This window comes from Acomys russatus, chromosome 15 (genome assembly GCF_903995435.1).
Source record: "Acomys russatus chromosome 15, mAcoRus1.1, whole genome shotgun sequence".
Lineage (NCBI taxonomy): Eukaryota > Metazoa > Chordata > Mammalia > Rodentia > Muridae > Acomys > Acomys russatus.
Window position 1 is genome coordinate 52,783,797 of NC_067151.1, and position 126,188 is coordinate 52,909,984.

At 43.2% G+C, this 126,188-nt stretch overlaps 2 protein-coding genes and 1 pseudogene across 7 annotated transcripts in view; 2 read left to right on the forward strand and 1 right to left on the reverse strand.

Moving 5' to 3' along the window:
- Positions 1–20,684: 20,684 nt before the first annotated feature.
- C15H4orf45 (chromosome 15 C4orf45 homolog) lies at positions 20,685–115,194 on the forward strand. The gene is made up of 6 exons (XM_051156913.1): positions 20,685–20,745; positions 22,951–23,051; positions 23,140–23,212; positions 73,299–73,531; positions 86,257–86,315; positions 114,873–115,194. Exons 1-6 carry the CDS (start codon positions 20,685–20,687, stop codon positions 115,192–115,194), a joined length of 849 nt encoding a protein of 282 aa, XP_051012870.1.
- Positions 98,554–98,939, forward strand: LOC127199332 (60S ribosomal protein L31-like; annotated as a pseudogene).
- An 8,908-nt stretch (positions 115,195–124,102) lies between the features above and the next one.
- Fnip2 (folliculin interacting protein 2) overlaps positions 124,103–126,188 on the reverse strand; it is a 107,321-nt gene continuing 105,235 nt past the window's right edge. For all 6 annotated transcript variants that reach the window (XM_051157322.1, XM_051157320.1, XM_051157321.1 and 3 more), the window contains one exon: positions 124,103–124,464. In XM_051157322.1, coding sequence (XP_051013279.1) covers positions 124,386–124,464 — 79 coding nt within the window. In that variant the 3' untranslated portion in view covers positions 124,103–124,385. The remainder of the gene's footprint in view (positions 124,465–126,188) is intronic.

A 126,188-nucleotide genomic window follows, 5' to 3' on the forward strand; every position in this document is an offset into this window, starting at 1 on the left:
TGTTCTGTATCTTCATTCTTTTCTCCATCAAATTCCTTTCCTTTGTAGCTCCACCCCCCTCCGCCCTGACCCCCCCGCAAGCCCACGCAAGACGGAAGGAGAAGCTTGCCTGGTATGAACTCTCCAACAGCAACAGACTTCTTGTCTTAGCTTCTACACTTGCCCAGATGGATCACAGTCTACAGTATGCAACAGCCATTCATTTGGACTTGGAGCCTGCGTCTTAAGAGTGTTTGTGCCATAGTTTGGCACCAGCCAAGGACAATACAGGTCGTAAACTTTAAACCCCTACCCAGATCTAGCCAATGGATAGGACATTCTCCACAGTTGAATGGAGAGTGGGGTATGACTTTCTCACGTACTCTGGTGCCTCATATTTGACCATGTCTCCTGGATGGGGAGACCTGGTGGCACTCAGAGGAAGGATAGCAGGCTACCCAGAAGAGGCTTGATACCCTATGAGCATATAAAGGGGGAGGAAGTCCCCCTCAGTCACAGTCATAGGGGAGGGGAGTAAGGGGAAAATGGGAGGGAGGGAGGAATGGGAGGATACAAGGGATGGGACAACCATTGAGATGTAATATGAATTTAAAAAAAAAAAAAAAAGAGTGTTTGTGTTCCTGTATCTCCCTGGCGTGGTGCATGGTTCAAAGAAAGCAATTGGTTATTGCATTTGTTTAGGTCTTTGCTGGCACCCTTCACAGTTTCTTCTCCTCTCCTCCCTCATCTTGCTTTATTCTCCCTTCTTTATACACAGAAGTGTTTTCACCCCGGAGAGGAAAGGCTGTCAACATCCCTTCACTTCCAAACAGGCCCACAAAAGTTGCGGTAAGCAAGTGAGATGAGTTTTAGAGAAAGGAGGAAGGGAACGTAGCTTGTCAAAGGAGCAGCTTTGGCATGTCTAAATCTGCCTGCTTCGGGAAGTAAGCCAAAGTCAAGGGTCCAAAGACTATTCCGATTCTATTGCATTCCATTTATTATTTATATAGTGCTTATTGCTGTAGTCACAGAGTGCTTTCCAGTGAAACACAACATACCTCTGGGAGCAAAGAAGGAAATGAGGAGTGGGGAAGGGGGGAGGTGCGGTGGCATTGGTTATCATGTGAGATGCTGGAGCCTTGGCTGAGCCAGGAGGCGCCTCCCCTGTCTGACACAGGTGTGAATAATGCATTGTTCAGTATCAGCAGCAGAAATGTTGTAAGCTGGAAGCCAAGCTTTGTAGGCAAAGCATTTTTCCTCTAATCAAAGTTCTCACAGTCCTGGGCAGTGGGGGAAGGGAGAAACGGCTCTGCAGGTCTCTTGTATCCACCCTGAAATTCAAAACCTGTTTGGAACACGAAAGATACCCAAACCCACTGTATATCCTCACCCTTCAAGTTTTGGGGGTTTTGTGTGTGTGTGTGTGTGTGTGTGTGTGTGTGTGTTTTCGTTTAGCTTTGGTTCCTGTGGTAACAGAGACAGCAAGTACTGAAATTTCTGGAATCTGAGGTTTGTTCATATGGATAACATTTGGGAAGTTTCAAAGGGGGAAGGAAGGGAAAATCAGGTGATAGCATCAGAATGTTTCTAGGACACCCCCTTGCATTAGTGTGTCCAGTAGGGGTTGGAGACATGCTTTTCTTCAGACAGTTTTTCCACACGACTCTTGAGGAAGCACTCCCTCCTTGAGGAGCCCTCTGAGAACACAAAAGCCATCTGAGTGTTTTGGCACCAGGCACATGACGGCTTCAAAGGTCATCCTTGGGTAGGCAGGGACTACAAAAAGTCATGGAAATTTCTCTGCAGAAATCTTGTACCAACGAGTAAGTTAAATACAGCTGCTTTATCCTGCAGTGTTCAATATTGTCTTTAATGATTAAAAAAGGCCGGCTCCGGTGGAAGCACGGCCCAAGCTGCCGAGATTATTATGTTTAGAAGCATTTTCTGTAGGAGCAACGGGGGATGGGGGGGGAGGGGCGGAGGGAGAAGACCAAGAAAGATGTCTGCTTCCATAATGCCACCAGAGGGTTCAGCTGCCAGTCTCAGGATAACCAGCACCTGTTATGGCTTTGGTTTGCTTGTTTTGTTTTCTTTTGTTTAGACAGATCCCACTCTGCATTCCAGAAGGTCTTTCGATTTGTAGTAATCTTCCTGTCTCAGCCTCCCAAGCACAGGGTTTACAGGTGTGACATCATAGCTCAGGAATCGTCGTGCAAAAACTGCAATGTCCAGTGGCTTTTCATTATGTCCGCACCGTCCATCTATAATTACATGCCCTTCAGTAGAGAATGCTAAACACCAGGTGGGTGTCGGGGGTCAGGCCCCGTGATTCCAGCTGCTCAGCAGGCTGAGGCAGGAGGTGTATAGGTTCCAAGTCAGCCTGGATTGCACAAGGGGACCTTGTCTCTAAATAAGTAGGTAAACAACATCAAAGAGAATGCTAAGTACAGGCATGCTCTCAGTGGTGCAGCAAAGGAGCCAGGAGAAGCAGGTGCCTATTCTGGGGGTGGGGTGGGGTGGGGGTAGAGGATGGAATGGAGGTAAACGTTAAGACAAAGGTGACTGAGAAAAGGCCTGGAGCACCGTGTTCTACAGTTGAAGCCGCAGTGGGTGTGCAGAAGACGTGGGCATGACCCTGGGCTTTGAGGAAGAGGTACCAGGATTTAGGCAGCATTTGCTGCACACGAGTCAAAGAAGGCGAGATAGGAGTAACTGTGAAGGAGAGTGGAGTTAAAATGCTAGGCTGCAGGTGTTAGTTGGACTTGGGGTGAGGGGATCCCATCATGGTTGCCAGGTGACACTGGGGAAACTGGAGCCCTTTCTTGGGGGTTCTTGGTCTCATTAATAAAAGAAGTTAACCACAGATTTAAACAGAAGCCTGAGGACAAGTCGTTGGAGTGAAGGAGAAAAGCACCTTGTGGCAGGCAAAGTGAACCCCAGCAGCTGTCAGGAAGAGGAGAAATGAGAGGAGAGGCAAGCTGCGTTTTCTCACCCAGCATGGAGGTCAGACACATGGCAGATAAGCAGCCACATAGTAGGAGGGGCGCTTTAAAGAAAGAGGAAGACAGCTCTAAGGAAAACAACACCACCACCTCCCCGATCTACTTAGGTTCTGGCCAGCCTCTGAGAAAGTAAGGCACAGAAATGAGAAACAGGAAAAGCTGCCCTTTTCAGACCGGTGATCCGACCCACCCAAACATCCCACAGCTGCTCAGCCTGGAGGGGTTTGGCTGGGGAGGCAGGGAATTCTGGGAAGGAAAACTGTAGCGTCTCATTAAGAGAATAGTTTTCCCACCTGTCTCTTTAGCCGAAGGCGAGCCCCCCTCCCCCACCTCCTCGAGTGGTCCTCAGGCCAGGTGAGTGAACTGGCCCAACTGGAATGTCAGGTCTCCACGCAGAGACGCTTATTGGACCTTGACTGTCTCTTTGACGCTTGGAACAAGAACCACAGAAGTATGAATGGATTTCTAATTGGAGAAAAGAAAGAAAGAGAAGGAAGCGAAGGAAGGCAGTCGGGGAAGGAAAGAAAGCAGGAAGAAAGGAACCCTCTGCGGGTCTATTGCAGTGCCATCCACGGGCTCCATCAGCTTAGAGCAGATCCCGGGGAGGGTGCGGAGAGTCCATGTGTACCGAAGGACATTAAATGACGAGGTGGGTGTGTAGAAGTCAGAAATAGACCACATTTTCCAGGGACCAGAACATGAATGTGTGGGTCGGGGGATCACCAAACCGTGAGGTGCTAAGTTCTATGCTAGAGGGCCCCTAATTGATCGGCAACCCAGCCAACTTTAGATTCTCAAAGACCTTACTTTTCTTTTTTTTTAAGAGTTATTTATTTGTATGTGGATTGATGTTTTGCCTGCAGGTATGTCTGTGTAAAGCTGTCAGATCCTCTGGAACTGGAGTTACAGACAGTTGTAGGCTGCCGTGAGGGTGCTGGGAATTGAACCTGAGTCCTCTGGAAGAACAGTCAGTGGCTCTTAACCTTTGAACCATCTCTCCAGGCCAAGACATTACTTTTATGTATCTTTTCCTGGGTGATGTGAACAAATATCTCCTCACCAATGACAGATCAAAGGGAGCATTTTTCCCAAATATAACCTGGTGGACCCATGGGGTTTATTGAGCTTACATAGAAGACCGTGAGTAAAGGGACAGAGAAAGAGTATGGGTGATCCCATAACAATTCTATATTGAAAAGTCCAACCCCAGCATAGCGACAAATTCCTAAGAGCAGCACAGATGGAGGGACTGGAATCAATAGTATGGGTCTGAAGACCTTCCTCACTCCTTTGATCTTCTGAGGGGACATTATTAGACCTGATATCATGAGGCCCTATTTAGATAATCACAGGTGCTCTGATTACATAAACGTAATAGTCAAGGCAACTCCAGAGGGCAGCATTCCACACTGCAAATTGTTCAAGGTATTAATTAGCTATACCTGGTTGTATTTGAAAAGAAGGTACATTCAGTAGGTATTAACCCAAAAGAATGACCAGAAACGCCAATAGCTACGCCATTTAATGCTCATTTGTTACTTTTACTCCAATCATTAAAAAGTATTCACATCATCATCATCACCCACCCGGGCCCCACCCCACCCCCACCCCCCCCCCACCCCCGGCCCATGTCACAGCAGCATCAGTAAGCCATTTGCAGAAGAGAAGGTACTGCAAAAGGGAACAGCAGTTTCAAATCACAAATGTCACAGTGCATAGAGGACTTAGCCATACAGGTGAATAAGTCCTGCTGATTGTGTGTGCCAGAGGCTCTTGGGTTCCGGCTGCATGGGGGGGGGGTTAGGGGGGGAGAGACACACACCTCTGTTCCACCTTGTTGATGGCTATTCATGTGCAAATAGAGACCCAGATCTTCTGATTTTTTTTTTTTAAAGAGAAGCTGGGCATTTATATGTCAAAGTCTGATATCTTAATGTTGATGCATTTGAAGATGAAATAAACACAAACCTTATGTGATTTGAGCTCTCATGCCCAGCAGTGGGTGGGAGAGTTCTGCTTTGCTCCCCTCCCCCTTGGGGGTGTAGCTTCCTCTCTCTCCACTAGACTCCTTCCTCCTCTCAACTGTACCTGCTCAACTCCTTAGCTCTATCGTCAGTTTCTCTTTATTGACTCAGTTCTACTTCTTTTTGGAGGGGGCATTTGGAAAGGAAGTTGTGGCAGGTAAACTCTGTGTGTGTGTGTGTTGTTGTTGTTATTGTTGTTTTGCTGTGCTGTATTCTGTACTGGTGGGAGTGGGGAACAGAGTGAGGGGCCAACAGGCATGGGGGAGAGCACAGCCAGGAAGTGCATAGGAAGAGGATGAGGCAAAAGCACAGTTCATAGTGGCCAAACAGTCAAAATCTACCAAGAAAATGCCAGGCCTTGACTGCACCCAGTCCCCCAACAGGCAATGGAACTTACTGTGTCCCTAGGAGGCTGCAGACAGCTTTCCTGTGCTGGGGGGGGGGGGTGGGGAACAACAGGACAGAGTAGCATAAAAGACAAGTGTTTGCTCTTAAAGAAACAAACAAGCTGTAGGAACGAAATGACAGAAAAGAAAGAAATCTCTTGGCAGATAGGGACTCCATCTCCTGACAGTAAGTTAATTTTGAAAATATGCCTAGCAAAATGGGCCCTTCTCGACATTTGGTGATGAAAATGCTTTGAAAAGGATGTTTTAGTCACTCTGACACACTACTTTTTAAGTTAAAAAAATAAAAAATAAAAATATTCATTTGGGTGGAGGCACTCGTGGTGGGCAGAGGACAGCTTGCAGGAGTTGGTTTGCTCCTTCCACAACATGGATCCTGAGAAAGGAATTAAGGTCGGTAGGCTTACCGGCAGGTGCCTTAACCCCCTGAGCCACCTCACTGACCCTAGACACACCATTGCTTACTTCCTGCGGTGCACAAGGCACCAGGCACTGTGGGGGAGAGAATGGCCAACGGTGGCTAGAACTTCTTCTGAGTGATTCACAGTGATAGATTTTCAAGGGGTATGAAGCTCCCCACGAAGCTGTGTCAAATCTTAAACAGTCCCAAGCCATGAAAAGACTCCACGCCAGACACCGTGCCCAGAAACGTCACTTCACAGTCACGTGAACATAATCCGAAACACATTTACCATACTGCAGCCACTTTGTTTTTGTTTCTCAAAAGAAAAGTGCTAAATTGCACTTTTTTGGGAGCTCCCTCAAAATCTTACACAGTAAGTGGTGCTAATATTTAATCTTGAGACAATCTTGAGTCAAGCCAGAGGTTTCAGTTACGATGTAGAGTGATTTTTCTCTTTCAGCCCTGCTCCTTTCCTGCCCTCCTTATTGAGTATTTTCTTTATGCCATCAAAAATTTCATGTACATTTATAAAAAGTGCTGGCGCAGCTTTCTCTCCCCACTTTTTCCCTTCCTAGTACTAAAGCTGGAGAGTGACACCCATCTTTCTAATTTCAAGGCTGACAAGATTTATCAGTAAACACATACAGACACAAAATAAAATAAAATAAAATAAAATAGAGCAGTCGCATGGTTCTGCCACCCAGTGAGAAGAATTAATTCCAGATGCTGCCAAAATAAAACAGATTTGACTAATGCCACCATTCATTTTATTTTGAGGATTCTCCAGCAGAGTCGGGAGAAGTCATTCAGGACCAGAGACCTCTGTAGACTCTAAGGACATCCATTAATAATGAATGGACTTATTTTTCTAATTGGTTTTTTAGTCAGGTTACAGTGACTTGGCTTGCTATCAAAAGACTGTCTTAAATCCTGACATGAACAAATGACAGTTTGATTCACCCCTGGGGTCTTCTGCAGCAGCTACCACCTCAGTGTCCTGGAGCAGTGTGCACTTGGACCCTGTGACAGCTATGGAAGTTGGCTCCTGTTTTCCAGACAAACGTAAAATTCATGTGGTTTTTAATTCATTTTTAAGTAGATCCTGACCTAGTATACAAAATTGAGAACAGGTGACCAATGTTTCCAAAGAATGATAAAAATTCAGGGTATTTTTAAAGAAGAGATACCTTCAGGGAAGGTTAACTGGGAGTCCCAAGCTGGGACTCAGTAAGTGGCTGTGCATGGTGGGTAAGGACAGGGGCGGAGCTCAGTGCCGGCATGCATTTTAACATGGGCAAGGCTCTGAGGTTTGTTCCGGGAACTAAAAAACAATACAGAATTATTCAAATAAAATTAGCCTTCAAAACCATGTGGTTCCCATCCCATTCAACACTATTAAACGTAGATATCTATGTTTTGAACTTTTATTCGGTTCCTCCCAACCGGCTCTAAAGATACTGGAGGTGGGTAAGACGGCCCGGCAGGTAAAGGCCGCCAAACCAGCTTGAGTTACATGCCTGGGACTCACAGGTGGAGGGAGAGAACTGACTCTTATAAGTAGCTCTCTGACCTCCACATGTGCACACAAGTAACAGTAAAAACAGAATTGTTTAAAGCAATTTGTAGTAATATTAGGTAGTCAATAACAATATTTTAAGAGTTTTGAGTGTAATGAAAGAATAGAAAAATAAAAGAACATAATTGACCCAGCTGGCTTTTCTTGATTACTTACATATTTCCTAAAAAGGAACTAATGTGTGCTGAATGTATGTAGCCCATTGAATGTGACAGTGCCCCATCTTCCTTAAAGCCTTTTGAATAGCTTTTCAAAAGCCTGTATTAGTTTATAATAAATATACAATAGAAAATTATCTTGGTGGCAGTCAGTGTCTAGTGATTTTTTAAAAACGTACATAAATCAAAATGTATATCTGAGTCAGAGACTGAAACTAAGCAAACAGCTACATGAGCAGCCTTGAGGAGCTTGGGGGATGTCGCAGAGAAAGATTCTGATGGAAACTCGGCAGCAAGAGAGGGCTGAAGCTTGAAAGCCTCTTCTGTCCCCGCTACGCTGATGGCCCTGGAGGAAAGAACTCAGACCGAGGGAGGACATGGCTGCGTGCGCCTTCAGAGGAGAGGCTGGTTTGCATGCGCATGCGTGCAAGCCTCAGTTCTGTGAGCTAAATCCAAACAGCCGTGAGAGCTGCCACTATCCTGCGCATCCAGGCCCCGCTCCTTGGCTGGAATAGTGGATTTCTCTTTCATTGTTGTATCAATGAAGATGATCTAATTTCTTTTTAAGTCCAAGATAATACTTTACACGCATTCACTCATTTCATTTATCCATGCTACCCACCTTACCAGGGTGTGCTGGACAAGGACTGTGCCACTAAGCTATGCCCTCGAAACCCCAGCCCGACATGTGTAATTAAGTCAGTTAAATCACATTTTGTCAACTTAGAGTTTATGTTGTTTGTTATACACGAATGTATTTTCTTTTCGGTATGGAGCAAGCTGGGCAAAAGCTACCACTGAGATACACCTCCTATTCTGATTTAAAATAACCTTTAAAACTCTATTATTTGGTAAATTATCTCAATTAAAAATGTTGTTAGTTATTATTGCAAACATGTTTTTTTGACATCTTTACAAGCCAAGCACATCAGTGGCCTGGCTTACCTACTCCCCTGGGCTCAGATCCACATGGCTGAGGACCAGCTGAGATTCCTAAAGGACCGGAAGCCTTTGCAAACAGGCTGGCTGCCACGTGCAAGATGAAAAAGCAAAACTGCGTACAGAGAAACTTCCTAAGAACACTTCCCAGATAACTGAGCGTTTTGAGCAATCTAGTGGGAATGCCATCTTGGGACAAGGCCTCAGCGACAGGCTTTCACTATAGGGTTCCAGCCTTCCAGTACCGGTGCAGGACAGTGACAGAGGACCGCGTTCCAGGACCAGGCCCCTCTGTACAGATAAAATGTTGATCTCTTTTGGCTGATCTTCGAGGAGGAATTCAGGGAGGCGGCATAAGAACACCTCCTATTGCCTGTGAGCACAGGCAGCCCACACAGAGGGGGAGCAACACCCGAAGGAGCCCCATCCCTTAAAGGTGACCACCTTCTCACAGTCAGCTTTGCTTTCTCTAAATGCGTCACTTTTCCTATGTGCTTTTTCTCTAGGATGCGCTTGTGACTTGTATCACATTGCGGGCTTCAGAACATCAAATATCTACCCAGCAGCCCCCAGGCCTCACTCAGCAAAGCACAGGGAGTGGCAACATAGTCTCAAGGAACCCACTCTGGCCTGCTTGTTCTTGTTCAGAGCCTTTACAAATGCATGCTGGGAATTCTCCCTCACTGGGGTTGCGTTTATCTAAGAGCATCTTGGCATTTTTCAGATTACCAAGAATCTATTGTGATGTGACGGTGACTCAGTGGATAAGAGATCAAGACGGATTGCTCCTGCAGACTGTTTCCTGGACGATAAGCGTTAGTAGACAAAAATGTGACCAATAGGGACCTGGCAGGAGCCGGAATAGTGCTTCTAGTTCAAAGTCTGGTGTTACATTTGGCCCTTAAGAAAATGAGAGAAGCCAGTGGTGGTGATGTAGGCTTTTATTTCCATTAGGGAGGCAGATGCAAGCAGAGCTCTGTGAGTTCAAGGCCAGCCTAGTCTACAGAGAGAGCTCCAGGGCAGCCAGGGCTGCACAAAGAACCCCTGTCTCGAGAGCATAAAACAAAAACAAAAACAAAAAAAACAAAAACAAAAGGAAGGAAGGAAGGAAGGAAGGAAGGAAGGAAGGAAGGGCTTCCAAATGGATAAGGCTTGTCATACAAATGCTGCAACCGCTCAAATAGTTCAACAACTCAAAACCAGTTCAGAAAAACTGTTTGACAGACAAAGCCAATCACCACACGGCAGGCCCTCAAACAGTCCCGGCAGTACACAGGAGCCTCTAGACCAAGATGAGGAAAAGGCTTATCATCCAAGGATTGGGCAAAATGTACAAGAGGCAGATTTTCTCCAAGTCAGAAAAAAAAAATCCCAGCTATTCATCAGCTGCCGGGGAGCGGGGGTGGGAGGGTGGGGGGGTGGGGGGTGGCTGAAGGGGAAGATGTGCCTGGAGTAAAGTAATTGTACCAGCTCCGTGGAACTCTTCTGTCTCTCCCCTCCCATCCAGGACTAACTCAGGGCAAGTGTCTGACACTCAGTGGCTTGTTCCTCCTTGGCTGGCTTGCCAGCACTGTTACTGGAATTGTTAAGATCAGTGCCTAGGCCCTGGCAGCTGCTCTAGCAAGTTAGGCTAGGGATCTAACCTTCAACAGACTAATTAAGGAAGTAACTAAGAGTGCAAAGCAGTAACAGATATATCCAGTGTGAAAAGTATGAGAAGAGAAACAGAGGGCTCCAAGGATTCTTCCCCAAATCCATATTTGGGGTCTCACATTAATGAGATTTAGGTTTTAGTGGAGGACAAGAGGTGTGCACAGCTAAGCAGTCTTGGTCAAGGTGTGGTCTGGCCCATGGTTGTTTTAGCTCCGATCTCTCTTGCAAGGTGGTCTGACAGGTTGTCACAACTGTGCAAAACCTCTTTCCAGGAGACAAATTCCCCCTCTCTGACAGGCACCAGGCTTCAGCCTTTTCTTCCCCCCCCCCCCCCCCCCAGCATAAGATTTCTGGGAAATTGCAGTTCCTTGAGAACTATTGTTTCAAAAGACTGATAGCAAAAGGGAGAGGCACAGAATCTTTTTAGAATATCTTCATTGCTGCAAAGAAAGTTACAGTGACACAGGAAGCGCAGGAGTGTGCTGCTCACTGGACCAGGCCCAAACTGGTGGGCTGGAAAGAGGAGTTTCCATATTTACTTCCTCTCCCAACCTTGCAGTCAGCAGCAAGCCTGTACAGTGTCTCAAAGAGCTGTCACCTGCGGGTTCCCTACACAACTTATGAAACGAAAGTTGAAAATCGGAAAATGGGCTTATTTAAACTTTACCTAAACTGTGGAGAATAAGCCTCTGCATTTCTAGCTCCATCCTCCAATACCTTAGTGAGATGATATTATAGAAGAAATGGAACAAAAATCTAAGAAATGTACATGTGTTGACTGTGAGATAAACTCGCAGAACTGTGCAATCTCTTCCAAGGAGGGAGGTCCTTCTCTGATAGAACTGTTTCCTTTTTCCCAGCCTAGGATTCCTGGACAAATATTAGTCCTCTGGAGCCAGTTATTTCAGTGGTCTGATAGCCAATGGTAAACTCACAGGTCTCGTTTTAGAATATCTCCTCTCTGAACCAGTGTCATTATTACAATTTTGGCCTGCACTATCTTCTAGAAGCCCTGTAAGAAAGTGTCTCATAGAAGAAGGGACATGTCCCCCTTTTTCCTGTGACAGAGTCTGAGTCCGAAATGGTAGTCTGTAGCCTGGCCTACTAGCCAGGGTCCTGGCAGCAGTTAAGAGAGCTGGGGGGTTAAGCCGGGCGGTGGTGGTACACACCTTTAATCCCAGCACTCGGGAGGCAGAAGCAGGCAGATTGCTATGAGTTCAAGGCCAGCCTGGTCTACCAAGTGAATCCAGAATAGCCAAGGCTACACAGAGAAACCCTGTCTCAAAAAACCAAAGAGAGAGAGAGGGGTGGGGTTTAGGTATCAGCAGAATTTTACTCTCCTCAGTAGTCAGTGCACAGAGGTGCCCCACCCATCATAAGCAAGACATGTTTAAGCAGCAGCCGAGTTAAAATCAAAGCACAGAGGTTGGGGTATATGGCAGTGGCAGAATGTATGTGCCTACCCTGTGCAAGACTTTGGACTTATACTGCAAAACAAAAGCATGTGGAAAGCAATGGCTTACAGTAGCACCGAGAAGGACAAAGGCAGGGCGACTGAGACCCTCCGAGATTCGTGCTGATAGGTGGAGACAGAGAAACAGCTTGGAAGGGAGGGTGATTTTCCAAATGTGGGAGCGATGTGAACCCAGGAGGGGTTAAGATAGGACACAAACTCCTCACCGAAGCTCAGGAAGAAATGGTTTCTAACTATTGCCTCTTTGGAGAGGAAATTCCCTATGGGATGATTTCTGTCATGAAAAGCAGCACTTTGAAAAACATATTTGTTGAAGATTAAAATTAGATTTCAATCACCCAAAAGCCCAAAACAACTAGCCTTGAGGATCAGTCTTCTCCGTTATGGGTATATAATAAGGCAAAATGTTGGCGCTAAACCTTGGAGCTCACCTCATCAGTAAACTGGGATAATAAGGCTACATCACATCATTATGTGCAGACCCCAGAGAGTTCCAGAAAAGCAACTGGGACAGTTGCCTGGCACATAGCAGTGGCAATTGTATTTCTTTCTGGATCAGTGAAAAGGGCCTCACCAGAAACTATAACTGGGATCTGTAGAAAGATACATCAAAGACCAGAGCAAACCCTTGCTATCTCAGCACCATGAACGAGAAAGACCTGCCAGGCTGCTTTGTAAGGGGGAACAGAGAGGAAAGCACCCTGGCCTGTTTCTACTCCCTGGGAAGCCTTCTGTTAGGGCTTCAACTAGCCTCCTGTGACCCAGTGGCTCATGGGAAAACGGAGCACTCAGTCTCCATCATGGCTTAGGTCATACTTAACAATGGAAACACACCATTGTAAGATATGCGGCACGTGACTTACTTGTTTCATAATGCTTGCTCTAATTGTGTATTGTCTTAACATGCAGACTAGCAATAGGGTGTTAACAGTGAAAATGTTTTATGATTTTAATTTAAGTGCATCTTAATGTGGAAGTTGGGCTGTATAAACTGAGAGGAATAGCAAGCCCACATAATGGTGCCATTTTGCCCAAATCTGTGCCAAGTGAGGAGGAGGTGGATGGCTACAGACCCTCTCAGGCGTTAGTCTTGCAGAGTTAAAGATGAAGAAACTCAAACAATGGCCACAGTTTACATTTGTCATGTGTATTTTTCCCCCCAGAAAAGTATGGTTGGTGGCAGCAATTAGGGGGCAATTAGACCAATAACAGCTAAAATTTATTGAGTATATACTACATCCAGAATATAGGTAACCATTTTACATACATCTCGTCTATTACACAGATTGTTATACAAAAAGGCACCTTGCCAATATTACCACAAAAGATTTGTAACTTGATACCAAGCCTGTAACTATTTGGTTTGTTTTCTAGATTTTTTTTTTTCTAAGTCAGGAACACTTGTATGAAGCACAACAGTATTTCATAATAAAAAGTATAGAGGAATTCCCAGCATGGTGGCATACTCCTGTGCTCCTAGCACGGGGGAGGTAGAGATAGGAGACTTTAGACTTCAAGGCCAGTTTCTGCTACATAAGGAGTCTGGGGCTAGACAGGGCTACAAGGAAACTTTATCTCAAAATACCCAGAGTATACGGAGAGCAATGGGTGTGTGGCTAAGTACTAGAGCACTTACAGAATCTATTGAAGGCCCTGGGTTCTGTTTCTAGTATGTATTAGAAATTATGTGCAGGTAAAAAGCAGCTGGCATGAATTATCCATTAGAATGAAATTTACTAAGAGAGCGTGCCTCCTGACCATGGGCCTCTGACCTGTGATCATCAGATCTTGAAGCAAGAGAGCAGATCGTGTATTATCATATGACAGCCTATTCCAGGGGGCAGGCGCTAGGCTGGACTGTGGTTCAATGTTGCCTTGGTCCTGATCAGCAAGTGGGGTTGAGGGGGGAAAGACTGGCCTTGCTTTTCCCACTGTCATAGGTAGCACCTGTCAGCTCTTCTTCCTAACGGATGGACTGGAGGCTTGGATGACCTGATTTTTAGCAGGGGGTGCGTCTGTGATCTAACACTACCCAGAAAAGATAATAAATAAAGAACATTTGACACATGACTCACAAAGCTTCCCAGCTTGCAAAATGTACTGAGCCACTATTACCCCTCTCCCCCACCTGTCCCAGGTCACTCTCCCCCGCCCCCCCCCCTTTTTCCATTTTCATTTCTCTTTCCCTTTCTTTTTTATTTTATTTTATTGTTTTTTTTTTGTTGTTGTTGTTGTTTGAGACAGAGTCTCTCTGTGTTAGCCTTGGCTGCCCGGAATTGCTTTGTAGACCATGCTGGCCTCAAACTCACAGTGATCCTCCTGCCTCTGCCTCCCAAGTTCTGGGATTAAAGGCACGTGCCACAATGCCTGGCTATTTATTTATTTATTTAAAGGTTTTTTGAGACAGGGTTTCTCTATGTAGCCTTGGCTGTCCTAGACTCAATTTGTAGACCAGGCTGACCTTGAACTCACAGAGATCCGCCTGCCTCTGCCTCCGCCTCCCGAGTGCTGGGATTACAGGTATGCACTATCTCACCTGGCTTCTTTTGCTTTATTCGTCCTTTCCTTGTTCCTTCTTTTTGTTTTCCTTCCCTTTTCTTCTTTTTTCTATTTTCCCCTTTGACCCTTGTCCTTCCTTCCCTCTTCCTCTTCCCCTCTCTCCCATTTCCTGTTAACGCTGGAGTTCAAATCCAGAGACCCTTATATACTGAGTGCATGCAAACTAAGATCCTGCCTCCGTTTCTGTTCTTGTTGCTGTAATCAAAAGCAACTTCAGGAAGAGTTTATTTGGCTCTCAGTTGCAGGCTACAGACCATCACTGAGGGGAAGACAACACAGTAGGAACTTGAAACACCGCTCCCATTATCCAGTCAAGAATAGAGAGCGATGAATTCACACATGCTAATATTTAGCTTGCTTTCTCCACTCCTGTGCAATCCACAATCCCCCACCTAGAGGATAGCACCACCCACTGTCTTTTTTTTTTTTTTGGTTTTTCGAGACAGGGTTTCTCTGTGTAGCCTTGGCCTTCCTAGACTCACTTTGTAGACCAGGCTGGCCTCGAACTTACAGTGATCCGTCTGCTTGTGCCTCCCAAGTGCTGGGATTAAAGGCGTACGCCACCACGCCCAGCCCACCCACTGTCTTTTTAGTTCAACTCATGTAGTAAAAATAATCCCTCACATAGCTGGGTGTGGTGGCACATGCCTGGAGGCAGAGGCAGGTGGATCATTGTGAGTTCGAGGCCAGCCTGATCTACAAAGCAAGTCTAGGACAGCCAAGGCTACACAGAGAAACCTTGTCTCGAAAAAAATTAAAAACAAAAACAAAAACAAAACAAAAATACCCCACCGATGTATCCACCAGCCAATCTAATCTCAATAACCTATTACTGAAACTGTCTTTCCCTGTAATTTAAAACTGTGTCAGATTGACAACTAACTGTCACAACTGTGACCATCACAAGCCTCACAATTAAGATAATTGATTGTTATGTGATTATAGCAAATTTGGCCTATATTGACCTGCAGCTATAACTAAATTTTCTGACTATAAAAATGTATTACTTCGTTCTTTCCTAAACATTACAACAAAATGTTTTTGCAGGGCCACCATGTTGGCCTCTATGGCTGTAGCTGTTGAAGTGATTATGTGCTCTGAAGTAACTTCTAAACTATCAAAGCAAGGGAGTGGAAAGATTTCATTCGTGCAGCACAGCAAACCTTGAGTTTATATTGATTCATTGACAACAGAGCTTGGAGGGCAACAAAGACCATCTCTGGTTCCCTACGGTGAGTTCAGTAGCTGTCATAATATTTTATGACAAGTTGGGGCTTAATTTTTAACAGCTCTATTAACCTGCTATACAGCATACACAGATCCACACCTGGTTGATATTATTACTTCGTCACTAGTACTGATACTTTGTTGGCTTTCATATCATTTCTTTGTTATTCAGCCAAGCTAGAAAACTGAGGTGATGGACATGCCGCCTTCCCTTCTTGTCGCTCCTTACTTGGACCAGACCCTTCACTTTCCTGGGCCATACTGATTCAGGAAAGTGGGGGTCCTTAAGTACAAAACAAGCTCACCTCAGGTGAGCATAACTTGGGATGCTGGGGTCCTAGACAAATCAACAGCCACCAAGGCATGGGCCTGTGGTTTCTGGATCCCTCGCCTCTTAAAATTTAAGAACAATTTCATGAACAACAGGAGTTTTGATAGGAGTTTTATAAGATTATAGGTGTGAGCCCAAAGGAAAGAAGGCAGAGTTCCTGTACGGCAGGCAGGGGTCCCAGAAGTAGGGTGCCACTGAGATTTTTATAGCACTTGAGACAGAAGCTGGGGTGTGGCATGGGGTGGGGACTGCACTGGTTTGCCCAGGAGCCTCTCTGTTTTGATCATGTCCCTCACCTCCTTATCCAGGCAGGGATAGTCATTTAAGAAAAGAGAGATGATGAACTAGTGGAAAGAGAGGCACTTTTTAGCTTCTGGTAAGGACAGACCTGTTAACGGGGCCAAGAATGTTTCCACCTTCTATGCAAGGATGAGTCAAACTGTTTGTGTTCAGGGTCCCTACCTGAATCTTTCTATCACCTGTACTCGTCAATACCAACAGCTGCCTGTGGGTGCTGGGACACCAGGCCTTTTCCATCAAGCCTGTCCTCCAGTCAAGTGATTCTAATTTCAACCCAAGACAGACATGGTCCAGATGCCTTTCATAGGTGCTTCTGATTGCAATGGACTGTGGGGCTTACAGAGCCTTGTGCCTCACTGCCGAGCTCACTCTCTGGCATCATTAGGAAGTTTTTCTATGTGCTGAAGCCTTGGTTGACAAGACTATGAGTTACTAGGAAGTGCTGGAATCTTTAGTAAGTGGAACTATTGGGAGAGAGGTCATTGGAGATGTGCCCTTGGAGGGAAGATTGGGCCCGAGCACCACCTCTTCTTTTGCCTCCTGGCTGCCATGAGATAAGCAGCTTTGTCCCATCATTGTACATGTTCCCTATGGTAAGATGCTGGCTCCCCAGAAACCCCAAAGCCACAGAACCAAAAGCCTTTGGCTCAGGTTGTCCCCAAATGATCTCCTTCTGGCTATTCTTCAAAGCAGTTAGATAGCACCTCTTCAAAGAAAGCCTGCCTCTCTCCATACAAACCTCATGCACTACCCTGTTCTGGGGAAGGGCTATACTCATGTTGCCATGAGCCAGGGAATAAAACTATGTGTTTACTAAACGTATTACTGCAGCCACCATTGCCCTTATTATGTTTTATAGTCATCCTTGCATGAATATTTCATTAATAATATTTTATTATTAATTTTTTTGTTAGAGATTTAGTCCTTAAAATTTAAGGCCCTCTTTCAAAGCACTGGGTTTTGTTATGGTATCTTCATATTTGTCATTTTACTTTGTTCTCATTTGTTTTTTTTTTTTTCTCCCTACTGCTCCACCCCCATTCGTGTGTTTCTTTAGAATATTAGCTCATTATTTTAAAATGTAGGCTATAAAAAAAAATTGAGCTGGATGAAAACACAATCCAACATGAGCTTTGACTAGATGACTCATAGACAATGATGGGGTGGAGGTGTAGCTCAGTAACAGAGCACTTAGCTGCCATGTGCCAGGCCCTGGGTTCAGCTTCCAGCCTGCATTTGAAAGGATGTCCAATTATGCCAGCAACAAGAGAAACACAACTTACTGTTCCTATGTCTTATCACATATCACATGGACAAAACCCGAAGCTGTACAACATATTCAGTGACCAGGTGATATGAACAGCCAAACAGGCATTCTCAGAAGCTGTGGGCAGGAATCCAAAATGATACAACCATTATGGGGTGGGACAAGAAAGGTCTGTATGTTTTTCCCTTTAGATGAACGATATCACTTCCAGGAGTCTAGCAATGCTGTTGGCGAAACAGCCACAGATGTATGCAGAAATTATATGTTATAGCACTGTGTGTAAGAGAACCAAAAAAAATGGGAGTAGTTCAAATGATCACTAGTAATTCACTGGTGGAAAGACTTATGACAAATCCGTCCAACTGCATGTTTTCGACTGTACCCCCGGAATGAAAGCTGAGTTTCCCTGATGCTGTGTAAGTAGGCTGCTCCCCAGAGGCACACGGAATGTGAAGGAAGGCAAGAAGCGTGTGTTCAGCTCATCACTGCTCCTCTACATGGGAGGGGGATATAATTTTAAATAGGTCTATACATCTGGGGGGGGGGGTTGGGTTGCAATTTTAGAAATGCTCCTGAAAAGGAAGAGATTATGGAATTAACAAAGATGATTGTGGAGGACTTTTAAAAATATTCCTTATTTTAAAGAATTGTTCTTCTGAACCATGTAAAGATTTTTCTCTTAACTAAAACTTCAGAAAAATCCATTGAAAACTGAAATAACACACAAATGAACCTCAACATGTGTGGACCTGGTGTATGAACTCCATCTTCTCTTCTGTTTCCTGCCCTTAAGCATTTTGGTGTGAGAGTTGCTAACCCCAAATCTCAGAAGATCCACAAGTCTTGGAGTCGGTGCAGGGGTTTCCTTAATGGGAACCTTAATGGGAGGTACTCAGAAGAAAGCCAAGATCCTTTTATTTTTATTTTTATTTTTCGGTTTAAGTTACAAACAATTACTTTAAAACATTATTTATTGTATATGTATGGGTAGTTGGTCTGTGTGTAAGCCTATGTACAAAGTACATGCCTTGTGTCCAAGAGGCAGAGAGAGCATCAGATCACCTGGGACTGGAGTTACAGACACTCACAAGCTGCTAGGTGGGTGCTGGAAATTGAACCTGGGTCCCCTGGAAGAGCAGCCAATGCTCTTTGCCTCTGAGTCATCTCTCTAGATCCATAATTACTTTTTTAAATTTTGGTTTTTCTCCATCCTTTTCTCTTTGCAGCATTACTTAAGATGCAAGCAACCTGGACATGGTGGCGCATGCCTGTAATCCCAGTACTAGGGGGCAGATCTCTGCAAGTTTGAGGCCAGCGTAGTCTACAAAGCAAGTCTAGGACAGCCAGAGATACACAGAGAAACCCTGTCTCGAAACAAAACAAAACAAAAAAGCTGCAAGCGAGCCATGTGTAGTAATGCATCTGTAGTTCTAGTGACTTCAGAGGCTAAGGCTGCAGAATCCCTTGAGGCCAGGAGTTCAAGGCTAGCATGGGCAATACAGCAACACAATACAAGGACACATCCAAATGGGCAGGTTCCCGTGCCCTTCCTCCAACCCCAGTGTTTTCCTTTGAGACAGAGTCCTATCCTAGGCCAGCCTTGGACTTTTTTTTCTATGCAGCCCAAAAAGACCATGGATATCTCATCCTCCTCTTTCCATTTTCTGAGTGTAGTGGTAACAGACGTGTGCCACCACACATAGGTTTTAAGTCCTTGTCTTTCAGACAAGGTCCAAGAATGGAGTGGCATGAGAATTCTGAGTGCTTGTGAGAAAACCCTGAGAGAACAGGACAAGATCTTGTGACCTTGGTTTCCTTAGAACTTGGGATGTTCTTGGCGTGTGTCTGTGTATTCCTTTCAGGGTTAGTGAGCAGCAGCGAGTCTACCTCAGATTACTCATTACAGCTAGTTATTGTTCCTTGTTTATGGGCCTCTTTCAGGAAACATGTTTTTTCCAAGTGTGGCTTCTCCTTGTGACGGCACACTTTTCTCAGCGGACCCTGCTTAACCCGCAGAGTATAAACTGTTTGATGCTTTGAATAAAGTTGGCTGCCACAAGAGACTTTAAGTTCACCTCATTTGTCAGCTTCATTGTTCCAGGTCCCACTCACCTCTAAAATGGTGACATCTGTCTTAAACTAAGAAATTTCCACCCAGGTGTGGTGGCGCATGCCTTTAATCCCAGCATTCAGGAGGCAGAGACAGGTGGATCTTTGTGAGTTCAAGGCCAGCCTAGTTTACAAAGTGAGTCCAGGACAGCCAAGGCTACACAGAGTAACCCTGTCTCAGGAAAAAGAAGAAGAGGAGGAGGAGATGAAGACAAGAAGAAGAAGAAGAAGAAGAAGAAGAAGAAGAAGAAGAAGAAGAAGAAGAAGAAGAAGAAGACAAGAAGAAGAAGAAGAAGAAGAAGAAGAAGAAGAAGAAGAAGAAGAAGAAAAGAAGAAGAAGAAGAAGAAAAGAAGAAGAAGAAGAAGAAGAAGAAAAGAAGAAGAAGAAGAAGAAGAAGAAGAAGAAGAAGAAGAAGAAGAAGAAGAAGAAGAAGAAGAAATTTCTGGCCTGGATACCTGGGACAATGGTTTGGGTTTTTTGTCTGTTGTTGTTGGTTTTGTTTTGTTTTTTTTAGGACAGAGTATTTTCAAAAAGGGATGCTTCATTATGATCCAGTGCCTTTGAACGCAGTCATCAGGAGTGGGTAGCCTCCTCCGAGAGCAGAGAAGATCCCGTAACAACAGTGAACCAGTGTGTAGGCAAAGAATAGCATGATGCAGGCCTGAGTCAAAGGGAACCACACAGAAAGCCAGGAATGCAAGAAAGATTTGATTCCAGTTGTCCACACTGAGGAACAGAAATCAGCTCTGTTCGGAAACACAGAGAGGTAAAACTGCAAGCACTCCTGTGTGACCATCCTGTGCATGTATGTCTGTGTGGTCTAATTGCCTCAGGGCAGGCACACGCTATCTTTTCTGGTGAGTGTTTTTTCAAACATGTTTAACCACGCTTTGTCTTTTTATTTCTTTTACATCACAGCTTGTCCCTGTAGGACATTCTTCAGAAATGCTGGAAGACACTGGAGATAGAGCTCACTAGGCTGTTCCAGGACTTCCTGGACAGGATTCTTCTGGTGGGCTCCGGCCAGACGAGGGACAGAGTGTTGGGATGCAGTTCTAGGGTATACTCCGGTTCTGTCTGCTCTTGGACACTGGAATACAGAACTCTGGCAGAAGGAACATATATGCCCCTTCTGTCATAAAGCATCCTTGGTGACCACCCAACCTAGGTCACAGACAGGGAGAGCAGAGACGCTGCCCTTGCCGCTTACTGGTTCACTCACTGTTGTGAGGACCTTCAGGCAGCAATTGCAGCAAAGAGGTTTAAACCTCAGCCATGGCTGTAGCATACCGGGAGCCTCTCTTTGAGACAGTGGGGAAGCGCATGGTCGTCACAGGTGAGCAGAGCATGTGTTCATTTTCTCATACCTAAGCCATATCCATCCTCACATAAAGGGTGAGACAGTGAAGCAATCACAGGACTATTGTCTTATACTCTGGGCTTGTCATAGACACCTTGATGCTATCAACAGGCTATTATAGCTGCTATCAGTCTACCAAAGCTAACTTTGACAAAGGAAGGTTTCCAACAGTATATATATTCAGTATATTCAGTATATATATTCATGGTTAGTGTAAGGAAAACTGCTTGACATTAATTTAAAAAGTTATCTTGGTCACATTTTCCACTATTAGTGATTTAGATTTCTTGTAGCTTTTACAACTAGACATGTATTATAGAAAAGCACTTGTGCAAAATTGAATAGTAAATAAATGGCTTAAAAATTCTCAGCACTATTCTATGTTTCTGTTTTGTTTTTTTGTTTTGTTTTGTTTTGTTTTTTTGAGAGAGTCTCACTCTGAAGTCTTGGCTTGCCTATAACTGTCTGTGTAGACCAGGTTGAACTTGAAGTCATAGAGATCCAGTTTGGTCTGCTTCTTGAGTGCTAGGATTAAAAGTATGCATACCACACTAAGAAAAAAAAAGATTTTTAAAAAGATAAACATCACAAACTTGTTAGATTGTGCTTTATTCTTTCAACTTACACTTCCAGTGACTTGGGCAGTGTGTGTGTGTGTGTGTGCGTGTGTGTGTGTGTGTGTGTGTGTGTGTGTGTGTGTGTGCAGTTATAATCAAATCTACAAAATAAGAATAAAGCATAATGAATTGTGTTAAGTCCTAAAGACATAAAGCAAATGTTTATCTTATTGCCTTTTTAAAATTCTGAGGGGCTGGAGAGATGGCTCAGAGGTTAAGAACACCATCTGTTCTTCCAAAGGTCTTGAGTTCAAATCCCAGCAACCACATGGTGGCTCACAACCACCTGTAATGAGATCTGGTGCCTTCTTGTGCTAGGCAGGCACACATGTGGGCAGAATACTGTATAAATAATAAAACAAAACAAAAAACCTTTAAAATTCTGGGCATATCAAACAACCTTGCACTTGCAGAGAACAATTCACTGCCCATTTAGTGTGGGCACTTGTAAGTCTTTTTTCATTGGCCTCATCCACTTCTGTCTTCTAAATCTTTTGGAGCCAACAAAACCAACTTTTCCAGTCTTAGAGTTTGTGTAAAAGATTTCCTTCACTCCTGGCTTGCTTTGCAACAGGTGGGAGGTGGGAGCACAGTGATCAGACTAAGGTGGTAACACTTCACCCACCACAGAACAGGTGGTGTTCAGGATGGGCACAACCCCCACATGTTGTAGAAACAAAGTGGCAGAGTGGGCGTGAATCTGCAGTAGCCATGGGCCACACGGAGGCTGGGGGCCATATGGAGCCCAAGTCAAAACCAATGGGAAAGGAGTGGGCGAGGAGTGGTTCTGGGTGCTCCATCCTGCATCTGGAATCTCTCCTACTCTGGAGACTTCTTAATTACTCTTTTAAAAGGGGGGTGGTAGTGGTGTCTGTGTTTTACAGGACATTTATAAAGTACAGAGAATTTTCATATCCTCACCACGGCTTCAATTTTATTATCTGGTGTTGATGGTTGGTTGGATCCAGGACCTTGTGAACACTAAGCATATGCTTTTAACCCTAGCTCTCCTCAGTTAAGGGCATCTTGTTCACAGGGTAACTTGTTACAATTCATGGATCAATAGCAATGCATTATTATTAGCTAAACTATTAGCTGAAATGCACGTTCTATTCAGATTTTCTTAGTGCTACCTAATGTCTTTTTCTATTCCAGAAGTCTACCATGTTACTTTAGCTGCCGCACCTCCCAGGGGTCAATGAGCTGTGACAATTTGAGTGTGTGTGTGTGTGTGTGTGGTTAAATTAGGGTTGCAGTATTCGGGAGAGAAATCACAGAGGTAAAGTGACATTTGCATCACTTTGTGCAAACACATAAACTATCAACATGACTCACACTGTGGCTACTGATCCTAAGTACCAGGCTGAAGTGGAAGAGGGTAGGTGTCTCCACTGTGGTGTCATCTTTCCCTCCCCTTCCACTGCTGTGCAGCCTCTGCTCTTCCTTGAGGCTAAAACATCTGCATGTTTCCTCCGAAACACCTCTGCACGAGAGAGTTGTCTCTTTTCACTGATGAGCTCATTTATATTAGCATGAACTCATGAATATTTATTTTAAATTTCAGGCTGTGCTCTGATGCTAATAATTGGTGGTGTTCCAGCTTTGGCCACTGTGCGCTTCCTGCTGTCTGCTGGGCCCACCTTGGCATACATCAACGTGGATGTGGTTGGCTGACTTGTATTACGCCTCCTTTCCCTCCGGCTCCACTCCTAGAACCGACTGTTCTCTAAGGAGCCTTGGTTTCTTTTATCAGGTGCCAGGTGTGATCATAGCTGTTGGAGAGCAGCTTCTGTCAGACAATTTAGACTGTCAGAACAAGGAAATAGGTGTGTGTTTGCTAACTTGCATAAGTATGTATCTATAGATAGTCCTCTGTGCAGCCAACCATCTGTGTCTACATTAAGCTCAAGATGAGTAAGAGTGTGTGAGACAGACTCTAATTATACAGTCCAGGCTGGCCTTGAACTCACAATCCTGACTCATTTCGCCTTCTTGTATTTCTGTAACTGCCTCACTGTTCTTTGTTCTCAGGTCCCCAAGTCAGTTCAGTTCTAAACACTGTTCCCTTCTAACGTGCTGCTCGTCCAGTGCTCTCAGATTTCTACAGAAGGACAATGGGACTCCTCCCCACTGACCACACCAGGGGAGTCACTGTCTTAGCAAAGCCTGCCTGTGAGGCTTTGCTGCTTGTGAGGCAAAGAACTGCCAATCTCTCTCTACCAGGGCCACCAGGTTTCCCCATCCCCACCCTTTTCTCCCCTGAGACAGAATTTCTCCCTGTAACAGCCCTGTCTGTCCTGGACTCACTTTATAGACCAGGCTGGCCTTGAACTCACAGAGATCCACTTGCCTCTGCCTCCCAAGTGCTGGGATTAAAGGCGTGTACCATCACTGGCAGGTAGGCTTCCCTTTTCTTTCTTTCTTTCTTTTTTCTTTCTTTTTTTGTTTGTTTGTTTTTCGAAACAGTGTTTCTCTGTGTAGCCTTGGCTGTCCTAGACTCGATTTGTAGACCAGGGTGGCCTGGAACTCACAGCGATCCACCTGCCTCTGCCTCCCAGTTGCTGTGATTAAAGGTGTGTGCCACCATGCCCAAAGTTGGCTTCCCCTTTTCCTGCCTGCCCCCCTTCAGGCTCTGAGGTGGGCTGCTGGCTTCTGTTGCATCTCCATTATTTTCTGCCTCTTCCTATGGTCCTGTCACTACTTTGTGAGGTTTTGGAGTGCTTCCTTCCTTTCTTTCTTTGTAATAAAGCCTATATTTTCTTTATACTGCTTTCATTAATTCTTTGAGAACTTTAGACAACGCATTTTGAGCATATTCATCTCCCAGTCATTCCATTCTCCATTCAACTTTGGCATTTCTTCTTTTGTGTTTCACCCCCCTAACAAGTCTAGTTTGTGTTGCACAGCTAGTTTTAGGAGTGGGTTCTGTCCTGGCATGCAGTTGACCTACCAGGGGTCACATCACTTTAAAAAAAAAACCTCTCCCAGCAGCTGTCACAAATGTCAGTGGCTCCTCAGCTATCGGAGGGGTTTCTGCCTGCCTTTCTCTGTGCTGAGTAATTAAATTGAAAGCCTTATAACTGGCTCATGTGAAGACAATAAGTGACTGTGGAGAGCTCAGCCCTAAAATAAGCCTCTATTTTCTTATCCTGACTCTCCTTCACCAAGTCACACAGGGGCCGTGTCTCATCCTCAAGCTGAGTTTTAGTCTTGGGTCGAACTGTAGCCCTTTGCACTGGGGTCACTCCAGCCATTTCCTTTTTCTTATCTCCTTGTCCCAACTCCAGTGAGAAAAATGTGTTTCCCTCTCCACTGCCATTTTATTCGAGCCCAGGTTCCAGAATCTGTTATTCATGGGCCCTGTGGGCAAAGCTTCAGCAATCACTTTACTGTGCGTCCTGGCAGCTCCGTAAGCTTCTGTTCTTACAGACTCCTCATTTCTAGCTCCTCAGGTCAGCACCCTTTCTTCTCCACGCCCTTTACTGAAGTCGGTCCACATCTGTAGTATAGTTTTTGTTGTTGGTTTGTTTTTGTTAGTCTGAATACTACCTAGTATCTTCCTCCTCAAACTGCCTAAGTAATTTTTTTTCTTATTGTTATACATTAAGTTAACCTTTTATGTTATAAGTTTTAGGAGTTGTTTTTTTTTTTTTTTTTTAAAAACAAATTCTTAAGGATACATATGCACTGCGTAGAATCATAATGGAACAGTTCCAACCCTCTAAAAATTTCCCTTCCCTCATTTACTCATTTCTTCTCTTTCCTTCCCTTGCATTCCTGGCAACCACTGATATGTTTACACTATAGTCCTGCCATTAAACCAGAGTTAGCTAGAGGGATCCCCTATCCCATGGCTTTAAGACCACCCTATCCATTTATATGGTTAATGGACAAAATATGAGCCCCCACCTGAACATCAACCAAAATGTAAAATAAGCAAGCCAACTACCGCACTCAGAAGCATTGCCCATTCTATAGCACCCTGGAGCTGGAATCACACCATTACCTGTACCTATTAGATTGGTGTCTTTCTATTTATTACACAAATAAAAGGGTTTTCATGGATGAATGGCTGATTTTTATCCCGAGTGATATCCCATCGTGTGACAACTCGGTTTTTTGCTAAGCCATGTACCTTTTGAAGGCTCTCTCCCAGATTGGGGTACTTGTGAAAGGAACCTCTGTAAACATTTGCATTCATGCTTTTGGATAGACTTATTTTCAAATCAATGTGATAAACACCTAGGTGTGTGCTTGGTGGATCAGCTGCTTAGTTCCTGTTCTAATTTGCTTTGAATTGCTGTGAAAAACACTGACCATTAAAAGCACCTTGGGTAGAGGAAATGGTTTATGTAGCTTACACATCCAAGGTTATAGTCCACCACTGAGGGAAGATAGGGCAGGAATTCAATGCAGGAACCTGGATGCAGGAACAGAAGCAGAGACCATGAAGGAATGCTGCTTACTGACTTGCTCCCCATGGCTTGCTCAGCCTGAGAGCCATCTGCCCAATGGTGGCACCACCCACTGTGAACTGAACCCTCCCACATCAAGAAAATGCCCCACAGTCTTGCCTACAGGGCAATCTGACGAAGCAGATAACATATGCACACACCAACAGAAAACAACAAAAATCCAACCACTACAGCTTCATAGGAAGTTTCCCAACTGTCTTCTAAACTAACTACCATTTTGTGTGTCCATTAGCAGGAAGCCAAAATCCATGCCACTCTATATCATGGTCAGCACATGGGACTCTGCTATGTTTACTTTTAATTATCCTAATAGATGTGCAGTTTCTGTGTGAATTCATAATTCTCTACCAGTCAGCAATTCTTCATGTATTTGCATATACTTGTTGTCTCTTTCTTTGTGGTGTCATAGATTTAAGTTTACCCACTTTATAGTGAGTTGGGTAGCTTTGGTTTCTTATTGCTGAGTCTTAATCTTTATGAATAATGTTTATTTTTTATTTTTATAACCTTTATTTTTAATACCATGAGATTTTACAGTCATATAGAAAGACTGCCTTTAGAAAAAAAATTTTAATATAAACTTGACTGGAATGGTCTGCTTATCTCTTTATGCAGGAATATTAACATTTAATTGTGACTGTTTAGGTGGGCATAGTTGATGGTAAGAAGATAGCAGTTGTTAAATATAGACGATAGGGTGGAAGCTCTTTGATGAATCTTTAAAAACCCTTTCGTTTCTTTGTAAAAACACTGTAGTTTCAAACCCTTTAACATTTATGTCTATATTTATGTATACATATATATAGTATATTTAAAGGCAAAGACATGAGTTATTCTTATCTAAAGGGAGGGCAATTGTCAAATAGGAAAAAGTGTTCTGGAAAAGAAGCCATCAGCTCTTTGGTCTTTAAGACCCAGGAGAGCTGACCCAGCAGCTCTTCAGTGGTGGCACCTGTAATTATCCTTTGATTTTTTTCTGTTGAAATCTCTTAATCTCAAAGTGTCAGCACTCTTTGTTAGTGTAATGTATAGTTTAAAAAAAAAACCACCAACCTGTGTCTAAATTAAAACAAAACATTAAAATTGTAAAACAAAGATTTTTAGCTCAAAGAAGCTGAGCCCATAGGTAAACAAACAAACAAACAAACAAACAAACAAAAAATAATTGCTGTTCTTAAAGTGAACCTAGATTCTTTTCCCAGCATGCACATGGCACCTCACAAGCATCTATAATTCCAGTTCTGACATCCTCGTCTACCTCTGCAGGCATGGCACTCATTTGGTGCACACACTAATATGTGAGCAAAACACTCATATGCTTAAAATATATTTAAATAATCTTTGCGACTGGAGAAATGGCTCAGTGGTTAAAAACACTGGCTGCTCTTGCAGAAGACCCAGGTTCAATTCTCAGCATCCTCATGGAGGCTTACAGACATTGTAACTCCAATACCAGGTGATCTGATGCCCTCTTTCAGCCGCTGGGGACACTGGGCATATGTATGGTACACAGACATATACACACAGGCAAAATACATGTGAACATAAAATCAGAATAAATCTTTTTTTAAATAAAAGGATCACTGTGTTTTCTAGATTTATAATTTTATATTTCCAGTCTGTGACTGCTTTTGAAGCCATTTTTGTGCCTATTACACTTTGCATTTCCATCACCCAAGCCAGTCCGTCCCTTCCTTAAGCCAATGTTAGTCGCTGTTGCTGCCAACTGTATGAATCTTGGACACGTAAAATCTCTTTGAATTTATCAGTCTATTCTTAGGTTCATACACTTATATATTTCAGCTTCTCATCACCATTGATAAGCTTCATGGGTTCACAGCACATTGAAATATTATCTTCATATTTGTCTATATTTTATATTTACTTTAGAAATGTTCCCTCTTTTAAAAATATGTGGATGTTTTGGTTTCCAAGTTTGGTGATGTGGGGATTGAACCCAGGGCCTCACACATGCCAGGCAAGTGCTCTACCACCGGAATACAGTCCCAGCCCCCTTGAACACTTTGCTTCACTATTTTTCTCTTTTATGTATGTCAATGCTTGTGCGTGTGTGCGTGTGTACATATGTGCATGTCCACAAGTGTGGACATATAAATATGTAGGTACATACGCATGCATGAGCATGTGTGTGTGTGTACATATGTGCATGTCCAATAAATATGTAGGTACATATGCATGCATGAACACATGTGTGTGTGTGTACATATGTGCATGTTCACAAGTGTGGACATATAAATATGTAGGTACATATGATGCATGAGCACGTGTCGGGGTGTGTGTGTGTGTCTGTAGGCCAGAGGTTACATGCAGCGTCCCCACTGATTCTTCCCACCCTTCTTTGTGAGGCAGGATTTCTCACTGAGCTGAGGCGTGTGGATTCAGCTAGGCGGCCTGGCCGGTGGGCTCCAGAGGTCCTTCCATCTCTCCCTTCTCTGCTCAGCCCTGGGACACAGGCACATTTTACGTGTGCTCTGGGGAAATGAAACTCAGGCCCTCAAGCTTGTACAGCAATCACTTTACTGACTGCTCCTAAACCTTTCTTTCTAATATTTTCTTATATTTATGAAGAACAGAATTAGCAGAAGAGATTCAAATGGATACATACTTTTCATTAATGACCTGAGCTTTAGGATGTATGTCTGATATGATGAATAATATATTTAAACTCACCAGTGTTAAAGATCAGTTTTAGTTATTTTGAAAAGATGTATAAATCTTTTCATGTTAGCTTCTGAAAATTGTATTATGAATAAAACATATGCCAGTGATCTCCTACCAATCACCCATATTCAATGACTACCAAAATTTGCCACACTTAATAAATGAATTGGCGGCTTCTACCAAAATATTCTAAAGCAAAAAAAAAAAAAAAAAAAAAAAAAAAATATATATATATATATATATATATATATATATATATATATATATATATATATCCTTTTTGCCTCTCTAAAACTATCACACTATTCTTGCATAAACACAGTGCCATGATATCGGCTAATACAATTAACAACTATCCTCTGACACTGTAACATAACTACTCCATAACTAAGTTTTTCTGGTTGTCACTAATTGTAATTTTAGGGGCTGAGGAGATGGTTCAGTGGGTATAGTGCTTGCTGGGCAAGCATGAAGACCTGAGTTTAGATCCCCCGCACCTAGGCTCAGGGTGGCTATACATGACCCCAGCATTGACGGAGAGGGGGGTGGGTAGAGACACGTAGATCTTTGGAGTTCTTTGGGCAGCTAGTTAACCCAATAAGTGAGCTCAAGCGTCAATGATAGACCCTGTCTCAATAAATAAATAAATAAACAAACAAACAAACAAATAAATAAGGTGGGTCTGGAGAGATGGCTTAGTGGGTAAAAGTGCAAGTGTGCAAGTGTGAGGACCTGAGTTCAAATCCCCAGAACCCATGCAAAATCTGAATATATTACTTGAGCATCTGTAACCCCAGGGGCCTTATGGGGTAATAGAGGATGAAGCTAGGCAAAGTCTGGAAGCTAGAAGGCCAGCTAACATGGACCAAGTGTCCTATCCAAGGCTCCATAAAGGGGAAGACAGCTGCGTGTGGTAGCACAAGCCTGTGATCCCAGCACTCAAGGAAGCAGAGGCAGGCAGATCTCTGTGAGTCTGGGGCCAGCCTGGTCTACAAATCGCATTCAGGATACACAGAGAAACCCTGTCTCCAAAAAAAAAAAAAAAAAAAAAAAAAAAAACCCCAAAACCAAAAAACCAAACACAACAGCAACAAAACAAAACAAACAAAAAACCAAAATGAGGAAGAGGGTTTTTTTGTGTGTGTGAATGCATGTACCCACATTCACACACTTGACTACATGGGGGAGGGGGGGAGGAAAGGAGGGAGAGTTAAGGCACCCAATATAGATCTCTGATCTTCACATGCATGCCACATACATGTTCACACCCACAAACACAACACACAACACATACATATTTTCAAAACTGACTGTCAGAATGAGGATCCGAAGAAAGCATGCACATGGTACACAACTCACGCATGTCACTTCTGCCATGTCTTTTCCGTGCTTGCAGGCTTCTGTCCTTTTTCCTACCACTTAATTGTTGCAGAAACTGGCATGGGTGTCCATTACAAACACCTTACATTCTAGGCTTGTCAGCTGCTTCCTTGATATGTCATTTAACTTGACACTTTATCCTATGTAAACAGAGTTTGCCTCTAGAACCCCAATTACAACCAGCTTCTGCTCTTGAGGGGTATTAATGTTATCCTGTCATTTAAATTTTGAATGTCCTCCAAATGTCTAAATGAAAGATCCATTTGGCAGGGTGGTGCCATTGGGCAGCTGTGGGACTTTTAAGGGGTTGGGCTTAAATAGCCAATATCAAATTTTAGATCAGAGCATTAGTAACAGAGTTTTTGACAGATCAGTGGAACAGAATAAAAAAAAAAAAAAAAAAAAAAAAAAAACAAAAAAAAAAAACAACAACCCTAGAAGTAAGCTCACACAACTTCAGCTGTGCAAGCTTTGGCAAAGACTGTAAAAAAAAAAAAAAAAAAAAAAAAAAAAAAAAAAAAAAACATACATTGCAGAAAAGACAGCTTCTTCAACTGGAAACTGGATATTTAGAGGTAGAGGAATGAAATTGTATTCACAGCATGCAAAATCAATCAAAAAGAGATCCAAGACTTCGATTAAATTTTGAAACTTCTAGAACATAGGTAAAATACAGGAAAGGCGTTTCTGGAAAGAACTCCATTAGCACAGGAAAATAATCCTAAAAATTTAGAAATAGGATCACATAAAGTTGAAAAGCTTCTGTACAGTGACAAAAATAATCAACAGAGAAAGAGAGAGACAGCCTTCAGAATGGGGTGGGGGAGGATCTGTCATCAGACCAGAGGGAGAGTGTTGGAGGATAGTATGATGAATTTTGATGCTAATTAACAAAAAAAGCCATCCCACCTGAGCCCACCTGAGATAGAGGTGTGGCTAAGGTTCCTGGAGAGAGAGAGAGAGAGAGAGAGAGAGAGAGAGAGAGAGAGAGAGAGAGAGAGCAGAGGAATCCTGGGAAGAAGAAAGGAGGAGGAGGAGGAAGAGAGACCAGAGGATCCAGAGAAGACAGACCCAAAGAAGATAGAAAGAGGGCCGCCATGACTTAGATGGAAGGGAAGCACGTGGCAGGCGTGGATGGAGATTTGGCCTAGATGAAGAACATTAGCAAGTATTTGGGATTATGGATGGGAGGTAGCTTGATGGAAATTATTAGAAACAGATGGCATAGGATTGGGGCAGGTATCCCATACCTGTACCACTATGGGAAGTAGTTTAGATGATTAATGTCTGCCCTGCCCCAGGTTAACTAAGGCTGTTTTAAAATATAGCAAGTGTCTGTATCTTAATTGATTGCTAGCCGGGCATACTGATAATACTAATAATAATACTGAAAATACTACTAATACTGGTAATTTAAAAATGATAGGAAGAAGTAATGAGTATTATGTATATATATATGTACATACATATATGAACTGCAAATTTTAAGCACTCAAAACCAAAATCATTCGATCAATAAATAGCCAAAAGAACTGCTGAATGGACAGATCTTAGAAGAAATACAAATGGCTAATAAATATTTGAGAAGTATTCAACATCCTTAGCCATCAGGAAATCTCAAAATACCATATTCTTTGTTGGTGTGGGGGAACACACAGGGACACTAATGCATGACCGTGGAGCTCAGAGGACAACCTGGAAAAGCTGTTTTTCTCCTTTCACCATGGGTGTCCCAGGAATTGAATTCAGGCCATTAGGCTTGGCAGCAAGTACCTTTACCCCCTGAGCCATCTTACTCACCCAAGTTTTTGATTATTGAAACAGGATCTCTCTATGCAGCCTAATGTGGAATTCACTACTCTAGCTGGCCTTGACTTTGCAAACTTCCTGTGCTCCATCACTGACACTTCCTGCCCCAGCAAGCATCCTATGCTGGAACCACAGGCATGTCCCACTTGGCCCAAAATAAAGCGAGTTGTTAAAACAGTGAATACAGGACATTGAAAAAGCACATCAGTGTGTTGTGGTTGTAGCCATAGACTCAACTCTACCAGAGACTGCAGAAACAGAGAGCCCAGGGTATCAAAACCAGCATGGGCAACGTGGAAAGAAAGACCCATTCAGAAAAAAAAAAAAAAAAAAAAAAAAGTCAATAAGTAACTAATGAAATACAGAAGCAAAATAACAGATTATCTAGCTTAAGATTTTTTATGCAGCCGCTAGTATCCAGAGTTCAGAACTGTTGAATTGTTTACCCAGCCTGGCTCAGAGGGACTGGCGGCCTCTGCCTGGCCTCTGTGCATCTGGCCTGTGTGTGTTCTGATTACAGGCGTAGTAAAAAAAGGAAAGCCCGTTTACTCAGCCATTGTCTTTGTACTACAGATGACTGCACCGAAGCCAGGACTATTACAGTGTTCCCTCTTCCAAAGGGGTGATCGCTGCACATGACTTTTGTTTTAGAAGCAAATAACTACAAGCAGCCTCTAGGAAAAGGGCAGAAGCCAGTATGATGGATGAAACCGGAAGTGGTAGGACCCAAACGTATGGGTAATTTTCAAAAGCACTGCTCCATTAGCCTGGCTTTCAGACCTATTTACTCATCTCCTTTGCCCTGCGAAACTGTCACACTAATAGTTATGTCTTAAATCCAATTATTTTAAAAATAGAACATGACTTCACACCGAATTGCCGGCGGTTTCCTGTTTGAGGAAAGAACGAGACGGCTCTCCTGCTGCACATTTGGCTTAAGTCTCGCGACTCCAGTCCACGAAGGAAATAGCTCAGAATTCCAAAAAGGGATTCACGGCACAAGCTCACACACACATTACTGCTGCTGAGATGCCAGACTGGTGAAGCTGCATTTCATGTGTTGATATTTTATTTATTTCATCCTGCACTCATCCCGTTACCATAGGGTGTAATTTGCCTTGAGTCATCATTTGCTCTGCCACTGGAGTTTGTGCACAGTATTCGACTTTGCACCACAAATCTTTGACCTGGGACAACTAGATAAAATAACAATAGACACTTCAGAGGCTGGGGCTATAGCTCGGCGGGAGAATGTGTACCTAGTATCGTCCATAATCTCAGATCCAGCCCAGAAACAGGAGGAGGAAGAGCAGGAGGCAGAGGAGGAAGGGACAAAAATTAATAAACATGGTTGAAAATTATTTTCTGATGGGACACAAAAGCCATTTGTTTGAAACAAGCGTCTGGCTACTCTTACAACACCCACTGAGCTATTTATTTACTCCTGAGGACACGTACTGTGAGACCAAGAGTGTTGAACTTATGCATTTACTATTTCCCTCCAAACATTTTTCTTTTTATAAGACACTTTTTTTTTTATAAAAGCCTAAATGACACATTGAAGACCTTATCTGTGGGTGCCTGCAATTCTAAATCAATCATTACATCTTAAATTGTTGACCTAACCATTGCTAATGTGATGCGTTGCCGTGGAGTTGAGAAGCATTGGCTCAACTCTTAGGAGAGAACATCTAAGGACAAGCTTGTTTGCTTTTGTTGGTTTGTTTTTAAAGAATAAATAAACACTCTTATTATGCAAGCTATAAGAATGGAGGAGAACTCATCTGCCTTTTGTGGCCTTGTCTTAATTTTCCCACGTGGATATAGAAACATTGTAGGTTTTTTGTTTGCTGTTTTTAAGATCTATTTATTCTATGTGGGAGTGTTTTGCCTGTGCTTATGGCTGTACACTGTGTGTTTACCTGGTACTTGTGGAGGCTAGAGGAGCCCATTGGAGTTCCTGAAACTGGAGTTACAGGTGTTTGTTAGAGCTGCCATGTAGGTGCTGGGGACACACCTCGGTCCTCTGCAAGGACAAGGACTCTAAACTGCCGAGCCATCTCCTCACACCTCCTTATCTCCTCAGCTTTATAAAAACACTGTCTAAACTCATGGAGCATTGCTGGGTTGATCACTACTGCTGGAAACTGTGCTAGGAAATACAGCTAAACAGTTTCTACTGGAAGAAGTAAGAACTAAAAATCAGATACTGATTTGGGCCTTTCCTCCTAACCTTCCTGAATACAATGTTCTTATCAATTACAGTTTTGAAATAACAGTACTTACTTAATATGTATTCAGTCACTAAAAAAAAAATTCACCTGAAGAAAATTATCTAGGTCAGGAAGATGCTGAGGTGAAGACACACAAATCCTAGTTTTTAAAAAAAGTGTTTTTTTCTCTTTATTTTTTGAAACAAGGTCTCATATATAGCCTTAAACTCACTATGTAGCTGTGAATGAACTTGAACTTGTGGTCTTCTTGGGCGCTTGCAGAACAGGCACTCTCCACCACGCCTTGCCTGTGTGTTGGGTTAAAATTTAAGTAGCTTCTTTGTACATGCTGGACAGGCACTCTGGCAACACGGACAACATCCAGGACCTTCTTTTCTTTTAACAGTCAACCAGGCTCACTTTCTCTTCCAAAGTCTGAAGTCTCAAGTTTGCTTTGTTTTGAGACAATCTATGTCACCCTGGATGTCTTGGAGCTCTGCCTCTGCCTCCCAAATCCTGAGATTAAAAGTGTACACCACCACACTCACTCGGCCTTCTTAAGTTCTTTGGGTTTTGGTTGTTTTTTGTTTTTCAAGACAGGGTTTTCTCTGTGTAGCCTTGACTGTCCTGGAATTGCTTTGTCGACCAGGCTGGCCGCGAACTCACACAGATCCACCTGTCTGTGCCTCCCTGGGTGCTAGGATTCTTCCTAAGTACTTTTAAAAGGCAAAGCTAGGAAAAAACCCTAAAATCATCTAAGCAACTGAAGTCACATGGCTTATGTGACTTTGGTTCCCCTGGGCCTACAAGTCTAGTCAGGATTCTAGTGGTGCCTCTGTGTTTGTCTCAGGGTCCACACAGAGCAGAGTACTGGGGACTTTATCAACCCCAGCTCACTGTATGCCTACTGTATACCTTGGACATGGTGTCATGCCTTTGAGCTCCTGTTATTATTATCTGTTCTAAGTGACTACAATGAGAACACGAGCTAAGCACAGGAGCAGCAGCTGCGCTCTGGGCATGTGTTGACTTGTCATCTGACATCTACTACTTATTCAAGTAAGCTCCTGGCCAGCAGGCCTCAAGATGAAGTGACATGTGATGCTATTAGGTACTCCACAAACTGTACAGTCACAAGAAGACTAAAGGAAAACAGGGTCCAGTAGAATACCTTAGGAGAGAAAGGCAGATTTTAAAATCTTGGTTGATGGAAATCCCACCTTCCTCTAGTCGGGAAGAATGCAGCGACGTCATTAGGGTATTCAGGGTGAGACGTCTCCTGGGCGGCATCTTATCTACCACTCTGGATCCACTTCTCTTCCCTTTCCTTCTTTTCTTCCAGGTGGGAAAACAGCACATACAGGACACCCCCTGCCCTGCCCCATGTGCTGCCTGTAATCCCAGCCAATTGCCTTCTCACCTAGAGATAAGGAATAAGATGGTTCCCTGTCTTGTTAGGCCAAGTTACCAGCAATTATCTCAAGAAAGGCAGATCCTTTCCCAACACCTATTAAAAGTACCCAACAAATACCTTACTGACCATAGTTATTGCCTTTTAGGAAAATGTTTTCTAAATAAATAAACCCCAGGGAGCATCTGTAATGGATAGATTGCCAGCATTTTCAAGAATACTGGCACTGAAGGAGATGTTGGATCAGCAAGGTGGTTAGATCATTTATTTGGGGTAACATTTTCCAAAAGAAGATAATTTGGGAGAAAGTATACAATTGTAAAGGCAAAATAGCAATGCACCATGCTTGAGGACCAAGGTTATATGGCTGTTATTATTTTCTCAGTGTAACTTTGCAATTTCCTGTCAATCTCTTAAATACAATTATAAACTTTATTTTAAAATCAAAATACAGATATTGGCCAAGTGGGGCAGCTCAGACTTGAATTCAACCTGGAGATGCAGGTGATGGAGGGAGAGACCCCATTCCCATCCTCTGATCTCCAAGCACAAGCATGCACACATATGAGTAAACAAATGTAATAAAGTAAGGACAAGAGGTACTGAGTCCTGGTGAATTGGTATAGAAAAGAATATTTGATTCTTGTAGCCTATCATTTTACTTTATTAGCCTGTAATACTGTCCAACTTACCCTAGGAACAGTTAATCATTTCATTTATTAAAAGATAAAACTGTACTTGGGTGGGAGGGTGGGGGGGGAGAGGAGAAAGAGACAGAGACAGAAAAGAGGACATGCACATGTGTTATAAAGCCACCAAAATTGGAGGCTGGAGAGATGGGTTAGCAGCCAAGAATGCTTGCTGCTGGCACAGAGGACCAAGATTTAGTTCCCAGCATCCACACGGAGGTTTACAACTATCTATGACTCCAGTTCCAGGGGATCTGGAGCCCTTTTCTAGATTTCATGGGCATTAGGCACACACACAGCACACATATGTACATACATGTGAAACATTCATACATAAAATAAAAATAAATGAATCATTTAAATATTGCATATTTTTGGGCTGGAGAGATGGCTCAGCTGTTAAAGGCTAGGCTCACAACCATAAATATAAATATTGCATATTTTTATGTATGTACTGAAGTTGTGTATTTGGCTATCATAAGCCACTTAAATATGACTATCTTCAGTAAGGTCAGACCCACACCTGCACGTGAATGACCCTTTTCCTAAGGGCCACTTTCTCCATTCCTGTTGCTAAACTCTACTCTGTTCTACCGCGAGTCCTCTGGAAACATCTTTCTGTGGGTGCAGCAAAGTCTCCCGAGTGTCTGTCTCTGGGCGCTCAGGCTGCTCACGGCAGCAGTGTGGGGCTGCTTCCGCTCCTGTCAACAAACAGGATATATGTGTAGATAAAGAAGTTCATTGAGAGGGGTTGGCTCATGTGATGGCAGAAGCTGAGCAGTCTTGTGACCTGTAAGCAGAACCAGGAAAGCCAGTGCTCATGACCAAAGCAGGAATGCAGCTCCCAAGGGGGGGGGGAGGGGTGGGAGTGGGGCTCCAGCAGAGAGCAAGCGCTCCTGCACACAACTTTGGTACTACTGGGACCCTCAACAGATTGGACGATGCCTACTGGAGGGCTTTCTTCATCATTCAGTCGAGTGCTAGTCTCTTCTGCAGACATATTCTCAGGCAAGCCAAGGAGCAATGATCACCAGCAACTGTGACATCCTTTCCCCCAGTCAAAAGAAGTCTCTCTGAAGGGGACTCAGCTAACTGCATCCCACATCTGTAACATGCGTGAGAACTACTTCAGGGAGCTGAAGAAGGCTGAGTCTCAGGCTCTACTCCTCAGATTCTGAGCTCACTTTCCTGGGGTTCTTGGGGCCTGCATATTAGAGGCATGCTATTGTCATGTTTGCACATGGTGAGAGACAGAGTTGCCCCAGGAGCAACAGGGATGCTCCACACTCTGCTCCTTGAAGTGTGGATATGTGACAGCTCTACTGCTCCTGAAGTCTGACTTTAGGAGACTTCAAGCCTTCAGAACACTGCAAGGCTTGACTGACCTACAATTCTTTTTGGAGGGAGATAAGGTTTTGCCTCAGTTGGTCCTGAACTCCTGGGCTTATATGATTCTATCATCTTAGCTTCCTGAACTGTTGGAATAGACAGGGCTCCACTGTACTGCCTTTCAATTATTGATTTGAAAATGATTTAAAATCTTGTGCACTGGAGAGACGGCTCAGAGGTTAGAATAAATCTCTGTTTATTGGCTGTTCTTCCAAAGGTCTTGAGTTTAATCCCCAGCAACCACATGGTGGCTATACTGAGATCTGGTGCCCTCTTCTAGCCTGTAGCCATACATGCAGGTGGAATACTATATAAATAATAAATACATCTTTAAAAAAATAAAATAACACCCCACAATCTTTTATAAAGAAAGAAATGGGAACATTTTGGGTAATTCAAATTAGTGTTCATTATACTATTGTGGAAATGATTATATAAAAATGTAATCTACTTCTCAGCCCAACCAAAGATGACACCGATGACAGGATAAATAGGAATCTACGCTGTCAAAACCGAGGCAAACAAAGCTAAGTGAAGGAAGGGAGATGACTGAATCACTGCTGATGGCATTCCCGCACCACCGAGTCTTTGTTCCTGGAAAGGAAATGATTCCGCCCACATCTCTCTTTGTTGAGATTTCTAGAGTCTCAAGAGTTCAGCTTACAAGCTAAGTAGCTATCAATGCCACTTTGTGAGTGCACACGTGCACACACAGACATACACACACACAAAGGAACTAGAACAAAGTAGATATGCTAGCCATGTGGATTAAATTTTAAAAAGAAAAACAAGCAAACAACCCCCCCAAATCCCCCAACAGGTGATCTCACATCTTTGGGCCTGATGAGGTCCATTTCATTTATGTTATTTCAGAGGATTTGGTGACCACATCGAACACAGGCTCCACCACTGAGCCACATCCAGCCATCCCCTCACTAGCGTGTAGTTCCTGGGCACACGCACTTTGAGAGGTCCATGTGTCTAGTGGATAGCGGCCGTATCTTGTTTGCCTGGATACAAAACAAACGGCTGCCATGCAAAATGCAGAGATTGCCTTTTCGACTTTCCTCTGAACAGGGGAGTATCCTAGACTCCCTGGGGTGGACCCAAAATAAATCATAGCTTATCACTGCACTCAACCACTTTAAGATAAAGATTGGAATAGCTTGGTGGGAAACTTTGAGAAGATTTGTGAATTCCATCTCCTCTTCGGGCGAGTTGAGGTGGAACTGCAGTCTATAACATGTTTTGCTTTATGTGAAGAAATGCAAAAAGCTGTCAGTGTTAATGTATAACTTGTTCAGGAGGCCCCTTGAGCTTCTGCCACATGCATCTGCTAACCTTCTGAGAACTGAGGCCTGGCTTTGAGAAGCTGTGGCCCACAAATCAGCCCCAGAAAGTGTGGCTCTGCCCTTCTGGTGTAGTGCTCAGGGCCTCAGATGTCCTGGCCCACACATTTTCATGTGGAAGGCTTTTTGTTTTGCACCCTTGTCGTAAACTTTCTCTTAATGATCTCAGAGGACAACTCCAGAGACTAAGATGCTTACACACAACCTTCAGGATGGTCTTTTTTCAGTTGTGCAACTTGACTAATCCGGAACTAACTAAACACCCAGGTCAGGGACCACACCTATGAGGAGTCTTTTGTTAACTGGATCTTTTGAGGTAGGAAAGCCCACCTCCAATCCAGACCACCTGAGATGGGAAGACCAGATTTAAATCAGGATTGTTTGAAGTGGCAATACACGCTAACCTTGGGCCACATCCTCTCATGGCGCCATATATAAGGGACAAGGAAGGAAGGAAGGAAGGAAGGAAGGAAGGAAGGGGAGTTTGGGCTTTGCCTATTTGCCGTTGTTCTCAAGTCACTGACATTGGCGCCTACTTCCTCCAGATTCCAGTGTACACTGAATACTGACAGCCTTGTGTACTGAAGGACCACTGGATTCCTGGGCTTTCTGTTGGTAGACAGTCACTGTTGGGCTAACTGGTCCACAGCTTGTAAGCTACCCCTTCTATACAACACGTTCATACACATACATATATTCATTCTATCAATTCTGTTTCTCTAGAGAACTGTGACTGAGGCAGGAGTGTTGATAATTATCAGAGTCCTGGGCAAGGCTTTCTCCTATATAAACCATCGATATGTCTTCCCTATAATCTAAAAAGGGTGAAAGGCATCAGGCTATTCAATAGATACATGCAGATAAGTATTTCCCATAAAGAAAAGCAATTTTCTTCCCCCTTTCCATTCCCCACTCCTTCCTCTTCTTTCACTATAATTTTGTGCTATTTGTTCAGTTTGTCTTCACACCTGCATACTCATGCCTTCACACCTGCATACTCATGTCTTCACACCTGCATACTCATGTCTTCACACCTGTATACTCATGTCTTCACACCTGTATACTCATGTCTTCACACCTGTATACTCATGTCTTCACACCTGCATACTCATGTCTTCACACCTGTATACTCATGTCTTCACACCTGTATACCCATGTCTTCACACCTATATACTCATGACATCCTCCCATCTCAGCCTCCCGGCTATACAGAACGTCCCTGGTGAAATCTTGCCCGGTTACAGACATCACACTCTTTGCTAGCCCTCTTGAATGAAGACAATGTATATCAGCGTATCTACTCTTTCCACTGTAACCCAAGGAAAAGAGACTGAAGTTACCCCCAAATTATGTCCAGCAGTTCAGGGATAGATAGCATTAGTGTTTCCAAAGAGACATCATGAGCTCTCAAACTTGCTCAGGGACAAAACCCCCAAATTGTATTTTGCTTTAATTTTTTTCTGTCATGAGTCTGTTCAATTTCTATCATTAATGCATATAACACATAAAAATAATGTCAGATTCTGAATGTTTAGCTAAGAGGCATAACATGTCACAGGAGAGCACTTCACCATGACCTATGTCTAGGAGGCTTGGCCTGTGGTGTGGGTTAGGATGACATTTTGTCAGCATCCCCTTCTCTGTATAGTGTTGGTGAGTTGGACGTGGGACATTTTGTGGGATTTGAAGGCAGGATGCAGCAGCGTATGTTTAGAAGGTTGAGCAAACTAGCCCATGCTGTCCCTGTACTCTGCTCTCCTCCTGACCCTGTTTGCTGCCCCAGCCTCATGGACTTTCAGGCCAGGAAGTTACTCAGCACTCAGGCCTCCCAAGTCATCAAATCTGAAGGCTCGGCATGTAAGAAACATACGATGGTCCAGCTGCCCTGTATTCTCATTTCTGGTACAACATGCACTTACACCCCTAGATTCTGAGTATGAGATTCTACATATTCATCTTCTTGAGTCTAGCTTATTTTGCTCTGCAGTGTGATCTCTATTCCATTAATTCTCCTACAAATGACAGGAGCTCATGGTTTTTGTTTTTTAATGACAATACAATTCCATTTTGTGTATTACCACGTTTTCTTTAATTGTCCTTGTGCTGATGAGCACAGCCATACCTTGGCTATTGTGCTAGATGCAGCAGGAAGCCGGGCACTCAGGTGTCTCTGTGGATGCTAACTCAGATTCCTGTTGGTATTATCTCGGGAGTGGTACAGCTAGGTCAAATGGTGGGTCTAGTTTTTGTTCCTGAAAAACTTCTGTACTGATTTCCACAGTGAGTGCACCACGTTGCATTGCCACCAGCATGTGTAAGGCCTGGCCTTTCCCCATCCTTGCCAGAGTTTGCCCTCCATTCCTTTAATGTAAGACATTCTGATTGGAATGGAATCTTGATGTAGTTAGAAGGTACATTTTCCTGATGGCAAGGGTGCTCCGCCATACACTTATTCGCTCTTTGTATTTCTTCTTTTAAGAACTATCTGTTCAGTTTCTCTACCTACCTACTGATTAGGTGATTGGGGGGTATTTAAATTTTTTAATTGTTTCTGAGTTATGAATATTAACCCCCTGGTGTAAAGTTGGAAAAGATTCTCTCCAATTTTCCATTTTGTCTCTTCACTCTGAGAATTATTTCTTCTGCTGTCTAGAGGTTTTACCGTTTCATGTAATCCCATTTTTCAATTCCTGAGAGCATTACCCATGCTAGTAGAATCCTTTCAGAAAGTCTTTGCCTGCCTGTATCTTAACATGGACTGCCTTTGGTTTCCTCTATTTTTTTTCATTTCTGGTTGTTATGTGCCTCCTGGGAGATGGGCCATGTCTGATTCTCTTCTCCCCATCAATGTAATGTTATATATATAATAAACAAATCCAAAACCTAAACACCCAGAGGTAATCTCTGGTAGCCCAACAGGCTAGCTTTGAACTTGCTATGTAACTTAGCCTGGACTTGAACTTGCGATCCTCCTGCCTCCACCTTCAGCAGGTAAGACAACCTGCTCGATTTAAATATTGTTCAGAATTCTAAGTTTTTAGTCTTCCATCAGATTTTTTTTCGTATACATTATTCCATTTATGTATAAGCTACAACTCAAAGCACAGAAAAAGCTCGATTTCTTTGTTCCAATTCTCTTCTTTCTAACCAGATAAACCGACTTCATTTGGCAGGTTTGACATTTGTCCATGCAAATGCATTCAGACAGATGTGCTACACTTGAAAAATAATGCTGTCTAAATGAAAGTGCAATAAGCTGAATTTTAAAAGAGAATTATCCCTTCAATAATGTCGTGCTCTCAAAAAATATGTTGCCTACAGGTCTGCCTGGCAATGGTTTGCTGAGACTCTGGGTTCCTCTGGTCCTTCACTATGGCAAATCTTTCTGTGATATGCACATGGATTCATTTATTCACAAATATTTACTATGCTAGGGCCAAGGCATTCGCTGTATTTGATATCATCCAGGGAAGACAAAGAAACAGGAAGCACACTCTGGGACTTTCCTGTTCTGTTATTTTATCGTCAGTTCACATTTGACAATATTGTTCAATTATTTACATTCTTGCAAAATTTGGAAGTCCCCAGACTGATTTTTCCCATAAGCCAATAAATATATAATTGAATTATCATCATTGTGATGACGGTACATGGGGAATATTAAGCTATACTCCACACTTAAAATTTACATTTTATAGAAAGACAAATAATGGAATACCCTGATACATTTGGAAACACACACACACACACACACACACACACACACACACACACACACCACACAATCATAGGCGGGTAGGTGACAGGGTAGAAGCACATTGCAGTGATAGGAAAAGTGAACATGCTCTCCTTTGTTTAGAGCAGTGGTTTTAGTAAGAGTGAGTGCCCTTTGCAAATATCAGACTGAAGCTCGAATGCTTTCATCTGAGAGTGCTTTGCCCAGTTGCATCCTTTTGTTTACAGAATTGTGGTAAACAGCATGAAGTTTACAATTCCCACCATTTTTATGCTTGCCATCCCAGCATTAAGCACATTTCACACTGTTGTGCAACTGTCATCACCATCCATCTCCGGAATGTTTTCACTGTGAAAAAATGAAACTCTGTCCCCTTCACCATCCATCTCCGCCAGCTCTGGCAAAGGCTCTTTACTTTCTGTTTCAGTGAATTTGGTTACTCTAAGAACTTGATGTAACTGGAACCCTGCCTGAGTGCCCCTTTGTGACCAGCTTATTTTACTTAGTGCGTGTCCTCAAAGGTCATCCATATCATTAAAGCATGTGTCAAATTTTTCTTGTGTGTGATGGTGGTGGCCTATGTATGTGCACATACCTGTGCATGTGTGTACTTGTGTTTGTGAGTGTGTGGGTCTGTGTGGAGACAGAGGTCAACAGTGGGCGTCTTCCTCTCTTCCACCTTGTTTTCTGATATAAGATCTGTCACTGAGCATAGACCTCATGGGTTTGGCTAGGTTGGCCAGTAAGCCCCAGGGGCCTTTCTGTTTCTACTTCCATGGGAGTGGAGTACATACTTTCATGCTTGACCTTTTACATGGTTGCTGGAGATTAAAACACAGGCCTTCTTGCTTGAACAACAAGCACTTTACCATCTGAGCCTTCTCACCAGAGCAGAACTTATCTACCTTTCTAAGGCTGAATAGCACTCCATTGCGTGTTGTTAGGGATTGAAGTGTTCAACCCTCCCCCTCCCAGAGTCTTCTATTCATACTGCAACTGAGATGTCTGTGTTGGAGGCTTCGTGCAGATAACTAACTGAGGTGGTAATGACAGGTCCTAATCTGACAGAACTGGTGTCCAGAAGACGATAGATGGACCCAGGCTTTGTCTCTTTACACAAGCACAGAGGGAAAGTTACACGAACACACAGCAAGACGGTGTCATCTATAAACCAGGAAGAGGGCCTTACCAGACACCAACCCTGTACTCCAAATTCTGAGAAAACACTTAGTGTCTTGTAAAGCTACTCGGTCTGTGGTGTTTTTTATGGCATCTCTCACAGACTAGTACATAATTCTCTTCATCATCCATCCATCAATGGACACAAGTTGATTCTACACATTTTGGCTATTATAAATAATGCTATTCTGTTCTTGGGCACCCAAACGTCTGTCTATGTCCTTGCTTTTACTTCCTTTGGGCAACTATCCGAAGTGAAATTACTGGATTGTACAGAGTTTTTCTAAGGCATTGCATTCCATTTTCCACAGCAACTTAACCATTCTTATACAATGTCCTAGGTTGCAGGTTTGATCCTATGGCTACCCACCACCTCTGACTCTCCACAATACCCCTCCTCTGCAATTCTCTTCCCAACTCCATGTCTTCCTCCTCTTCCTCCTCCTTTTTATAACCCACTGTGTCCTGTTAGTACTGCCCATATGTGCACGGGTATGAGGGCATCTACCTGAGCATAGGTCGCTTCTTAGTGGCCACACACCGCAGAGATAAATGCCTCCCCACCCCTCAGAACACATCAATTGCCTATTGCTCCTCAGCTGGGGGCGGGGTCAGGAACCCCTCACCTCCTCAGGTTGGGATGTTGACTGGCTTGATCTTGTTACAGGAACCACACGTATTGTGGGTTCTTGAGTCCTTTAGCCATGTCAAATCCAGAAGACAGCATTTCACAGCACTCATCTGCACCCTCCACCTTTTAGGTTATTTTCATCCCTCTTCCTTTGTAGGGAAGGTTGGCATGTCTGTCATGGTTAGTTTTGAATTTGCCAAAACTTAGAATCACCAAAGAAAGTCTCACTGAAGGAATTGCCTAGATCAGGTTAGCCTGTGTTGATTGCTAATTGAGGAGGGGAAGATCACCATAAGAAAGGCACCATTTCATGGGCTGGGCCCTTAATTGTAAGAGTCAAGAAAGCAGGCTGGAGAAATGGCTCAGAGGTTAAGAGTACTAGTTGCTCTTCCAGAGGTCCTGACTTCAATTCCTGGCAACCACATGGTGGCTCACAACCATCTATAATGAGATCTAATGTCCTCTTCTGGCAAGCAAGTGTATGTGCAGGTAGAGCACTGTATACATAATAATAAATAAATCTTTTTAAAAAAGGAGTCAAGATGGTGACTCATATTTGACCATGTCCCCTGGAGGGGGAGACCTGGTGGCACTCAGAGGAAGGACAGCAGGTTACCAAGAAGAGACTTGATACCCTATGAGCATATACAGGGGGAGGTAATCGCCCTCAGGAACAGTCATAGGGGAGGGGAATAAGGGGAAAATGGGAGGGAGGGAAGAATGGGAGGATACAAGGGATGGGATAACCATTGAGATGTAACAAGAATAAATTAATTAAAATTTTAAAAAAACTTAAAAAAAAAAAAAAGAAAGAAATGAGTCAAGAAAGTTGAGTATAAGCACCAAGAGAGCAAAGAAGGATGCATTTGTTCTCTTTGCTCTTAACTATGGATGTGATATGAATAGCTGCTTGAGTTCCTGCCTTGACTTCCTAAAGTAATTTGTAACCTAGAATTGTAAACCCTTTCTTCCCTAAATTTGTTGTTGTTGTTTTTGGTCATGGAATTTTATCACCACAATGGAATGAAACTAGAACTGAGATGGGTACCAGGAAAGGGGGATTGTTGCTGTGATAAGTTTAACCATGTTATTTTGGGGAAGAATATGGAAAGCTTTTGGAATTTAGGGCTGGAAAAGCCATTGAATGCTGTGGGCAGCACTTAATGACCTGTTCTTATAGATGCTTGGAAGATGGGAAATGCTGAGAGTGGAGAACCAGATCAAGTTTCAGAAGAGAACAAGGGCTTTGTTGCCAACTGTACTAGGGACTATTCATGTGGTGTTTTGGCTTAGAGTTCTGTTCTGTGCTTATTACGCTGGAGGTGATTGTCAGAGAGATCAACATCACTGAAATTAAGCCTCTGTGATCCATCCAACAAGGGAAAGTTTCCTTGGTACAGGCACACAGAAGCTGCTCTAGCTGTGCCCAAGGGGGCAGGCTACGTCTCAGCAGAGCTTGAAAAGGTGACAAGTCATCTAAGTGGTACTTGTTTTGAAGACAGGAAGAGTGCAAGACTGACGGGTCATAGGGACCAACCGAGGCCTGCCACCTTGTGGTATGGAATTGTCAACTAAAACAACCATGTTCTTCCTAAAAGGCTTTTTTTTTAAGGGTATTTTATCATAGCAATAAAAATAAAACTAGGATAATGTCCCATTTAGGGCTGAGCGCCCACAACCATTTACTCTAAGCCCTTTGAGCAGTTGTGTTGCTTCATTAACCATTGTCCTCTGCAACAAGAATCTCCCTTGACCAATGTTGAGAGCAACAAAGATCTACGGCTATTAAAAATGTGTTTAGAAAGCAATTTGCCACTGTGCGCATTCAGGTAACCAACAATAGTTTATCTTATGCTGGTATTATTTCAGTTGGTCATATGTGTTTACAAATGATTTTCTTTTAGATTTTCTAATATAGTAAAATATATTTTTATGTAAGCTCTAACTTTGATTTTCATTGGTATCTACTGTAATGGTTGCCTTTTGCTTGTGATTTTATTAAGTTGGGTCTTCTCTTCTGTTTGTTTGTTTGTTTGTTTGTTTGTTTGTTTAAGGGTTTTTCTATCACATTTATCTTTGCAAAGAACCAACCTTGTTTTATTAATTTTTGTGTTGCAGTTTTTTTGTTTTGTTTCCATTTCACTAATCTCTTCCCTGATCTTCATGATTTCTTTCCTGTGCTGATTCGGGATTTGGCCAGCTCCCTTTCCAGATCTATAAGGTGTATCATGACTTTATTTATTTGGGAGCTCTTTGGACTAAACAGGTACTTGGAGCTATAAACTTCCCCCCTAGGACTGCCCTCATTACATCCCACGGATTCGGTATATGCACTTTCATTTTCATTTGGTTCCAGGGATGTTTTTATTTTCTCCTTGATGTCTCCACAGACTCATTCCTTGTTCAATAGTGTGTTTTTATTAAATAAGCTTGCATTTGTATCTGCTCTAGGGGTTCTTTTGTTAACTTTTATTCTTATTTCATTGTTAATAGTTTGCTTTGTGTCCTAATACATGGTCTACTTAAGAGAGAAGTTCGTGGGCTGCTGAGAAGAATGTATATTCTGCAGTCTTTGGATGGATTGTTCTGTTAGGTTCATTTTATTTATGTCAGTGAATTAAAAGCTTTGAGGGTTTTTGTTGTTGTTGTTGTTGTTTCTTTGCTTTTTGCTTTTTGTTTAGGATACCCTGCCATTAGAGAAAGTGGGGTATTAAAGTCACCCACTACTATTGTGTTAGGGTGAGCCTGTGACTTTGCCTCTAAATTTGTTTTATTAAATCAGATGCTACAATGCTCAAAGCATATTTGTTCTAACACCCTCTTTGTGGGTTGCTCTCTTAATCAGTAGGAAATGACCTTCTTTATCGGTTTGAGCTGGTTTTAGTTTGAAACTTATCTTTTTAGATATTGGAACAATGGCACCTATTGCTTTCTAGAACCATTTGTTTGGAACACTCTTTGCCATCCTTTTACCTTAAGGTAATGCCCGTCTTTTGTTGTGAGCTAAGCTTCCCAGAAATAGCATATAGATGCTGCCTGCCTTTAATCCACTCTCCTAGTCTGTGCCTTTTGACTGGAGAATTGAGACCATTAATAGTCAGAGTTATTATTGAAAGGTGTATATTGATTTTTGCCTTCCTGTTAATTTTGCAGTATTTGGGTTTTCCCCTTTTCTGTTGTTTAATTATTGTTCTAGTGTGGTTTATTCATGTCAGGGGCCTTATAGATGTATTTGTTTTTCTCTTCAGTCTAAATGTTTTTTTTTTTTTTTTTCAGCTGTTTTTCTGTAGAATTGGTTTAGTGGTCATAAATGCCCTTTAATCTATTTTATTATGAACATTTTTTCCCTTCAGTTATGACAGATTACTTTGCTGGGTACAGAAGTTCTGGGCTGGCAATTATTTTCCAACAGCCCTCCTAGATTTTGAACTTTTAGTTGACAAATCAGCTGTTATTCTAATGGATCCACTTTTGTAAGTGACTTGGTGTTTCTATCCTGCTGCTTTTCATATACTTTCATTGTTGAAACTTATTTCAGTGTCTGGGGATGTAGTTCAGCCACAGAGCCCTTACCTAGCACACATGAGACCAGGGATTCCACCTCCAGCTCTGAAACAGCTCAGGAGCTTAAGTACTTGGTATAAGCTCTCTATTGTTCCCTGAGCCGGAGAGTAGACAAGAGAGCAGCCACTGCTGCTTGTGCAAAGGGCAAACTAATCAACTGATGACAGTGCCCTTTGACTCCACTAACTGTAGGAGGGTAAACAACCAAGAATAATATGGCATAGACTTATATTTTAGTTAAGATTGGGGATAGGGGCTGGGTGTGGTGGCACTCGCCTTTAATCCCAGCACTCGGGAGGCAGAGGCAGGCACATCGCTGTGAGTTCAAGGCCAGCCTGCTCTACAAAGCGAGTCTAGGACAGCCAAGGCTACACATAGAAACCCTGTCTCAAAAAACAAAAAACAAACAAACAAACAAAAAGGGCAGGAGGGCAGTAGGGTAGATGAGGATAAAGATGAACTAATAGATCAACATTGAAAGTTTTTAATGGTGGATAAAATATCTAGGAGGGGAAAGCTGGGATGATGTTAGAGTGTGATGTTAGACTGTAGAGGGTGCTAAATCTATGGAAGGTTATGATTAAGTTGGAAAGAAGAGGGGCTAAGGATGAGAGAAAGAGAAAAACTTTAAGAAGAGGAGGGAGGATGTAGGATGTGACTGAAGAGTACAGCTTTATTGTGGCTGTCCAAGTTTACATTCTCATCAGCAACCTCGCCAGCATCTGTGGTCAGTTGTTTCCTTATGTCAGCCACTCAGACTGGGATTAGATGGCATCTCGAAGTCACCTTCATTGGTGTTGCCCTGAAGGATAAGGACATTATCCTTTCAAGTAGTATTGGTCATTTGTTTGTTGTTTTTTTTTTTTTCTCTTAACAACTGTTTGTTCTGTTTATTAGCACATTTATTGATTGGATTTTCTTTCTTTCTTTTTTTCTATTGGAATTAGCTTTTACAGTTCTGTATGTATTCTAGAAATTAATACATACAGGTGTCTAAGGTGTAGTTAGCAAAGATGTTTTTTTGTTTTATTTTGTTTTTCTGGTTCTTTTCACTGCTTCTTCACTCTGGTGATTATTTCCTTTGTTGTGTGGAAGCATCTTAATTTCATGTAATTCTATTTGTTAATTCTTGTGCTAGTGGAGTCTTTTTCAGGTCTACATGAAAGTCTTTAATGCACTTTGAATTGATTTTTGTGCAGGGAGAGAGACACAATTTTAATTTCATTCTACAAGTAGAATCCAGCTGAGAATACATTTTCTTTTTTAAGATCTCTCTCTCTGTCTCTGTCTCTGTCTCTGTCTCTGTCTCTGTCTCTCTCTCTCTCTCTCTCTGTGTGTATGTGTGTCCCTGTGGGTGAGTGCTGGTATTTGCTTACCACTGTGCATATATGGAAGTCAGAGGTGAGACTGCTCTCTTGTGTGACGCTGTGCATGCAAGCTAGCTGGCACTATCTTTTCTCTGTGTCTGTCACCGTGAAAGTACTGGGATTACAGATGCAACGGTGTCTGGCTTTGTGCGGCTCTGTGGGATCTGCACTTGTGCTTTTGCACTTGCACAGTGAGTGCTTACTGAATGAGCCATTTTCCCAGTGCTCAGACACGTCTAATCTTCTCTCATGTGGCTCCCTGCAAGTTCCTGGTCAGATGTGCCCTCAGCTGGACTTCCTGAACTGAACTGTGGTATTTGTGAGTGTGTGATATTTCCTTCGGCCCTAGAGCTGACACAGCCACACAGCCACACAGCTCACAAGTGGCCTCATGAGGAGGTGTCTTCACAGTGTGAAACTCTGCTGGTGCCCTGTCTTTAGATGTCTTCTAAAAGTGTTCCTTTTACCTTTTAATTTTTTTTTGTATGTTTAAGAAACCATACAAAGAAGATGTTTGATAATCATAAAATATCTCAGTGAAAACTGTAAAACAAATTTTCTAACACTGATTTTTGGTACAGTGTAAACCTCAAAATTCAATTAGTTCAGAATCATACTAAAGGCTCTAAATTGGACTGCTTTTAAATTCTCATTTCTATATGCATCAAAGCACGGGACTCTATATTTCAAATACTTGGTTCCTGTTAAGCATTCTAAGCATTTCCTAAAAGAATTTACAGTCATTGTGGCATCCTCTGTTTCCCAGCAGAGAGCCACGGTGGAGAAATGGCAAGTGGAAGTCAATGTGTAACTGGTGCTCCACCTGGACACTCTGAGAGTTCTTTTTAAAAGCTTTGATCTTCAATAATTGACTAGAGGAGAAGGGAAAGAGTTAGCTTTGTCTTGTTCAACTGTGTTTTCAGTGACTTTCTACAGAGAGACAAGAGATGCCGTTAGAGCTACAGAAGGCACAAAGCCAGGGGCAAGAAAACATGTGACACTACATGACAAATTATAAGAGAAATTATAAGAGGAATAAATATGAACTTTGCACATAGAGCGAATTATCAATCCAAATGGAAGGTAGGTAAGGATGATGTAATTGGTTGGTGTAAAGACAGTGGATGACTGTAAACTCAAGATGTGCAGAGAGTAGCATGCTTGTGACAGAGTCAAAAAATCAAAAGCGACCGTCCAGATTGGACCCCGGCTTATTTAATGTGGGTGTGTGTGGGTAAGAGGACAAGTCGAGGGAGTCAGCTCTTTCCTTCTACCCTGTGGATTCTGGGGATTGAAGACATTGCACCCTGTGCCATCTCCCTGGCCCTGCATGATTATACTTGGAGGGAGACATTAATAAATTAAGTAGCCTTAAGAAACAACAGGGTGGACCAGGCGTGGTGGAGCACATCTGTAGTAGCCCTGGTGCTTAGGAAGGTGAGAGAAGAATAACAGTTTAAGGATGGCCTGGACTATAGAGCTGACACTGTATCATTAAGTAAACAAGCAAATGACAACATGGTACCAAGCCCGAGAACCATATTGTGTGAAGAGCATATGAAAGGAATAGAGAACTCTGATTTGAGAAAGTATCCTGTGAGCCTTCCCAATATCTGAAAGGAGGAGGGGGGAATAAGAGAGTCAGAAATACAGAAAGAGACAGAATCAGAGGGGATGAGGAGGAAAAAGACAGAAGATCAGGGAGGAGAAGGAGTTCTCACTAGGACTCAGGACAGACTGCTGCGGTAGGAAGGCAGCTCTTACTTAGCCCAATGCATTGAAGAAGACTTGAATGTTCCCCAAACAGAAAATGCTTCTGATATTGAAAGATTATTTTACAGTTGGATGAATATGTGCTGGAATCCAGACCGCTATGTGGATGTAAGGCTGTACCTTCTGACCTCTACCGCCTTCACCAAGCGCTCACAGCATACTGAAAAAATGTACACTTCTGCCAATAGTTCTATGGTATCATTGAGTACACTAATATACTTTCCAAGCAAACAAACAACAATCCAAGAAGATTCATAAGGCCATCAAAACAGTGGGCATCTGTTGGTTTTAACACAGGAATTTTACCCATGGTCTTTACTCCAGAAGTAAAAATAAAGCCATAATTAGTAGCTCCCAACTCTGCCTTCCCAGAATTTCTCACAGCAACTAAATCATGGAGACACTGCTCCTAAGAGCAGTGACTTGGTATCCTTTCCTCTTTAAATTCAGTTTATTTTTGACACTAATATAATATCCAATTGTTCATAACAGAGGATGTAGGAACAAAATAGTTACTGTCTGAAACTGAGAAAATCTGTCACCTCTGCGTTCTTGTCTTTTCGTCTCTAGCCTCGATTGAAATTCAGAGTTCCATCCCTGGTAGAATAACTTTCCAGAAATCCATAATCCCTTAATGTAAAGAGTTCTGTAGAGAGTTTAGAACAGAAAGGAATTTTTAAACTGAAAAAAATTTAAAAGTGGAATATTTATTTGTAACCCAAAAGAAATAGCAATCAGCTAGGGTAAGAGATGAACATAAGTGCGAGTCCCACCCAATCCCTGTTTCTCCAAGGCTGCAGGACCAAATGAAATTGTGGAGAAACCACGTGGACAACAAAGTGCCAGCACCATCTCTGATCTGGACTTCTGTTGAGCCTTCTGCCACATGTCCTCTTGCCGCTGGGTGGACACAGAACAAACTGTCCACACTGACAGTCCTATCAGATACTGATCATTGAGTACACCCCTTCAAGTATACTGTATGCCTGTGGACACTTTCCTATGCTATCCATGGGGACTTTCTTTATAACTGCTACAAAGGCTCCACCAGGTGTGGAGTACTATATTTTGCTCCCTATTTTTATCAATGTATGTTGATTGCAAAACATAATAGGTTTAGTTAGGATATTTTATAAATGTATATAATTTAGCTTGATCTTATTCACCCCTATCCCCCTCTCTTGTCCCACCAGACTCCCACAAGCCCCTTTACTTCTCTCAAGGGTTAAAATTTGAAGCCACAGCTTTTCCCTTGAGAGCTGGTTTTGAACATTTACCAGTAAACCACTGCTGTAGACTCAGAACAGAAAGAACATTCTAGATGATCTGATGTCTAACATAAGGGTTCTCTAACTTGCTTCATTCATGTTTTAAAGGGTACATCTTAAGTCGTGGCTGCATAAGCATAGCAATATGTTTTCAATTGCAATGTGTTGAAAAGAGTGAGGTTTGGGGAATAAAGTATATTCTTGGATTAAAGGAGACAATGGACTCTGACTTCACACACTAAATGTCTGAACTAAGAAGTAGCCAACATTTTACAAATCTGTATTAAAATTATACATGAAAATGAGCATAGGGCAGTGAGTCCTCAATGTGTGTCCCAGCTCACCTTCACCTCATCACTGTGTAGCATCATTGGCTGCTTATAATATGCACGACTCTTAACTCTTCCCATGAGTTATTTCATTTAGATCCTATAAAATTCTGTAAGATAGACATTTTTTCTTTTCTTTTCTCTCTCTCTCTCTCTCTCTTTTTGTTTGTTTGTTTTTAGAGACAGGGTTTCTCTGTGTAGCCTTGACTGTCCTGGACTCACTTTGTAGACCAGGCTAGCCTCAAACTCACAGTGATCCACCTGCTTCTGCCTTCCAAGTGTTGGGATTAAAGGTGTGCGCCACCACCACCCTACAAGATAGACATTTTAAATCTCCATTTTATAGATAAAAATCCTGAGTCACAGTAACAGTTATCTGATCTTAAATACCAATGTTGAGTCTGGAGCATGAGGAGGTTGTGTGCAGGATGGCCTCACATAAGCCTTGAAATTTCAAAACAACTGATAACACCTGCACCATTACTATAAAATTACTATATCCATAAATATGTTTAAATATATTTTAAGTAACTATCAGGAGAAACCCTGCAAGCATCAGCAGCCTCCTGGACTGGTATCAGGTCAACACTGGCATTTGGAGGAACATTAAACATGGGCTCAGCTGCAGTGAGCAATGCTGAGCTGACCAGTGTTAACCACTGTCTTTTGAGCTTCAGCCCCCATTCACACACTGGGTGAAACTCTACTCTCTTTCAGGGCAGATGGATACTGCCAGGACTTGCCTCTGACCTCTAGATTCTAACCTTCCCCGAGGTCTGCCTCCCTATGTTTGACATTTTTCATTTATATGCTATTATGTTGTCAGCATGATGGAGCTGCCGTTAAAATTTTCCTTTTTCCTAACTAGCATAGAAAATGATGGGCTTCGTTACTGTATTTTACATACATATGCACATCTTGTACATTGCTCATATTTGTCCCCTCCATTTCCATCTCATTGACCCATCTTCTGCCTTCCTCTCCCTCAAATAAAAAAAAATCCCCCTCTGCTTTTGTAGCACATATATATGATATACACACATATATACATGCATATATGTTTATATATATATTTGAATCTAGATTTCGTGTATGAGAGAAAATACGACATTTATCTTTCTGAGTCTTGCTATTTCATCTAGCATGACCTCCATCCATCTTCCTGCAGATGACGTCATTTCATTTTTACTCACAGCTGAAGAAAATGCCATTCTATATACGCCCCACATTTTTTCTTTCTTTCTTTTTTTCTTTCTTTATTATTATTATTATTATTATTATTATTATTATTATTATTATTATTTGCCCCACATTTTCTTTGTCCAGCTTTGTTGATGTGCACTCTAGCTGATTCTGTAACTTGACTCTCGTGGACGGAGCTGCAGAAAACCTGGATGTGTGAGCATCCCTGTGCTGTGAGGACTTGGCCGCCTCCAGGTGTGCGATTCATTTCTAGGAATGGTACCTCTGGGTGTTCTGCTCTCTTTATGGAGGTCGGATGAGAGTTTATTTGTTATATCTTTTCATAACGAAAACAAACCCTGACAATTCTACCGATCGCCTCATAGCATTCTCCATAGCTCACCGCTCATGTCCAGGGTTTTGCTCAAAGCCAAGACAGGGATAAAAATGAGTATCAGGTTGAGTGAGGAACTAGAAACTCTCAAGATGTCAGCATGTGCAACATATCCTGGAGGGAGTGTGACCTGACTTTAAAGGGATCCGACTGTGAGCAATTAGTGGCAGAGCCGTGGGGGGGGGGGCAGGTTTCAGAGAACAGCAACAAGCTGAATGTGATGCTATGATGCTGTGTTGGCATGGTGAGGCACATGTGTCCACGGCTGAAGCCACCAGCTTTTCCCAGGCAGAAATGTGAGGGCTCAAATTCCTCTTCTTTGTGTCTTGTGAACAAACCTTCTGTAGCACTCTTCAGACTGCCTAGGCACCAAACACCTCCATCTCGCTGACAGCGTTACAACACGTCTGCTAAGTCCTAATGAGCCACAGCTATAAATATCCACCAGCTTTATGTATCACAATATTTCACACATTTCTAAACTGTAGACTAGCACCGTTCAATAGAAAGGCAGCTAGAACCACACACAGATGATAAAAAAAATTAATAAACCACATTTTCAAAGTTATTTATATAAGTTTATGCGTCTGGGTGTGTACCTGCATGCATGTCTGGCACACATGAAGGCCAGAAGAAGCACTTGGATCCCCTGGGAGTGGAGCCAAAGATGGTTGTGTGCCACCATGTTGATGCTGGGAATCAAACTCTAGTCTCTGGCAATGAAACAGGCAGTGTTTTTAGCCACGAAGCTATCTCTCTCAGTCCATCTCTCTCTCTCTCTCTCTCTCTCTCTCTCTCTCTCTCTCTCTCTCTCTCTCTCTCTCTCTCTCTCTCTCACACACACACACACACACACACACACATTTTAAGAAGCACTTAAGAATAACTATAGTAATATGTTTTATCCAGTATTTCTAAAATGTCATTATTTCACTAGCTGTGACTCTAGTAACAGGCACTTTATAGTCTTTCTTTGGAACTCTTTAAAATGGGGTAGAGTTTTGTACCCCATTTGCTTACAGCCTCTCTGTCACACACAGTAAGTCACACAGGGCTAGTGGCATGTGCAGCTAAACATTTGTTCAATAAGGCTTGGGTTACTGTTAGCCTGGAGCAGCCAAATATCCAAACAACCCAGTTGATAGGTTTTTAAGTAAGTTTCTAGCAGCATTAGTTAAACATTCTTGACCTAGTAGCTTCAATTAGCTATGACAAAGTGCCTGGAAGTGTTCTGATTTTTTTTCTTTTTACTGTACAGGGTGTAAATTTAGGCCCTTGTCCACAGTAGAAAAAAAGTCCCTCACTGACATGTTTTTCCAGCCCTCTTTTCCAATTTTATCTTGAGACAAAGTCTCACTACATTTCCCAGGCTAGTTTTTTTATTAATATCTTTTTTATTAATTCATTCATATTACATCTCAATTGTATCCCTTGTATCCCTTGTATCCTCTTATTCCTCCCTCCCTCCCGCTTACCCCCTACTCCCCTCCCCTATGACTGTGACTGAGGGGAACCTCCTTTCCCTGTATATGCTCATAGGGTATCAAGTCTCTTCTTGGTAGCCTGTAATCCTTCCTCGGAGGGCCACCAGGTCTCCCCATCCAGGGGATGTGGCCAAATATGGTACACCCAAGTTCATATGAAAGCCAGTCCCCACTCTCCAATCTCCACTCAACTGTGGAGACTGTCTTGTCCATTGGTTAGATTTGGTTCGGGGTTTGAAATTTACTACACATATTGTTCTTGGCTGGTGTCCCAGGCTAGTCTTAAATGCACTCTGAACTGTTGTCAGACTTAGAACTTGGTCTTCCTACCTTACTCTCCTGAGTATCTGGGATTACAGGCCTGATCCTCTAGGCCCATCTTAGAAGTTTGCTGTGCATAGATTAAAATTAAATCTAGGCATAAATATATATATATGTGTATATGTTTGTATATGTATACATATATGTATATGTATATATACAGATCTCCATATATCAGTGGTAAAGCACTTATGTAGCTTGTGCAAAACCCTGGTTTCAATCCACAGGACTGCAAAAGCAAAGTTGTGATATAGCTACAAAACATTAGCATCTAATTAGGGGCTAGAACTTCAATGGCCTAGATTTTGGCAGTGTCTGCTGGGCTAGGAATCTTGGGATTCAGAATAAAGTTCTTGGTTATTTTAATATTTAATGAATTAAAAGCAAGAAAAATCTAGAGTGTATTCAAATAGTCTCTGAATCTCTTTTTGGTACCCAACATCTTTTATTTTGTTCCAAGTTAAAATGTTCCTGCACTACCAGTGGTCTTAGAATGTTAGCTTTTGGCCAGCAGGTCCTGGGGAATGGTGGATTACACTACACCTCTGACTGTTCGGGCTGAGTGGCTAGCGTTTTTAATAGCTACACTCTATTTGGAATGGCTGGGAGATACGTAATAGGACTAGTCAGTGGCACTAGGCATCTGCTATGTGCGGGGGGGCGTCAGGGGTGGGGCATATACATGAAGAACATATACTAACAATGATATCTTGCTTAATGTTGACAACAAACCTGAAGAGTTATTATTGTTTTGTTTTTCTGATGAAGAGACCAAGCCCCAGGGACTGCATTTGTGAGGCAGAGTTCAGATGAGCTATGGTTTGCTTTTTTCCACATCATGATGCCATCAATGAACCAAAACAAATGAAAAGGGAAATGGTTTGCTGCAAACCATGAGAAACCCTGGGTGAAAGGGCAGAGTGTGAATTACACATTGAGGGTGATATAAAATAAATGCAGGCAGAAAGAAAATGCCTCACAATCTCCTCCTCTAGCAGAGATGAGAGGAAAATTGAAGAACTGTCAAAAGCAATGGTTCCCTGCAGTGACCATAAATATGCACTTCTGCAGAAGGTGAAATTTTAAAGGAAGAGTGGAAATTGACAAAGTGTGAAAGAGCAAATGTGTAGATGTGACAGACGAGAATGATTAGGAGAACAGAGAGGGAAGTTACAGGAACGCAGGTGGCCATTAGGGGAGTGATGCAGTCCACCATCAGATACACACGTTATACATGCATCCAAGCAGCTAACACTGTGTGTGTGTGTGTGTGTGTGTGTGTGTGTGTGTGTGTGTGTGTGTGTGCATACACACTAATACATATTGGTGAAGCAAATATATATACAATGTTCTGTGGAAAAAATAGAATCTTTTGAAAATGATACTATATACCTACATATAAATAAAAAAAATAAGTTTAAATCTGTTTTCCACTATATGTAAAACCACTGACTCGGAATGTGTCATATGCAAAAAACTGATTTGTGTTTTTATTATTTGTATAATGAAACCTATAACTAAAGCCACGTATGGTGACATATGCCTGCAATACCAGCACTCTGGAAGTTGAGGCAAGAGAATCATACGTTGGAGGCCAGCCTGGGCTACACAGCTGTCTCAAAAAATCAAAAACCACCACCAATAAAAAAAAATTAAACTCCAAAATTATGAAATTTCTATGAATATAATCTTAGTAACCTTGGTTCATGCAAAGGTTTCTAAGATGTAGCAGCTAATATAACTCATTAAATAACTATTCATCCATTGGACTTGTAAAAGTGAAAATGCCTTTTCTCTATAAGACAGAATTAGTAGGAAAAAATAAAAGTACAGAATAGAAGAAACTACTTTCAAAGTACCCCCTGAAAGACCAGAATTCCAGTCTAGAAGGATCTTGAAAATCTCTTGGTCAACATGCTGTAACATAGTGGAATCCACCTTGGAACAAACACGGAGGTCCCTGCCACCTCAGCTGTCTTACTGCCATGGAAGCCCCAGCCAGCCTCCGTCTAGTGCAGGAGCAAAAGGTGACAATACAAAGATCAGCTCTGGGAAGGCACTGCTCACTGGCTTTCTACTGTTATAGCTGCTTCTCAGTAATGCAGGTCCCTCTGTTTTTCTTATAGGGCACTTTCGGCCATTTATTTTGTTTATTCCAGAATTCAAAAGACTGAGAAATGCCACTTACTGTCTAAATTACCCTCTGTGATTGAAGTCACTCACCACCATTTAGAAACTGGTGAGCCTTTCTTTCTACAGGCATTGTTTATCCTGGGGACTCAAGGAAAGAATTGCTGTATTTTTTTTTCAGACTAATTAGTGCCATTTTAATAAATTATACTTTCAGCTTGCCAGTGATCCTCTTTAGGTCAAGGCCTATGTTTACAGTAGTAGATTTCTTTTTTCTTGTTGAAGCCAAGCTTATATTTATAGGCTCACTGCTCCAGTAGCACAGAGGGAGAGCTTGAAAAGCCTTGTGCACAGGCACAGCCTGAGCTGTCTTCTCTTGACTGGGCAGTAATTGCAGGCCTTACTCAGAGTGTGAAGGAGCTGCACACACTCACTGCCTCTACGGTTCCCAGTTCTTACCTGATGGGATTATATCTAATGGGCAATTTGCTACATATACCCTCTTATTTTTCTTTTTTTTCCACTGGAAATTTTATTTTAAATTTGCGTGTTCTTATTGGTCATATACACAACTCTAATAAAATTGGAACCAATTATCAGAGCCAAATGAAGGCTGGAGTGATGGCTGTGGAGTTAAGAGCATGGACTGCTCCTGCAGAGGACTCCCTAGCTTAGTTGCCAGCACCCATGTCAGCTGGCTCATGATCAACCGTAACTCCAACTCCAAGGGATCTGCTGCCTTCTTCTGTCCTCCAAGGGCACCAACACTCACATGTATGTACCCATACACATATACACATAAATAAAAATAAAATATCTGCTGGGCACTGTGGCACATGTCTTTAATCCCAGCACGCAGAAGGCAGAAGCAGGTGAATCTCTGTGAGTTCAAGGCTAGCCTGATCTACATAGTGAGTTCCAGGACAGTCAGGGCTTTATAGAGAGACCCAATCTCAAGAATAACCAAATACAATTTAAAAACACAAAGATAATATATCTAAAAAAAAAAAAAATCAAAGTCAAATGAGATGGTTCCTAACTTGAAATAGCAATCATTAATTCTTTGTTTAAGTGAAAAGTGTTATCTTCAGGTACATATGTAGCTCCATGGTAGAATGAGTTCTTAGTGTATATCTGAGGTTTAATCTTTGTAACAACCAACATAAAAATGATTTAAAAATACAGATTGGTAAAAAAATATACGCCTCTGTCAATTAAGTGAAATATCTATTATTGCGGTGTTAGAATTGACTAATTTAAAAATCTCGCTAACTAAAATACGCACAGAGGAGGCAGGAAATAAAACACAGTGAACCTTTTAGATCAGAGGTTAGTAAGTGGTGGCTTGTGGGTCTGATCTCACTTGTTATTTGGTTTTGTACAGTTAAGGTTGATCTTTCAGCTCAGGGACTATTGTAATAATGTAACAGAAAGAATGTAAGAACCAGAGGAAGAGGAGGTGTGGTACGGAAATCTGGCATCCAGGCATCAGATGGCCACTGCACTCTTGAACAGCTGTGGTTACCTGTACAAGACCTGAATAATATTGGGTCCCCCAACATCCAGTCATGGAAATGAGGAACTAAGCAGCTCCAAACCCTCCCTGAAGATCTGTATGCAACATTGTCTCTAGTGGTATAGCCACTGAGTCCTTAAACGACTCCTCCCACATATTCCTAGTAAGCATCCTAGCAGAGCTAACTTGGTCATGAGAGAGAGAGGAGGGGAGGGAGGAGAAAGGGAGGAAGGGGAGGGAGAGAGAAGGAGTGAGGGGAGGGGGGAGGAGGAGAGAGAAGAAAAAGAAGAAGGAGAAGACGAAGAAGAAGGAGAAGAAAAGAAAAGAAGGAAGAAGACAAGGAAGAAGACAAAGAAGAAGAAGAAGAAGAAGAAGAAGAAGAAGAAGAAGAAGAAGAAGAAGAAGAAGAAGAAGAAGAAGAAAGAAGAAGGAAAGGAGAGAGCAGAGAGACAGAAAGGAAGGAGGCCAGCTCAAAGGAAAGGGATGAGCAGGAGTGGGAGAGAGATGAGAGATGAGGAGTAGGGAGAATGAATATGATCCAAACCCATTACGTATATATAAGATGACACAATGAGACCCATTCTGATTGTCTTAGTCTGGGTCACTACTGCTGTGATGAAACATCATGACCAAAGCAACTTGGGGAAGAAAGGGTTTATTTGGCTTACACTTCCACAGCACTGTTTATCATCAAAGGAGTCCGCACAAGAATTCAAACAGGGCAGGAGCTGATACAGATGCCATGGAGGGGTGTTGCTTACTGGCTTGCTCCCTATGGCTTTCTCAGCCTGCCTTCTTATAAAACCCAGGTCTATCAGCCCAGGGATGGTCCCACGCACAGTGGGCTGGGCCTCCCCCATCAGTCACTGATTAAGAAAATGCCTTCCAGGGTACCTACAGCCCAACCTTATGGAGCCATTTTCTTAATTGAAGTTCTCTCCTCTCAAATGACTTTAGCTTGTGTTGAGTTGACATAAAAGTAGCCAGCACAATGGTGTATAATCGCTGTATACCAACCAATGTTTTAATATTAGTCTGAGGAGACCATGTTCCCCCCTCTCCATGGCAGCTTTGGCTGCTTATGCAGACCCCAGCCTTGGTCAGGCAAGCCATAGAAAGTCCTGGAAATAAGTGATGGTTGAGTGCTTAGCATTAAATGAGGAATGTACACCACCCTTCTCAAAGGCTTGGGGAAAAACTGGGGAAGAGGTGACACAAACAGTGTAAGATTGAGTGCTGCAGAATGAAGTCTTCCAAACGTGACACTGACGCTGCATGCATGACTCACAGAAACTCTGACTACCTCGTGGCCTGCACGAGATTGGGCCCCTCGTCATTCCATCATGGATGGGAGAGGGGCTAGTGAGGCCCCACCTCTCCCTGAGGAGCTACTGGCAGTGGACTGTTGGGCAAGGGAGGACAGTGTTTTCAGTTAGTAAATTGTTCATGCTGTAGTAAATCACCCCACACCTATGCTCATGTGAGCAGCAAGTCACACACACACACACACACACACACACACACACACACACACACACACACACACGACAGGAAAGGAGTTGGGAATAGAAGATGTTAAGTGAAAAGGGATTGGAGACAACGGAAAGTGACGAGGGGGGTTATAATCAAATATATTAAGTATATGAATGCAATTGCCAAAGAGTGCTCTCACTTTGCAAGTGATTTGAGAAACAATGAAATAATATTTGGTGATACATAACAGATCTGTGATACATATACAAAATTCTGACACCAGGGCCAGGGTGTGGCTCAGTAGCAGAGCCTGTGCCTGACATGTATATATAAAGTCCTGGGTTCTTCCTCCAACACAAAAGCAAGTGTTCTGACGTCAGCATGTGTAAGTTAGGTTTGACTGGAAGCCAGCCCTGCTTAGCTCCAAATAACCTAGTCATTGTGCAAAACTACTCTGTAGCTATAGCTGCATAGGAATGGTCTGGCCTGCAGGCCTGAAATGGTTGCTCTTTGTGCCTTACAGCAGAGCGTGGATCTCTGCTTGAGACACAGTGTGAGCACTGAGGAACACCAGCGATTGCTCACTCTCTTTCTTGCATTTTGTGAGGAAGGTTCCTTCATATTCTTTTGTTATAAAGTGATGTCCTCAAGTATAATAGTACAACAGCAACCTAATTATAAGACATCAACAAAGAACCAGAGGGGAAAGGTACTGACGTCATTAACTGTGTGCATTTGTAGAAGATGATGGAAAGGAGGTGGCAAATTCTGACTGTGTGCGTCAGGAGCATTTTCCTCTACATCTTGTAGCTAACTGGAGGCCAGTACCCTCTTCCCCACTGTTGGATAGCCTCATTGCAGTTGGGTGTCTGCCTTTACCTCACAGGCCTCAGGCTTAATCCTGATTCACACCAGGCCTGTCATCAAGATTCTCATATTTCTGTCTGTGCTGGATTTTAGAAAGATGAATAACTCAAGCGTGAAGAAGACAATAGAGAGGAACCTGGGTGGAATTTTCTAGAAAGGATGCCCTTGCTGATTAAAAACAGACCCTTAGGACTAGGATGTGGCCCAAGGAGAGAGCTCTTTCATAATGAAGAACCAGCCTGCCTCCATCTTAGGCTTGAAACCCATCTTATAGTAAAGACAAACTAGGTTCATTCTTTTTTTTTTTTTAATATTTTATTTAAATTTGTGTGCACTGGTGTGAGGATGTCAGATCTTGGGGTTACAGACAGTTGTGAGCTGCCATATGGGTCCTGGGAATTGAACCTGGGTCCTTTGGAAGAACAGTCAGTGTTCTTAACCACTGAGCCATCTCTCTAGCCCACTAGGTTCATTCTTATCTATGATTAAACCTCTGTTTCTCAAGAATTGGGCTATGCCCCACCTGTAACCCTAACTACACATGCTTCTGAGCTGCCTGTTCCAGGAATGGTGGTGATGGCTTTGTTTCAAAAAGTTAGTTATAATCATCTTGCAACTCAACTTTCGTTTCAAAAGGTTATATGACCACCTATGACTACATTGTTATGCCCACCTTGCAATCATGTCTTTGCTTCAAGATGTCACTAGTACTAATTTGTTTGTTCAGCTCATGCAACCTTGCCTATTTGGCCAAATCCCCTATTTGAAAACTCCCCAGCCCTCAGCTATAAAAGCCTTGTCTTTCTCACATCCAATGATGACTTTTCAAACTCCACCTTACCGGGAGGCAGCCTGTGTATACAAATAAAAGAGCTTGCTTTAATATGTTGCTTGCTTTCATTAATTTTGCTATGATGCTTTGGGTCAGTGGTCTTTCTCCTTCCATCTTTGAGATTAACAATAGTATGTAATACCCTTGTGATGGTGAGGGACCCTGAAAATATAGGTCAGGAGCAAAGCCACTTTTGTCTGTTCTGCAGAGCAAAAAACCTGTCCAATAGGATATAACGTGGTCTTTTTCATGGAAACCCAGAGAAACAGAAGTCATACCATGTAAAATTTTGTTCACAGTGACCCAGATCAGGCACATAGTAAAGTGTTCTCTGTGTTGCTTGAAAGTGTCTGGTGGCATCTCTGACTCTTTGTACTCAGGGTTCCAATTCATAACTCTGAACACATCACAGTGGCTCTCCTGAGGCACCTGAGGTTACTGGAGTCATTTGACTAGTAGCCGCTGAGCCTAAAGATCCTCAAGAAGGTTCATCATTTCAGAGAACTCTAGTGCACAGCAAAAGGCTCCTGCCTGGTGTTTGCCTGGCTGGTTTGGTTGCTGGTGGCAAACTGGTAGCACTGTTAACATACATGCACCATTGTGTCCATTGGAGTTTATTTCACATTCAGCTACCGCCTTCTGACCCTTGCTTTGGCTGGATACACATCTGAAACTACAAATTATGCCCACATTGTCATCTGATTATCATAAAACTTATTAGAATCCTCATTTCTACATTTCTTTAGATTAATTTCCATTTATTTCTGTGTGATTGTGTTTCATTTTGGTTCTGAAGTAAAAGACTAGCCTCCTGGATGTTACAATGATAGCATCTTCTCACAACCTTTTGTCCTTCCCTCTTCTTTTAAAACCAAAAATCATCTTCATTGCCGTGGATTTTCTTTGGAGCATTTCCTTTCTATTTCAGGGTTTAGAATCACTAGTCTTTAGGAAGGTGGCTGCTACATGAAAAATACTTTCATCTAGTTTTACTTTTATCTGAAAATACCTTTTATTTTCTTTAATCTTTCAAAAGAAGCAGTATAGCTGGGTATAGAATAGTTCTTTTCTTAAGAAAATAAATATAAACAGTTGCTCCACTTCCTTGTAGCTTGTGGTTGCAGATGAGGATCTTGTCATTTGAACAGAAGTTCCTCACTTAAAAAAAACAGAACTAGAACATTGCATGCCTGTCCTCTGCAGGGAGTCCCTGAACACAGTCCTGGGCACACTAGGGTCGCTGCCTGCCTCTCTAAGTGTGGCTGAGGTAAGGAGAAGGATTTCAAATCAATCTAGTTAACAACTGAAAAAGAGACTATTACAGAAAAACCATCCTGGCTTGTCTCTTCATGCAGGAAAGTACAGCATCCTCTCATAGACCTCTCATGGAGGTGCAGAGTAGAAGTACTAAAACAGTCAGAATCTCAGCGAGGGGAGGGGAGAGGAAAGGAGGAAGGGGAAAAGGAGAGAAAGAAAAAGGAGAGAAAGAAAAAGGAGAGAGAGAGACGGGTAGTAAACACCGCTCAAGGACAGGCAAGCTTCTTAGAAGAAATATATTATGTCCTAGACATGGGTAGTCCACTGGGAGTGTAGATAAAATGCTTATTTGGAAAAAATGAGGAGGCAGAGAAAGAGGAAGGGGAGGAGGATGAAGAAGAAGAAAAAGAAAGAAAGAAGGCGAAGAAAGAAAGAAGAAGAAGAGAGGAGGAAGAAGAAGGAAAGAAGAGAAGAAAGGAAGAAGAAGAAGAAGAAGAAGAAGAAGAAGAAGAAGAAGAAGAAGAAGAAAGAAGAAGAAGAAGAAAGAAGAAGAAGCAGCAGCAGCTTATGTTGACTATGATTCCCCTGAATACCAGCTACTGTTCTAAGACCTTAGAAGCATCTGCTCATTGAATATTTCTCAAAACATTTACAGGACATTGCTGTGTGTCTGTGTGTGTGAATGTGTGTGTGTAACTTTTTTAATGTTAAGATTGGAATTGAGAGGCTGATGCAGACTAGATAAGGACTTTATCTCCACATTTCTACAGATGTTGATTTTGTAGTTAACGGCCTAAGCTCTGACCTGTTAGAACTGGTTGGATTGCATTCTAGGTCTTTCTGACTCCAAAGCCAGTTCTCTGGATGGCTGTGCAATATTACTCCATCCTGTTGTCTTGCTTCGGAAAAGGACTGGAAGGTATGCGCCACTACTGCCATTCTAGGAACTGCTAGGCAATGTGGCATTTTAAGAGTGTACATAAGCTGACAGTGCTTGTATTATTAATTCAATAATACTAAATGAGATTCATTGCATATAACTTTTCCCACACATTTAAGAACACAATTTCAATATCTAAAGCTATGTAAGCCTGGGGGGGGGTGCCCACACCCTTCAGCCCAGCACTTGAGAGGCAGAGGCAGGGAGATCTCTGTGAGTTCAAGACCAGCCTGGTCTACATAGGAGTTCCAGGTCAGCCAGGGCTACATGATCAGACCTTGTCTCAAATAAGAGAGGGAAAGAAAAAGAAAGCTGTGTGAATTTCAAGGTAAATAGTGCCATGTATGAAGGGTATATCATGAAAGCTATGATTGTAAATACATGAATACATGTAATTAAAAAAACATTCTTTTGACTTTACCCTTCAATTCCTTACCAGAATAGGAAAACTTAAGGCAGTTCTTGAAAATAGATTAGTCAGTATACATCTAAAGAAGTTCTTATTTTCTTGTAACATGAGTTTATGCCTTCAGTCACAACGGAATTCAAAGCACTAGGCTGGCCATTCAGAATGATCAGTGACACAGCTGGGTGTGGTGACCTACCTACAGCTCCAGTTATTTGAGAGACTGAGGCTAGAAGACCACACAAATTCCAGAATCTGAAGCCAGCTTGGAGACAGAGCAACACCCTGACCTAAAGAAGAAGTCATTAACAGAGATGAATACGATGTAGCTGGTACCACTAGAAACTTACACATGAAGATCGTCCACTGAATCCAACATGGACTTTAGAAGATTGGAGACCTCTTACAGAAAAGGAAGGAGCATTAACCAGGCTTCCGCTGCTATGAGAAATACTTGAGACAAATCAACTTAAGGAAAGGAAAGGAAATAGGACTTCTGAAGCTGTGAAAAGAGAGTTGTCAGTTCAAGGCCATCCTGGGACATGTAGTGAAATGGTGGGGGACGGGGAGGGAAGGAAGAGAAACAGAAAGACAAGAGAACTTTATTTTAGCTCACAGAAGCCGTAGTCCAAGAAGCACTGAGCCTGCTGTGGCACAGTACATTCATGGTGGACAGAGCAGGATGCGCATGTCTTGCTGGCTCAGAAGCAAAGAAAGTCAAGGGACCACAATCTTCAGTGGCCTTCCTCCCTCCCACAAGGCTCCATGGGGTTTCTCTCTCTCCCTTCCTTCCTTCCTCCCTCCCTCCCTTCCCTCCTTCCTTCTTTTATCTTCTCTGCTCCCAGGCCCTAACTGACCTGGAACTTGCTTTGTAGACCAAGCCGGCCTCAAACTCAGAGATCCACCTGCCTCTGCCTTCCAAGTGCTGAGATTAAAGGCATCTTTAAAGTAAAAATACTTCTGAAATGTAGCAAAGGCGCGCGGGGGGGGGGGGGGGCTTCAAAAGGGGCAAAAAGAACAAATAGATGCAGTGCTAAAGAAGAAATTTCCTTCTGAAACTTGAAATTTGGCAACTTCCAGGTGTGTAGGTGGCAGTCATTTAAACTGATGGCATCGGTCTTTCCTGTGATTGATGCTGACCCTGTACAGGACAAGTGTCTGTCTGTCAGTGCTGTCTTGACTTTATGGTCTCCCTGCTTTGTGTATCAGGAGCCCCTGCTGACCAGTTATTTCTGTAGTCTTGGGCTCAGCAGATTCTCCCACCCTCCTGAGACTCCCCAGTGAAGCCTCTGGAGTAGTAAATGGTCCAGCAAGAGGATGTCTTCCAAGTGGCATGCAAGTGAGGGAAGCAGCCACCATGCCATGGTTTCTACAGGTACGCCTGTCTTAATGTCTTCAGAGCCCAAGCATCAGACACAGCCCCTGGTGGATCAGCAGGTGTCAGGCTAGACTGGAGGCAGACAGAAAGCTGTAGAGGTTGTCCACTAGCTGACCTCAGGCTCAGGGCTATCATACGGAAGACTTGTTCTCAGTTGATGACATCTATCCCAGGCCACCAAGGGAAGGTTACCAGCTCCTATGCAATTCAGTGTCTGGGCCAAGCTTCCTGCTGCCTGCACTCCGGAGCTCAGCAGCATTGGGTCCTCCTCACCCTGCATAACTGCTTCACCAGGACTGGCTTCTATCCTACAGCTGTGATAGGTTAAACATGGGCTCCCCGAGTTGTGACTGCTCTGTTCTCAGGTCTTCAGGATAGTCCAGGTTCCTTCTAAAGATGACACCTGGCCACAGCCGTTGAGCCTGTGGAACTTCTCTGCTGGTGACCCCTTCCAACAGCGGAAATCACTGTTTCTGCAAGATTTGTAACTGGAATTGAGGCTGGGGGAAGCTATGAGCTCGTTCTTCCAACAGGACTGCCAGGCTTTTCACAAGGGCGACCTGGCTTATCTTTTGCCTAAGCTTCTGTCTCTCCTCCCCCTGTCCTTGCCTCGCCCCGCCTCCTGGCTAGCTTTGTCTTTTTCTGTGCAGCACCCTTTGGGTTCTTTGCAATGTCCAGCTGTCCTATTACCTCATTTTGAGGATTTCCAAAGCTCTTCTCTTTCTCTGATACAGTGTCTATTTTCATTTAACTTGATGCTCTTCTTTCCCCAAGTCAAGGGGCCAAAACTTACCCAGAAACCAAAAATGCCTTTGCTTTCTTTTAAATAGTTGTGAGAGAAAGAAAAAATATAATATTTCATAGCAAATGAAATTTATATACAACTACAATCTTGTTACTTTAAAACATTTTTTAGATGTTATGGCTTTTTAATCTATCCTAGGATAAAAATGACAGCAAGTTAATTTATTTACATTTCTGCATGCCAACACGCTTTTTATAACAGCTGAATCTGATAAAATTTGACCAAAGTCATGTTGATTATTTCCTTAGGAAGTTGGTGAAATCAGAAGGAAAAAATTAATATTTCACCAAAACCACTTACTGAGTGTGCATTTTATAGAAAATGTTTCTTCTGGAGAGATGGCTCAGCAGACAAAGGCACTTGTTGCCCTTACAGAAGGACCTGGGTTCAGGTCCCAGCACCCACATGATGACCCACAGTCATCTCTGTAACTCTAGTTCCAGGGCATCCTCCTCCTGCTCTTCCAGAGCATCAAGCGTGCACATGATGCACACACATACAGGCAGGAAGGACTGTCATGCACATGAAAATAAGTACAACTTTAGAAAAGAAAAAGGTCCTAAATAAATATAAGATTCATTTAAATAAAAAGATATAAAACGATATACCTTCTAAAGTGGTTTAGAAATGAATGCAGAAGAGTGCAAGGTGGGTCAGTGTGTAATATAAATGTACGCTCATTGAGAAGAAACTCAGAAACATGATAACTCCTATGAAATGCTGCAACAATCCCTTTACCTTACTTTTAGCTATTTCATAAATGTCACAATAGAAATTAGATGCTGCAAAGACACATTTTTAAAAAGGAAACAAGAGTATTACTGGCTCGGTTGTTAAGAGTGTTTGCTATTCTGGGCTGGAGAGATGGCTCAGAGATTGAGAGCACTGTCTGTTCTTCCAGAGGTCCTGGGTTCAATTCCCAGCACCCACATGGTGGCTCACAACCATCTATAATGAGATCTGATGCCCTCTTCTGGCAAGTATATGTAATAAATAAATAATTTTTTAAAAAGAGTGTTTGCTACTCTCCCAGAGGACCCAAGTTTGGTTCCAGGCACGCAGCCTTGTATCTCCAGCTCTAAGATATCCAGCACCCACTTCTAGACTCCATGAGCACCTGCACATGGATGGCACCTGCACATGGATGGCACCTGCACATGAATGGTACCTGCGCATGGATGGCACCTGCGCATGGATGACGCGCGCGTGCGCGCGCGCGCGCGCGCACACACACACACACACACACACACACACACAAATAGTAACAATACATAACACAACATCATTGTTATAATTCAGAATAGATTCAAATGTATTAAAGACATAAAGATACCGGGCGTGGTGGCGCACGCCTTTAATCCCAGCACTCGGGAGGCAGAGGCAGGCGGATCGCTGTGAGTTCGAGGCCAGCCTGGTCTACAAAGTGAGTCCAGGATGGCCAAGGCTACACAGAGAAACCCTGTCTCGGGAAAAAAAAAAAAAAAAAAGACATAAAGATAAGTATTTCCTTTTGGTCTCTCTTCTAACGCTTCTTCCTCTGTTGACCTGTCGTGGAATTTGGGTTGGGTGAGTGGATTCTGATTGGACTCTCCAGGTAAGATGTCCTGGAAGGGACTGTTCTATCACTAGCTCTGTGACTGTGCTACTGTGAACTGGCTTCAGCTGTTCCTATTTCATATGCTTGTTGGTGGAATGTGCAACTTGCAAGATGCAAAGCCTCCCTGAAGGTGCACTAGGCACTGAAGGGTATCACGAGCAAAGCAGGGTCTTTTTTATTGAAATACTGTCATGAGTGGGAATCCAGAGCCAGCCAGGTTGCTCCTATTTTAGCAATTTGTTTTGCATTGCTGTCCCAACCACTTCTTCATGATCCATTTGGCATGGATGAACGAACAAGTGGTGTACTGTGTAGCGTTGCTCACCTCCAGAATCTACTTCGAAACCTGAGAGAACCATAAAGTATGTATGTATATGAGTGCAGTGTGTGTGTGTGTGTGTGTGTGTGTGTGTGTGTGTGTGTGTTTATAGATCTTTTTTCATGTAGCCCAAGGTAACCTTCAATTTCCTATTTAGCCAAGGCTGACTTTGAGCTGCTGATCCTCCAGCTCCACCTCTGGTACCTGAGATTTTATGTGCATTTCCCACCCCGCCCAGGTTTTTCAATGCTGAGTATGGAACTCAGGACCACACAAGATAGACAAACACTCTCCCAAGTGGGCTCTCTCCAGCCCCTCTCATCATGTCTCACTGGAACACATGAATAGCTATTGTTTACCTGTTTTCCCACGGCTGCTCTTGACCTGCAAGGGCAGAATTGAGTTGGTGAGAGAGATCAAATAGCCAGAGAAACCAAAACAATCTCCTTTGAGGCCTTTCCAGAAAAATCCTTGACGATCCTTAATCTCTAGGAGTTCTTAAGGATTTGAAATTTGTTCACAAGAAAAGGACGCCATTTGTTAGTAAGTTCATCAGTTCCCTAGATACAAGCAAAGAACTGCAATAGGTAAAGACAAAGCTTCAAATTAAAAGGCCCATAAATCAGAATATTAGGCACATATGTACCAGATTCTCAGCTTAACCCCTGTGTTAGGTAAACACTCATTCTCCCTGTCCTTCTGGGAAGTGGCAACACTCCTGGAAGCCGGAGACTGCACAAACTGGGTGACTCTCCATGGCTCACACAGCCAGCTCTGGACAAAGCCAGGGTCTCTATCTACGGCAGTGAAGTTCAACACTATATTCTCAACTGGGCGTGGCTTTGTGATAGAACGTGTGCATCTCAAGCACCAGAAACCAAAGCAAAACAACAACAACAACAACAACCTTCACAAACATAGTCTTTTTTTCTATGGCACTGGGAATGAACACTGGGTCTTGCCCATGGTAGCCATGTGCTCTTCCACTCAGCTACACCTGAGGCCCCACTTTATTAACCATAACTGAAACTCATGGTTGTTTATTATTTGCCTAAACTTCTCAGTGGCTGTGGGATGGGTAAAAGTAACCTTTACAAAACAGACAGGCCAACAAAAAACCCGACAAGTAATCAACTCTGATTCCATAAATACAAGCATATTTGCTTGCCATGAGCTACCCAGAATGCCCAGTCTGCTTTTTGTTGTCTATCTGCAAAGTAAATGTTGCAGGTGGTGTTCCCAAGTGCACTCAACCCCAGCCTTGGTCTGGCCAACACACCTTCATAGTCCAGCCATGGAAACAGCATTTAATAAGACATTTGGGAAAGATTGGCCTAAAATCCAGCAAGACAGACTCAGCTCTTCAGTATTTGACCGTCTTCAGAAACGATGGCAAATGCTTCTTTGTGACACAGAGAGAAGACCTCAGCAGCTGTCAGATGAAAGATGGAAACAGCTCCTTAGGCTCTGGTGCGTCTAGATTTTGCCAGTGAAATCCTAAAGCAAATAAGATGGAGGCTACACCGTGCTCACTGGGGAAATTAATTCTTGGGTGACTGAGTGTCTCACAGAAAGTTACGGTGATGAGGAAACTGAAGACACCTGCCTAACTGCGGCTTTGACGAGCTCTCAGCAGACCCTGAGGACATGGGAACTCCTCCAGAGACTCCTGAAAACTGAAACCTTTCGTTGATTACTATGTTTCACATTGCTGTGACCTAACACTTGATAAAAATGACTTAAGAGAGGAGGGGTTTCTCGTTTAAGTTTAAGAAGAAGACACTGCCTCGCTAGGCCACAGGGGAAGAGGATGCACTCTGTCCTGATGGGACTTGATGTGCTGGGATGGGTTGGTGGAGTAGGGGAGGGGGATGGGGAAAGACAGAGAGAGGGTGAGACTGGGAGGAGAGGAGGGAGGGGGTTCCGATTGGGATGTAAAGTGAATAAATAAATAAATAAGAAACAAATAAATAAATAAAAGACACCATCCATCTTGGCAGGAAAGGCACAGCTGCCAAAGCTGGTTAAAGTGTGTTCTCATCATCCCAGAAGCAGAGAGCAGACAGGAAGCAAGGCAGGAATCTACACCTTTAACCACTTCCTCCAGTGAGCTTCCACCTCCTCAGCATTCTGAAGCCTTCCAAAACAGCCTCACTACCAAAGGACCAAGTGTTTAAACACCTGAGCCTGTGGATGAGGGGGGCACAGGGGGTTAGTGTCCCATATTGAAACCACTGTAATAGGGGCACCTGGCCCAAGGCCTTAGCTTCCTCATACTGTGCAAATATCAAGCCTCAAGCCTCGGTGAACAGAGACACAGCCTTCGGCTGCAGTGCCTACAGAAAGGAAGTTCTTTGTGTCTCCAAATACACCCCCAATCTTACATCCATTTTTAGCTCTGGAACTTTAAAGCTCCTCCCCAGGGAGGAGGCCATTGTTCTCCTGCAAACTGCTGGTGGCATCCTTCCAGAAAGACTTCTCCTCCTTTGTCACCTTCACATCCTCAGCTTCAAAGTGCAGACCTGCGAGATCTTTGCCTGGACCTGGGATTTTTGTTTGTGTCTCTCATTTCATTGACTAGCTTTATTGTTTTACATTTAAAATGCTAATGTGAACTACCCCTGCCTGGAGTCGTCATGGAGACCTGTCCTATCTAGTCATGTTCTCAACTTCCTAATTGTTTCTAACACATTTGGGAGTTTTCACTCTTGTTTAAGAAGTAATATATTGTCAGGCGTGGTGGCACATGCCTTTAATCCCAACCCTTGTGAGGCAGAGGCAGGCAGATCTCTGTGAGTTCGAAACCAGGCTGGTCTACAAAGCCAATCCAGGACAGCCAAGGCCTTTACACAGAGAAACTCTGTTTTGAACCCCCCTCCCACAAAAAAATGAAGAAATAAAAGGAGGAGGAGGAGGAAGAAGAGGAGGAGGAGAAGGAGGAGGAGGAGGAGGAGGAGGAGGAGGAGGAGGAAGAAGAAGAAGAAGAAGAAGAAGAAGAAGAAAAGAAAGAAGAAAGAAGAAGAAGAAAGAAGAAGAAGAAGAAAGAAAGAAGACAGTCATATGTCTAGAGCAAACACCACAGTGTCTGAAGGCTAGCCCCTGGCAATGAGGAATTTTAGAATTGAAATGTGTCTACAATTAATTACTAACAAAACAGTTTAGTGGGGTCATTAAGAAACCAGCTTTGAAGGCAGCCTGGCCAGTGAGGAGAGCTGGTTTGATTTGATGCTGAACAGAGAAGCAGTCTTTATGTGTCTCCCTTTACATATCTTAAACTGGAGTGAGGGTCAGAGTGTTCTCCAGTTGTTGGTAAGGATTCATTGAACTAACCTGTCAAAGGCTTATAGTTCCTTACTAGGAACAGTAAGAAGTGCCAATATTTCCACTGGTTCCACAATTGAAATAAAGACATTTTAGAAAACAATGTGAAGAGCTGGGCGTGGTGGTGCACACCTTTAATCCCAGCACTCAGGAGGCAGAGGTAGGTGGATCTCTGTGAGTTCAAGGCCAGCTTGGTCTGCAAAGTAAGTCCGAGACAGCCAGGGCTACACAGAGAAACCCTGTCTCAAAACACTGAAAAAAAAAGTGAGTGGGTTCAATCCCCAGTACCTTGTACACTGGGCTGAGATACCTGAGATCATAAGACACACACACACACACACACACACACACACACACACACACACATGATGGGGATTGGGGAGAAAGAAAGGAGCGAGAAGAATATAGAAAGGGTTTAAACATGCTTTTCTTTCTGTCTCTTTAAGGCCCAGACTACATAAAAGATCACTTGCCTAAAGTTCACCAGCATACCGCCTACATAGGAGAAAAGCGGCCAGCATTAGAGAAAACTGGAGATCTCAGATATTTGTGCAGGTCTGCCTCGAGCAGAAGCCTGCCAGCAAAATATAAACACGAGTACACTGGTGGAATTGGTTGGGGGATACCAGAGTACAATTTCATCAACAGATCAAGAATGGAGAGCGGCTTTCAGATCAAGGTACTGTTCTTAGTCTCATGCTCTTGGTAGGCTCCTTGTGTTCTGACTTGAGTTCACTGTGAGTCTGCATCACAGACAGTGACAGCCCCCTAGATACACTGAGAACTCATGACATTTAAGTTTGGCAGGAAGGTAAGTGTTGGGGATAAACGTACTTAATAGCAACACGCCCTTTTAGCCCCTTTAACAGATGAGAGGTACAAAGAAAGTACAACCAACAGTGTGACGCTCTGTGCTGGGTTAGGGAATGTACCCAGAGCCGCATGAACGAGGGGGCATTTGCACACGTCCTCCGTGCTAGCACTGCTCTCTGAGTGGGCTGCTGGGACGAAGATGGTACTGAATTTCATTATTCTGCAAAGTAAAAATTACCGAGCGTCAGATCCTGAATGTTAACTATGTTGAACGTGCAGTGTCGGTGAGCAGGGTTGTATAGTCTAGAATTCCTGTCTGGTTTCCTTCGGAGAGTGTGGACCAAGGCAGGTGCCCACACAGTCATCACGGCAAAAAAAGTGAAAGTGATTTTAGAAGCAGTGTCTGAGGATTTGAGTGTATTTACAGACAGGCGTTAGCACCTCCTGTACACTCATGATATATTACACAATGGCAGAATTTCCAAAGATCCTCAAATTGTTGTTTGAAATTTGTGTGCGTGTGTGTGTGGTGTATTGTATGGTTTGTGTATGTGTGTGTGTGTGGTGTGTTGTGTATATACTGTGCATGTGTGTATGTATGTGGTATGTGCATATGTGTGTTTCTGTGTATGCATGTGTGTGGTGTGTGTAGTGGGGGTATGGGCGGTATGTGGGTGTTTTGTGTGTGCGTGTATGTTATGTGTATGTTGTGTGTGCGTGTTTGTGGTGTGTGTGTGTATGTGTGTGCGCACACACGCGCGCTGTACAGAGACTGGTCTTTCTCAGAAGAGGCTTTAAGTTATGGTGCTTTCTGTGTACTTTCTTTGTCCTGCCATCTTAACAGTAATTTCTTTCACATATCTACCTATCTCTCAAAACAATTTTAGGTCCCCCCGCTTTTTTTTTTTTTTTTTTTTGCCTTTTCATGTTTTGTCTTTATTTTTTTATTTAAAAAAAAAAAAAAAAAAGGCAGCCAGGCGTGGTGGCACAGGCCTTTAATCCCAACACTTGAGGAGGCAGAGACTGGTGGATCTGTATGAGTTTGAGGCCAGCCAGGTCTACAAAGTGAGTCCAGGACAGAGAAACCCTGTCTCAAAAAACAAAACAAAACGGCCAGGAAACCACTAGTTAGCATAATTCCCAAGCAAGTGAAATGAGAGCCCAGGTATCAACAACCCAGCAGTGCAGTGGGAGATAAGGAAAAACAGACCACGCCCTTCACTTCTGTGTTCATAAACAGTCTCAATGCTGAGGTCCATTTTCTTTCTTGCCTTTTCTCTTCTAACCCTGTGTTCCGCAGTACAATGGTGACTCTTAAGTGAAAAAGTTCAAGACCTAACTTTATATAGGAAATGGATAACAATTATAAAAATAAACATTTAATAGCAACATTTTCCCCACAGATTCTCTAGAAATGCTAACCAGAAAACAATAATAATTTTAAAGTGACTTATTTTTACATGGTTTCTGTCAATTTTTTCTTTTCTTTTAATTACGATAGAGTTAGATCAGGTTCCTCACTTCCTTTCCTTTCCTCCAACTCCTCCCATGTGCCCTCACCTCGCTCTCAATTCCTGGCCTCTTTCCTTTAACCTTAGACACTTGCTTAAGGGGGAATCACTGGACTTAGAGCTTTCTAGTAAAAGATTCTGGGACTGGTAGCATGTGGTAACTGAAAAAGATTGTACATATAAGCAAAGAACCACCTGCAACTCTCCTACACATTAAGACCTGTGTGTTACCAGGGCTCCTAATCATCCCCTCCAAATCCCAGGCCTGGTTTCCAGTGCATGCAAGGTAAAAATTTTACGTCGAGACTCAGATTTCAATTTCTTGTTAACCCATTTACTTTCACCCACCCAGATCTAGCCTATGAATTTACATTTGGAGATATACGCGCCAGTTCCTCTTATACTAACCTATACACGAAGTATAAGGAATCAGATCTAATGTTGCAGGCCTGTAATCTCATTGTTTGGGAGGCTGGGGCAGGGGACTCACAAGTTCAAGGTCAACCTGGGCCAGATAGAGAGCTCTTGTCTCAACAAAAGAGAATGAGAGGGCAGAGAAAGAGAGGAAATTGAGAGAGGGAGAGGCAGAAACGAGAGAGAGACAAAAGGAGAGAGAGAGAAGATGAGAAAAAGGTAGGATAAACAGATGAGAGAGGAGAGAAAGGAGAAAGAAAGACAGAATAGAGGGGTGGGGCAGAGAGATTGGAGGGACAGGAAATTATAAGAGAGGAGAGTGGTGGTGTCAACCAAAGTGACCTTATAGAGAACGGAAGGTGTCACTTAGGCGATGTGTCCACCTGTTGTTACTTTTCCAATGCCTTGTTTCTCTGCGACTTCTTCCACATCTGTAGCCCTTCCGTTCCCATCCTATTGCACATCAAAATGACTGCTTTTCATTTCTGACTGCAGACGTTCCTCAGTGCATTGGATGCAATAGCTCCGAACTGCAGTTTTTACACAGACCCTTGCTGGAGGTTTATAGCTCCAGCAGCTGTGCCTCCCCATTTAAGCTCCTGGTCTGTCTGAAACCTGGGGCGAGAATGCTCAGGCACCTCCAAGGGTCTCTGCAAACAGTGCCTGGGGCAGCTTGCCTCCTGCCCCTACCTGGAACCAGGGCTCTTATTGGGACAAAAGGAGGGCTCCACGGATCATGTGGTAAATAATCTGGCTTGAGCAGATAATAACTTCCATGGGCGTGACACCTGAACACCCTCCACACTGTAGAGGACAGTGAAAACCATGAGACACACACCCACACACGCACTCTCTCCCTCTTCCTCTCCCCCCCCCTCTCTCTCTGTGTGTGTGTGTGTGTGTGTGTGTGTATGTGTGTGTGTTACCTGGCCTAATGTGTGTTACAGTATCATAGTAATGCATACATATAAATATCAACCAGGAAAGGCCATCACTTTTTGCTATTATCTCGGGTTTAAGAACAATGCATTCTTCTTGTTTAAATGGATTTGGTCTCTGCCAAACTATATATTTCATTTCTACAAGATTATAAGGAGTCAGTTGAAACAATGCTGTGGCATTCTAACTGTCTCTCTGGTGGTCTGCCTCCTCACCCCTGGCCTTGCTTTAACCCAAACCTCAGTAAGGTCAGCTGGCTTCCTGATGCCCGTTTTCTGCTCCTGCACTCTGACCTCATGACAAACTGATTTAAGTCAGTTGCTTTCACCACAGAAATGATGTCATATTGGACTTGGTCAGCCATTCCTCATGGGTATGATCCCCAAGACAACAGTAAATCAAGTCATTGCAATGTATATTACAACCACTGTGTTTTACAACATAGAAATCCACCTGTATACGCATATGTGATGTGGCTAATAAAATTTTTCTAGGTTTTGCTAGTTCTGCCACAGTTTTAACTGCCATAATTCTATCAGCGTGCTTTAGAGTCTTCTTTTGACAATTTGATGACATTTGAACAGATTTCTGATAAGATCCTGAAGTCCTTCATGGCTGATGGATTCAGTTTACCCTAAACTGGTTGGCTTGTTGGATATTTTCCTTACTAGTGAATACATTAGGGAAGATAAATAAGAGAATACCTACAATGGATGTTTAATGAGAACACGCTGTGATCCTCTCCGTTAAAATTGAGCCACAGCTCAGACTGCAGTATGGACAGGCGAGCACTTTGCCTAAGGCCACAGCTAGTAACTGATAGAGCCAGGATTTCAGCCCAGGCATGTCAAGCATACAGTGAGTGAATATGATGCAGGAAATGGAAGGCTGGGCTTCAGCTGCTTTGTCACATGCACATCCCTGTGGCCAGTGTCCTGATGGGTCAGTTCTAGTTGCCTCCTTGGCTAAAGCATGTAGCCTTTTCTTCATAATTCTCTGTGTTCTCCCAGCTCTGCACTCAGTAGCATTTACACACAATGCACCTCACCTGTAATATGAAGTTGTTCATAGGTACCAGCCACATAGTGGATGGAAGAAGAATCTGGTCATGCTTTTGAAATTTTAATCTAAGAAGCATTTTAACGCCCTTCAAAACAAATCAAATATCAGAAGTATTACGGCAGCTAGAAAGACACTCTCAGCAGATGACATGGTCTTTCATTGTCCCTCTGCAGTAAAACAGCATTCTCCCCTTTCTCAAATCTTACTACAAAAAAAGAAGAAAAAATCCAAAGTCAGTGCGGAGCTGTTAAATATATAGAATGCTAAAATATATATTTCAGGACTAGTGGGCATTTTCCTCCTCACTCCAAAAATTCTAATTTCTCTTTGGGTTTATTTAGAGTAATCAGAAAAGCAGCCACCAGTCTTAAGTCCCATTTGGTGGGACTGGAAATTGAAACTAGGGCTTCATGAATTCTAGGCAAGTGCACAACCACAGGCAGAGATATTTTAAAAGCATAATTAGGCTTCTCCCTTCAACCCAGTTATAAAAGAAAAATTAAAAAATGGTTCTTCTAAAACAGCTATGCATGGGCTGAAGAGGTGGCTCAGCAGTTGAGACAGCTATTGCAGATCCAAATACCCACACAAGACAGCTGACAACTGTCTGTACCCAGCTCCGGGGCATCTGACCCTCCAGTCTCCATGACGACATGCACTCTCTCACACACACAGTTATAAGCAATAAAAAATAAATCATAGAACATCTACGTTTTTGGAGTACTTTGTTCTGAGACAGATATGTTAGTGCTTAGTTCTCAACTTTACTTCGAACACTTATTTGCACCTAATAGTTTGTGGTTTACTATAAAAATGACCTTTCATCCCTGAGTGCTGGATACAGCTGACAGCCAGTGAGGGCAAAGAAATCCTCTGTTTTCCTTGAAAATAATGTAGTAACACCACTTAACTCCTTAAACCTTGATTTGTTTGTTTTGTTTTGTTTTGTTTTCTGCTGTTTTACAAAGTTTGCACTTACAGGATTCCTGAAACAAATTGAAGAAAGTAATTTTCTTATAAAGTCTTACTTGGATATGAACCTCCAGAAAAAGAATTGTGTGTTTGATCCTGTGTGTGTTGGAGGATGGTCTGATGTATTTTGATGCTAATTACTGCTTGCTGTCTCTGTGACCCATCTTTTGACCAATAAAAGGCCACACACCTGGGCAGGGCAAAGGAGTTAAGGTTCCTGGGCTTAGAGAGACCCGAGGAGGAGAAGAAAAAAGAGAGGAAGGCCACCATGGGTTAGGTGGAAGAAAAGCACGTGGCCGGCATGGATGGAAGATTTGGCCCAGATGAAGAATATTAGCAAGTATTTGGGATTATGGATGGGAGGTAGCTTAATAGAAGTTACTAGAAGCAGATGGCATGGGATTGGGGCAGAGTGTGGGATATATGCCCCACTTTGGGAAGTAGTTTACAGGATTGATATCTGACCCGCCACAGGTTAACTAAGACTATTTTAAAATATAACAAGTGTCTGTGTCTTGATTGATTGCTAGCAGGTTTTACTGAAATAATAATAGTTATAGGCTTGATAATAAACATTATTAGACCATACAAATACATTAATAACAACATCTGTAGCTGGTGTTCAAGGCAGGTTTGTGACGAAAAGCATGTCAGTGTCAGCCTGGCATAGAAAGAAACAGATCTCGCTCACATCCAGAATCCTCCAAGTGTTTCTGAGCAGCTGGGTGTGGTAGCCTTTAATCCTAGCACTCAGAGAGACAGAGGCTGGATAGCTGTGAGTTTGAGACCAGCCTGGTAGAAAAAAAATGCCAGGCCATCCAAAGTTACATAGAGAAACCCTGTCTCGAAAAAAAAAAAAAAAGGAGGGGGGAAAAAAAGAGAAGGGAAGAGAAAGAAGAGGAGAGAGAGAGAGAGAGAGAGAGAGAGAGAGAGAGAGAGAGAGGAAAGAGAGGTTTGAAGAGCTAGGTTGGTCCAAACTAACTTAATTCTCACATGTAGTATATGCATGCACATTTTAAAATATAAGTTAAAACAAACATTTTAAATGTAGTACATTTGGAAACAAGTGTGTCATAGTAGCCAGGGACCTGCCTCTCAGATAAACCTGCACCTTTCCTCACTTACTGAATTGACTTTGCAGGCAGTCATGGGTGATTTGGAAAATAAATACATTCTTGCTCTCTATAATTTTTTTTATTATGATGTAGAACTATGAGAAGAAAAAAAGAAAGGAAGAGAGTGCTGTGTCATATGAACCTGGAAAGGGAATTTTGACCCTTAGTTGTAAGGACAGCTTACAGTACTATGTAGGGCTTGACATAACATCTTGGGTATATTTCTAATGTAAGCATCGGCTCTTCCACCAATCAATAAAATTAAGCTTCTTAAAGACAGAAATTAAGCACATTCTATAGACTTTCAGCAAATACTATTGGATAATGACAACAGCACAGGAAGCTAAGAAAAGATGGACGAACTTAGAATACACTCCAGTAAAACTGGTCTGATTACACAGATAAGTTTTAAAAGTTATTGTGGAAGAATTCCACCATTTGTACATGATCTAATATCAGAAGCACAGATGGACAAAATACCAGGACATCTGTTTTCTAAATCTGGCCTTGATCCTCTCTTCTTAAGGTCACTGAAGGGAAATCCTTAAAGCATTATAACGTTGCAAAGATCGTTTCCTCTATTATTCATACATAACACTTGCAGAACACCTCGGCTATGTTGACAAAAATGCATAGAATGTGGAGCAAATGAGACCAGACATGTGGCATTCTCTATGCTGTCCCGTTGAATCTTGCAAGCCAAGGACCCTCAGCCAAGCAGGTTAGAAAGAATTCATGAAGTGTAGAGGGCCTTATGCATGTGATCCCAGCTCTGTGTTTGGGTGTGCGCACACACACACACACACACACACACACACAGAGCAAATGAATGCTTCGGAACCTCTCTTAAGTGGGGAAGAATTCATCGGGCTGGGGAGGTTGGAGGAGGTGGCTTTGCTTTGTGGTATTTGGGAGAGCAAAAGTTGTAAGTTTTAGTTACTGTGCCTAAGAGATCCATGAAACAAAAATGCCTCTAACCTGAAGCCCCTTCCCCAAGGACAGATACTTCCTGAAATGCTGGAGGCTATTGATGTCTTCACTCCCTAAACAAGTTTGTTTGACCCAATTGCTGGATCACACAGCAGCTCCCAGGCAGGCAGTCCACCAGGATATATTCTTGTTGCTGATTGGACCTGATGGGAAATATGGAGGCCTTATGGGTGTGCCTTTACAAGTCTCTGCAAAATGTGTCTCATCACCATTTCCTGGGAGCCCTGGCATGGTCCTGGCCAGAGGCCAGAATCTTAGCCAGTATTTAATTAAAGCTTGCTTCAAATTTGGCTCAAAAATTGTGGAACTGGTCTTAAGCTTGTGAATCTGAGGCTTAAATGTTGTTGTTGTTGTTTATAAAATGATCATTGCCAGTACTGTGGTCCCCAGCCACACTCCACGGGGCCTTCAGTAGCTTAACAGTCTAGTGACAATACTGGTACCACTCACTTCTCCATCCTTAGCTTAGCACGGGGTAGATACTGATCCAGAAGTGATGAGACGTGAACACTGAGGTTGCTTTTGTCTCAGCCAGAGTCTTTGTTATTTGTGCACAGAAAAAAATTTACATGTGCATTAGATTGTAATCATTCTGCTCCCAGTGAGTTCAATACAACTGCTTGAAAACAACTTACCCTTTCCCCCTCATCTTAACATGAAAATTACTTTTCTCAATGAGGGACCATCCACCACTAGTGGTAGTACTAACTGGACAATTAAATGGGAGGGACTCGCTTTCTAACCCCAGCATAAACAGCAGTACCAAACACCACGAGCAAATGAAGACACCTGCACACGAGGCACTGGCTATATTTCAGGGACTACAGTGATGGGCCATGGAGATTTGGGAAGCTCCCAGCAGCTCCACGAGCAGAGTTTCCTCGGGTTCAGGCCCTGATGGTAATCACCAGAGGGCTAGGCTACAGGAAGGCCACTCATCCACTGTAATACAGAACCACTCTGGCAAAGTTACAGGTCTGGTCCTTCTCTAAACAAAAGTCCTAGTGAGTTTTGGGGGACAGAATGGATGAGGAAGCCATTTATTTCCCTGGAAGAGCACAAGGAGGAGATAACACAAATCTGCCTTCTACCTGAGAATTTGCTTTGCCTACTTTTGCTTTGTTGTTTTTGTTGTTGTTGTTGTTGTTGTTGTTGTTGTTGTTGTGTGTGTGTGTGTGTGTTTTGAGACAGGCTCTGGCTATGTGACGCACGTTGATCTCTAACTTTCTATAACTATGGCTAGACTTAAACTTGGGATATAACTGCCTCAGTTTCCTGAGTGCTGGGCTTAAAGGTATGTACCACTATGTATGGCTTCCCTCTGATAATTAATGAGACAATTCTTTTTTTTTTTTTTTTTCCCAAGACAGGGTTTCTGTGTGTCACCTTGGCTGTTCTGGACTCACTTTGAGGACCAGGATGGCCTCAAAGTCACAGAGATCCGTCTGCCTCTGCCTCCCAGAATGCTGGGACTACAACGTGCACCACCGCGCCTGGCAATGAGGCTAGACTTATACATACGGCTTCTGAGTCAGATTTGTTTGTGGCAGAGGCAGTGTATACTGCTGAAGAGAAAAGTAATCACCAGTCTTACCCAATTGTAAACCCTGCAAGCCACAGTAACAACTATGGCTAACAGCTGGCAAGATCCACTGCTAGTGCAACAGTGGCACCAATGATCTAAGAGTATCCAACCACTGTTTTGTTTTGTTTGTTTTTATTAGACTTTAGGTCTGCTACACAAGATGAGCTAATGTGTGGCCTTGTTGTTGAGACCAGACATGTGTGGACACGTCGTGGGCCCTAGGGGAGAACCTACTACTATTGTTCTGTTAAATGGACGCAATTGAGGGAGTTTTATCTTCTCCCTTTTTGGTCATGTGTGTTGACTAGTATTTTAATAACACTTTGGTTTTATCCCTTATAGACTAGAGATTATATTGGTTTTTCTATTGCTACATAGCAAATGTTCACAAATCCAGAAATTCGACGTATCTGCTTATAGATCTACAGGTCTGAAGTCTGAGAGCAGCATGGCTGCCTGCCTGCTCATGCCTCTCAAAGCTGACAGAGTATCAGTATCATCTCTTTCAAGTTCATGTGGTTGTGGCAGCCTCTACTTCCTTGTGGTTACAGGGATGAGTGTTAGCCAGAAGCCATCCTCAGCAGGACAAGGCCCAAACTCCTACCCATAGCCACCTTCAAAGCAACCAGGGAAATCTCCTCAGGTCTCACACCTCTCTGCGTTACAGCCCTTTGTCAAGAAGTTTAGGGTTTTTTAAGATATCAGTTGATTAGGTTAGGCTCATTGAGGCCAATTCTCTCCCTCCCTCCCTCCCTCCTTCCCTCCCGTGTGTGTGTGTGTGTGTGTGTGTGTGTGTGTGTGTGTGTGTGTGTGTGTTAGAGATTAAACCTACAACTCAAGTATGATACTACTCAAGTGCTCCTTAACACAGCTACATTCCAGTCTGTTTTCAACTTTTCATTTGGGGACAGGGTCTCAACAAGTTGTTCAGGCTGGCCTTGAACTCACTCTGTAGCCTAGACAGAAGTAGAAATTATGATTCTCCTGCCTCAGCTTCCCAAATAACTGGAATTACAAGCTTATGCCACCCACTGCAAGTCTTTTTTTTTTTTTTTTTAATTTCAAAGGATTTACAGTCTTGATTATACTTAGAAATCCCTCACCCTGGTATTGGATTGGATATCTGGAAAAAAAGTATGTTTATCACTAAATGAGAATTCTGGGTACTATTGGAACTCTGCCTACCCCAGGGTTAATAGCACCCCCTTGGAGCATTATTCTCTGGATTGAGTGAGGTAGTGTGAGCCCAGTGCTGGCGCAGTGTTTCATGCAGCTGGGCCTAACAAATGGCATCTAGGGGCAGTCATGTTTCTGTCTGCCTTCATTTTAAAACTATAGTGTTATCAGCACTGTAGAGCCATGATAGAATTTGCACACTGCCTGAATATACACACAAAAAGTAGTGATTCTGCCTCTATAGTTAACAAACTCACAAAACTCAGTGGTAACTGCTTGCTCAAAGTTGACTAATTAGTTCAAATTATTTAAAACAACAAAGTATTGTCAAACAACAATGACAAAAAATGTTCACATCAGACTTCAAAATTATCTGTAACAGGACATAAAATGAAGTGTGGGTCTGTCTGTCTGTCTCTCTCTCTCTCTCTCTCTCTCTCTCTCTCTCTCTCTCTCTCTCTTTCTCTCTGGACAGGAAAATGCACAACAGGATTCAAGCCTTAAACACTGACATTTTTTCAGAAAGAATTGTTTTGTTTCAACCCTCGCTCTGAATATAAAATGAATACTTTAGATGCCCCATTCTTGCAAAGACCTTTATGCCTTTCTTGATTCAGTAATTCCAGTCTAAAAGAGGCAACATTTATGCCCTTTAGTGGCCGAGTCACAACAATGAGGGTGCTTATCATGGCTGTGGGAAGAGAGACACCTAAGGGGTTAACAGTAATATTTTGCAAATTGAGGCAAGTGGAGAACAAACCCATTAGCATAACAAAAGGTAGCTGGAGGGGATTTTTTTCCACTCCACTGTTTGGTACTGAGAGCCTAGTGTCACCAAGGGAGGAGGCTGGAGGAGAAAACCTCAGTGTGTACACATTCTCGAAATACATCGCATTGTGTCTGTTCTGCTAATGAAAAAGCCCATAGTTACAGAAAGGATAATGTGGTCCTTTCCAGGAAGGAAAGCTAAATCAGACACCCTCTCAAAAGCAAGGGTGCCCCTAAAAACACTCCCCAAAGATCTTCCGAGCATGGCAGGGCTATTCTAGAGGTGGCTTGAGAAAAAAGAGAACATCCTAAGCAACGGCTGACCAACAGAACCAGCTGCAGATGTATGCAATTCATTTAAATCAAATTTAGCAGATTTTGCTCTTTCAGAAAACGTGTCTGGCTCCCAGTCGCTAGATGTAATTAGGAGGCATTGTACTAATACCTAGACTTATTTAAGCATGGCTTTGTAGTAAAGGTCTAATTTGGACCTATAATTATACTTGGTAATTGAAAATGTTCAGAGAATATATAAAAGTTCCTTTCACTCATTTCTTAAAAATATTTATTGGTGGATCACATAAAAACTTTTAGATTCTTGTTTATTTATTTGTAGTTCTGGGATGAAATGCAGGAGCTTGTACTCTACCCCTGAGTTATATCCCCAGCTGAATTAATCAATAGATCAATATTTTCCTTATTATGGATAATGGACAACATAAGTGTTGTACATGATTCTGAGTTCATTACGTGTAACACCTACCTTAGTGAGCTTGGCCACTCAAATAAATCATGGTGTATAATAAATTAAAATACAAAAGGGTAAGCTTAGTAAGATAATATAACATATAGTCTCAGTATTTCTTAAGCAGATGTCATGTTTTTTCTTACTAAAAATCAGTAGTAAAAGATCAAAGATCACCCAAGACCCAGTATATTTGTCCAAAGAAGATGATAAAATTATTTATGAATTGAGTTGAATTAATTTCTCGCTAGGAATCAACTGATACTGTGACCTTCCCATTGTTTGCAGATTACTACTTAACACATTTTCTGTTGGCTAATGGGCAACTCTGCAGTCAACTCTTTCTGGCCCCTTCCTTTGTACATTTGCTTTCTGGTGGATGGGAGCAGGTGACTGCCATTTTGCGTCACCTGAGCGAGCAGGTAGCATAAGGAATAGAGCACAAACAACAATTAGGCAGGCAGGCTGCAAAGTCGTTCGAAGCCAAAGCTTGGCCAAGAGGAGGGGAGAAGGATAAGAACATTCGGGGTACCAGCCGGGCTGAGGTTTCACGGTTACTGTTCTTTTTTGAGTTGTTATGAATCTGCCATCTCCTATCAATATAAGATTTAAAAATGTATCCCAGAGCAGAAGGGAAATCCTTTTTGATATTTCATGCTGTTGTTTTTTCAATCATCGTATGGAAAAACTGAGAAGTGGTTGTAAACCCAAACCCTTTCGAATATGAACATGCCAGTCTTGTTTCCTGGCTCATTTGTAAGATGGGGAAAGAAGCCGGCACTTAGAGATCATCCATTAGAAATCATACATCATTCAAGTGCACACAGAATGGTGTTGGATTTCATGCCTTTTTTTTTTTTAATGTAAAACTGATATTTAGCTACCAAATAGTTTCAGAACTATCTGAGAGTTTTCAGATCTGCTACAGGAGTCTAACGCCACACTTCCTTACTTGGCTGCCACGTTTGCTAACTCTCAAGAGCCCTTGACTGCCCACCTAAAAGTGATGGCTGATAGTCCACAGTGCTGCTTCCTTACAGAGTCAGAAGAAATGGGGACACTCAGGGACTCTGGGCTAGACCACCTGGTCCCTCAGCTCTCTTTCTCTTCACACTGAGGGAGTGGAGCTTACAGTCAGAGTGTCTTTTCTGTTCAGGAAGCAACCATCTCCTCTGATTTTCTTTTAGCTGACTTTAGCATTCCTACTCCATTTTCCAACCTGACTCCCTTTCTGAGGGGATGTAGATGCTTAGACTTTAGACATGTGGGTCCCTTTTTACCAAGGAATGACAGTTACTTTTCCTCTTTTTACAGTATGGCGAAATAAGTCATTGTGCAATTGATAAACTAACCCACCGTTACCAAAACCCTTGGTAAGTACGTGTAAACGTATTTTAAAATAGTTAATGGGTTCCCTTCCCAAGTTAGGGACAGCTTATTTTCTATATTTGAAAAGCACACTATCATTTTGTTTTTATTTTCTCATAGAGATTTGTGTGGGAGGTAAAATCACACATTTTTCTTTTTAACAAACAGAATAAATTTCATCTTCTGTTAGTCTAACTGGAGAAAGGGACAGAACAAAGTAGCATAGAAAAGAAAGTGCTAGGCTACAGTGAGGGAAAGAGACGCCAGCCTGTAGCTGTAAAGGACGAACACTGAAGAGTTTAAACCTTGTAAGTATCATTAATTTTTTTAGTTAAAAAGACCTCATTTCATGCTGTTGGCCTAGAAACCTCAATCACAGGTAGCCTTGATTAATAAACATAATCTTACTGAAGTCACATAATGGCTTGAATTCATGTTGTCTTAAGGTAGCCACTAACAAAAATTAAACATGTGTAGCTCCAAGTGTGTTAAATTACTGGGGAAGAACAAACACTGAGCTCTTGTCTAAATGGAACACAATCCAGATGTCTGAAGAAGAAGGTCAGCCAAGACTAGAGACATAATAGTGTCGTCTGTATAGATTTGTGGAGGTGGCGGTGGGGGAGGGGCACTGCTTGTCTCCAGTTTTCATTCTTGAAGGATACTGATGTTGGCGTGCACAAAATTACTGCATTTTGTCTCTTCTGCTAACATAAAGTAGACCACATAGAAAGAGACATCAAGTCCCTTGGGAGGTGAAAAGATGGCTCAGTAGTTAGGAGTACTTCCTGCTCCTGTAGAGAACCCATGTTAGGTTCCCCCATACCTGCACTGTTGCTCACAACCATCTACTCCAGTTCCAGAAGATCTGTCGACTTCTTTTGATCTTTGTGGGCAACAAGCATACACATGGTACCCATACATACATGCAGGCAAAACACTCATATACATAACATAGAATCAAATAAATATTTAAAAAGCCTATCAGGTACTGTCCAGTGACAGCTGTAATAGCCACTGTTCTTATGGAAAGACACATAGAAAGAGTTTCACTGTGCTACATAAAAAGCATACATTCGATGTGAAAAACACCACTCCCTTTGTTTAAATAGCATTGCTTACATCTATTGTAAATGCTTTACCAACTATTTCCCAGCAAAGAAACTACCAGAGAGAGGCTATTGGAAATTAAGGACACCTTTAACAACTGCTGGTGAGAAAGTGTGAATGTGCTACACTCTTTAAAATACCTTCTTGGAAAATAGCTGAGAAACACCAAAGCTGTGAACATTTTTCCTAGAGAGAAAATGTTACCTTTATTTCCAGGGACTATTCTATGGATTGTACCAAGTCATAAGGATGCAAAATGTTTATAAAAATCCTCATATTTAGAGGATTGCAAATTAAGTTTGGAAATTGAGCATTAATTTAGTAAGGAAAACACCAAAATCAGTTTGTCTGTGTGAATACTGAATTAGCCAGTGTTTGGTTATGACAAATACCCGAGAGGTAAACAACATACTGAGATAAAAGACTTGTTCTGGCTCACAATTTTAAAGGTTCTTGACAGGATCAGTTAAGACTCACTGTCTCTAGGCAAAACTGTATATCATGGTAAAAATCTCATGGTAGAGCAAAGTCGTTTGCCTCATAAAAGACAGAAGAAAGAACTAGGGTCCCAAGATCCAGCTTAGGGCATACCCCCATGATCACAAGACCAATCAATCACGGGGTTCTAGGTACTATTATTTCTTCTTTTCTCATCCTCCTTCTCCTTGCCTCTTTCTTCCTCCTTTTCTCTCTCTTCTCTCTCTTCCTCTCCCTATGGACCAAGTCCAGGAGCTTAACCATGACCACACTTTATACCACTGAGCTATATATACTCCCAGCCCTTTTGCCCAGCCACCCCACACACTGGGGACCAAACCTTTAACATACGGGCCTTAGGGGAACACTCAAACCATAGCAAGGGCAAATTAATAAATAGGATCATAGCCAGAAAAATTATAGTTAGAGAAGCTGAAACGTCTTTAAATGTTGGTAGTTTCTAGATTCTTCTATGGCCTCTGGGATGGAGGTCCAAATTTTAACAAGTTAGACATGGGCACCTTGGAGGATGCTTATGTCTATGACTAAACACTTGTGCTGCTTAGAAACCTTTCTGTTGGGGTACTAAACCACAATGGATGTGGAGGTGTCCAACCCCCATGGTATTTTTGGATTTTGCGGGGGGACTAGATTGAGGGCCCCTCTTTTCTGGGTAAGGTAGTATTCGGCCTCTCAGGCAGCTCCCATGCTTTTCTTCTCTCAAGTAGCAGCAGTAGGACTCACATTCAGCACTTCTGCAGCTGAAAATCTGGCTAGTTCACAACAGCAAACAAGCCAGGCTCCGGGCACACTTTCCCTGGAACTTGTATTCTAGAGAATGAGAACAACTATTTGTTTTTTTTTAATGCAACACTCATGTCTTTTGGGGTATATGTGTGTATGTGTGGCACTGGGGAGCAAACATGCGTCTTAGTTTTCTTAAAACACTTTTAACCTTTATTTTATGTATATGGGTGTTCTGCCTGCATGTGTCTGCGCACCATGTGCATGCCTGGTACCTATTGAGGCCAGAACAGGGCACCTGGTACAGAACTGGAGTTACTGAGCTATCTGGGTGCTGAGAATTGAGTCTGGGTCCTCTGTAGGAGCAGCCAGTGCTCTTAACCACTGATCCATCACCCCAGTCTCAGACCATTGTAAGTGAAAGGTCAGCTTGAGCTAGCTATTGAGTACCAAGACAACCAAGGCTGGTTTTTGGGTTTTTTTTGTTTTGTTTTGTTTTTGTTTTTTGAAGCCACGTGCTTTTGGGGGAGGGGCAGAAAAGTTACCATCCTGGGTCAGACGCATCAGTGCATGTCTGTGATATAGCACCTAAGAAGTGGAGGTAGGGTCAAGAGGTCAAGGTCATTCTCGGCTTCATCCAGTTTGTGATATAACAGTTCACTACAAAACATGTTTTCAAGGACCTTTGGGCAAGAACCTGGCCTAAAGGTTGAAGAGCTACTGAGGAAGTGAAGTGATACTGCTTTGGATAAAGTCGGTGTTGGTTAATCTAGGCACTTACCTTGCTACAATTTGTCTCCTCTCTTTCATAAGTTTACATACAAATGTGAATTTAGTCTGTTATCAAGGTGATATTGAAAAGGTGAGTATGAGTTCATCCTGGCACCAGGAGCTTCTTGAGCCAGGCAGAAGAAGCAGCAAACTAGGATCCACGCCTGGACTACAGCAAATCCTAGGATAGTGGGAAGGCAGGAGATAGACTTGATGGAAAGTGGTGGACCTGTGTGGAGAATTTTGAGAACAAAGAGAGCTCACGGGAAGGCTTTGAGTCAGAAGGAACATGGTCCATGTCCTTTTGCTGAGGTCCCTCTTAGAAAGTTGGACTGCTGAGTGGAGAGTGGGTGGGAGGTGATGAGAACAGTTATGACAAGATCAGCTAGGAGGCATTTCATCTATCCTGACAAGCCAAAAGAAAGTGAGATCAGAGAAGGCTCGGGCTCAATTGAGCTTTTAAAGAGGGTAGACTGTAGATAAACGAAGAGAGGAGACAATGTGGTACCAAAAAAGCAGCTAAGCACATGCATGCCATAATTTTATAAAGCATAGTTAATGTCACCAGAAAGTTGCTGGAGAAGACATTGAATCATCAAGCTAATACTTCAGTCTAAGTTGAGTGACTCCCTTGATCTAGGCTGGGACCCAGAGATTGGGTGTTTTAAATTGATCTCCCTTCCTGCCTAGATGAGCAGTCAGCACTAAGAACCACAAGATTCATTGGGGCAGAGAAGGGGTGGGGCCTTGTGAGCAGGGTTTCTCACTCAGAGGCCAGATACATCAAGGACCTGAAGCAGGCAAGGGAGTCTTACATCAGGTCCCTTGAAATGACAGAGGATGACAGCAGTGAGTGAAAAATCTCAGAGGAACACTCAACATGAGTGAACAGAGAATGCAAGGAAAACAACAGCAGATGAACATTTGCAGTTATCAGTGGCCTCAGAAAATGCAGCGTGGGTAGGTGGATGATCTGAGTCAGTGTCACCAGCACTAAATAATGTTTGCCCATTGGCATAATGGAGGCAAGAGCCCACTCTGCTTCTGAGATTTAGCTACTCAGTAGAGAACAGTGCAGAAGCCCACCCATCCAAAGGCATACTTTTAAGAGTAGTTGCTTACAGTGTAGCATCCAAACATTCTGCCTCTTTTTCTTGAGAACGAATAGCTGTAGCACATCAATGGTGTGCCAGGTTATACAATCAGTTGTTGAGTCCTACAGAACAGCAACGGTGTATTTCAGCAAACATGAACTGATGGCCTGATCTGTGCCAGGTGCTTGGAATTTAAGACTTGTCATCAGGGTTTTCACTCTGCAGTTTCCCATGACAGTCAGACGTAAGCAGCGGACCTCAGTATCCTGGGCATGGATAAACAATGAGTGCCATCATGGGGCGTGAGTTAGCTCTTTATTTTTTTCTTCTAAATTAAAGTAAGCATACTCCTGTTTTAAAGAGTCCAGATTTCCCTAGACAGGCCACTGGATGCTCCACTAATTCTCATACAGTCTCCTCTGCTTACAGCTAGGTATTTCCAGCATATGAACACAGCACTTCTAATGTCAACAGGAGCAAAAGGCACAAGACTGGAAACACAGGAACAGTTTATGTTCCACTTAGGGAGGCCATAAGAGACAGTACTGGTAAAGAAAGAATTGGCAGGGCTCTGCATTTTAAGCGGGCAAGCAAATTCTGTAGAGGTATATATCCTGCCCTACAGGCTTTTAACAAATCAGGGAAGGCTGATTTTAGGAATATCTTCCTTCTCTTGTTGGCCTATGACAGTAGACTCTTAACAATGATCTCTTGAATAATAGGCTTGCATTTGTCAGCTTTCTCTTGCTGTGGCAAAATACCCTGAGATAATCAACTCAAAGGGAAAAGGTTTGCTGTGGCTTACGGTTTCAAAGGTTTCAGTCTATGATTGCTTGGGCCTGTTGGTTTGGATGATGACCCAGTACAGCATGGTGGGTGGATGAGAGAGGAAGGGAGATTGGGGGGTGGGGTAAGTAGAGGGGAGGAGAGATGAGCACTGCTACCTTATGGCACCTGGACAAGAAAGAGAGACAAGCAGGAGCTAAGGTCCTAACAGTTCCATCAAGCCTTTAAAACATGGATCTTTGAGAGCCATTCAAGGGTAAAGCTCTCTCTTCACAAGCATGAAGACCTGAGTTTGATCCCCAGAATTCACATTAAAAAGGCCAGGTGTAGTGGCATATACTTGTAATCCTCGTAGCACTAAAGGAAGCAGAGACAGGCAGATCACTGAGGCTTACTGGCCAGCTAGCTAGCCTAGTCTAGCCTATTGGAAAACTCCAGGCCAGTGAGAGAGCCTGTTAACACACACACACACACACACACACACACACACACACACACACACACACACATTCAAACTATAGTAAGGTTCTGGAGTGACTGAACTGTAGAAAATTCAATATTCCTTGGGGAATAATGCTTGTAGTTACCTGGAATACACCCATTTGTCTTGGTGACTGGCATTATTTGTGCTGTGCTGTTAGCTGGCTGTGAGTCATTTGAAAGGCCGTGGATTCCCCAAAGCTCCATGGATTTAGAAGGCGAGTTTGGGAAAGGACAGTGTTTCTGGGGTTCTTTCTCAATACAATCATTTCAGGATGTGTCTTTCAAATCAAAAGCAAAGAGTGCTGCTTAATTGATAAAATTTACATCTCCATAATGTGATCTTCAGTACCTAAGCAATCAACAGCAAATGTGAAACACTCACATACAGGTCTAATCTTCAGAGTTAAAAAATAGCCAACTTGTCATCTCAATAACCCTCATATTCAAAATGTCTTGCAGAGAAATACCATGTCTGCCATACAAAGCAAACTGATTCTGGATTTCCCTGTCATTTTCACAAGTCACAAAGGATTTAAACAGAAAATTGGTGAAACAATGGTTTTAACTCTTCTCCTATGTCATGGTCCCCATACCTGTAGTGAGAATCTAGGAAAACAATTCAAGATAATGGAATCACTGTGGAATCCAACTTTTATCCATCCCTGTTACCAAGACTGAGAACTGCTCCACTCAGGGACACTGGGCTCCCAGGCACCATGTGATATCAGTTCTGCAGGTCTTCCTGCTGTACTTCTCTCTAGACGCATTTCTTAGTATATGCTCTTTCACCTCTCTAGAATGATTTTAAAATCATCCCAGAAAACACTTTCCACATGTCTTCAATTTAGTCCTGTGATTAGGAACTCACCTGCATTTTCACCAGTTAGCAGAACAAAGTTGAGTACAAATGTGGCCCCTGCCTTCACAGTAACAGGAAATAAAAATGGAATGCAATCATGACGGCTTAATCAAGAAGGAAAAGGCTATATGAGAAGCAACATATGAAAACAGTGGGGAATGCCTCCAGGTCTCTGAAAGCTGCTGATTCATGCTTTCAAAGGCAGCTTCAACATGTTTTGTCCTTTGCAGATCCTGTAGCAGTCCCCTTGGTCATCCCTCTTAACTCCACTTTTAAAGATGGTCTCGGTTTTGTTGCATGTTCGCCCTCCCCTTGAGACTATGAGACATAGAAGTATTTTGATTTTTCATTAGTTTCCTTACATTTAATCCAGTTCTTGGTATACATCCCCTATTGGCTGTTATTTAAGGGGGGGGCCTCATGTTTTCAATCTTTAGAGTGATGGTAACACTCTATTCAGGGTAATGGTATAGATAACCTTGGTTCACAAATAGCACTTAGAAAAGTGGTATACATCAAGGACTCAATGGGTAACATAACCAAAAATTTGTCACCCCAAACAATCTCGATGGTATAAAAGGAAGCCAATGAATGGGTCTCTAGGAGAATTGGATAAACTGAAACTACAATTAGTAAATCAAGCACTAGATTTATAAATATTTCTGTTAATGAAATGCTTTGAAATAATAAATCAAGTGCAGCTAAGAAAGTCCTCAGTGTGGTATACTGGCCCCAGAAGCTCCCCAAACAGCACGGGTGATCGACATTGCTATTCTTTGTATACCATTACTAAATAGCTAGACCCTAATATTCCACTGCTCAAGACACAATACATGTTCATTGCAAGACATAGAGAAATCAAGCTGCACCTGACCTTGAAAGTTCCTGCCTGCTGGCTAGTTCTGTAGTGCTAGAAAGTATCATACAGGCTATGGGGGAGAAAAGTCATCAGTCTCCCCAGCAGTGAATGCTGCGTACTATCATACCGACCTGCCAGGCAAGATGTGCACACTGGTGCAACAGTGACATGAAGTTTATAGGGGCATCCACCCACTTTCTCATTGGATTTGCGGCTTATTCCTTAGGAAGGAATTCATACCTGGTACTATGAACCTGTCTAAAAGACTTTAGCCAAGCTAAAAAGCCTCTTTTTAGGCTCAAGAGGATGATAGGCCTTGGCGTGAGGCAAACCTACTTCGGTTGCTAAAATGCCTTCTAAATATTATTACTCACAGATCAGTGCTACTGTCAACCTTGGCCAGATAACTCCCTTCTGCATCTCTTAGCTGGTCAAAGGGTTCATAAGTGACTGTTGAATGCTCTCAACCCCACATAGAACACCTGTATCGGCCCTTCTCTAAGGCTCTGGGAATTTCAACGAAGAGGGAGCAGAAAGAATTGAAGAGTAGGAAGATGGAGAGAGGTACTATGAAATGCTATCTTCTAGACATGACATAGCTGTTGAACTCATGAACTCACCGAAAGTATGGTTCTCTGCACAAGAGCCAGCCAACAAGATAGCTCAACAGTTTAGCAGGCAGCACAAATTGGATGTGGTGAATTACCAAAAAGGAAAGACATAAAAGTGGATGGGAAGGAGATGTATTTTGGAGTCTTAAGGAAGTGGGATGGGGAAAATGAGGGTAATGGAATCAAAATACATTGTGTGCATTATGAAATTGTTAAAGAATATATGAAAGATATTTTAAAAATCCTTATTGATGAAAACAATCAATATAAATATTAGATATAGTATAAAAATTCACACTATATAGCTGACTTGATTCCCCCCAAAAGTACAAAAACTCCAACAGATGAAAAACATATGAAGAAAACATATAGAAATTAAATTTTCTAAGACTTGATGAATAAAAGATCTAGAAAGAGACAAGGGGAGATAGAAATGAGAAAAATCGTAATTCGAGAAAATGTCCCACAAGGGATTGGAATGATGTGCAGATTGAAATCATTCATCAAATGTGACTAAAAAGGAAACTGTGCTGAGGTTTATGAGCATGAAGTGAGTTCAGGAAAGAGCCAGAGGAGAGTGGGAACACCCAGGAGACCAGGAGCTCTTAGAGCAGGGCGCTAACCAGCCTGCCTGTTATAGTATGGCCTCTAGAAGTAGACATTGCCCTGAGGTGTAGAATTCCACGTTCAGCCAGTGACCACCAGAGGAGACAGAAAGTGGGCATTTTCAAAATTGTAAAACTAAAAGTTATACCACCAAAGATTTTCCCTCAGAAAGTGAGGGAGAATGATATCCAGTCAAAGAAGAGAGAAACCTAAGGATAAAGAAAAGACTCCAGCTGGGAGACTACGTACCACCAAACATGGCAGACAAAGTGTTTACTCAGATGGTGTTAGAAAGAGAGCCAGGGACTCGGGCAGCCCAGGGCCAAGAGAAGCATCCGTGTAGACAGAGCAGGTGAGCTGGGTTCTGTAGACAGGCTCAAAGGGGCTTTGGAAGGAAGAATGCTGGGAAGGGTAGCAAAGAAGGAAAGGTGGGTTTAGTACTTTAATAAGTCTGTCTTTAAGTTCCTTTATGGGAAAAAAAATGAAAAGCACCATCTTAAGTACATGTACAAATATTTTGCTTGGCAATAATAATAATTATAGTATGGAAAAACAGCAATAGTTAGAATTGTAGTCATTGAGACTTCTAAACTGAAGAAAATCTCCAGCTAAAAGCAGCACTTTTGGTGCCAAGGAAACATTCTCAAACCCGAATAAGCAAAGCTTTCTGTATCTTCAGACAGGTGTATGGCATTCCTTTATTTAGCATTAGCTGGGTGCCATGTAGAAAAGTGCCTGTTATTCTTAAGAAATCCTGCCAAAACCAGCTGTTAAGCTGGCAGACTTAATGGCAGCCACTATTTAAAAATGTATTGGTAGATAAACGTGTGCTTGTTTCTTGGATTTTATTTTCCCCAAAACATCCATAAATTTTGACAGCTTTCTATTTTTAAGCCTGTCTGTGTCTGGAGCATTGAAGAGAATTCCAGAAGCAGAAAGCAGCAAAATCTGGCCATTTTTCCTTTTCTTTTTTTTCAAAATAACATTTCTATTGATTCTTTGGAAATTTCACATCATACACCCAGATCACACTCACTAGCCACTCCTTCCGTGTCTGCTCTCCACCCCACGTGACACCACGCCCCTACCCCCAGCAGCAGCAGCAGCAAGTCCAATTTCTATTGCCATTATACTTACTGGAGCATGGTCACACTCCCAGTGGGCAGCCCCACCTAAAGAAAACTGAGTCCACCTGCCAGAGAGCTTCAGCATCCTTATCACAATTTTTAAGAGTGCTCTTTGATGGCTTCCTGTTACTTTTTGGAGGGTGGGAATGAAGAGGGAGGGGTCATAAGGGTTGTCACAGAAGCCTTCCATGTCCCTGTTTCTCAGTTGTGCACTTGCAGTTATCAGTGGCACTGCCAAAGTAGCTTCCTTGCTCTTTACAGTCAGCTGGACTTTGGATCATGTGCCCCCTCATGGCTTTTGGATACAGCAGAGACCACGAACACTGCCTCCAGCAGCAGCAGGACCATGGACCAAGACAAGGCCCTCGGAGGCAGCTTGGACCATGGGCATCATCAACATGGCCTTGGACGGCAAAGCAGGCCACTCACAGCAAAACGGCCTCAGGAGGCAGCACGACCCAAGGACTTGAACATGGCTTTGGATGGTGGCCGCACAGACCATGGACATTCACATGGTCTTTGGTGGTTAACACGGGCCACAGACATCAACACAGACCCCAGCCGCAGAAAGACCATAGACCCAGCCATGGCTGCCTGTGGCAGCACAGGCCTGGATATCGACATGGCTTCAGGTGGCAGCTCGGGCCACTCAGATTGGTATGGCCCCCAGGGGCAGCACAGCCCACAGACATCAACATGGCTTGAGGAGGCAGCACAGACCACAGAGAGCATCACGGCATTAAGTGGTAACACGGGCCGCAGACATCAACACAGATGCAGTAGTGTCTTGGACCCAGTCATGGCCTCTGGTGGCAGCCACACAGACCTGGACTATATCATGGCCTCAGCTGGTAGATCAGGCCACTCACATCAATATGACCGCTGGGGCGGCACAGCCCAAGGTCATCAACGTGGCTTCAGGCCACAGCAGAGACTGAGGAAAGCCGCATGGACTTAGGTGCTAACAAGGGCCACGGACATCAACCTGGCCCCTGGCTGCATCAGGACCACTGACCTACACATGGCCCTCAATGGCATCAAGGACAAGTTCTGCCTCTCTGCACAGCATATGCTCTGCTCTGCCCTTCTTTCTCCCCATCTGCATTGTATATTCATCTATCAGAGTGGTGCCCACCAGCCTTTGGCTTGTAGAGCTTCTACCAGCTTGTGCCCATTTTTTCTTATACAATGAATTATTTCTTTTAAAACAATTTGTTCATTTCTTTTTGAGAATTCCATACAATGAAATATGACCATATCATGCTCCATCTCCTCCTATAGCCTCTCCACCTCAACCCCTCTTAACTTAGATCTTTTTTTTTTTCAAACTTAAGTAAAAGTGCTACTCATATGAGCACGGGTGTTGGGACCATCCACCATAGCAGTGGGAATACCCTCATAAAAGAATGAGTCTCCCTTCTCTAGTGCCTGTCAGCTGCTAGTAGCTCCTCAGCAAGAGGTGGGGCCTGGAAATCATTTACCCCCATCGACTGGCTGGCCCAGTCATGTGCAAGACCTGTGTGGGCAAGCACAGCGGTCTGTGAGTTCGTGATTGCAATAGCCACACGGTGTTCAGAAGACATCTCCCACCATCCCTCTCCAGCCTCCAGCTCTCATGTTCTTTCTACCTCCCCCTCCATGATGTCACATGAGCCTTGGTAGTGGTGGAGGGGTTGACATATAGATGTCTCTTTCGGGGCTGAGCTTTGAGCACCTCTGCAGCTCGCCATTGACCTGCTGTCCACCATTAAAAGAAACTTCTCTGACCCATGCCAAGAACAGTCCAGGCCTATGGGTATAGATGTGTACATCTACGAGGCACTTGGGCAGCATGTCAAGTTACTAAGCATGTCAAGTTCTGCAATTTTTTGAGGATATCATCATCCATTCTTACTTTGACCTTTTGGTCTCTTACCTCACAACTTTCTTCCTGTTCTTCTGTGCCTCTTTCTCCCATCCTTGCCTAGGTAAGTGGGGGAAAGGGTCCCGTGGAAGCTTATCAGGCCCATCCCAGTCTCCTGTGGAAGGAAGCTCTTGTTGCAGTGCCACACTGATTGTTGATGCTGATTTACACATTCAAAAATTGGCCAATGAATTTAAAAATGAAAACAAAACAAAACTGGCCAAGGGGCCAGCGGGAATGCTCAACCTTCAGGAATTGACGTTAATCCCTAGGATTCACATAGCAGAAGGAGAAAATATCTTCCCATGGTGTTCTCTGATCTCCACATATGAGCATGTCATGTATTCTCACACACATATTTTACACGCGCGCGCGCACACACACACACTTAAATATAATAATTCTAAAACAAAATTTTAGAATTAAAAAAAATAGCCAAGTGCTGAGTACCTGCTGGGCCTGAGGACTCACAAGACATAGCTTCCATCTTCTCATATTCCACCAGGAGAGACAAGGCTGGAGCTGTCCCAGGGCGTGCCATCGTGCCATGAGGAATAAATGCAGAATGAGTGAGTGTGTGTGTGTGTGTGTGTGTGTGTTTGTGTGTGTGTGTGTGTGTGTGTGTGTGTGTGTGTGTGTGTGTGTTGAATGAATGAATGAATGTCCCACCATAAAGAGTGTTTAGAGCAAAAGGGCAGGATCAGGCTGACGTTGCTTTTAAGAAGAAAACTAACTTACGGTGACCCGGAAGTTATACGGCCGTGCGCGGCTTTCCTTCCCACAATCCCTCACGTCCGTCTTTTCCAGCTTGGGCGGGGTAGAATGGCTCCCGCAAAGAACGGTGGCAAGAAGAAGGGCCATTTTGCCATCAACGAGGTGGTGACTCGAGAATACACCATCAGCATTCACAAGTGCATCCATGGAGTGAGCTTCAAGACGCATACTCCTCGGGCACTCAAAGAAATTCAGAAGTTTGCGGTGAAGGAGATGGGGACTCCAGATGTGCGCATAGACACCAGGCTCAACAAAGCTGCCTGGGCTAAAGGAGTAAGGAAAGCTCCATATCGCATCCGATTACGTTTGTCCAGAAAACGTAATGAAGATGAGGGTTCACCAAACAAGTTCTACGCATTAGTAACACGCACGGGCCTGTTAACGCATTCAAAACTCTACAGAAAGTCAATGTGGATGGGAACTAACCTGCTGAATGTCAAATAAAGGTGCAGAACTGCCAAAAAAGAATGGAAGGAAAGAAAGAAAACTTACTACTCTATTAGTGGTTGTTTAAATGAGGAAAAATCCAGTTTACTTCAGAACATGGCCTTTCCTTGCCAATTCCTGGTAACACAGACAGTGGGAGTTAAACCTGTCTATCTGTTCTGGGTGCTAAGAAACGGACTATATGTTCCCCCGCCTGTCATCTACTTCCTTCAGCATCTCAGACAACAGCTGTTGCACTTAGAGCATTTGCAGGACTTCCCAGGGAACAGCTGCTGGACCTTACAAAATGGTTCGTGGCAATCAAAGCCCCGACTGCAATCTACAAATAAACAGCTGACCTACAGTGTTAGTCTCAGACAAACAGATTATGGGAGAAAAGAGCTCAGAGAGAGGGAGAGAGAGAGAGAAAAGGGAGGAGGGAGAGAGGAGAAGAGAGGAGAGGAGAGGAGTGTGTGTTATGGGTGCAGTCTAATTTCTGAACTAATTTTTGGTCTAGCACTGGCCAAAAGCATCTCAGGAGAAAAAAGGATTAACCTGGCTTCCATTCCCAGGCAGAAATCCCACAGCAAAAGCCTGAAGCAGAAACCATGAAGCAATGGCCATTGCTGCCTCACTCATGTTTGTCCTTAGATAGCTTTCTTAGCCCTGGACCACCTACCCAGGAAATAGTACTGCCCACGGTGAACTGGAGCCGCCTTCTTCTTCTTCTCCTTCTTCTCCTTCTTCTTCTTCTTCTTCTTCTTCTTCTTCTTCTTCTTCTTCTTCTTCTTTTTGGTTTTGGTTTTGGTTTTTCGAGACAGGGTTTCTCTGTGTAGCCTTGGCTGTCTTGGACTCACTTTGTAGAGCAGGTTGGCCTTGAACTCACAGCGATCCACCTGCCTCTCCCTCCCAAGTGCTAGGATTAAAGGCATGTGCCACCATGCCCAGCAATTGGACCCTTCTATATCAACTAACAGTTCAGACAGTCTTCCACATGCACAACCCAAGGCCAATTTAACCTGCGGAATCCCTCCGTTGAGACTCCTTTTTCAGGTGTCTCTAGGTTGAGATATCAGTTAAAGCTAATTAGGACAGGGTGCTCAGGTCTGTATTTCTTTATCATCCATTCAATATTGTAAAGCCAGAAACACACCATAGCTATGTTTTAGACATTCTTAGATCCACCAACATTGGGTGACTCACCAACATTGGGTTCCAGGGAATCCAACACCTCTTCCTGGTCTCTGTGTGCACTACCTACATGTAGAATACTACACACAAGTATATACACACAAAATAAAACAATTAAAAGCAGCAAGAGAAAACAAGATAAAACTAGCAAGAGTTCAGTATTAAATGTGGGAAAGAAAGGCAAAAGTCAAGCAAAAAAAAAAACCCTGCTTCTAGCTTGAGTGACTGGACAGTATATCAACCCAGACTGAATAAAGGAACATCTGCTTTCCTGGGGGAAGGGCTAGGTGATGAGACCAGGTGTGTCTGAAGCATCATCCATGGTGCATCCAGGTGGTGTGAAGCTCTGTACTTGTCATATTGAATTAAGCTTGATGATACACCATGAGATCAGAGAGAAAGCAAGCATGTTTGTAGGAAATTAAAACTCTGATTTATAAAGAGAAATCAAAGCCAGGTGGTGGTAGCCCAAGCCTTTAAGCTCAGCACTTGGGAGGCAGAGGGAGGCAGATCTCAACCAGGGCTACACAGAGAAACCCAATCTCAAAAAAGAAAAAAACAAACAACAAAAACAGAAACATAAATCGGGGAGACCAAAACTAAACTATGAAGTGAACCGTATCCGCTGAAAAGTAGGTCCTGTGGAAAAGTAGAAAGGCAGTTGAAAGTGGCCAAAGCAAAACTAGAACAATTTGGGGAAGAGAGACGATCTGGAAACACAAAGAGTTGTGGGGGATTGGCAGTTAAGTGGAATAAACACACACACACACACACACACACAACCATGTTTTTTTGGGTTTTTTGTTTTGTTTTTTTAATCCTGGATGAGAGAGGGAAGAGCAGGAAAATACCAACTAGAGGCTGGTGAAGGACCATAGAGGTTTAGGATGTGAGGCTCTTCTCAGAGATGAAGGCTGAAGTGCCTTTCTTTGAGAGACGGAGAATGCGTTTTCAGATTCAAGAATACAGGTATTAGTGGCCTTGGATAGAAGGAAGTGCCCTCATTCTCAAACTGAAACAAACCAACGTGCTGGCACATGTGTGAGGTGGGGGTTGATAGCACACGTGTGAGGTGGGGTCCTTGGTGTTCTCCATGAAGTCTTGTGTTTGTTGTTTGTAAACATGTAATTTTTTTTTTTTTTTTTTTTTTTAAGTTTGGTGGTAAAATGGATACACAGGAAGTTCTTCTGTCTTAGGGTTTTTACTGCTGTGAAGAGACGCCATGACCATGGCAACTCTTATAAGGGAAAACACTTACTTGGGCCTGGCTTACAGTTTGCAGGTTTAATCCATTATTGTCATGTTGGAAACATGGCAGTGTGCAGGCAGAAATGGTGCTGGAGGAGGAGCTGAGAAGTCTTTGTCTGGAAGGGCTGGCAGCGGAAAGAGACAGCAAGCCACTAGGCCTGGCCTGAGCTTCTGAAACCCCAAAGCCCACCCCCAGCGAAACACTTCCTCCGACAAGGCCACACCTACTCCTCCAACAAGGCCACGGGTCCCAGTCCTTTCAAATAATGGCACTCTCTATGAGCCTGTGGGGCCATTGTCATTCAAACTACCACAAAGCCAGTCTTTTAATAATTAAAAAGTAAAGGGAGGGACAGGAGGATCCAAGTGATGGCATAACAATTTAGATGTAATCTGAATAAATTAATAAAAAAATAAAGATCAATTAAAAGAAAAAAAAAGTACAATGCAGAAGTAAGTGAAGTCTCATCCAGAGTGTCCTATCAAGGACTGATGACAGTAATGACAATCTGAAGTGAGGAGGGGGCTTGAGGATTCAAGCAAAGTCTGAGATAGCTAATAAAGAGAGTTTGACCAGCTAGTGGCCCTCTGTTGTCTTCTCCCAAAGACCCACTGGAGGTGGAAAGCTGGAGACCCTGTGTTCACAGGAACAAGCTGTTCTACTGTTCTAAGAAAAGATCCTCTGCCTTGACAGAGGATCCAAAAGAAACTAACTGGGAGCCATGGGGTGTGATCTTTTAGTAAATGTTATCTATTACAGCTACTCCTCACAGCATAGAGTCAGATAAACCCCAGCTGGTGTGAACAGTGAACAGCTTTCAAAATAAAATAATAACATATACACACACAAGTGTTTCTAGAGCCCGAGGAGGCGACAGTGAGCCTGTAGTATGAGGTAAGGGGTTTTGCCTGGTATTCAGCACCTTGTCTTTACGTGTCAGCTCTTGGGCACGTGTGATTCTCAACAGCATCTTGTGTTCATCCACTGTAATCCAGATTCAATTTTGTCCAGCATCACTTCTGCTGTTTTATTCCATCCCAAATATGAACGCACAGAATACCAAGATCATAAGATGAATGTTGCCTTCAACGAGCTTATCACCTGGCAGGGGACCATTTAAGGGCAGGGAATCAGACACAGATGAAATGACACGTCAGTTGGTGGTAGCGTGCAGCATTAGGAATATTGGATCAACCAGTATTTGTAGGCAGATAGTGCATTTGGTGCTGGTTCAGATACTTAAGAGCCTAGCAGTTTTAGTATCAGTGATGACGGGTCTTAAAGACGCAGTGGAAGCGAAGCCCACAGCTGAAAGTTTCACTCCAGGCAGGAGTCAGGGAACCTAGATAAGGAAGAGTAGGTAGGAGGAGCCTTGAGAGTAGCTGGATTTAGAGGCCGAAGTGCTGCTATTTACAGAGGCAATTTGCATGTTCAGACAAATCCCCTTTGAACACAATTATCATGTATTTGACAATAAAAAACAGTTCGTTTCTAGTCGAAGAGGCAGTGTGCGAAGCCAGGAGAGTTGATGCAGAATGTGTGGCTTGTTTTCTGTCTAGCAGCCTAAAGGCTAACTCAGTAAAATTCAAGGACAGATTACATGGTGGGTGGCTGAACAAATGTCTTCTTCACAGAGCAGAGCTGAGGCCTTCGAGACATTTCTCCCAGAAGCTCAGTTGCTCTTTGCAGCTGCTCAGTAAGACAGCACCGAGGTGATACCTCCTCCTCAGACCCACCTCCTCACATATGGCCATGGCAACATCAAGAACAAAAACAGGAAGTCGTCATGGCTTGAGGCCATGGTTATATCATCCCTTATTCCAAAAGAAATTATTTTAAATATAAAAAAAAATTTTAAAACCTGAGTGTATTGCCATGGCCTGATCCAAAGGCAAGAATTATTCCAAGGGATTGTATTTTCAGTGCTGAGAATCAACCCAAGGCCTCTTGTGTTCTAGGTAAATGCTCCCAATTCCTCCGAGGCATTTAAAGCACCACCAGGGCACTGGACATCTGGAGTGGACTCCCAGATGGTTTTATAATCTCTAGTGGGTTATATACTATTGGGACAAAAAGAACATCACAAAACTTGGTGGAAATCATGGCCCTTTCCCTCTGATGCTGTTGTGGATGTGGAACAAACGAAAGACAGTGCGAGATTCTTGTTCATCCATTCCTGTTTTGAACGAGTACCAGGATTCATGGAGGAGGGGGACATTACAGATGGTAAAAGAGATGAAAATTCCTGAATTTTATTAAGTCATTGTTCATTGTGTGCGAGTATATGCACACACAAAAGAACATATACACTCCTCCCACTACTACACGGACTGTGTGTGCTTAGATTCCCCCATACTCTCTTCACGGTGAAGACCTAGTGCGGCTCCTTTCTTACTCACTAGCTGGATAACATAGATTTCCTTGTTCAAAGTCAACTCATTTTCTATGTGGCTATATGGTGGTGTGTTTCCTATTGCAAAAGTGAAATTCATATTGTGTTATTTCCTCCTATTTTCTACTTTCAAAGTCAGTTCAGTCTCTGTGAGCTCCTTTAGGACTTAGGTTCTTGTAGTTTCTTTGGGGGATTAGATTATACTCTGTAGCTCAGGCTGGCCTTGAACTCACTAAGCACCCCCAGTTGGCCTCAACTTGGTATGTTCTTGCGTCAGTCAGTCTCCTGGGTGCTGAAATAGCAAACATGCATCCTAGACCTGCCCGAGTAGTCAGATTTTTTAAAAATACCTTCACACCAAAAGGAAATAGGGCATTTGGGAGAAATGGCTAACTATGGCTCTGGAAAAGGAAATGGAATAGATGAGCCTGGAGCATCTCAACAGTACATGTGTCAAGACCAGACAGCAAGAGAGTTGTCAAAACCCACAGGAGGGCTGGAGGGCTGGCTCGGCAGGTAACAGTGATTGCCTAGTAAATTTGATTACCCCAGTTTGATCCCCGAGCCCATGTGAAATGGAAGGAGAGACTGGATTTCACAAAGCTGCTACCCCTGACCTCTGAAAATGTGCACCGACATCTACATATCACCCCCTGCAAAAATGTGCATTCACACCTACACATCACCCCGCCCCCACCCCACCCCAATGACAGCAACAGAAAGCTCTGAAGTCCCAAGGAACCAGAAGAGTCATACTTGAAGAAGTTGTTATGGGCCAGAGATGGAGCACTTGCCTAGCAACCAGGAGGCCTTGGGTTCCATCCCCAACACCATAACCAATAAATGAAACAGTACAGAGGCCCCGCTGGAGCATTCCAGTGAACAGACTTTGAAAACAGAAAATAGGAGGAAATAACGCAATATGAGTTTCACTTTTGCAATAGAAAACACACCACCATATAGCCACATAGAAAATGAGTTGACTTTGAAAAAGGAAATCTATGTTATCCAGCTAGTGAGTAAGAAAGGAGCCGTAAAAACAAAGGTACCTCCACCGTGTAAGGTGTAAAAAGTTGCTGCATCGGTGCTCAGAGGCCACCAGGAGCATGGCAGGCAGGGTGAGTAGACTGCATGTGCATCTTACAGTATGTGCCTTGTGATGGGAGAAGCTAGTTCCTCCCTAGACATCTTTTCACGGCTCTGGGGGATGGAACCCAGACTCTCATGCAAACAAAGCGTGTGCTCCACCGCTGCAGGCCTCCTTGTTCTCCTGTCCGAATTTATACAGTAAATCTAACTCTGTGCCCCAGAATGTGACTATATATGGAGGTACACATTCAAATGATGCCATCGAGAGCCCTAAGTCCACCCCACTGTGGGTTTTTAAAGTTATTTCCGAGCCAGGTGTGGTGGCTCATGCCTTTAATCCCAACACTCAGGAGGCAGAGGCAGGCGAATTGCTGTGAGTTTGAGGCCAGCCTGGTCTACAAAGTGAGTCCAGGATGGCCAAGGCTACACAGAGAAACCAAAATAATAAATAATAATAATAATAATAATAATAATAATAATAATAATAATAATAATAATAATAATAATAATAAATAAAGTTATTTCCCATGAATCTTAACTGTTTTGGTCAGGATCTCCATCGCCATTCTTGCTTCTTAGCACTGGGATTACAGACATGTACAACCATGTGTCACATCTATATATGTGCTGGGCACGTGAACTCAGGTCCTCAAGCCTGCGCAGCACTTTTACCCATGCAGCCAATATATTGAACCTCGAACCATGAGATTTTAAGAAGAAATTAGGGTTAGGGTGTTGCTCAGTGGTTAAGCCCTTGCCTAGCATGCAGGAAGCTATGGGCTCCGTTTCTATCCCCACAAAACAAAAGTAAGCGGAAAAGGAAACGTGAGGGTCCTCTTTATAAGAAGAGGTCTTTGGGACATAAGTACAGAAGAAGGACCACACGAGACACACGGGAAGACATATCTACAGTGCCGCTGTTTAAACGATCAGCTTGTAGTGGTTTGCTAGGGCAGCCCTCGCAGCTTCACAGAGCAGCCTTGCGTAACTCCCACTGACGAAGTTGGGAAATGCCAAACAGTCTCAGAAGGGGATTAACAGATGCAGTATGGAAGCTCGGTGGGGACAAACTACCCAGTTTTGTTAACCAATAAGAAGTTAAGAATTAAAAAAAAAAAAAGCTTCAAGCTGGGCGCGTAGCATGTGCCTGTAAACCCAGCACTCGGGGAGGCAGAGGCAGGTAGATCTCTGGGACTCCGAGCCCAACCTGGTCTACAAAGCAAGTCCAGACAGCCGTGACTACACAGAGAAACCCTGTCTCAAAAAAAAAAAAAAAATAATAATAATAATAATAATTTTAAAGCTTCAAAGATTCATCAGTCAAAGGTGTGAAACTAATTTGGATTTTCCAAGAGTTTAAAAGTTAGGAGGCAGCTAGACATTTGGATGGTGATTATTTCATCAAATTATTAAGGAGAAATACTGGGTATGGGGTTCTGATAAGAAAAAGATGTCATGTTTATGCCAGAGTCATAGGGTGTCCTGGGGGTGGGGACTACTAAGAGAGAGGAAATTGAAGCTTGCTGAGCTGAGCGACGCATAGTGGGTACGGTCGTATTGTCCACTGAGTGATGCATAGTGGGTACCGTCATTTTGTCCACCGTGTGTGCTTCAGTTTCGCAAACAAGTAAAAACAAATTGCACCACAACTCGCTGCAATTGAAAAAAAAAAAGGTGCGGATTTCCTATCTGGAGAGAGACGCATGCTCCAAACTGACACCAAGCAGCTACAGCAAACATGCCTTTCCTTTCTTCCTTTGCCACGCACAAAGAAGCAAGGGGTGGTCCAGGAGGCACCAGCATAAATAAGAGAAGCCTGTGCCAATGTCAGAACTGACGTCGCTTTCCTAATTGGGGCCCTCAGACAATCTATTAGGCATTTGGACACCCGCTTCTGAGACCACGTGCATGAGAATGCTTGATGAAATGGTCACTTCATACATGTCACTTTAAAAGTCACCGAGGGAGAGGCAACTGACACCTCTGCATATTTCTTACTTTGCAAGCATGTTCTTGGCAACGGTAGTTTTTTTTGCAGTATGTTGTTGTTCTGTGATAGAGGACCGGCTGGGCTAGACTGCATAGCCTGCGTAGGGGAAGGCCAGCTGGAGTCCAGAAGGGCAACCAGCAATGTGCTGGTGACATCATTAGGCACGTTCTGGAGCTCAGGGAAGAAAGCCAATCTGGTAAATTAATGAAGACGTGTTCACCCAGGGCGCAGAGACTATTCTTGTTTCTTTAACTCAGTCAGTCTAGTGATAGAATGTTTTAAAAGCCCTCACAAATAAAGTGGTCATGTTTCCTGGGAAATAAAAGCAACACATCAAACGATCACAACAGTAGGTTTGAAGCATACGTGCACGTCATGCACAGGGCTGAAAAAAAAAATCTCTCAGCGAGTGCTTTGTTCCAGGAGGGAAAATGAACCTGCACACCCATCGGCCCTTTCTGTCTCTCATGAGTAACATTTGGATGTCCACAGCAGTCAGACTGGCAACTTGGAGAACCCTCTTGTACTTTCTGAAGTGCATCGCTTGGGGAAATGATTTGATTTTTATCCTTTCAACAGGATAGATTTCATGCTACGTAGATTCATACAACTTTGTTTCCATTTAAATAATCTCTACGTTACCTACCTTGTCAAAATCATTTCTGTCATATAGGAGCCATTTTATAAATTTGGTTTTTTAACTATTAATGATATGAAAACTCTAGACAGTTTCTTTGTGTGAGATGGAGAAAAAACTTCTAAGTAAGAACAAGAGATTCCAACAAGTGCTAAAAATGATGGCTTAGTGGTTCAGAGCACTGGCTGCTCTTCCAGAGGAACTCGGGTTCAATTCCCAGCACCCACATGGCAGCTCAGAAACTGCCTGTAACTCCAGTTCCAGGGGACCTGACAAAACACCAGTGCGTACAAAATAAAAATAAATAAGTTAAAAAAAAAAAAAAAAAAAAAAGATCCTCCAGGCTGAGAAGATGGTTCAGTAAATAAAATGCTGAACTGAGTGGAGGTGGGGGAGGGGAGGTTGGGTGTGGGGCAAGACATAGTAGGATCCCCAGGACTCACTAGCCAGCTAGTCTCCAAGTTCAGAGACTCTGTCTAAAAAAAGTAAGGTGTAGATCAGCCGAGGAAAACACTCCAAGCTGATCTCTGGTCTTCATACAACACAGACATACACACTAACATGTACATGCACATAACACCAGCACAGATCTTCTACGCTTCATCCTGAATGGTTGCTCTGGAAAGCTTAGCTTTCCTACAATTCCTTGGTGCCCATTTCATTTGTTTCTAGGTACAGCAGTTAAAATATAATGCTTATCCACGTCCCTGTGTGTGTCTTTGTCTACATGACGTGGACATCTGGCAAGTCCCTGAACACATACTGGATGTATGCTTATACTGTAAAATCTGCCTAAGGCATCTATTATTTAAAGACAGTAACAACAAAACACTGCTGACACTGTAAGAAAAACAAAAACAAAACCGAAGGGGACAGCTTGCTAAGAAAGCAGGCCATCACACCCAAGGGTCACAGTATAAATGCATGTCATACTTTGCAGAAGTCCCAAATACACAATATTTCCTGGGTCCTTGGGGCCATTATTTGTCTCATTTTGTCATAATTTTTGGCTCAATATTACTTTTTGCCCTTAGTTTAAATAAGTTGTTAAAATTATTTAGATAGATCCTTGGTTTTTCCAGCATTCTGAAGCCCAAACATAAAACAAGCATGGCACATGCCTTCTAGAGAATTCTATAAGCCACTTAGGATTTTACCCAGTAAGCATAGCATCTTGGCATGAGGGGAGGGCAGAGCTGGAAATATGGCTCAGCAGTTAAAAGCTTTGCTGCTCTAGCAGGGGACCTGGGTCCAGTTCCCAGCACCTATATGGATTCTCTCACAATGGTCTCTAGCTTCAGTTCCAGGGCGTCTGACTCCCTTTTCTGGCTCCCTGGGTAAATGGCATGCATGTGATACATGCATACACAGTTTTAAAAAATATATATAGCTTCTTGGGGCTGGGGGTGGGGGAAGGCTCAGTAGTCAAGAATTCTTACTGTTCTTGCAGAAGACCAAGTTTCAGTTCCAATTCCCTTGTCAGGAACCCCACAACTACTAGTGTGACTCTAGCTCTAGCGCCCTCTTCTGGCTTCCAAGGGCAACATAATTCTCTTTCACATATACACACAACCATACATAGACACCTAAATAAAAAGAAAAGAAATCACTTAAAAAGAGAAAGAGAGGGAGGGAGGGAGGGAGAGAGGAGAGAGAAGAGAGAGACAGAGAGAGAGAGAGGAGCTTCTTTCTATAACCTTTTCTTTTTCCACTGGGCAATAATTATCCTAGCATAACCCATTTGCACTTCAAAGGTTTTCTATGAGTAAATGTGTGTATATATATATATTTTTTTGTTTGTTTGTTTATCTGGTTATATATGTACTTTTTTGTTGTTGTTGTTTTAATGCTGTCTATGATAGAGTGTTGACCCAGGATCAAATAAGTCTCATTCCAGGAAGAAAAGTTGAAATGTTTAGGGAGCGGTGTACAGCATAATTGTAAATGATTCCAGGGTGGTGGGTCAAGGTGGAGAGTCAACTAAAGGAAACAAAGTTGAACCCAACCCTCTTACAACACGTGTGGCACTAATCTGGAACATCCTGACATCCTGTCCCGCCCTTCAAGCAACCCGCCCCCACCCCCACCCTGCTCTCAAGGGTTCTGTGGTGATGCCTGGCTGCATTTGACCCCAGCACCCATGCTTCAGGGCAGGAAGGATCTTCTCAAGCAGCCAGCACCTCTGAAATCTTAGGCCAGTTGTTGTAGTTCATCATCAGCAACCCCACGCCCCATCCACCTATGCAGAAGGCTGGGTTGTGGAAGGAAACCCTGAAGAAACTCATCTTAGAGCCCTCTCTGAGGAGAGCTGATGGTAGTTGTGGGGCACACCATAAAGTCAAAAAGATCCTTGGAAATGATGGACTCTTGTGAGTGGTCCAAGGAGACAATAGAGGGAGAGCCCCGCCCCTCAGATGATGTAGGACATGCCAAAATGTCTCTGCATGTGTGTCTCAAACCTCCCCACTTGCCACATGGGGCGTTTTAGTACTTCCAGAAGTAGAAAGACCAAACATCAATGACTCATTGAGGAAGCAACACTGAAAGAGCCAGCAATTTGAGAGAACAGGTCCGTAGGTCCTCAGCAAAAGCTAGAAATAGAAGGATACACAATTACATCACTTCACGGTGGGTGTGGAGAATGCAGAACCCCAAAGTGGAACTTCACTATTTGAAACCCAAGTGAGTAACTTACTGCACTGGGGAGTAGGTGGAAGGCTGACTCACTGGAACTTAACACAGTCACTTTTAAAACTTAACCTCAGAATCCAAAAGACAGCCATGTAACCACTTATTAGAAGTATTTTTAGTTCACCAGACAGAATTCACAAGATGTGGGTCAGCACACCAGACAGAAGAGAAAGAAAGGGTGGCTTCAGGCACTGTGGGTGCTAGGTGTTCAGTGTTCCAGAATAACTAGTTATTTTAATCAAAAGCTAGTGATTATGAAATCACTTATTCAAGCCAGGTATTTTACAAGCATGCCAAGAGGTCAGTGGATTGTTTGGGCATGAATCAAAGGAGCCATGAAGTCCACAGTGGTCCCCGTCTATTGCAGAAGGCTAGACACCTAGACCAAGCACTGCCCATCCTCAAAGCCCCTCTCCAGCACCCGGAGGATTTTCTCTGACACAAGTGTCCACATGAAACCGAAGTTTGGCCTGTCAGGTTTAGATACTCATCTAAGCAAGGGCCAGCCAGTCTTTCCTGAGTGCAGAAGCCTATTCCCTCTCCTCAGCCCATTATTAATGTTCAGGTTGCTAGAAAAAATTTGGTCATCTCCAAGCTGGCAGTTGTAAGAGGAAACTTTAAACATTGTTGCCTAATAAAAATAATTTAAATATTAAAAGAAACAGTCAATTTAGGAGCAGTTCCATTGTCTGCTAATCCTCTCACAGGCTCTCTCACTGGAGATAGAAAATATATATATACATATACATATCTATTTACATTTTTATTGATGCAAGCAAAATAGACTGTAAATGTGTCCTATGTCAGAAACCACTGAAAAGTCAAATGACTATAAAGATACGTAAGACACAGAAGCATAAGAAGGTGGCCTGGGTCTGTGACTTAGTTGTAAAGAACTTGCATTAACCGGGGTGAATCTCTTGCTCAACACACACACACACACACACACACACACACACACACACACACACATGCGCGCACACACACACGCACACACACACACACACGGGGGTAGGAGGAAGTGAGAGAGGGAGGGAAAGAGAGAGAGAGAGAGAGAGGAGAGAGAGAGAAGGGGGAGGTAGGGAAGGGGGAAGAGACAGATAAACACACAGAGAGACACACGTGGACACAGTAATAAACAGCAGCCTTATAACAGAACCCAGGATAATGGGCCTATAGGTGTTCACAGTGTTCTGTGGGTGAAAGGAGAAGAGGCAGCTATGGGAAGACACAGAGAGATGCTTTCTAGAAGAAACAGTACTGCACTGCCTCCGCAAAGCTTCATGGGAAACCAGAAGGAGACCATGCAAGTGGAGAGAAGCGGATCCTCGTCATAGGGACCATGTAAGAAAAGGGGTGGAGGTAGGAAATCCTGGTCGCTAGCTCCCAGGACAGCTAGTCTTCCATAATGGGAACTTTGGGCTTAGTTTTAGTACACAATAAACTCTTGTTTTAAAATTGTAAAGTAAAGACATAAGGGCCAGCGAGATGGCTCAGCAGGTCAAGGTGCTCACCTCTTGGCCTGGCTCAGCAGTTCAGTGCACTTGGTGCTTTTGCAGAGGACCTGGGTTTTGTTCCCAGTACCCACAGGGTGGCTCACAACCATCTCTAACTCCAGTTCCAGAGGATCTGACGCCCTCTCCTGGTTTCTGCAGGTACCGCACACACATACAGGTAAAACACTCATGCAGAAATTTTTTTTTACGCACAAAATTTTAAATTTAAAACAAATCATAAAAAGAAAAAATAAAAATTAGGTAAAGTTCAAAGTAGTGCCAGTGGTAACAGGGCAGAATCCAAGTTGTCCTTTGGCCACCACACATGCACTGTGGCACACATGTGCACACAAAGAAATACATGTACTTAAAAAAAAATAGAAATGTAAATGAAATAACCTGAGAAGTTAGACCTGCTAGAGAGAAGAGATTTGGGGAGAAACTGCAAGGACTCCTTGAGGAGGATGAGGCGCATCACCATAGTGTTGCTGGACTATCAGAGCACAGTATGTGGAGAGGAATCAGTTCTGCACACAGGAAGGTGATGCTAAAAGGCACCAGGGTGCATTAATGGGAGCCCAGGGCCATGTGCAGCATGTGGAGAAGAGGAAGAGAAGAACAGCTAATCCCCTTTAAATGAGTCTCCATTTCGTTTTATAGTGATTCAACTTGGGAGACAGTTTGGAAATGGTAGAAAAAGAACCTTCATAAATACACTTGTGTGGGGCTGGAGAGATGGCTCAGAGGTTAAGAGCCCTGTCTGCTCTTCCAAAGGTCCTGAGTTCAATTCCCAGCAACCCCATGGTGGCTCACAACCACTTTTACTGAGATCTGGTGCCCTCTTCTGGTGTGCAGGCTCACAATGCAGGTAGAGCACTGTATACATAATAAATAAATACATCTTTTAAAAAAATACACTTGTGCAAAACAAATCAAATAAAAATAGCACTGGCAAAAGGCAAAAACACCATGAACAAACAAAAGAGCAAAACAAAACAAAAAACCAACCACCCAACACAAATGAAATCAACCCATAAAAAGTACTCTTTAAAAAAAAAGAACATTTAAGCTGGACATGGTGGCACACGCCTTTAATCCCAGCACTCAGGAGGCAGAGGCAAGCGGATCGCTGTGAATTCCAGGCCAGCCTGGACTACAAAGTGAGTCCGGGACAGCCGAGGCTACACAGAGAAACCTTGTCTTGAAAAACCAAAGAAACAAAACAAAACAAATTTTAAAAAATGAAGCATCCCAGCCATTCTTGGCACCTATGATGCTTGGGTGTGAGGCTAAGCTGCTTGCTCCTCTTTGCTTCATAACTCCAGGGCAAACTTGGAAACCAATTGCCTTAAAAGATGACACCCATGAGAAACAGATGCCTACCCATCACTGGAGGAAGCTTCATGGGCTTGAAGACCTTTGGGAAGCCACACACAGAGCAATGTCATAGCTAACCTGTTCTAAAGCCCAGGAAAAGCTCCCTTCTCAGAATTATTAATTATATGAACTGATTTTGTGTGTAAACAGCTCTGTCTAGTGGCATTTGTCAAAAAATAAATTAGCAGCAGTTAATCCAACATCACGGCTATCAGTAGGATAACAAGTTGGGGCAAATGGCAGCTGACTAAAAAATCTTTAAAGGAAAAACCAGAGAGTGGATGTGCATGGAGGGTGTGTGAGAAGTGTCAGTCCGTCTCTAGGATACGAGAAGGCCAGATGTCGGTGATGGACACTATATGTCAAGAAGACCTGAGATGATCACGAGCTCTCAGCTTGGCTGACCTTGAAGCACTACGTAAACAGTAAGTGACGGCTAGCCTACATTTAACCTGCCTGCCAGGACACGGACATAGATGTCAACATGTAAGAAGAGCAAAAGCCACAGTGATTCTAGGCATTTCAGGAGCTCACCATTGATCTAACCAAGCAGAAACTTCAGGGGGTAGAGACGGTACTTTTAATACAACCGGGATCATCACTGGACAACAGTTATCACCACTGCCAAAACAGTAGAGTGAAGGTTCAGAAAGCTCAGCAGAATCTAGAATGATAAACATCAGTAGCTTTACACACCAGGTCAAACTTGGATGATAATGAACAAGACACAGTATAGAAAACAGCTAAAGGAAGCTGACATGGAACTGACTTCTCAGCACAAACTGCGGAGACCAATGCGGCGGGGGAGGTTAGGAGGCTTGGGGCAGGGCGCTGTCCCAGAGGCACCCAAAACTGTACAGGCCACAGGCCAATGCTCTTAGTTGTCCACCAGAAACAGACGATAAGACTGTATTTCTTTTTGTTTGTTTGTTTGTTTGTTTTTTGTCTTTGTTTTTTCGAGACAGGGTTTCTCTGTGAAATAGCTCTGGCTGTCCAGGACTTCCTCTGTAGAACAGGCTGGCCTCGAACTCACAGAAATCTACCTGCCTCTGCCTCCCAAGTGCTGGGATTAAAGGTGTGCACCACCACCGCCCAGCTAAGACCCTGCTTCTGAAGATACCATGTAGTTTGGTTGCAGGACATAGAGAAATCAGGCCGTGCCTGCTGTAACCTGCTGGCTAGGTTTCAAGTGCTGGAAGGTGCTCTGTGGGATACTAGGGGAAGAGGTAGTATCACTGTGGAACCTACAAGCTACACTACCAGCCTGCCAGGCAAGACATGCCACTGGCACAAAAGTATGACCGTTAATGGACCTCACCAACAGTCTCCTGATTGGACTGACGTCAGCTCCACAGGAAGAATTCAAAGCTGATACTGTAAACCTGGCCCAAAGGCCGTGGTAGAGAGATTTTCTTGATCGAAAGCTGGGCTTTGGAATTATAGAGCTGCACGGAATGTTAGAACCAGCAGTTGCACACCCAACAGTCTCACTGGGGCTTGGCTTCCTTCTGTGTCACAGCACCTTCCACACGTGGCTCTGACTGGGCTCTGGGGGGCGATGGGGAGATGGGAGTGGTCATGGCTCTGTCAGGTGTTGATGGGACTGTCCAGGAGTTGGGCATCTGGAGATGCGGAGTAGGGGGGCATCAGGGAGCCTCCTCAGCAGGAGGCAACAGGCCAGGTTTTCAGATCCCCTGGGACCTGGCGGCCAGAAAGTTCCTCCAACAGGGAGACACAAACTGATCTCCCCCACTGCACACTGGCAGGCCTCTGCTTCTAGCCCTTTTCCGTCTGACCCAACTGACTTGTTGCTCTTGCAGGCAACCGAAGCCTTTTGTCCTGGATAAGCAGGGAGGATATAGTCGTGGTTTTCTTGCTTGGAATATGAGTGATTACGAAGACACACATGAGAGAAACTCCAAGCGGGCTATTCTCATTAAACAGAGTAAGTTACTAAGGACCACCCTGCCCTCCAGGCTGCCCAAGCTGCTGAGGAAGGAAGAGAAGGTAAGCTGCCATCTTTCTGAATCATCCCTAGAAAAGTCACATTGCAGACTAGAGCGGGGCATTTGCTTTAATAGTTTCACAGCTCCTTTCTACCTATCAAACCAGACTGTAATCCAGGTTAAATTTCCTCTGTAAGTGTCCACTGAGTTGGGGAGATGGGTGTGAGTCTCATTTCATAGCGTAAGAAAACAGGACGGTGTGTGGTCCTGTCCCTCGAAATGTTTATCCACCGCATGGCTTGACCTGGAGAGAATGGTCAGGCCCTAATTTCCCCAAGCTGAGAAAACAGTCTGAACGACGACGGAAGCAAACCTGTAACTCCCCTGCAAACGCTGCACATGCTCAGAACGCTCAGAACACAGCAGCTCACTCTCCTGACTCGCCCTTAGTACCTAGGGAATCTGAGCAAGCTGTGTGATTTCCTTACAGGGGCTTTTAAGAATAAATAAGATGGGAGAACATGAGACAAGATGGAGAGCGAACACGAGAATCAAGGAAGGGCTGTGGAAGCGTATGTTCCACGGTCATTTCGAGAAGTCTGTGTACAAAGCAGTCTCCTATCTTGGCCTTCTGCACAATCCCATAGCACAGCGTACTTTATCATAGTCTGTCTATGACGGAAGAGAAACAGAATAGCTGACATCTGTGCAGACTCCTGTCCTGTACACGCAGTGTCATCTTGCTTCTTGCATTGGAGCTCACTACCACAGGACTTGCTTAGGCATCCTGCCCGCCCGCCCGCTCACTGTTCCTATCACCCCTTTGAAGCGTTCTGCCACAGAACTGAACTTTCCTCCTGGGAAGCTCCTGGCCCCAGGGATACTTGGTGTTGAAAATGGGAGGCGTTCAGGTGCTAACCTCCCCACCCACCCCTATGGGCTGACTTCTGGGAAGGCAATGATTGACATCTATGTAAAGGCGAGCTGGGCTAGTTATATTATTGAACACGTTTTGCAAATGATCACACATTAGTTCCAGATGCCTTCTAGCAGACACTAAAACTAAAGGAAACCTTTATGTTTTGCATAAAAGTTTTGTTTTGTTTTTGTTTTTGTTTTTGTTTTTTGAGACAGGGTTTCTCTGTGTAGCCTTGCCTGTCCTGGACTCACTTTGTAGATCAGGCTGGCCTTGAACTCACAGCGATCCGCCTGCCTCTGCCTCCTGAGTGCTGGGATTAAAGGCATACACCACCATGCCCAGCTGCATTAAAGTTTTGCTTTAAAGATTTTTCTTTACTTTTAAATGATTTTAAAAAATAACAGAGGAAACTGTGAGAACAGCATAAAGATCTCCTATACACTCCTCCCTGAGACTCATCAATTAATTTTACTTGATGTATTTTCTTCTTTCTTGATGTATATATACCCCGCCCCATGCCCTATTTGGAGGCAATTGCAAACACAATGGCCCTTTATTTCTAGACACTTCAGGGGGTATTTCCTAAGAACACAGATGTTCTCTCATATAACCATGGTTACAGTTTTAAGACTTAGGTCTATAATTCATCATCCAATCTTCCTGACCCAAGACTTACACTTGGGTCATGCATCATATTTAGCTATCTGCTAAGTTTCTCTTCATTTGTGTCTCAGTCTTGTCTTTTGTGGTACCCATATGTTTGAAGGCTGTAGGAAAACTCCTCAGAATGGTTTCTCTAGGTAGGGTTGTCTGCTGTCTTTATGTAGGCTGACTCAAGATTGAGTGCTATTATAGGAAACCCTGACACATGGTGTACCACCAGATGTAGGTTTAAGTCATCCTCAGTGAGCACAGTCATGGCCTCTCTTTAATATATATTGTATTGTATTATATTATTATATTATATTTCAAAATAAACTTTTCACCAGGCAGGCTTTCTCTTAAAATTTCAGAATATGTTAGAAACTTATTATCCATGTATGCTTTTATTGGGGGGGGCGGTAATCTTAGAGTTGTGGATAGTTGAGCAAACTCCCACATCCTTTCGTGTAACCCTCTTCATGGACATAACGCCGAGCAATGATTCTTACATATTCAAAAGCCAATAGTGAACACAGCATGTGGGAAGCATGCACACTACGCCTCCCTCTTGGGCAACAGTCAGCGCTGGCAGCCATTGCTGTTACTGAGAGAGAGGAGGAAAGGCTGCCATTCTTTGTTTTGAGACAAGGTGCCATACGTTCCAGGATGACCTCAAACTCACCACCGTTGAAGATGACCTTGAACTGCTCCTGATTCTCTGGCCTTCATCTCCAGAGTGATGGAATCGCAGCAGGTACCAGCCTGATGCCATAGCTCTCAATTCTTAGGCTGTAGGAACAGTAATTGTACCAAGCCACCAAGAAACAAAGAACCGCCCTTGTCACAGTATTAGCATACCTTCTCACCTGCACAGGGTTGGGAATGGGATGTTTGATTATTTGTGCTATTGGATGTATTTCTCTACTTACGAACTTGACAGCTTATTACAGTACTTGAAAAAAGTGCAATTTCAGGTATTTAACAGCACAAAGAATTCTTCTTATACACGTTTACCTAGAATAAATTAACAAATTATTTTCAGAACTCAATTGGGCAAATGTGTTTCTTGTGTTAAATTCCTTTCTTTTTAAACACAAACATCTCTCAAGTTCTATCTTCTCTTCTGTTATTCCTTTATCTTGATTCTTTTTCTTCTCAGTAAGCGGTAGTGACCTAGAAATTGTAAAACTCATAGCATAGAACGCACTTAACACCATTCATTTCTACTTCATTCTTGGCTTTCCAGTATTCTCAAGGCCTTCTACATTCCAGTATACCAATGTAACCTTAGTGGCTAATGTATTCTTTTTTCCTAAAAAAAAAAAAAAAAAAATTCTTTTACTGGATGCATTCCTTCTATCGCTGCCTTTGAGCTCAGGAATAGGTTCTCAGATGTTAATGTGCACACAAACCCCTCAGTTACTGAATTCAAATGCAGATTGTGGGTCAGTAGGTCTGCAGCGGGTTTGCCATTCTGCATTTTTGTCCAGTTCCCAGGCAACACTGTGGTTGTTGATGGTCTCGGGACCTTGAATACCACGGTGCCAGAGGACTTGACCATGAATTGAATTTGGAGACAGAACAGAAGGGGAATTGGTAGGACCAGGGGAAGGAGGAGACTGGGAGAGGAAGGCGACAACTGCCTTCGGGAGAGGATAAGTGCTTCAACGTGGCTGCGTATTAGGAGTGAAAAGAAGCTAGGCACCGTGGAGAGCCTCAGTTACTCAGGAGGCTGAGTGGGGAGAGCAGCCTGAGCCAGGAAACTTAGATCAGCTTTGGCTACACAGTGAGATCCCATTTCTTAAGAATGAAGAAAGGGAGCCTATGGTGGAGGTAATCTCAGCTACTCAGGAGTCTGAGGCGGAGCCTGCCTGGATTACACTGAGTTCGCGGCCAGCCTGGGAAACGTAGGAAAACCCTATCTCAAAACAAACAAAACAAAACACAACAACAACAACAAAACCCTCGAGGCTGGAGATATAGTTTAATGGTGCCTACCATGCTTGATGACCTAGGTTCAGTCCTCAGTACCAGGTGCTTCTGCGCAGATGGCCAGCCAACTCATTTAACCCTAACCCTAACCCTACAGGCCTTGGGACTTATTGGCCGGCTGTCTAAACAGAGGAGAGGGACAGATCAAATCAAATCATGTTAGAAAGGTCCGAGGATCAGCATGGAGGCTTGGTTAGAACTCTGTGGTATGAAATGGAGCTGAGTTGGGGGGGGGGCATTACAACAACTCGGATAAAAACAGGGGAGGGTTGAAGGAAGGCAGAAAGAAAGGATGATGAGGTGAGACAGAATCGGACCAACATGCTCCAGGTATGGGGAAATCTCCAGGCTGTTAGAGGAATGAGGAGAGTGTACCCTCAGAGCTCAGTGAGAGAGGTTGGGCGAAGCCTGGCAGCAGAGCAGAGGAGCCCATGGTACAGGGTTAATTATACTATTTGTTATGTGTAAATAGCCAGGCCTTGTGATCCATGCTTGTCATCCAAGCACTTGGGAGGTCAGAGGGAGGAGGGTAGTCATGAGTTCAATGCTAGCCTGGTCTGCACAGCTAGTTCTAGTCCAGCAAGGGACCACACAGTGAGGTCATCAAAAGAGACAGGGGAAGAGAGGCTATTTCCTATAAACTGGCATTACAATGATCTGGCTCCCACCCAACTACTTCCTAGCTGTAAGTACCCCTTGACCAATCTCTTCAGTACCTGCATCAGTCGGGAGACCTATGTGCACACTTGCAGAGGAGATGCAGGCGTGCTCTTTATAAGGAACTGGCTCATGTGATTGTAGGAGCTAGAAAATCCATAATTTATAGGCCTGGCAGGCAATCTGGGACCAGAAAAAGACTGATGCTGTAGTTTGGGTGTGAAGGCCATTTGGATGTATACTCTCCTCCTCCCAGGGGATGATGGGGTTGGGCATGCTCAGCGTGGGGGTGAGGGAAGAATCTGTCTTTTGAAGTGTAAGCCTTCAACAGAATGACTAAGGCCCACCAACTCATAGTGGGTAAGCTCCTTTAGTCAATCTACAGATTTAAATATAATCTCATCTTAAAAAAACAAGAACAAAAACAAAAAACCACCAAACCAAAAAACTCCACAGCATGACCTATATTGGTGTTTGACCAAGTATCTGTGTACTATGGCCTAGCCAACTGACATACCAAACTTCATCTCAGTACCCATCTCACACAGCTGTGGGGACTCAGAGACACAAAACAGTACATAAGTCTCATGACAGAAGTGCCTAGGCAGTAGAAAACCACAGGGGAATATAGACTGTGCTGTGTGTATGCAAGCCTTTGTAGAATGGCATGACTTTAAGTGGCTTCAGGGTCACTTATAAACAGGAGCTGGGAACTCCCGTTCTCTTTTCCATCTTGAAAGGTAGATTAAGGGTGAGAAACCTGTGAGACACTGAAGAAGTCACTACAGCCAGGAGGCTGGTGTCCCAGGGACAGCTACAACAGAGGGGAAAATCCCCAGAGTCCAAACCCTGTGCTGCTGGAAGGAACTGGCAGATGCTCCTAATCTGCTGTGTGTGAGAGGAAGTGCTCAGCTGTGGAACTCAGGACAGGAAGAAAGAAAGGAAGGGAGAAAGAAGGAAGAGAGAGAAAAACGGAAGTTGGTTCTTTTTCCTGTCATAAAACTAGCTGAACGTGACAAGCATGTTGGTGCCCAGGTGGCTAAGTACACACAATTGCCTGGGTTTTGTCCTTCTGAACATACGCCATGGAGCTGTGGATCTGACAAAAATCCCTCCATCAGCATGTAAGGAAGTTGCTTTGCTGGTCCTCTGGGAGTTGTTTCCCCATTCTACCACAACATAGGTTCTGGGGCTCTAATTCACATCATAAGGCTTGGCGGCAAGCACCCTACTTTACCTGTTAGGCCATCTCCCCGGCCCTTGGATATAGTATTAAAACATGCACATCTTGGGCCAGGAGCTTAGGTTTAAAGAGGTGGAGCGATACCTGTGTGTATACACAGTGCTGCACACAGGCAGGGGCCGCAACTGCACCCTGGCAGGTGTGCACTGTACTCATGTTCCTGATCTTACAAGAGCCACAGCTATTGATGACGAAATTTCCAAAAGTCTACCAGTTCTGGGTAAAGATCAAGTGACCACTTGTTAAAATCGTTACAAAGTAAATCCACAACCCCAGGGAAGTCAACAGTTACATTCCTGGAAAATTCACCATACACTAACGTCATATAGAAACCACAAACTCTCAGGTTAGATCATTAAAAAGAGGTTTATCATTCTGTGAATGTCAGGTAGGGCAATTAAGGGGCACGCAGCCTGGCTCTGGGGCATTCATTTCCACAGGCCCCAGGATGTGTCTCCTGACATCCCTGGCCCAAATCCCAACAGTGTGCTGGGGCCAGTGTTCTCACCTAGCAGGGTGCTAACCAAAATCTCCCTGTGCTTCCAAACTACTGACATATATAATGACCTCGGTTCCCCACATGTCACTGAAAGACTCCTTATTTGACTAAACACAACAAACAAATCACGCAGCACCAGGAAAACGTGCAAGATAAATTCAAAAAGTTTATTGCACCAAGTGTCACAGAAAAATGGATCAAAACAATACATGAATGATGCTTTAAGAAAAAAACTTCCACACACTGACATTGGTATCCATTCAGCTGATTAAAAAACAAAAACACAGTCCTATCAATTTCTCTTAATGAAAGAGCAATAATAACATACCCCAGAATTTTCTCCTGTTTAAAACACCGAGATTTAAACATAATGCAAACTCATGTTCCAGATGTTCACCAAATTTTAACATTTAAAAAAAAAAGTTAACATCCAAAGGGGCTGTTTGATTTAAGCAAAAACTGTATTAAAATGTCTTCTCCATCAGGCCAATAAAAACAAAGGGTTCACATTAACTAAGGACACCGTGGAGCTTTTCAATTTAATGATGAACGTATGAGTGAACATGATACCAAGTGTGCATCAGTGGAAAAGTCCAGACAGTTAGGAGAATTTCAGGGTCGTTTTATGTTCTTTTATGTACATCCAACTAACGGAGAACCTAAAAAGCTACAGGCCAGTTTATAAAACCCAAAATTTAAGATTTAAGAGTCCAGACGACAGTTTAGTTTCATTTAGGAACTGGGGAATTTCCTCCCTCCAAAAAAAAGTTAGTTCTGAAAATGCCGTAAGTTAAAAAGTTGTGATGTATAAACGGCAGCTCCGTGAGACGTGAGAAGACGCGTTACTCTCCGTATAAAACAGCACACTTGTGGAAAATGGGCTGAAGCAGTACAAAAGCTACTTAACACTGGTAAAGTAAGATGCTTTGGGATTATGCACAAGTATGGAAGCTACATTTTAAATTTTCATTGTCTTTTATTTTTAAACATACACAACTACCTATACATTCATATCAACTTATCAAATATAAAACTGCAACATGCTAGAAAGAGGTCATCACAGGAACACTTACACACTTCCGCTCTGTCGTGCCTCACTAGCCTGCTTAGTCAAACAAGCAGGGTGCTGCAAAGTGACACTCAACAGGTAAGACATAAGAGCTGAAGAAACCCTAGGGTAGGCGGAATCCTGTCAACTGAGGTAGATTTCTTTATTTAAACACTAAAAAAATTTTTTTCCCTTGAGTTGGGCCTAGGAGAAGGTGGATCCCTTTTTGGACTCTTCGGCTATGACAAAATGAAGCCATCAGTGGTCCAGGATGTGGGTGTCTCAACACAAGTCCATGAGATGCTTTGTTTGTTGTTTTTCCACTTCTGAGAAGAAGCTGAACTTAAGACAAAGACAATGTGAACAGCCCACACCTTAGGAGCCAGGAGAAGAGCAGCCATGCTTTTCTTGCCACAGCAATGAGGGTGGGACCTGAGATGACCCATGGGACCTGCCTGGAGTTTCCCACCAGCTGTCCTTCTGACATTTGGAGCATTAGATTATGAGGCAGGGCTAAGTTTCTTCAAGCTTTGGAGGGCTGGGCTAAGTCTTTACGCCCAGGCTGAGAATCAACCTGTTGACAGCCCAATTCCCCGAGTCTGGCTGCCAGCACATTACTACAACTACTCCAGAACCCGAATGACTTTGTATTGAGTTATTTTCCTCAAAACCTCAGAAGACGGTGAGTGAGGCAGAGTTCACATGGAAATGAGAGAAGCCAGGAGAAAGAAGGGGAGAGTTCTACGCTGGCAAGGGTGGAGGGCTATGACATCTGCTTTGACGTCTCATCCACACCAAGGAAAAACAGGGGCCCAGAAAGCTGAGCCCCAGGCGGGGTTCCCTGGCAAATGATGACATTATGGAGCCAGGAAATTGGAAACAGCAAATGAATGTCAGGTAATAGAAAATGGAAAGATATTTAAAAGAATGGGACACTTCACTTTTGTGAAATACATAAAATGCAAATTAAAGATCTTAAGCGCCTTGAAGCACCATCTTTTTTACATATCATAAAAAGAGAATGAGAGGGGCAGGGCAAGAGGGGTGGGGGTGGGGCTTGAAGAAAGGGGGAGGGGAAGGAGAGGCCACACCCCGGCCCACGACTGAGAGATAATGTGGGCATTTGCTTCAGTAGCGTAGGAAGCACATGGTCTCAACATGTCACATGGCTCAGGCTTTTACCAGACATAAACCACGAAGTCACGGGAGCCCTAGAAGCTATCCCCCATTCCCGGGCACTAGAGACACGCTCCTGTCTTTTAAACATCGGATTTTTGATTTTAAAGTCTTTTAATGCAAACTATTTTATGGTCAGTAAACTAAGGTTCCTTAGGCTTAATGGCCAATGGGGTTTTACAGTTCTTCACCTTGGTAAGTTTTATAAATGCTCAAGTTAATTTCTGGAAAGATGTTTTTAAGAGAATATTAAAGGGGTTAAAAAGTGCTGAGCCGACCGTGGAAAAAGACTGAGATCGCACATGGATTGCTTCTAAATGTCCAAGCTGCCCGTTTTCCTCACCAGAGCGGTTTGCAAGGTTCACTTCCCAACTGGCAGCTGCACCTTACAGCATAGACAGGCATCCACACGGACAGCTAGGCGGAAAGAGGCCCCGGCTGGGAGGGCTCAGCCACAGAAGCTTGCCTGAGCTCATGGAAACAACTTTGGTACAAGATCTTTCTGGAGACGACTTCAGACACTTAAGCCAGATTGAGTACCCAGTGTGAGACCACACACTCCAAAGCTGTCCACAGCACCTGACAGGACAGGGTGCTGCATGTAATCTTGGCTTATTGCACTGCCAATCGCTCTCAGACCAGCCCGTGGCTATGCTGGGACCACAGCAAGCTCAGGAGAAGAGTCCACCGTGGTGGGCCTCTGAAGCACCCTTTTCTCCATAAGCAATCCTCATCCCCACCCTATGTCAAACAGCAGCTGCAACAGCCACGGAGCTGGCAGTGACACAACGTGGCTTCTTCAGGCCAATGTTAGTAAAGAAAGCTCTGACCTAGAATCCACAGCTCATTCTTAGAGCAGCACTTCATGCTCTCTCACGCTTAAACAAACAAACAAACAAACAAACAAACACTCTCCTACCGGAATGTTCTGCCCAACAGTATGAGGGCAGCTGCTTGGTATGACTGTACTGCTTATGTTTCCCTCCCGCCAGAAAGCTCACTTCCTTTTGATTCCTGGGAAACAAAGGCTCAGAGTGCTCCTGATCAGTCACAAACTGTATGGAGTAAACACAAGCCTTCCAATGGAACAGTCACTAGGCAGCAGCCACACAAACAATGTGGGTGAGTGCTCCGAGTTCTCATGCCTTTGCTGTCACTGAGAGCGTCCTCCTCTGTGTTTCATCTTCCAGTGAGAACTGCCCTACAGTCGGTTATAAGAGGATTTGTGCCACATAAGGAGAATGGGTACTGGCAATCGCGGTCAGCAGAGGCAGGTCGTTGGATTCAATCCTAAGTGTTGAAAAAAAAATCAAGGATAGTATTTCAAAATTGCATCATTTCATAAGAAAGTACTATTTCTAGGCACCACTCATTTTGTTAAAGGTAATGCAAACACAAAACAGGGACAGCAAGATGGCTCAGCTGGTACAGGCACTGGCTGCCAAGGCTGCTGACCTGAGTTCCATCCCTGGGACCCACATGATGGACAGAACTGACTTCCACAGTTGTCCTGACACCCGCCCCCCCCCAACACACACACACATACCCTGACACATACATGCTCCTATACAGATACACCAAATAGATAAATTACATGTAAGGAAAGAGATGAGAAAATAAGAAGCCCTTCCCATAGACACTGCTTCAGAAGGTTCGCCCTAGAGAACAGTGGGTACAAGGCAGCTTCTCCTGCAGCAGGGGACAGCCAACTGGAAGCTGGTGAGTTCCGGTTCCTCGCATGGCCATGTTACACTGTGCTCTGTGGGCTCCTCAGCATCTCCCTCTTGAAGGCATACTGCTTCTGCGCCTATGCTTAAATCAGCCTTACAAAATGGCAAGGCAAGTTCTCGAAGCAACAGGTTCTGCAACTTAGCCACAGTGTTCTGAGGAAAAGGAAACTAGAAAGAGGTGTCACGACCTCAGATGGACATGGCGGGGGCTGTCCCTTACAGCAAGCACACTGGGTACAGTACAGTCTCTGGCAAAGTGCTGTCAGGTGTTATGAGAGGGAAAAACCAGAGGGTTTCAATTTGTGGAATATATCTTAATTGTTTCTCTCAAAATTAATTTTGTTCTAAGACAGTGCATGGCCAAAGAAGGGAAAATGGCAGGAGTAACTTACAAGTTAACTGCAAAAGCTCAGTGCCTCCAAAGAGGAAGATACTTTTAAACGGATCACCTAGAAAGAATGTGTTCAAACCAGGTGTTCTGGTTTGAATAAGAACAGTCCCCATAGGCTCATATATTTGAATGCTTAGTCATCAGGAAGTGGCGCTATTTGAAAGGATTAGGAGGAAGTGTGTCAACATAGGTAAGCTTTGAGGTTTCAAAAGCCCATACCAAACAGGCCCAGTCTCTCTCTCTCTTTCTGCCTATGAATCAGGATGTAAATCTCTCAGCTCCTTCTCTAGCACCAAGCCTGCATGTGTGCCACCATGCTCCCTGCCACAATAATGAACTAACATCTCTAACTGTAAGCCACAATTAAATGCTTTCCTTTGTAAGAGTTGCCTCGGTCATGCTGGCTCTGCACAGCAATAGAACAGTAAGTAGGACAACAGGAAAGAGCTAGCTGTCACATCTAGCTAATAAAAGATAGAAAACCTGACAAGCATTCAAGGCCTAACCATTAACCAGTACTGTAAGAGCCGGAGAGATGGCTCAGAAGTTAGGAGCACAAACTGTTCTCCAAAAGACTGGGGCTCCGTTCCAGCACCCATGTCTGGCAGTTTATAACTGCCTGTAACTCCAGCTTTAGGGGATCAGATAGCCCTCTACTGACCTCCAAGTATATCTACATACATGTGGTGTGACAAGAATAAAATATTTCATAAATATATCTCTGCATATCTCTCTCTCTCTCTCTCTCTCTCTCTGTGTATACATTTTTTTTTTTTTTTTTTTTTTTTTTTTAGTTTGAGAGGCAAGCATGGTGACACATGCTTGTAATCCTAATAGTGGAGAGGTTAAAGCCAGAGGATTCTGAATTTAAAGGCAGCCTAGACTATATAGTG

What these genes read in the sequence shown, in the direction of transcription:
- C15H4orf45 (XM_051156913.1), top strand. Translation starts at nt 20,685, where the DNA reads ATGGCTGTAGCATACCGGGAGCCTCTCTTTGAGACAGTGGGGAAGCGC. An exon ending in GAAGCGCATGGTCGTCACAG is followed by an intron (nt 20,746 to 22,950) that starts GTGAGCAGAGCA and finishes TTTAAATTTCAG; the next exon opens with GCTGTGCTCTGATGCTAATA. An exon ending in CTGTCAGAACAAGGAAATAG is followed by an intron (nt 23,213 to 73,298) that starts GTGTGTGTTTGC and finishes TGTCTCTTTAAG; the next exon opens with GCCCAGACTACATAAAAGAT.